The following is a 144,179-nucleotide window of genomic DNA, read 5'->3' on the forward strand; positions in this document are numbered from 1 at the left end:
GTGATGTTGACTATTTATAAAGCTTTAATTAGGTCTGTGTTTGATTATGGCTGTGTGGTATATGGGTCTGCTGCAAAGTCTTTATTGGGAAAACTTGACATTGTTCAAGCTAAAGCGTTGAGATTGTGTGTTGGAGCTTTTAAAACTACTTCACTTCCTGCACTATTGGTCTAGTCGGGGGAAACCCCTTTAAATCTGAGACATATAAAACTGGGATTAAACTATATAGTGAAATTAAAGGGGGCTGGAACGGCGCTTTCGTCCTCTTCTGTGCTGGATGACAGTTGGGAGTTTGGAGGTGTCACAGATACACGCAACGGCAGCTGTTTTCTGTTTTCACTAAAAGGTCGATTATAGGGGCTTAATTTTGGTAATAGTAGTGTTGCTCCTCCAGTGGTCTGGACAGTAACTCCACCTTGGCTGTGGCCTGTGCCAGATGTTGATTTGTCATTGACAGAGTTGCATAAAGATTTTAAAGGAAGTCTGGCGACTTATGCAAATGTCCATCTCAGGACTGTGTGGAGAGGCATTTCCCAGATTTACACAGATGGTTCGAGAAATCCAGCAACTAGACGAGTGGGTTTTGGTGTTTATGTTCCTCAATTTGGGTTCAGTAAGTGTCACCGTTTAGCTGACGGCATTTCTGTGTTTCCCGCTGAGTTGTTTGCGATCCTCTGGGCACTGTGGTGGGTAGAGGACGCTGGACTTAAAAGTGTTGTAATTTGTTCTGACTCTCTGTCTTCACTGGTGTCTTTAGTGGGTGGAGGGTGCATGGCCAGAGCAGATGTGGTTAGTGAAATTTTGATATTGCTGTTTAAACTTGGGGAGGCTGGGTGTTGTGTAGGGTTTCTGTGGGTCCCAGCCCACGTGGGAATTCATGGGAATGAAATGGCTGATGCTGCTGCTAAGGCCGGCTTAAGGACTGACACCATCCTGTTTCACATTCCTTTTAGTAGAATGGAGTGCCGTGGTTTTGTTAATGGTAGTATACACCAGCAGTGGCAGCACATTTGGGATACTGAGACCAAGGGTAGACACCTTCACACTATTGTTTCAAAAGTAGAGCAGTGTCACTGGGTGCCTCACGTCACGATGATGTGAAGTTGGCAAGGCTTAGACTGGGTCATTGTGGATTAAACAGTGGGCTGTATGTGCTTGGGAAACATCTGGACGGTTGCTGTCATTTTTTGCGGTGTCACTGAATGTGTTCTTCATGTGCTAATACACTGCCCTTTGTATGCAGAGGATAGAAGGGTCATGTTTCGCGGTTTGGTAGATCTGAGTTGCAGTACCTTTTCTTTGAGGACATTACTGGGGCATGGAGCCTCCCCAAAGGAAAGAGCGAATTTGGTGGTTTGTTTTTTTAAAAACTGTGGCTTGTATTGGAAAATATAGGGGTGTTGTGTCTATCTCATTGACATTAAATAGATGTTCTGTGTCTTATGACCTGAGGGGGGCAGCAATGCACTGACCGTGTCTAGCCTGCCGACAACCAAGAAGAATAAGAAGAACCACGAGCCAGTGGTTCGAAGCATTGCTTCAATGGCTCACGCATCAAAGTGGAGTCGCTCTGCAGATGATTACAGACCCGCTGCAGACCAAACCCTGAATATTCGTAAGACTTTATTTGTATGTCCATATGACTCTGAAACTCGGAAAATCTGTATAGGTTGACATGTATGGGCCTGACTTCATTGTAGTCACTAGTAATCAGTGGTGTCTCTGGGTGAAAACACGACTTTTTTCGTGTGTGTTCATTTTTTTTTGTAACGAGTAACGATAGGGTGAATATAAAATGTATCAGAGTAGAAGTATGCAATTAAGGTCGGAAATGTAGTGAAGTAAAAGTGAAAGTAAGCTGAATTTAAAAAACTCAAATAAAGTACAAAGTCTCCCAAAACGTACTTAAGTACAGTAGTGAAGTATTTTTACATCGTTACTATACAACACTGTTCCTGTTTCACTTTCAACTTGCCAGTGAATACCCACAAGATCCCATGAGATCTTGTCTTGTGGGATCTAGGAACTGTTCAATATTTTATGTTTCCTGTTTCACTGTGGACACAAAATTTGGCACTTCCTTTTTCAGTCTCAACTTACCACCAAATTCCCGCTAGATACCATGAGAGCTCGTGTCATGGGATCCAAGAAGTGTTCAACATTGGGCATTTCCTGTTTCACTGTGGACTCAAAATTTGGCACTTCCTGTGTGGGACTCCCTGTACCATGAGCAAGCTTTGCGCTGCTGCACAACGCATAGCTCATATTACTTGGCCAATTCCATTAAAGGAGAAGTTGTGTATTTTTCAACCTCTGCTCTATTTTTCAATGTTTTAGATAATTCAGTGGATAGTACCACCGGGTGAGGATCACAGGGTCATTATTGTAGCAAAAGTATTTGCAAATATCTATTTCGATCTGTGCGTGTGTAACCACATCCACAAATGTGTAAAAAAAAAAATCTGTATTTAAATTTCTGTGTATGTAACCAGATTTACAAATGAGTTAAAATAAAAACCTGTGTGTAACCAGATCTACAAATATGTTAAAAAAAAAAAAAAAATCTGTGTGTGTAACCAGATCAAATGTGTATTTCGATCTGTGCATGTGTAACCAGATCCACAAATATGTAAAAAAAAACAAAAAAACAAATCTGTGTGTGTGTGTATATGTATTTTGGCTGTGTTCTTACACGTGACTTTTGCTGCAGTCCTGCCACGTTAGATCTGTAAATGCATGCAGCTATTTGAATGTGTGTGTGTGTGTGTGGAAACTTGTCTGTGTCGTCGTGGCTATTCAGCTTCACACCACCAGGGGGCGCAAGCACTAATGATAATGGTCACCCCTCCCGTTTTAAGTCTGGCCATAGCCCGACAACAGGTGTCCCGTCGAGATGAGGTGAACATCGAGATGAGGTGCGTCGCGCTACTGCGCATGTGTGCGCATGCGCACATCGCTCTACCCAGATTTGAAGACGTCACCCGTCGAGATGAGGTGCGTCGCGCAGTTGCACATGTGGAGGTGATGCAACTTGCTCGATGTGCAACTGCGCATGCGCATTTTGTTTTTCTCTGCCCACCATGGAGAAGTGTGCTTCATGTGCGGAGGTGAACAGCCAGTGGAGCAAACGACATTTTAAAAAAATATATATAGAAACACACTGCTTCACTTTAAATGCACAAGTCCGTTTCAGATGATCAGCACAGACCCTTTCTCTTAAAAGGCTTTATTTTACTCAGCATGTGGCTTTGTAAACTTGTAGCATCGCCTGCTACATTGATTAGCGCTTACATTAGTTATGGACATGCTCTACGGTCTTCTTCTGGGATTTTTATACATTTACTTGCCCATCAAAATAAGCGAACTTCATCAAGTAATTTTTTCAGTGCATGCATGTGCAGTTACGTGAGGCACCTCTGCTTGACAGAACACCGGCTCTGAATTGGGCCAGATACTGGCCTCTCTTTCTTAGCCTGTGATTGGCTGATGTCAGCCTCACTTCTGCTGTGGTGCGAGCACTGCTCTCCTATTGGTTGTTTAGGAGTGGCAATTCCCTCTCCAACATGGAGCCCAGTTTACGGTCCAATTCATAGCCGGGCCAATTGTCGGACTAGCCTGACCACCACTTCAAGTTGGATGCAATGCATTCTGGGTAAAATGAACTGAGAAATAAATACATACTTATTCTGCAGATTGCAGTGCTTTATGCTACTGCTGTGGTGAACAAGTTGACGTTTATTCAAGCTTGTTAAAATTATGTCCATAGGTGGTTTTGATGACACCATAAATGAGTGCTTGGGTTGTTAAACTTACTTCAAATGCCGAGTTTTGTGCTGTTCAAATGTAGTGATATTGGAATAATCCCAGAAATTACTTTTGTTTGTTCATAAAAGCAGACCATTTAACAATTAAATTTTTTTTCTGGAGTCTGAGTTCTGTTGTACAAGCATAATCAGTCAATTTCAATTTATTCCGTTTGTAGAGCGCCAACACAACAGCGTTGCCCCAAGGTGCTTCAAACAAACAACCCAAAAACAAATTAAAATAAATTAAAAGATTAAAAGCACAATTAAAAGACATAATTAATCCTCTCCCTCCCAACTCTTCTGTACTTTGCTGCACGGTGAAACTGTCTGATTAAGTTGTGCACATATCCTTCATCACAGAACCTACTGTGGACAAACTGTATCTGCGTGAATTACCGACCAATTCCTATTTAAGTCAAAATGGGAGCCTTGCTACTGTCAAGACATGAAGTTTGTAAAATGTGTAAAAAAAAGATTCTAATTTTGCCTGGGCTGGAAAGGATTAAAAGAGTAAAAGACAACAACAGTAAAAAGCATTGTAACAAATATGTTAACTAAACGAAAGGGAACAGCCATTCACGCTGTATGGGTCTGACAATATCACACTGTCATCATCTCCAAGCTTTAATTTCTCAGAATATCGCTTTCGATCTTTGGGATCAAGAATTGACAAATCGTCTGAAGTCATCTTCCAGTGTGTTTTCTCACTGCACCTGCTTGGAGTCTGGGGTTTTCTACATACCAGTCTGTGCACATGCACAGGAAAGACGGACGTAAACAGAAACAGTGTTCTCTTGTATTTGTTGACTTGTGTTTGTACTGTTGTTTGCAGGACTTTCTGTTTCCTCGGAGTGTTCAGTGCACTCACAGGTCATCGTGCACACTCCCACAGTCCTGTCCTCCTGTGCACAGTGACCGTTCAGCCTTTCTTCCCCCTGTCAAACACATAACATTCCAAAGTCCAGTTGCAGCTGTTCCAAACAGCTGTGTGGATGTGGACAAACACATGCCTTCCATCAACCTCTCCACAGGACATGCTCTGCCCCCTGCTGGCGTTCTGCAGACACTGCAGGCGGCTGAACCTCTTCCTGCTGTAACTGTGAGGAATCCACCAAGGTAGTGAGTGATCAGTGTGTGTGTGTGGGTCTCCGGGAGCTTAGCGCTGTGCTGATGTTGACTGATTGTATACTTGCAGGAAAGTCTCTTTGCTCAGACGCCCTCACATTGATTATCAGAGGAATGTCCATCGATCATCACAGCAACTCAGGTGAGGGACTGACTTCTGACCTTTTCATGTGGCCTCTGACCCCTTACATCATTGAACAATGAGTCTATGGCGGCAGTACAGAATGTTTTACTCGGGAAACGTGCATCACAAGGCTGCATTCATACTGTTGTTGTTTAAAGGGCCATTTCAAGGCATTTAGGGGCCCCAAGCAAAATGGACTTGGAGGCCCCCCTACGCATCAGCACCCTGCCTCGTCTGTCCAAAGCCTACACAAACCACAGCATAGACACACCGTTTAAGCTCACACTTTATATCAATAAAACATTTCTTCGACATTTGAGTGCATTTGAACATTTGCAAAAACCCCACCACCACCCCATAATAGCCAACATATAAAGAGAGTGCAGATTGTGTAGTAACTACAAAATCCAAAATACTTCAAAAAAATATGCACAGTAAACTAAATCAAACATACTTTAAAATGTTATTTAAAAAGTTATTAACAAAAGTAATATTTAAATGTGAACAGGTATAAGTTGTTAACTTAAGGGGGAGGAGATGTGGTATCATCATGGAGCTGTATATGAGTACTAGAGAGCGCAGTCCCAATGCTGCACACTAAATGAAAACGTCCCTTCATGAACAGTGACATGACGTCTCCTAACCGGGCAAAATATTGACGAAGTACCCGGATGTTAATGCATTTTCAATGGAGATTCTCGACTGAACACACTCAGAAAAATGCTCGCAAAATATGTTAAAATACCATTTTGACCTGGATATCGAGCCAGTAAAATTAATTTATATTAAATTATGTCAGGAAAGTATTAAACTTACTCTGACACTCACACACTCCCAAATATTAGTGTTGAAAGTTACACGGATCTGCGCTGTTAAGCTACGCTGCTATAGGCTGAGCTGCTGCTGTTCAACGCAGCGCGGCTCCTACAACCATAACAATATATTTATATATAATATTTTTACACAATTATCCTTTATTGACCGAGTTTCATTCATGAAGTCAGTGGTGTGTACATATCTCTATGTGTGGGTGTGACTGTGAGCGGTACAGCGCGGGTCATTATAATCGCATTATTTTAAGGTGCAAATTTAAAAAAAAAATCCCCAGTCTTGTTGAACAATTTTAATCACTAACGACACATATTTTAACTAGACATTGGTCTAGCAGTGGAAAATATCAACTAGACATAAGTGAAGAGTTAATGGTCCGTGTCATCAGGCGACACAGGCACAGCAGGAGACATACAGCTATTTATCATCGAAATATCACGGACAAAGTGACAAGAATAACCAAAACCACTTACTTATGGAAGGAAATATTGTCTCCCTTGTTCCTCCGTTTGTGGCTTTGCCAACATGCGCAGCTTTTCGGCATATTCCACTTGTTTCTTGATGAGACTAAGTGAACTTCTATGCACGCAAATCACTAACTTGAATTAAATTAAAATGGCGATCATGCCTCCTTCTCGGCACACGGCTCAACACTACTGCGCTCTCTAGTTCTTATATACAGCTCCATGGGTATCATAGATATTATGTTTGCATGTCTACATGAGTCCTTGGGTGTTATGCTCATAAGAGTCCAGCAGAGGGCGATGTAAGACAGTTGAGCTGCCAAGTGTACACGTCAAGGTTACCAATGAAGTTGTCTGAGCATGGCTCAGTAGTTTACTTTTCAGTTCATGAGTAGACATTAATTTACACAGACATTTATTAAGATGCAACACTATTAATATAACACAGCCAGGCAAGTAGCTAACATAAACATTGTATTAAAAAAAAACACTATTTAAAATCAAAGGTATGTAATCATGAATTTGTACTTGTATCATTTCCAGCAGGCAAAACCAAGGCACACAGGCTCGAGCCCAGACTGGGATTCCAGCAGCACAACGCCGTTGTCCACCAACACAATACCAGAGGTCTGCATCGAATACCACCCTGGATTCTAGGTCTATACTCAATTATATGTACAGAGTTATTGCTTTGATACCTCACACACTTCCATCTTGTGCCCTCAACAGGCATTCATTTTTTTCTTCAAATGTTTTTTTTCACCAGTGGGTGCAACAGCTGCTTCCAGGTGGTGAAACCCTACCAGGCCGGACACTACATCATCCACCCGGAGTTTGTGTCTGAATGCCTTCGTTAGACTATTAGGGCAATGACTTTCACCGTGGGAGGGACAGAAGTCCTTCCAGGGGTCCCCAGGTGGCAAAACTGGGGATCATTAACTTCACTATTGTTTAATTCTCTCCTAATTAACCCAGTGAGACATGGCGTAAGAATGATTAATGCAACTGTTTGCTGCACTGTGTCACCACCATTATCGCTCCTCTTACAGCATGGACACCTTTACACTTCAGGACTGAATCAGCAGCAAAACTCTTTCCTTAAGGGTCCTGTGGTGGCTAAACGATATATAGCTCATTAGTCTTCATCCAAGAGGCATAATCTGCCACATGTGGAATGGTTAATGACAATGGGAATACAGTTCATTTCAGCTTTTCCCCTGTGCTAATAACAGCGTATACTCCCTATAGGGCTTGGACAGCAAAAATGTAGATGAGTAATTTAGTCCATCCCAGCCAGCTTGTGCAGGTGATAACTCGAAAACAAAAAATCCTAACATCTTGAAGCTCAACAAATTTAGAAGCACACATACTGAGGATGAACTGATTGGGTTTGTGTTGAGCTTTGATGCACCAGATCAATCCTAAAAGCAATTTAGTGTTAGTTAATGGATGGAATTAAGCTTGAAACAATGGCAAGAAACATGATGCCCAGTATTTGGGGAATTTCAAGATAAATGGCTGTGGGGTTTTGATGCTAATGCAAATTACTGATAGATAACATGAAACACTGCTTTGAAAAGGTTTAACACGTTTGAAACAATGTTTGAACTACAGGTGTTACGTGTCGACGCGGGTTGAGGAGCGGACCTGCGTCTGACGGAACACAGCGCTAAAATAACCAGAAAGCGGTTCCAATAACAAAACAATTTATTTTTTCCACCCTCTGGTGCATAACAAAGTGTATGAACAAAAGATGCATCAGTCTGGTGGAGTGAAGGCTGGCACGCTCTCCAGCGCCTAAAAGGATCGAAGCCCGGCGCTTCTGGACTCACTTTACCGCCAAACACCCCCCAGGTGGACACGACAAACAGACTCTCTGCGAAGGATAGAAAAGGTGAGGTAAGTCAGCAGCTACAACCAATATCCTTCAAAAGACACACACCATCAGCAACACATTCAGGTCTGTATTTAAGCTTTATGTAAATGAGCAGCTTCTCACAACAGGTGGAGGATTACCACTCCGCACGCCACGGCAGTGAGAAGCGAGCTGCACAATTCTCATCACAATTCAAATCTACAGCGTAACAAAATACCAAGTTACTATCAACAATTAGTCAAACAAGTAATCACCTCAGATGTGTGCTGACAGCATGTGTCCCTCACCCTTCTTCCTTCACAGGCACGATGTGTCAATACCAGGCGCGGTCCTCAGCGTCTCACAAACGAACATCACAAGGTCGAGTTCCCGGCAATTCTGCTTGAATCACACATGGCTTAAATGCAGAACACCATCTCATTATCTGCTTCAGCTGAAAGTCTTTAAGGTTGCGCTTGAGCACCATCCACAGGTGCTGCACATAACGCTGATGAGGGTGAAGGACTCTTCAGCCAGCACCTTCTCCACAGACAAATCAGTTTTCATACCACCTGGAGAGCAAAGAAAAGAAAAGAACACCAAAATGTCCAGCCACACCCCCCCAACACACAACAACAGGCATGAAAAGGAAAACAACACAATCTGAGCTGAACTACACAACAGAATGTAACTGAAAAGTAAAACCAAATCAAAGGGTTGATACATGTGTCTGATAATGGTACAACTTTTTATTGGGAGTGTAAAATAACATGGGTGAACTTGAAACACTGCTTCAAAACTACTCGTGTCACTGTTTTTATCTGGCAGATTGCAATTGAGAGGTGCATGCTGCCCCCTACTGTGCAGCAGTGTGCAGAGTATAATTCTTATCGACCAACAGAAATATACAACGAATTAATTTTTCCAGTTAAATCAGTCTTTAGGAAAGTTAAATAGAGCTATAATATTATTTTTCCATTCCTTGTTCTCTCACATCTGGTCTATCAAAAGTCACTCTCATTTCTTCTTAACATAGAACCTTTGATAAATCTGTCTTCAGATATTTCTTGGTCCAATCGTGATGTTTCAGTTTGTGAGTGTTGTTCAGTGGTGGTCCTATTTCAGCTGTCCTTACCTTGGCCATGTCTCTGAGAACTGAACAACTTGTACTTCTGGTTGCAGTTCTGGAATATGGTGGCACTGTAGGATAATGGATTCTTGGTTGTCCATCCATCCATTTTCCATACCCACTTCCTCCACTTAAGGGTCACGGGGGTTGGAACCTACCCCAGCAGTCATAGGACGTGAGGCAGGGTACACAGTGGACAGGACGTCAGTCTGTTGCAGGGCCACATATAGACCAACAAACACATTCACACCTATGGACAAGTTAAAGATTCCAATTCACCTAACCTGCATGTTGTTAAATGTGGGAGGAAGCCGTGGCACCCAGAACTCACGCAAACACGGGGAGAACATGCAAACTCCACACAGAAAGGGCACAGGTGGTAATCAATCACATGACCTTCTTGTTATGAGGCAACAGTGCTACCCACTAAGCTGCCGTGGTTGCTCGGACTCTCGGTAGTGTCTCATTTAATTATTCTGAAGTATTTTCCAGCTAATTTGCATCTTTTCTTCTCCTCATAGTTCTTGTGGCCCTGCTGACTATTCATTCATTCATTCATTTTCTATACCCCCTTATTCCAATTAAAGATCAAGGGGGAGTTGGAGCCCATTCCAGTGGTCACTGGGCAAAAGGCGGGGTACACCTTGGACAGGACTCCAGTCTAGCGCAGTGTCACAGGCAAACACATTCACACTCTCACACAATAGTGCCAGTGTTCACTGATGTCTGGGTGAGGAATGGTCTAGTGGTTAAATGGTAGGCTTAAAACCAGCGGCTCCTTTGTTCAAAGCCCAGCCAGACTGGAAAATCACTAAAGGCCCTTGGGTGAGGTCCTTAATGTTACTTTATTTACTGGGCTCACTTGGTATCTTAACTTTCTAACTAACTTTCTAAATAAGATTTCAAACACAATAAAAACACTATTAGATCTGCTGAACAGCAGAGATCTTGTTGCCATGGTGGGCCAAAAAAAAAAAAAAAAAGCGGTGGTGGCCTCATGTGGCCTGCTTGCCCCAAATTTGGTATCCCTGTTTCAGACAGATTGTTTATGCAAGAACAGTTTAATTTACGAGTCATTATTGTACATTATTGTTTTGTGGATAAAATGTCAGACAAAGGAGCTTGGATAACATATGACACTATAATATTGCATTATAATAGGCTTTCAGTTCTTATGATGGACGCCCTTGGGTCAGGGCGTTATTCTGCTGGCCTTTGACTTCATTCTCAGCCAACAACTACAGGACAAAGGGCAGTCGTTATCAGTGAACTGCTTGTAAACAAAAATGCCCCCCCCTCCCCCCCCCAAAAAAGGTGTTAGTTTGCATAAATTACTGGAAGTGTCTTTCAAGGTTCCTACCAAGTATTTAAAAGTTTACAACAGCTGGACTTCTTGTTGCTCTTCATATTTTCCACATGCTCATACAATTCTTCAGTTTCCATTAAAGCTGCTGAATGTTTGCAAACAGGGGCTATACTTTTTTATCTTGTCAAGAAAGGGCAAAAGGCTATGATGGCATTTAAGGGCCACGCTGATTTCTTTTTAGACTTCGAGAATATAGTCATAATATTACTAGAATAAGTCGTAATTTTATGAGGAATACTCGCCATATTATTATTATTATTATTATTATTATTATTGTTATTATATATTACATATGAATAAAGTGGTAATTTTATGAGAAAATACTCGTCATAATTTCTCCACTGTGAGATCAATAAAGTATATCTCATATTATATCTTATTATTATATATTATATATAACATATGACTTTATTCTCGTAATATTACGAGTTTTTTCCTCACAAAATTACGTTTTTTTTTCATGAAATTACAACTTTATTTTCGAAGTCTTAAAAAAACCCTCAATGTTGCCCTTAAACTTTCAACTTTACGTTATTTCTGCACGGAACAAATGTGTATGTGTGCTCTGTTCACACTAGACTACATTTCCCATGATTCAGTGGGCGCTTTCAAGGATCATTTTGCAACATGTACTTTTTCTGTGACAAACAGCTACTTGAGAGGGATCGCTGCAGATCGGTAAGCAAACGTGCGATTTATCGAAGCTTAAAAGGAGAAGATAATGCCTTGGTTGTTTCTGTTTGTTGTTCTTTTAGGCTGTTAACTTTCCTGTAGCCTACCGCAAGTGAAACCACAGCGTTCTAAAGCTCTAAGTAACAAAATCAGCAATGTTCTCCAATGTTTACCACACAGTCACTGATAAATGTGCGGTTATTATTGCTCGTCTCTGTGCAGTAAGTCAAATATTCCAAGTAGATAGCGCCGTTAAATGAATACGCCTTCATTTTGAACCACTAAATTCAATTTGCAGAAATAATATTCAAATTCACATAAAAAAAAAAACACTGACGTGAACTTTTTGACGAGGTTAAAAACAGGCGGCAAATATCCAGCGTGTTTTAAAGATACGGTTTGGCGCGGACTTTACCCCAACGCCCTCTGGTGGCCATTTTGGCCGATGGAAATATCGGCCAAACAACACCATGTAATTTGGTCACTTTTCAAAGGGGTCAGACTCGTCAATAAAGATAATTTAATGTGCGATGGTTCATTTCAGGTCAGCTTGGTGTATAAATCTCATTATTCCAGACAGTGAGAGCTGTCAGCTGGCTGTTAGAAGCCCCTTTCACACCGGGCTTGCAAGCAGTTACATTGTGATGCGTATGGAGTACGCTGGAAAATTGCGCAGTTTTGGTATAGTCCCTATGTAGGCTGGTGTATAATGACATATGGTTGCGTTCCTAGTCTTGCTTACAGTTGTATGTACATATGTAGCACTCCTGCATACTTTTAGTTTTTTTTTGGCATTGCAAAAATGTACTTTGTTCTCAAAAGGATACATGAAAAACAAACGGCACTCACGTTTCCAGATGTACAGCAGGACACAAGCTGCTGCCTCATCAGGGCTTGGAGAGGGAGAGAGAATATTGCTCTTTTTTTCAGGACTGGCTGTTTCTGCCTTGTGTTGCGTTTTGGAAATGAGGAAATGCCTCTGTCCTGAAAACATGTATTCAGAGTGGGTGTGCCATCTAGTGTTCAAGAGAAGAAACTTCAGTCACTGACCCAACAACAAGTGTACCAAAACATAAAATCTAGGCTTGCATCTTTGATGTACCTTCTGGCAAATTGTAGCTCCAGTTTTTAGATCCACACAATAACTGTTCGCAAAATTTAAAATAGTTTCTTCCAAGTCTTGAACTTGTGCAGGCTCAGATGTACTTGATACAAGCAAAATAACTCAGAAGCTGTTTGTTACAAAAGCCCAGCAGTATTGTTGGTCATCTTCAAGCAAAATAAAAACTGTTAAGTAATAATGGTTGTGTTTTTTTTTTTTTTAATGCTTTCAAAATAGGTATCAGATCGTATTGGATTGGATCAGAAGCCAAAATATCTGGATCGAGACATCCTTAGTAAACAATAATATAAAATAAATAATTAGTAAAAAATACATGAAGAAATGTGTGGACAGCCACTTGCTGACCTGCTGAATGATGTCCAGGACCTGTGTCTCATCAATATTATTGTCCCCGCTGGTTCTGCTGTCCTCTTGGGAATGACCATGCAATCCTTTGCTGGTCAGGCTCGGGGATCCGCTTGAAGCCCAGCTCGATGTATGTACGGGCTTCTTGATCCCCTGGAAGCCTCCTTGATGTGTGCGAGGATTCTCAGTTCAAATCCCAGCCTGACCGGAAAATCACTAAGGGCCCTTGGGCAAGGTCCTTAATCCCCTAGTTGCTCCCAGTGTGTAGTGAGTACCTTGTATGGCAGCACCTTCACATTAGAGTGAATGTGACATTATTTTAAAGCGCTTTGAGCATCTGATGCAGATGGAAAAGCGCTGTATAAATGCAGTCCATTTACCATAATATACTTTGTCGCCTTATGAGCTGTCTGTATCCAATCCTCATGACCAAAGGCTGAGGAAATGTGAACTCCAGTGCACAATCCAAAATAAATAAATAAAAAACAGCCTTTAGTCTAACAAAATCAAGAGTTCCTTCGGCTGCTCCCTTGTTTGCACTCGGGGTCGCCACAGCAGATCCAAGGCGGATCTGCATGTTTAATTGGCACAGGTTTTATGCCGGGTGCCCTTCCTGATGCAACTCCACATTACATGGAGAAATGTGACAGAGGTGGGATTTGAACCGGGAAACTTCTGCACTGAAACAAAGCACATTAACCACTTTCTAACAAAAACAAGTGCTTTATGTATTTTGTGTCACATTTCATAAAATTTTGTGCAGTCGACTAAACCAAGGAAAGCTACAGTGGGAAAAATAAGTATTTGACCCCCTGTCAGTTTTGCAGGTTTTCCCACCTACAAAGAATGGAGAGGTCTGTAATTCTTTTATCATAGGTATACTTCAACTGTGAGAGACAGAATCTAAAAAAATCCAGAAAATCACATTGTATGACTTTTAAATAATTAATTTGCATTTTGTTGCATAAAATAAGTATTTGATCACCTACCAACCAGCAAGAATTCTGGCTCACACAGACCTGTTAATTTTGCTTTAAGAAGCCCTCTTATTCTGCACTCTTTACCTGTATTAATTGCACCTGTTTGAACTTGTTACCTGTATAAAAGACACCTGTTCACACACTCAATCAATCACACTCCAACCTGTCCACCATAGCCAAGACCAAAGAGCTGTCTAAGAACACCAGGGACAAAACTGTAGACCTGCACAAGGCTGGGATGGACTACAGGACAACAGGCAAGCAGCTTGGTAGAAGACAACAACTGTTATGATTATTTATTAGAAAGTGGAAGAAACACAATATGACTGTCAATCTCCAAGAACTACAGGAAACGTCTGACCTCTGTAATGGCAGACAAATGCTTCTGTACCAATTGCTAAGCTCTGTTTTTCTAGGGGATCAAATACTTAATTCCCCACTGTAGCTAGCTCACCGAAATGATCAAATCTCACGTTTTAGTCAAACACGAACATTGTCTAGCATGTAATGCAACACTCTGTTGCTCTCATCTCATTGAGTGTGGACTTTGAACGCTGTGTTTGACACATTTCAGCTAGAATCAAACTCTTGCCTTTGACATTCCACAGCTCCAGTTGCGTCACAGATTTGTGCACAGTTAAAAAACATTTATTGTGCAGCACACGAACGAGTCATTGTTTAAGTTAAAAAAAAGAAAAGAAAAAAGCCTTCATCTGCCATTATGAAAAACAGGTTGACACTGTTGACAGCCAGAGACCGTATTTGGCGAGCATTCGGGTTTCATTATCCTAATCAGCAAGATTTTCATTTGTAGTCCTAAACACAGCACACACATCAGAGTGGGACATTCTGACTGTCTGCACTGGTCAAGAATTTGCGCTCCATGTTGAGGGAGCTGCTCCTGGTAACTGTCGCTTCTTTGCATTACCCGGTGTGTTTGGTCGACTTATTGAGAACATCATAAATCCCCATTTATTTTAAAATATGTTTCAGGCCTACATTTTACTGAATGTAAGAAGATCAAGGTTCAGTTTGTGTGCATAACAGTGGATGAACATGGTTTCAGGTTTTCATGGTTTTCATCTGGATCCACACCTCATTAAGATCTGTTACCATCACAGAGGCTCAGTCATACTTCTGAACTACCACCTTCCAACTCAACTTGTATTTATTTACGCAGCAGTCCCAAAACATAAATTGTAATAGCTCGTGCTCACCTGTCATTACTCACCTCATCAAATCCTAAGATAGCCTCCCTCACCACATAGGTCACCTCTGTTTGAGCCACATAACACAAAATTACAGACTTTGACTTTGTAACATCCTTTGTTTCATTTGTTTCAACAAGTAGGGTTGCATTAGTCTTATTAATTTAGATTGTTGATCCAATAAGCAATAAAGGTCTGAAATGGCTTTTTGAGATTTTATTTCCATCTTCAGTAAAGGTGCGTTTACACATAACCAAGACGCGTTACGAATGTCATTTTTCTGTCATACGTGACACATTCCTGACATTCTTAATGTGACTTAACGCATCTGAATAGGTTTCTTAATAATGCGTGTTGGTGCGTGATATTCTTGATATTCGTGGAGCATGTTTTTGCCTGTCAAAAAATCTTCCACAAATGTCACACACCACCCTCATTTCATCTCACGTGGAGGTCGAAACTGACTGTATTGATCCGTCTTGATGAGTAGTGATCCTTAATAGAACGTGACAACGTTCGTAGTGGTTCCTGTGATGGTTCTTGGAGCCCAAACTGTCACGTGTTATTACGAAGTGACACAGAAACTGTCAAGTTTTGACACGACTTGTAATGTGGCGTCACATTTCACTGCGCGCCACGACGAATCAGTTTTCTGTCACGTGCACACAATTAAACTTGGCTCCAAGTGTCGTTCCACAGTTCCTGCTGAAGCTCCTCAGGACGTTCCTGTTCCTGTTCCACCTGCTGTTGTAACCGATGAGCGGGAGAACGAGTCTGAGCAACCAGAGGAGCGAGAGGAGACTCATGTGCAGCCAGACATCTCTGCACCTCCTCCAGTCCAGCGGAGGAAGAAGCGCGCACACAAACCCTGCTGCACCGCATTCAGTGTGATTGCTGACACCAAGTTGGCTAAAAGACTAATTTCAGTGCTCTTCAGTGCGCTCCTGCAGGTGTTCCACCTGCTGCATGTGCCTGATGTTTGGGAAAATGCGCGAGACGAGAGCCGCATGAAGCCACACATCTGGCTCTGTCCGTCTCCTCCTCCTCCTCTCTGCACCACTCCATGGAACAGAGCCCAACTACACATGCAGTCACAAAGTTCTTCTGAAAAACTGGGCAGTTTTGTCCATTCCTCTTTGCAGCACCTCAGGTTGGATGGGGAGTGCCAGTGCAGAGCCATTTTCAGATCTCTCCAGAGATGTTCAATCGGATTCAGGTCTGGGGTCTGCCTGGATCACTCAAGGACATTCACAGAGTTGTCCTGAAGCCACTCCTTTGATATTTTGGCTGTGTGCTTAGGGTCATTGTCCTGCTGAAAGATGAACCATTGCCCCAGTCTGAGGTCAAGAGCGCTCTGGAGCAGGTTTTCATCCAGACGCCTCCTACCAAAAGGCAGACTGCTATTGGCTAGTGACTAAGCAATTGCTTTAATTAGCACCTATTGTGCTCTAGTTAGCACCCTCCTAATGACAGGGTAGCTGTCCCTCCTAACAATGGGACTGATGCCTGTCCTGATGGTGTGAATGACTCATTACCATGAACAAAAGACTGAAACTGCTTTGATCTGAGTACCCCATTGTAAACAGGGGACAAAGCGTGTCTCAGACCCCTTCCCCGGTTAAGGCTGGGTTTCAACTGTCACATAGAATACCTCTTTCACCCCTCTCTCAAACCATTTCTTCTCTCTGGCTAAGATTTTAACTTCCTTGTCCTCAAACGTGTGATTAGTATCTTTAAGGTGGAGATGAACTGCAGACTGAGGTCCACTGGCGCCCTCTCTGCGGTGCTCGTATAGCCTTTTGTGTAAAGGTTGCTTCATCTCACCTATGTAGTGTTCATTACAGTTTTCTTGACATCGGATAGAATACACTACATTGATCCCTAGTTACAAACAGAGCAATGTAGTTGCTCCTACACTTATATAACAATATGAGTGTAGGAATGACAATCCAGCCCTTCTGTACATGTGGCAACAGGTAGGTAATTCAAATGATTATATAAAGAGCTGTTCTGGAAGGCAGAATTCACATTGTGGATCAGCTACAGCTGGTGGAAATAACCGCACGTGAGTCAGTGTGTGTTCACACAGACTGATCAATTTACTGCTCTAATATATTCAGTCATCTTTACACTTATATTTATTCACCCTTTTGACAGTTTTCTGTTATAAATCAGTATATATATGGTAACGTAATACAGTGATACAGCAGTGACCACGGCACACCAGAGTTTTTTTTTTTTTAATTGGAGCAAGACGGCGCACACAGCATGTCATCAGACAGCGTGGATTCTGATGATGAAGAAGTTCCCTCTTTTGTTCTGGACGAGGAACCAGAGCAGGTGGGCCCACCGATGTGCACACAGATCTCCACAGCTTCTGTTTGCAGTTTCTCCAGGACTCAGGCGCTATGAGCTTTGTCCCAGCGCAGAGTCCTGGAACTCAGACATGCAGACACGCACTGCTCCAGCTGTGGCTCCAGGCGCGTTTCATTTAAAGCGTGAAGATCATTAGCTTTGGTTTTGTTATGTTCCTCTTTTGTCCCTATTGCGCTCTTGCTTCGCAGGGTATTCGGTGATAAAGCTCTTTCGTCCACCTTTTCTCAATGAATTGTGAATTTTTTTTTTTAACTTTTTTCCCTTCGTTCAGGAATCGTTGTGTGACTGGGCCATTAGGGCATTGTCAGAGTTGTTCAAAGTTGGACCTGAACTCAGTTTACACACACAGAAATGATCACGCAAGAGACACTGAATTTCTTTGTCCTGTACAGGAGAGGACCAATGAGAAGCTCCTTCAGAAAGAACTGTCGTCCATCCTAAAGGTCCCGCCCATTTGCCTCTCCTTTTTATTGAATATTGTTACATACAGCATATAGGAGTGACAATATCACAAAACAATGGAAAGACACAAAGTCTGGTCTCGCATTGATATGAAAACTGTTATGGCTTTTAAGTCCTCAGTCTCCTAAGTTTCCATAACAATGTCCAGCCCTTGAACCGTGTTCCAGTTACAATGCTCTTCTTCAAGGCTGAACCATTAATCAAAAGTACACATCTGCGATTAGCCAAACATGACCCTAGCCAACCAGTCTGGACATTCTGGCAAAACAATCTGCACATTGAATGGTCAAAGATCATCTGCTCACTTTTCTTGTTTGACAGTCTTAATGATCACTTGAGCCATTCAGCGTATATGATTGCTTTTGACACTAAGTAATTATTTAAAGGAATAATGGTACATGAACTTTCACACATGCATATACGTATATATGAAAAATAGAGAACAGAATCAAAGACATGATTACTGAGAGTACATCAAAGTGAAGACATTAATATTTGATAATACATATATTGACAATATAGAGGAAAAACCCTGTCATTCTTCCCCCCTGTTTATCGAATTTAATATCTACACGCCTAACATTATCGTAGAAATATCAAAAACTTACAAACAGTGTACTTAACCACCAGTTTTCCCTGTCGGGACGGGGTGACATAATTCAGTCTCCAATAGCAATAACGCAACATAGTAATGGTCCAGCAATAAGCCATCAACTGTGGTGGAAATCATCCGTTGAGCCATTGATCAAGCAAGAGGAATCATACAACAAATCATAACACGTAGTAAGTCAATTCAGTGGTTTCCATCAGATACATACCCGTAGAACACCATTTCTGTGTCAGTTGAACAGTCTTAAATTAAATCATGTCATTGAGTTTCAAAATCTTTGATTAATAAACAGTGGATTGGTATGATCCCAATAACCTGCATTATGAATTATTCTTAATCCTCTTTCGTTTTTTTTTCTGTCTCTAAGGTTGAATAATGGTTGTACTGCAGTGTTGTAGTTATTGCCCTATACTTCAGCACCATAAGTCAAGTAAGGCGCAATCAGTGTGCAACACAGAGTATGTAGTGCTTTCTCTTGACTACAACCCCTGGCAATAATTATGGAATCACCGGTCTCGGAGGATGTTCATTCAGTTGTTTAATTTTGTAGAAAAAAAGTGGATCACAGACATGACACAAAACTAAAGTCATTTCAAATGGCAACTTTCTGGCTTTAAGAAACACTATAAGAAATCAGGAAAAAAATTGTGGCAGTCAGTAATGGTTACTTTTTTAGACCAAGCAGATAGTCTTTATTGTCATTGTTACTTTTTACAAAGTCACAACGAAATTGAAAGTGCTTCGGCTCGTGAGTTAAGAGTAATAAATAGTTTAAAAACATAAAAACATATTGCACTGACTATGAACAGGAATAAAACATCTAAAAAGAAAAAATATAAAACGAATTGCACTGTTTATGGACAGGAATGGTACGGTCACAGGTTGCACTGGGTGAAAAAGACTGCCACCAGATGTACTGCATACTGAACATACTATTTCACCTTGAAGAGTTAAGTGCCATGATTGCCTTTGGATAAAGACTATTTTTTAGACGGTTTGTTCTGGTTTGTAATATTCTGTATCTCCTGCCTGATGGCATGAGCTGAAACTGACAATGTCCAGGGTGTGAGACGTCCTTTGAAATATCTGTTGCCTTCCTGCAGCATCTGGATGTGTAAATGTCTTCCAGTGTGGGGAGGGGGCAGCCTATGATCTTCTCTGCTGCCCTAACGACCCTATGTAGCACCTTCTTCTCTGAGGATGTGCAGCTGCCATACCAAACACACAGTCTATATGTGAGCACACTCTCTATGGAGCAGTGATAGAAGGCGAGAAGCAGATTCTGAGGAAGACTGTTCCTCCTGAGAATTCTCAAAAAGTACAGTCTCTGCTGCGCCTTCTTCAGCAGCTCCTTGGTGTTGGCGTGCCATGTCTGGCTGTTCTCCAGCTCAATGCCGAGAAACCTGAACACCGGCACCCGCTCCACACAGATCCCCCCGATAAAAAGTGGTTGGATGTCAGACTTGTTCCTTCTAAAGTCAACAACAAGCTCCTTTGTTTTTGTTGTGTTAAGGAGCAGGTTGTTGACTGAACACCACTCTGCCAGCCGCTCCACCTCGTCCCTGTAGGCTAGCTCTCCTATGTCGTCTGAGATGAGTCCGACTACTGTCGTGTCATCTGCGAACTTTATTATCTTATTACTAGGGTGGGTAGGGACACAGTCATAGGTGTAAAGAGTGTAGAGGAGCGGGCTAAGCACACAGCCCTGTGGTGAGCTGGTGCTAAGACAAAGAGCAGTGGTGATGTTGGAACCCAGCCTGACCCTCTGGGAGCGGTCTGTCAAAAAGTCCAATATCCAGCTGCAGGTGAGTGGAGGGAGTCCAAGGTCTGCCAGCTTGGACACCAGACGTTGTGGAAGGATGGTGTTAAACGCTGAGCTGAAATCCACAAAGAGCATTCTTGCGTAGCTCCCTCGTTGTTCCAAGTGGGTCAGCGGGGCATGAAGTGCTGTAGAAACAGCATCCTCCGTAGATCTCTTTGCTTTATAAGCAAATTGAAAAGGGTCCAAATCAGCTGGCAGGCAGGATATGATATGACTCCACACCAGTTTCTCAAAGCACTTCATAATAACTGGTGTTAGTGCCACTGGGCGGTAGTGGGGAGAACTACTTTAAGATCTGCATGATTAAAGTCCCCAGAAATGATATGAACAGCCTCAGGGTATCTGTTCTGTTTGTCGCTAATGCTGTCGTGCAAATGCCCCAGGGCAGAGTTAGCATTAGCGTCGGGTGCTACATACACGGCAGTAAGCAGCACAGCATTTAACTCCCGCGGGAGGTAGAAGGGTCTGCATTTAATCGTCATGAACTCCACGTCTGGAGAGCAATGTCTAGTGACTACTGTAGAATTCGTGCACCAGCTGTTATTAACATAAATGCACAGCCCCCCTCCTCTTTTCTTTCCGGAGCTTTCTGACCTGCCTTGCCGGTGTACTGTATAACCTGCTAGCTCGATAGCCGTATCCGGTATAAGTGGATTTAACCACGTCTCCGTGAGCAGCAGAGTGAAGCAGTCCCGGATAGCCTTATCGGTTGCAATCCGCAGCTTCCACTCGTCCAATTTGTTTGTAAGAGACCGTACATTTGAGAGAAAAATGCTTGGGAGCGATGGTCTATGTGGCCGCTTCCGTAGCCTCAGTAGCACACCACCCCGGCATCCCCTCTTCTGTTTGTGTTCACTACGCCGTCGTCGGCTCCTCGATACTGGGATCGTAATCCACGGAGAGCCCGGTGTCTGTGCAGTGTCATCCGGAATGTTGTGGACACGGAGAAACTCGTACGACACGCTTCCCTTAATCCGTTGTCCAATAGATAAAACGTCCAGCCGGTTATAAATGTTTTTAACCAGGCAGGATGGAAAAACAAAACTCTGAGCCAAAGAACACAAAGCCGCTGCGACTACGCGCGCCGCCATATTGGACATATACAGCCTTAGTATGTTGGATATGTGCTGTCTAGTTGATCCTGACATCGATGACCACCCCTAATGACTTGTTCTCTCTAACAGGTTCTACATTTACTCCCTGTATGTTTAACTGTATTTGTTCATCCTTTTTATAGTTTCCAAATAACATTATTTTAGTTTTTTAGACCAACTTATTGACAGTTTGTTCATATCGAATTGAACCAACTCTTCAACTGTATCATCTTCAATCCCAGATCATGTAATAATCGTTACGAATTATCTTCTGAACAAAATAAGTTCGTATCATCTGCAAATTCGCTCTAAACAGATCTGAGACTTTACATAAATCATTGATATACAATATGCATAACTTATAACTTTGGTGCCTACACAGAACCCTGAGGAACTCCACAAACGACACAAACTTTATGTGTTTATTAATCGCTTCTATTGCACCTTAACCTATATTGACTATCATTCAGCAGGTTGCGTTGTCCAATAATCTGTTATTGCAAAGTTTTTCTGCTGTTTTTGAGAAGACACATGCATATAGTTAGTAAAGATGCTTGTGACCAAATTTGAATAAATGTATCACTTCCTTCTGGTCTGAATTGTAACGTGGTTCATATATTTTTTCATACCACCACACAGTAAACGCCACAATCACAGCAATAATTGTCAAAATCATTATCAGGGTGCGTAATTTGCAGCCTGCTCTGGCAGCAAAGCTCTCCATAGCTAAAACAGTATTTTGAACAACCTGTTCACAATCCCCCTGTCATGAGGTTTTCTCTTCTTTTTTTTTTCCTAGGGACATAGAGAGAGACAACAGTTCTGGTCTTGAAGATGTCTTCTTTCTTTGGTGACAGTTCAAAAGGTTCAGTTTGTGTGGGCTTAGGGGCTGAAGGTGACAGTTCAGTCTCATTTCTGTTCAGCAAGGGACTGAGGGAATCTGGAACTCTTTTTATGTTAGCTCCCTTCAGCTGTAGTGCATAAATCTGTTCTATCATCAGTATGTGTAAAGCATGTTGCAAGTGGAATTAAAATAATGTGTCATGTACTCTGTCCTGTGCCCTGTTCTTGACATTTTCTTTAAACACAGGTGCACAGGAATAGAACAGGATTGTCTCCCATTCTCAAAGATGCAGTTTCGTCTGCTTCTTTTCTCCTGGTCTGGTCACGTCAGTGCTCTTATTTCAGGCTTGTAGTACATCTGCTTGTTATCCTGGTTCAAGTTGACAGGCCTTTCCTCGGTCACAACTGGTTACTCGTCTGCTTTGGGACCCTGGCACCTGCTTCAACCTCTGGTCTTTGTCTTTGTTCACTCCTGGTCACTCTCTGTCTCTGTTGTGACGCACTTCCAGCCGTTACTGGGCCTATAGGCCATCAGCCGTCACTGTTACATGTCGCTCCCCTTGTTTTCTCGGGATCTTTCAGGTATCTTTGTCTTTTACAGTGGGATAGATGCACCCAAGATGACATTTCTGCAATTATCACGGCAGTGGGGGTGGTCAGCAGCACTTGGAATGGACCTTCCCACCTTGGAGATGACCACTTCTTCCTCTTAATAGTCTTTATCAGCACCCAGTCGCCGATCTGGATCTGACCCTCAGGGTCCTGCACAGAAACAGGAGCGTCTGGTATCGTGTTAGAATGTATAACATTCTTATGGACAATACTCGTCTCATGTAATCAACTAATTCCTCATCCTCACTATCAGGCCCAGCTATCTTCTGTAAATCTGGTATTCTGTAGAGCCTGCCATACAAAATTTCGAATGGCGTAAGGCCAGTCTCTGAGCTGGGTGTTATATGCATGTACAGTTTCACTAAATCTAAACAATAAACCCAGTTTTTTCCTGTTTCCTCCATACATTTTCTGAGCTTACTTTTAATTGTCCCATTTGTTCTTTCCACTAAACCTGCACTTTGAGGATGGTAAGCACAATGTGTTTTTGCATTTATTTTCAAATGTTCTGTCAAATGTTGGGTGATCTTATTTACAAAATGAGTGCCATTATCACTGTACATTGTTTCAGGTAGTCCATGTCTTGGAATTATGTCTCTACAAAGTATCTTCGCCACTGTTAGAGCATCTGCATGTCTAACAGGGAACACCTCTACCCATTTGCTATATGCTTCAATCAATACTAGGCAATATTTTTTCCCTTCACATTGGTTCATTCAATAAAATCCATTTGAAACGGGTATTGAGGTGTTGGAAATTTCCCTCGTTTTGGTCTCTCATTACCCTGTGAATTGTGCTTCGCACAGATTAAACATGCTCCGCAGTAATGCTTTGCATATGCCTGAAATCCAAATGTCACAAAATGATTATTAACCAGTACAACCATTTCAGAATTGATTGATTAGATGAATGATAAGCATTGATTAACATCGATTAGTACGTGCAGGCCGATCTTAATATGACAATTCAGTTCCCGACAATGATCCGATACTCCAGTTAGATCAATACACCACCTTACCATGTAGGCATACGGGCAAATTTGACCCCACCATAGTACCCCAGTGCCATCCCCCCATGTCCTAGTGAGTCAGAGCGTCACAGAGACAAGGTCGAGTAATCGTGACTGGGCCTGCCTTAGGTTGTCCCAGGGTTTAAGATGGGATCTTACCCGTCATGGGCTCGCAGCCTTCCATACTAGGCAGGGGTTCCAAGGGGTGGGGGAACACCCATTAAGAGGTGTCATATCAAAACAGTTTTAATTGCACAGAACATTAAACATACAGGATCTTTGAAAGGGAATTGAAGTATCTTTTAGAAATTTATCCCAGAATAGATTATTCTATTCTATTAATCCCAGAGTGGATCTGTTGGATTAATCAATGCTTAAACACCAACAATAAATAGAATAAAAATAATGACAGAATCGGATACACAAGCAATACTTGGTTTGCAGGAATAACTATGGGTCAGAATGGACAATAATAAAGTGAAAAGTTGTCCAACAATCTCTATCCTTTAAAGCCTAACTTAATCTGCATGTATCAAAAAATAATTAATAAGCACTTCATTGGTCTTCAGGGCTTTATGAAAGCCTGCAGTTTCTTGTTTGATTTGTTGCAGGGGTTAGTTGCATCACTTAAGAGTTCACATTAGTTCAATCAAAACACAGGATGATCAAAATATTGAGTTCTCATTATTTGTTGCTTCTACATTGCTGTCAATTCACCCTCACCAACATTAATGTGTCTAACAGGAGCTCTATAAACATGTTACAATAATCAGCCCAGTTTTACTGTTCACACACTGTACAACCTTCTGCACTGCTCTTTGACCAGAGTGATAAATTACACTTTGTTCCCAAAACAAATCACGCTTCAAGAAATAGAACACTGAATGTATTTGGTAACGTCAATGCAACATAATACAAAACAACATTAAAGCTGGAATTGATTACACCAAATAAACAACATCTCTCTAAGTGTAACAGTAACAAACACTTTTAAAACACTAGTATCAATTACATGTAAAACCCCTGTATTTCATGTGTTAAAGCACAACAAAACATTGCTGCAGTGTTTCTCAAATCCTCCCTCAAGTTGTGGGGGTGTGGAGCGGCGGGGAGAGGAGGAGGAGGAGGGGGGAAGTGAACATTTAGAGCTTCCCTCAGCAGCTGTGTGTGTACACGCTCCTCCTCCAACACCCCAGACCAAGAACAGAATACCACAACTGCTACTACAAACAAGCAAAATAACCCAACTCTTCTCAAATAAAAACCAAAAAACTTCCACAGGTCCAAAGAAGACCTGTGTTACATTACACGCAACATATTATACACACATGTAGACCCGTAGACCTCAACGGAACTATTAAGTACAGTGAACTGATAGGAGACATTTTTTTTTCTCTCTTTCACCAACCTTCTGTCAGGTTGTTTGGGACCCAGAGGTCAAGAACCGGGTATGCAGTCACAGTCTCACAATCAGTTTTTAATAGTCCTCAGAGAATCTACCACAACCACTGCTCCCTTCTGTCTGTTATGTGCCATCAAAAAATTAGTGGATCAGTCAATCAAAATTTTTCAATCTTTTAGCAGTATTTAATATGTATACTGGGGAACTGATTCATAGAAATATTTTATAACCCAAAGTCGTTATTGCCGAGATGAGCCTGTTTCCAGACGAGTTCATGAATACCCGCTGGAACTCATTGATCTCAAGTGGTCAGTTCCACAGTAGCTCATTCATGATTACTGAGGCAAGATTAGCCAAATACTGCAATGTTCAATTGAAGCAGTCAATCTGAATTTTCTTCTTTTTTTTTTTCCCCAGACAGAAAATAATCACCTCACACAAATTTCAAACCAACAACACACAAAAAATATATCACACAACAATAAACCAATCATTAATGGAATATAATCTTGATCAGCTTTGCTTAAAATCCGTTAAGTAGGCAAAACTAATCAACTTTTACACCTTATCCAGTGTACAAAAATCAACCATATTTTAACCACTTCATCCCAGTTACATGATCATTCAATATGGAAAGTAGGAAGACAATAGTATTTATTGTCTTTGAGTTATCATCAAACCAAGCTGAAAAGTTCTATTTCATCAACAGATCTATTTCAGAATTCTCCCTCAAAATACTCTGTCTTTTACCCTGGACACCGACTCACACTTATATACATGTACAACATTGATTAATCAATCAATCAATCAATCAATCAATTTTTTTTTATATAGCGCCAAATCACAACAAACAGTTGCCCCAAGGCGCTTTATATTGTAAGGCAAGGCCATACAATAATTATGTAAAACCCCAACGGTCAAAACGACTCCCTGTGAGCAAGCACTTGGCTACAGTGGGAAGGAAAAACTCCCTTTTAACAGGAAGAAACCTCCAGCAGAACCAGGCTCAGGGAGGGGCAGTCTTCTGCTGGGACTGGTTGGGGCTGAGGGAGAGAACCAGGAAAAAACCATGCTGTGGAGGGGAGCAGAGATCGATCACTAATGATTAAATGCAGAGTGGTGCATACAGAGCAAAAAGAGAAAGACACAGTGCATCATGGGAACCCCCCAGCAGTCTACGTCTATAGCAGCATAACTAAGGGATGGTTCAGGGTCACCTGATCCAGCCCTAACTATAAGCTTTAGCAAAAAGGAATGTTTTAAGCCTAATCTTAAAAGTAGAGAGGGTGTCTGTCTCCCTGATCTGAATTGGGAGCTGGTTCCACAGGAGAGGAGCCTGAAAGCTGAAGGCTCTGCCTCCCATTCTACTCTTACAAACCCTAGGAACTACAAGTAAGCCTGCAGTCTGAGAGCGAAGCGCTCTATTGGGGTGATATGGTACTACGAGGTCCCTAAGATAAGATGGGACTTGATTATTCAAAACCTTATAAGTAAGAAGAAGAATTTTAAATTCTATTCTAGAATTAACAGGAAGCCAATGAAGAGAGGCCAATATGGGTGAGATATGCTCTCTCCTTCTAGTCCCCGTTAGTCCTCTAGCTGCAGCATTTTGAATTAACTGAAGGCTTTTTAGGGAACTTTTAGGACAACCTGATAATAATGAATTACAATAGTCCAGCCTAGAGGAAATAAATGCATGAATTAGTTTTTCAGCATCACTCTGAGACAAGACCTTTCTAATTTTAGAGATATTGCGTAAATGCAAAAAAGCAGTCCTACATATTTGTTTAATATGCGCTTTGAATGACATATCCTGATCAAAAATGACTCCAAGATTTCTCACAGTATTACTAGAGGTCAGGGTAATGCCATCCAGAGTAAGGATCTGGTTAGACACCATGTTTCTAAGATTTGTGGGGCCAAGTACAATAATTTCAGTTTTATCTGAGTTTAAAAGCAGGAAATTAGAGGTCATCCATGTCTTTATGTCTGTAAGACAATCCTGCAGTTTAGCTAATTGGTGTGTGTCCTCTGGCTTCATGGATAGATAAAGCTGGGTATCATCTGCGTAACAATGAAAATTTAAGCAATACCGTCTAATAATACTGCCTAAGGGAAGCATGTATAAAGTGAATAAAATTGGTCCTAGCACAGAACCTTGTGGAACTCCATAATTAACTTTAGTCTGTGAAGAAGATTCCCCATTTACATGAACAAATTGTAATCTATTAGACAAATATGATTCAAACCACCGCAGCTCAGTGCCTTTAATACCTATGGCATGCTCTAATCTCTGTAATAAAATTTTATGGTCAACAGTATCAAAAGCAGCACTGAGGTCTAACAGAACAAGCACAGAGATGAGTCCACTGTCCGAGGCCATAAGAAGATCATTTGTAACCTTCACTAATGCTGTTTCTATACTATGATGAATTCTAAAACCTGACTGAAACTCTTCAAATAGACCGTTCCTCTGCAGATGATCAGTTAGCTGTTTTACAACTACCCTTTCAAGAATTTTTGAGAGAAAAGGAAGGTTGGAGATTGGCCTATAATTAGCTAAGATAGCTGGGTCAAGTGATGGCTTTTTAAGTAATGGTTTAATTACTGCCACCTTAAAAGACTGTGGTACATAGCCAACTAACAAAGATAGATTGATCATATTTAAGATCGAAGCATTAAATAATGGTAGGGCTTCCTTGAGCAGCCTGGTAGGAATGGGGTCTAATAAACATGTTGATGGTTTGGATGAAGTAACTAATGAAAATAACTCAGACAGAACAATCGGAGAGAAAGAGTCTAACCAAATACCGGCATCACTGAAAGCAGCCAAAGATAACGATTTGTCTTTGGGATGGTTATGAGTAATTTTTTCTCTAATAGTTAAAATTTTGTTAGCAAAGAAAGTCATGAAGTCATTACTAGTTAAAGTTAATGGAATACTCAGCTCAATAGAGCTCTGACTCTTTGTCAGCCTGGCTACAGTGCTGAAAAGAAACCTGGGGTTCTTATTTTCTTCAATTAGTGATGAATAGAAAGATGTCCTAGCTTTACGGAGGGCTTTTTTATAGAGCAACAGACTCTTTTTCCAGGCTAAGTGAAGATCTTCTAAATTAGTGAGACGCCATTTCCTCTCCAACGTACGGGTTATCTGCTTTAAGCTACGAGTTTGTGAGTTATACCACGGAGTCAGGCACTTCTGATTTAAAGCTCTCTTTTTCAGAGGAGCTACAGCATCCAAAGTTGTCTTCAATGAGGATGTAAAACTATTGACGAGATACTCTATCTCACTTACAGAGTTTAGGTAGCTACTCTGCACTGTGTTGGTATATGGCATTAGAGAACATAAAGAAGGAATCATATCCTTAAACCTAGTTACAGCGCTTTCTGAAAGACTTCTAGTGTAATGAAACTTATTCCCCACTGCTGGGTAGTCCATCAGAGTAAATGTAAATGTTATTAAGAAATGATCAGACAGAAGGGAGTTTTCAGGGAATACTGTTAAGTCTTCTATTTCCATACCATAAGTCAGAACAAGATCTAAGATATGATTAAAGTGGTGGGTGGACTCATTTACATTTTGAGCAAAGCCAATAGAGTCTAATAACAGATTAAATGCAGTGTTGAGGCTGTCATTCTCAGCATCAGTGTGGATGTTAAAATCGCCCACTATAATTATCTTATCTGAGCTAAGCACTAAGTCAGACAAAAGGTCTGAAAATTCACAGAGGAACTCACAGTAACGACCAGGTGGATGATAGATAATAACAAATAAAACTGGTTTTTGGGACTTCCAATTTGGATGGACAAGTCTAAGAGTCAAGCTTTCAAATGAATTAAAGCTCTGTCTGGGTTTTTGATTAATTAATAAGCTGGAATGGAAGATTGCTGCTAATCCTCCGCCCCGGCCCGTGCTACGAGCATTCTGACAGTTAGTGTGACTCGGGGGTGTTGACTCATTTAAACTAACATATTCATCCTGCTGTAACCAGGTTTCTGTAAGGCAGAATAAATCAATATGTTGATCAATTATTATATCATTTACCAACAGGGACTTAGAAGAGAGAGACCTAATGTTTAATAGACCACATTTAACTGTTTTAGTCTGTGGTGCAGTTGAAGGTGCTATATTATTTTTTCTTTTTGAATTTTTATGCTTAAATAGATTTTTGCTGGTTATTGGTGGTCTGGGAGCAGACACCGTTTAATGTGCACTTATTTCTCAGTTTCTTAACTCCACACTTTAAAATGTTGGCGCGCCAGCAACTATGACCTTGACAGTTTTATCTAAAACAATTCACAATAATTACACACAGTGGGCCTCATGTATCAACGTTGCGTACGGCGATATTTGAGCGTATATGGGGTGTACGCCAAAACGGCTGCGCTACTTGGCATTTATCAATGTGGTCGTTGGCGTACGCTGCGCTGAAAATATACACCAGGTCGAGAGGTGGTGTAAATTATACACCAAAATGAGCCAGCGCTGGAATCCACATAGAAATGAAGATGATCAACATGATAAAACAGTGCCATTATACAAATCAATGCATATGTTACATAAATAACACTTTCCTGATTATACTACATAATAATACAAATCCCGCTGTTGCGGGATTGTTATGGAGCACGATCCGTGGCCACAGCGCTGACAGGAAGGAAAGCGCTGCTCGCCTTTTTCTCCAGACGTCGAGCCTGGAGCCAGAGCAGCGCTGACCTTAACTTTATGTGGTGTGACGTTTTAGACTATGAAATTGATAATAACAACTGTACTGATGTCATTCCCTTAATTCGCCCGTGCTGCAATCAGGTTTTGTCGTCTCCATTCGTTTGTCACAATACAATAAAGAAAGAGGTACATTTTAAAAATAAAGAAATCTGACAAATTAGGCGTGTCTTATTAATTGAGTGAGCAAATATCCACATGTCAAGAATTACTGACATGTGAAAAGAGAATACAGTGGTCCCTCGCTATAACGTGGCCTCGCAGTCTCGCGGAGTATTTAGTCCAATTTTGCATGCTATTAATTTTTTTTACAGTGTTCTGCGTGTCTGTTTATAAGAATCCTCTCGCCCAGACGAAGAAATAGCGCCAACAACTAGGCCTACTCATAACTGTGTTTCTCACACGGAAACAGCACCTGCTGCTGCGAGGTGCAAGTGGAAAATGCGCGGCGCCAGGACGCAGGCCCGATCTGTGGAATACTGGTCAGTCACTATTAATAATTTCTTATGTGTCCAACCTCGTTCGTTGATCGTTATAATTAAATTCGTTAGTTCTAAATGCTATCATAATTATTTATAGGAAAACGTTCTATTTTTATTTCTCAAACAAATATTTAGGCCTGAAAACAGTTTGGTTTTATTTTCCTACTAGGTTTGAACTTTGAGAGTGTTTACACATGAAAGAAAAGTGAGAAAATGTTCATGCCTGATTGTGAAAGTGTATAATGTGGGTTTACAGGGGTTTTGCAGCTTTGAAACGTCTATAATAATTGTAAAAAATAACGCTCACTACGTCGCAGTTTCGGGTATTACGGGCTATTTTTTAGAATGTAACTCCCACGATAAACGAGGGACCACTGTAACACTTTATTGATTATATACTACAAAACAATTGATACCACGGCCACTTTCGGCACTCTGTTGGCACGCGTCGTGATTGGTGAAGTTCTTTTTCTTTGCCGTCTTCCTGGCTTCCATGTCGTAAAACGAGGGTGTGTCTGAAGCGGAGTCTGAATATTTATGGGCGTGTTTATTATAATTACGGTCGTTTCCACCCGCCGCATTTATCAAGATCACGTCAGGCATACGCCAGAAATGGGCAGGTGCGCACTGCTTGATACATGTCACGCAGTGGCGGCTGGCCCATAGGGGGCGCTCGGGCGCTGCCCTCCTAGATGTGGAGGGGAAAAGTCATAATATATATATTTAAAAAGTATTATCAATGTCAGTTTTACTTAATAGTATGTGCCTACATGTAACATGAATGATTAAAACAACACTTCCTCCAACTGACTCTCATTCAACAGTGCATTTCCACCGACAGAAGCAGAGAACGTATCATTCCTCGTCTTGGGCGGTTATTCAAAGCGCCCTTGAAGTGCAGCGAAATAACCAATTGCATGTCGTTGCTAGGGAAAATTAATAAATATTAATGGGGCGCATTTCATTTAAAGCGTGAAGATCTGTTGGGAAAGTGTCAGTACACGAACCCACAACAGGGGGCGCAAATGAACGGACAATGGAGAAAGTCAAATAACAAGGCTTTACTGTTGTGAACGTGCACAACGAATACAACCAATCATGGAAATGGACAACAGTCAATTCACAAAAGTGTCATGTGGGCAGGCTCGAAGATAGGAGACGCCTCTCCAAGGTAAGACCGGAACCACATGGCTTCCTCCGCCACAGGACCCCGGGAATACTGGAGCCGCCAAGTCCCGAACTCCCAGGTGGCCACTGCCTCCGCGTGTCGGACCTGGTACTGCTGGCGAGGAACAAAGAACAGTTAGATGGGGGCGCGTTTGCACCCAAGACTCCGAATAGCAGGGAAGTTACCTCCACCTCTCGTTGGAACAGTAATCCACAATCTAAGCACTAATCCAAAAGGATACACTCCGTCAGCTTTGATACGTTACCTTTCAGGTAGAAACGATATCTCGGCAATGAGGTGGAGATGCTGTCCTGCTGATATACCCCACTGATGATTGCTGTCAGCTGTCTCAGGTGATGGGTGACAGCTGTCACCTTGGCTGCTCCTGTGAGGCGGCGGCGCCCTCTGGTGCCTGGAGCCCGCACTCCAGGCAGGGCGCCCACTGGTGGTGGTGGGCCAGCAGTACCTCCTCTTCAGCGGCCCACACAACAGGACCCCCCCCTCAACGGGCGCCTCCTGGCGCCCGACCGGGTTTGTCCGGGTGGCGAAGGTAAAAGTCGGCCAGGAGGGCCGGATCCAGGATGAAGCTCCTCTTCACCCAGGAGCGTTCTTCGGGACCGTACCCCTCCCAGTCCACCAGATATTGAAAGCCCCGGCCCATCCGTCGGACGTCCAACAGCCGGCGCACTGTCCAAGCCGGCTCGGCATCGATGATCCGGGCAGGAGGTGGTGCCGGACCGGGTGCACAGAGGGGCGAGGTGTGATGGGGCTTGATCTTTGACACATGAAATACCGGAGGGATCCGCAGTGAGGCTTCGGCTTCCAGCCTCACTGCGGATCCATCCGGGATTGATGACCTTGAGAATCTTAAACGGACCTATGTATCTATCTTGCAGTTTTGGGGAGGCCACTTGCAGTGGAATGTCCTTGGTGGACAACCACACTTCCTGCCCGGGGCGATACGTAGGGGCCGGGGTTCGCCGCCGGTCTGCATGGGTCTTCGCCCTCATCCGGGCCTTCAACAAAGCAGAACGGGCGGCACGCCACACCCGACGGCACTTCCGCAGGTGGGTCTGGACCGAGGGCACACCGACCTCTCCCTCAACCACCGGGAATAGTGGGGGCTGATACCCCAAACACACCTCAAAGGGGGAGAGGCCGGTGGCTGATGACACTTGACTGTTGTGGGCGTACTCGATCCAGGCCAGATGAGTACTCCAGGCCGCCGGGTGCGCGGCTGTCACACAACGTAGTGTTTGCTCCGTTTCTTGATTAGCCCGCTCTGCTTGCCCGTTGGTCTGGGGGTGATACCCGGATGAGAGACTGACCGTGGCCCCCAGTTCCCGGCAGAAGCTCCTCCAGACGTGTGAGGAGAACTGGGGACCGCGATCGGAGACGATGTCTGATGGTATCCCATGCAGGCGGACGACGTGGTGGACCAGGAGGTCCGCTGTCTCCTGGGCCGTTGGGAGCTTCGGGACGGCCACGAAGTGGGCCGCCTTGGAGAATCGGTCCACTATCGTGAGGATGACGGTGTTTCCCTGGGATGGCGGGAGGCCCGTGACAAAATCCAGGCCGATGTGGGACCAGGGGCGATGAGGCACGGGCAGCGGCTGTAGCAGTCCCGGAGCCTTGCGATGGTCGGCCTTGCCCCTGGCGCAGGTGGTACAGGCCTGGATATAGTCTCGGACGTCGGCCTCCAGGGACGCCCACCAGAAGTGCTGCCGGACAACTGCCACGGTTCTTCGCACCCCTGGATGACAGGAGAGCTTAGAGCCGTGACAGAAGTCCAGGACTGCAGCCCGTGCCTCTGGTGGGACGTAAAGTCTGTTCTTTGGTCCGGTCCCGGGGTCCGGGCTTCGTGCCAGGGCCTCCCGGACGGTTCTCTCTACGTCCCAGGTGAGGGTGGCCACGATAGTGGACTCCGGGATGATGGGTTCCGGTGGATCCGACAACTCCGTTTTGACCTCGTCTTCGTGTACCCGGGACAAGGCATCCGATTTCTGGTTCTTGGTCCCGGGCCGGTAGGTGATGCGGAAGTCAAAACGGCCAAAGAACAGTGACCAGCGGGCTTGCCTGGGATTCAGCCGCTTGGCGGTCCTGATATATTCCAGGTTCCGGTGGTCAGTGAAAACCGTGAATGGCACGGACGTTCCCTCCAACAGGTGTCTCCACTCTTCAAGAGCCTCTTTCACCGCAAGGAGCTCTCGATTGCCGACGTCATAGTTCCGTTCGGCTGGGGTCAACCTGCGGGAAAAATAGGCACACGGGTGAAGGACCTTATCGGTCTTCCCGCTCTGGGACAGCACGGCTCCTATCCCTGAGTCCGAGGCGTCCACTTCAACCACTAACTGGCGACTAGGATCGGGCTGCACCAGAACAGGTGCAGACGAGAAGCGCCGTTTCAACTCCTTGAATGCGGCATCGCACCGATCCGACCAGGTGAAGGGGACTTTTGGTGAGGTCAGGGGGCTAACTACCTGACTGTAGCCCTTAATGAACCTCCTGTAGAAATTAGCAAAGCCTAGGAACTGTTGCAACTTCCTACGGCTTGTGGGTTGGGGCCAGTCTCTCACCGCCGCAACCTTGGCCGGATCAGGAGCGACGGAGTTGGAGGAGATGATGAACCCCAGGAAGGACAAAGAGGTGCGGTGGAACTCACACTTCTCGCCCTTCACAAACAGCCGGTTCTCCAACAACCGCTGCAGGACCTGACGTACATGCCGGACATGAGTCTCAGGATCCGGAGAAAAGATGAGTATATCGTCTAGATAGACGAAGACGAACCGGTGCAGGAAATCCCGCAAGACATCATTAACTAATGCTTGGAACGTCGCGGGGGCGTTTGTGAGGCCGAACGGCATGACCAGGTACTCAAAGTGACCTAAGGGGGTGTTAAATGCCGTTTTCCACTCGTCTCCCTTCCGGATCCGAACCAGATGATACGCATTTCTAAGATTGAGCTTGGTGAAGATTTGGGCTCCATGCAGGGGTGTGAACACCGAATCCAACAGGGGCAACGGGTATCGGTTGCGAACCGTGATCTCGTTCAGCCCCCTATAATCAATGCATGGACGAAGTCCGCCGTCTTTTTTGCCCACAAAAAAGAAACCTGCGCCCATCGGGGAGGTGGAATTCCGGATCAACCCGGCGGCTAATGAGTCCCGGATGTAGGTCTCCATTGATTCGCGCTCAGGCCGGGAGAGGTTGTACAGCCTGCTGGACGGAAACTCACTGCCCGGAACCAAATCAATGGCACAATCATACGGACGGTGGGGGGGAAGTGTGAGCGCCAGATCCTTGCTGAACACGTCGACAAGGTCGTGGTACTCCACCGGCACCGTCCCCAGATTGGGCGGGACTCTGACCTCCTCCTTAGCTTGGGAGCCGGGAGGAACCAAGGAACCTAGACACACCCGATGGCAGGTCTCGCTCCACTGAACCACTACCCCGGACGGCCAATCAATCCGGGGATTGTGCTTCAACATCCAGGGAAATCTTAAAACCACACGGGAGGTGGCCTGAGTCACAAAAACTCGATCACCTCCCGGTGATTTCCTGACACCACCAGAGTTACAGGTGGTGTCTTATGTGTGATTGGAGGGAGTAGGGAGCCATCTAGTGCTCGTACCTGCACAGGCGAGGTAAGCGCCACCAGAGGGAGCCCTATCTCCCTGGCCCATCTGCTGTCCAGCAGATTCCCCTCAGAGCCCGTGTCCACCAGTGTTGGGGCCTTCAGGGTTGAGTCCTCATACAGGATCGTAACTGGGAGTCATGTGGCAATGTGGGTGTGTCCCACGTGAATGTCTCGGCCCACCCCTAGCCCAGTTTCTAGGGGCGGGCGTTGGAGTTTAACTGCTCGGGGCAGTCTCTCATATGGTGCTCTATTGCACCACAAACAAAACAAGCTCCATGGGCCCGTCTCCTCTGTGCATCTGGTGCCCTAAATGTTGCCCTACTCGTGTCCATAGCTTCGTCAGCAGGGGGAGCTGTGGCCCCACGGAGCGCAGGGGCCGTGGAGCGCGGGGAAGGCGGAGCGCGGTCGGAACCGGAAGGGAGAGGGACGGCGCGTGCCCGGCCACGCCCTTCGTCTCGTTCCCACCGACGTTCTTCTAACCGGTTGTCTAACCGTATGACAAGATCGATGAGCCCATCTAAATCCCGCGGTTCGTCCTTAGCCACCAGGTGCTCCTTAAGAACCAAAGACAGTCCGTTTACAAAGGCGGCGCGGAGGGCAGTGCTATTCCAGCCGGACCTCGCAGCCGCAATGCGGAAGTCGACTGCATAGGCAGCTGCACTCCGACGCCCCTGTCTCATTGACAGCAGCACGGTTGAAGCGGTTTCGCCTCTATTAGGGTGATCGAACACGGTTCTGAGCTCCCTTACAAACCCATCGTATGTCAGAAGGAGCCGTGAATTCTGCTCCCAGAGCGCTGTAGCCCAAGCGCGTGCCTCACCGCGAAGCAGGTTTATTACATAAGCTACTTTACTAGCATCGGTCGCGTACATGACGGGACGCTGTGCAAAGACGAGTGAGCACTGCATGAGAAAATCCGCGCACGTCTCCACACAGCCTCCGTACGGCTCTGGGGGGCTTATGTATGCTTCCGGGGAAGGTGGGAGAGGTCGTTGAACAACCAGTGGAATGTCTATGTTACGCACAGGATCTACGGGAGGGAGAGCCGCAGCGGCGCCCGGAGGGCGCGCTTCCACCTGCGCGGCGAGAGCCTCCACCCTGCGGTTCAGGAGGACATTCTGCTCGGTCATCAAATCTAACCGAGTCGTGAAAGCGGTGAGGATCCACTGCAACTCACCGATTACCCCTCCTGCGGACGCCTGCGCGTCCTGTTCTTCCATTGGCCGTTCAACAGCCGGTTGACGCCCCTCGGGATCCATGACGTTGGCCGAGATATCCTGTTGGGAAAGTGTCAGTACACGGACCCACAACAGGGGGCGCAAATGAACGGACAATGGAGAAAGTCAAATAACAAGGCTTTACTGTTGTGAACGTGCACAACGAATACAACCAATCATGGAAATGGACAACAGTCAATTCACAAAAGTGTCGTGTGGGCAGGCTCGAAGATAGGAGACGCCTCTCCAAGGTAAGACCGGAACCACACGGCTTCCTCCGCCACAGGACCCCGGGAATACTGGAGCCGCCAAGTCCCGAACTCCCAGGTGGCCACTGCCTCCGCGTGTCGGACCTGGTACTGCTGGCGAGGAACAAAGAACAGTTAGATGGGGGCGCGTTTGCACCCAAGACTCCGAATAGCAGGGAAGTTACCTCCACCTCTTGTTGGAACAGTAATCCACAATCTAAGCACTAATCCAAAAGGATACACTCCGTCAGCTTTGATACGTTACCTTTCAGGTAGAAACGATATCTCGGCAATGAGGTGGAGATGCTGTCCTGCTGATATACCCCACTGATGATTGCTGTCAGCTGTCTCAGGTGATGGGTGACAGCTGTCACCTTGGCTGCTCCTGTGAGGCGGCGGCGCCCTCTGGTGCCTGGAGCCCGCACTCCAGGCAGGGCGCCCACTGGTGGTGGTGGGCCAGCAGTACCTCCTCTTCAGCGGCCCACACAACAAGATCATTAGCTTTGGTTTTGTTATGTTCCTCTTTCGTCCCTTTTGCGCTCTTGCTTCGCAGGGTATTCGGTGATAAAGCTCTTTCGTCCACCTTTTCTCAATGAATTGTGACTTTTTTTAAAAACTTTTTTCCCTTCGTTCAGGAATCGTTGTGTGACTGGGCCATTAGGGCACTGTCAGAGTTGTTCAGAGTTGGACCTGAACTCAGTTTACACACACAGAAATGATCACGCAAGAGACACTGAATTTCTTTGTCCTGTACAGGAGAGGACCAATGAGAAGCTCCTTCAGAAAGAACTGTCGTCCATCCTAAAGGTCCCGCCCATTTGCTTCTCCTTTTTATTGAATATCGTTACATACAACATATAGGAGTGACAATATCACAAAACAATGGAAAGACACAAAGTCTGGTCTCACATTGATATGAAAACTGTTATGGCTTTTGAGTCCTCAGTCTCCTAAGCTTTCCATAACAATGTCCAGCCCTTGAACCGTGTTCCAGTTACAATGCTCTTCTTCAAGGCTGAACCATTAATCAAAAGAGCACATCTGCGATTAGCCAAACATGACCCTAGCCAACCAGTCTGACATTCTGGCAAAACAATCTGCACATTGAATGGTCAAAGATCATCTGCTCACTTTTATCGTTTGACAGTCTTAATGATCACTTGAACCATTCAGTGTATATGATTGCTTTTGACACTAAGTAATTATTTAAAGGAATAATGGTACATGAACTTTCACACATGCATATATGTATATATGAAAAATAGAGAACAGAATCTTTCTTTCTTTCTTCAATATTTATTTCATTCATTTAAAAGAAAAAAAAAAACAGAAAAGCAGAAATAAAGCATCTCAATTACCAGAATGAAAAGGAGCAGAGAGAAGAACAAGTCTTATATTTTCTGCCCCTTTTTACAATACAATCTTTCAATATCCAGCGTCATTATTCGACATTATTTAACAGATTGTATTTCTTTAACTTGTCACATACCACTGACTTATTTCATAATTATGACCATTATTTAATAGATTACATCTCTGACAGGTTACATTTTTAAACTTAAAACATTTTAAACATTATTAACAAATTACCTTTTTGACTTCCTTACAGCCCACTGACTTATTTCAGTTTCATACTTACTTAATACATCTAGTTTAATACGTTTTTAAAATAATTTAAGCGACCTTAATTCTTTAATTTCTTTGTTGAGATTGTTCCATAATTTACACCATTTACTGCAATACTCCGTTCCTTTACTTTGGTTCTAAATCTTGGTTTTCTAAAGACATCTATTCCTTTCAATTTATAACTACAGTACTTACTCTTTTCTCATACATATTTTGAATGTTTGTTGGTAAAGCATTTTTATTAGCTTGGTACATTGTTTGTAATATTTTCAAATCGACCAAATCACAAAATTTAAGTACCCTATACTTAATGAACATTGGATTAGATGGATCTCTAAAACCACTGTTGCTAATCACCCTTAAAGCCCTTTTCTGCAGAATAAACAAATGTTGTATATAAGTTGTATATGTTGATCCCCAGATTTCTACACAAGTTAAATATGGGAAAATCAATGAATTGTACAATGTTAATAAACCATAACTATTTAATGAATATTTTACTTTATGCAAAACAGCAATGGCTTTCGCTATTTTTCCTTTTATGTAATTTATGTGTGACTTCCATGTAAGATCTTCATCAATCATGACTCCTAAAAATTTTGTTTCTTTTACCCTTTGTATATCCATTCCATCTATTTGTAATATGTTATTTATTTATTTATTTTTTTGCTCTGTCATTAAACAATATGAAATTTGTCTTATTAATATTTAGTGACAGTCTGTTTATATCAAACCAATGTTTAACCTTTTCCAATTCTGTATTTATCACTTGTGCTACTTCCTGTATATCTGATCCAGAGTAAAACAGCGTTGTATCATGAGCAAATAAAATGCTACCAAGCACATTAGATACATTCCCAAAATCATTGATATACAAAATAAACAGTTTGGGTCCAAGTACCGATCCTTGTGGTACTCCATAAGTAATATTACACAATTCTGATTTGGTATTATTTATCTGAACAAACTGTTTTCTGTTTTCTAAGTAGCTTTTTACCCACTGATGTGCAATACCTCTTATTCCATATTGTTGTAACTTGTGAAGCAATCTTGAGTGGTCAAGAACATCAAAAGCCTTTTTCAAGTCAATAAAAATACTTACAAATTAATCCTTATTTTCTATTGTTGTTGATATTTTCTCTATTAATTCCATAATTGCCATAGCTGTCGAATGTTTTGTTCTGAATCCACACTGAGCATTATTTAAAATATGATGTTTCTCAATGAATTTATCCAACCTTGTCACAAAAACTTTTTCCATAATTTTAGAAAACTGTGGAAGCAATGATACTGGCCTGTAATTAGAGAAATTATGTTTGTCTCCATTTCTATATAATGGGACTACCTTGGCAATTTTCATTTCATCTGGAAAAATCCCTGTTGACAGAGACAGATTGCAGATATAAGTGAATGGTTCAATAACAGTTTCTATTATACTTTTTACAGTCATCATGTCTAAATCTTCATGGTCAAGCCGATCTTTTGCTTACACAGTTTTTTACAATATTTCTTATTTCATCGTTTTCCACATTGTCCAGGAAAATACTATTGACCGTATTTACAAGTGTATGTAATGTATCTTCTACTATTGGTTTATTTCCCACCAGACTTGATCCTACATTTGAAAAAAATCATTAAACCCATTTGCCACTTCTTTTATGTCATATATCTCTTTATTTTCTTTGACAAAGTAATTTGGAAAAGTTGCTTTCGCTCCATCACTTTCAATCACACTTTTTATAATTCCCCATGTTGCCCTCATATTATCTTTACTCTTATTTAATTGTTCACTATAATAATCTTTTTTTTTGTTTCCTAATTATTGTCAATAGTTTATTTTTATATTTTTTGTATCTGTGTTCTATTTCCTTTGCATTTTTAAAAAGCACCTGTATAAATAGTTTTTCTTTGCACAAGCATTTTTTATTCCCTTTGTCAGCCATGGTTTATTTACTCTTTTCTTACTAATTTCTATTAATTTACAGTTTTTATTATATGATTTCATCAATATTTTCATCAATGAGTTATATGCTACATTAACATCACTGACATAAACTTCTTCCCAATTTTGATTTTTAAGATCATATTTTAATGCCTCTAAGGCTTTTACTGACTTATCTCTTTTAAAGTTTATAACAGTTTTTTTCTTGTACCTATTTTTATATTTAAATATTGAAAAAACTGGTAAATGATCGCTAACATCTGTCATCAAGATCCCAATCCTGATAATTTCATCTGTTCTATTTGTAAATATATTGTCGATTACCATTGCACTTTGCGATGTAATTCTGGTTGGTTTTGTTATCAAGTGGAATAACCCCAAACTATACATTGAATTCACAAAATCACTTATTCTTTGGCAACTGGAGCTTTCTATGTTAATGTTAAAGTCTCCACATATAAAAAGCGTTTTGTTTTTAATTTGGTGGAATAACTCTATTATTCTATCTGTAAATTTCACAACACAAGTGTCTGGTGCTCTGTATACACAACTGATTAGAATATTCTTAGATGTTTCATGTACAAGTTCCACTGTTACAATTTCTATGACGTCATCCACAGTTGTCATTTCTTCTACAATTGTACATATCAGATCTGCCTTAATGTACAGAGCAACACCACCGCCCCTTTTATCTCTACTATTCACAAAATACAGCTCATATCCCTCTATTTGGACATCAGCCATGAGATCATCATTAAGCCAAGATTCAGTGATTGCAACAATACTAAATCTATTTTTAAACTGATTTAAATAATCTTTTATTTGTGACATTTTACAATACAAGCTTCGACTGTTTATATGTATGAGGGACAGGGTATCTTCTGCAATTTTTTCACTATTTAGCTGTTCTACCGTATAATACTCACAACCAATCGTTTTTAAGTCAGATATACTTTCATCAATATAGTGTCTATGTCATATATTTTATCATCTGTTTCCACGTTTGATCAGAATTTTTTGTTGGTCCAATTACCAACAGACGTCATATTTGATTGTCTATTCAGGTCTGTATTTTGTAAGGTCCTCCATGTTTTTGATTTGTATACCGTTTGTTCCTTCTTTTACGCTAATCCACACCCTACAATTCCAGACCCATGTAGCAACAGTGTGCTTCTGTTTTTTTAATAGTCTTGCTTCCATAGCAATATCTGCATTTTTTTTTTGTTAGATGCTCATTTATGTCGACACTCGTTCCTTTCAAATTCTTTGCCTGTCTTAATAATTCATTTTTATATTTTCTGCTTGTAAATCGTATAACAATGTTAGACAGTTTATTTTTTCTATCTTTAGTTGGAACAGTATAGCAGTCTGATATCGTGTCTTGATGGATGTCAACACCTTTTTGATATAAAAAGTTTGTAACTTGCTGTTCCAATGATTGTTGTTCTTCAGGTGGTGCATTCTCCCCACTGGTTCCACCAGAATCCACCACCCTTGCATATGTCCGATGCCTTGTTTCTAGTCCAGATATTATAACATCATCTTTTCTAGTGAATTGTTCAAGTTCATCTACACGTTGTTCAAGTTTCTTAATGATCTTGTCCTTCTCTTTAACCAGTTTTTGGAGTTCTTTAATCTCCACTGTCTGTCTAAATTAGACATGTCTTTTAATATCTGGTTTATTGAGGTCTTTATCTCCTCTATATTTTCCTCAAGTTTCTCCGTTTTCTTGGGTGGTGCCATGTTAACTATCGTGGCTTAGTATGGCCACTGTTAATTGCAAAAAACAATTCTCACCCGTAACCTCCACCACCACAGGTCTGGTCGCCGCGCACCAACCCTCCCCGTTGCTGACCTCGTTCACAGCCGCCCCCAGCCTCGGTCGTAGCCGCTGCTAGCCACGGATGTAGCCGCCATCAGCCAGGAATGTAGCCGTAGGTGGCCTCAGATGTTACCGCCGCCAGCCTCGGTTGCCGCCACCGCCAGCCCCGAATGTAGCCGCTGCTAGCCGCGGACGTAGTCGCTGTTAGCCTCGGATGTAGCCGACGCCTCGGGCCTGGATGTATCGCCACCACCGATGCCTCGGGCCTGGATGAACCGCCTCCACCGATGCCTCCGCCGGCAGCCTTGGATGTAGCTGCTGCTAGCCGCCGACGTAGCCACTGTTAGCCTCGGATGTAGCCGACGCCTCGGGCCTGGATGTATCAAAGACATGATTACAGAGAGTACATCAAAGCGAAGACATTAATATTTGATAATACAATCCCTGGCAAAAATTATGGAATCACCGGCCTCGGAGGATGTTCATTCAGTTGTTTAATTTTGTAGAAAAAAAGCAGATCACAGACATGACACAAAACTAAAGTCATTTCAAATGGCAACTTTCTGGCTTTAAGAAACACTATAAGAAATCAATAAAAAAAGATTGTGGCATTCAGTAACGGTTACTTTTTTAGACCAAGCAGAGGAAAAAAATATGGACTCACTCAATTCTGAGGAAAAAATTATGGAATCACCCTGTAAATTTTCATCCCCAAAACTAACACCTGTATCATATCAGATCTGCTCGTTAGTCTGCATCTAAAAAGGAGTGAACACACCTTGGAGAGCTGTTGCACCAAGTGGACTGACATGAATCATGGCTCCAACACGAGAGATGTCAATTGAAACAAAGGAGAGGATTATCAAACTCTTAAAAGAGAGTAAATCATCACGCAATGTTGCAAAAGATGTTGGTTGTTCACAGTCAGCTGTGTCTAAACTCTGGACCAAATACAAACAACATGGGAAGGTTGTTAAAGGCAAACATACTGGTAGACCAAGGAAGACATCAAAACGTCAAGACAGAAAACTTAAAGCAATATGTCTCAAAAATCGAAAAATGTACAACAAAACAAATGAAGGAAATGGGAGGAAACTGGAGTCAACGTCTGTGACCGAACTGTAAGAAACCGCCTAAAGGAAATGGGATTTACATACAGAAAAGCTAAACGAAAGGCATCATTAACACCTAAACAGAAAAAACAAGGTTACAATGGGCTAAGGAAAAGCAATCGTGGACTGTGGATGACTGGATGAAAGTCATATTCAGTGATGAATCTCGAATCTGCATTGGGCAAGGTGATGATGCTGGAACTTTTGTTTGGTGCCTTTCCAATGAGATTTATAAAGATGACTGCCTGAAGAGAACATGTACATTTCCACAGTCATTGATGATATGGGGCTGCATGTCAGGTAAAGGCACTGGGGAGATGGCTGTCATTACATCATCAATCAATCAATCAATCAATTTTTTTATATAGCGCCAAATCACAACAAACAGTTGCCCCAAGGCGCTTTATATTGTAAGGCAAGGCCATACAATAATTATGTAAAACCCCAACAGTCAAAACGACCCCCTGTGAGCAAGCACTTGGCTACAGTGGGAAGGAAAAACTCCCTTTTAACAGGAAGAAACCTCCAGCAGAACCAGGCTCAGGGAGGGGCAGTCTTCTGCTGGGACTGGTTGGGGCTGAGGGAGAGAACCAGGAAAAAGACATGCTGTGGAGGGGAGCAGAGATCGATCACTAATGATTAAATGCAGAGTGGTGCATACAGAGCAAAAAGAGAAAGAAACAGTGCATCATGGGAACCCCCCAGCAGTCTATGTCTATAGCAGCATAACTAAGGGATGGTTCAGGGTCACCTGATCCAGCCCCAACTATAAGCTTTAGCAAAAAGGAAAGTTTTAAGCCTAATCTTAAAAGTAGAGAGGATATCTGTCTCCCTGATCTGAATTGGGAGCTGGTTCCACAGGAGAGGAGCCTGAAAGCTGAAGGCTCTGCCTCCCATTCTACTCTTACAAACCCTAGGAACTACAAGTAAGCCTGCAGTCTGAGAGCGAAGCGCTCTATTGGGGTGATATGGTACTACGAGGTCCCTAAGATAAGATGCGACCTGATTATTCAAAACTCTGAGACAAGACCTTTCTGATTTTAGAGATATTGCGTAAATGCAAAAAAGCAGTCCTACATATTTGTTTAATATGCGCTTTGAATGACATATCCTGATCAAAAATGACTCCAAGATTTCTCACAGTATTACTAGAGGTCAGGGTAATGCCATCCACAGTAAGGATATGGTTAGACACCATGTTTCTAAGATTTGTGGGGCCAAGTACAATAACTTCAGTTTTATCTGAGTTTAAAAGCAGGAAATTAGAGGTCATCCATGTCTTTATGTCTGTAAGACAATCCTGCAGTTTAGCTAATTGGTGTGTGTCCTCTGGCTTCATGGATAGATAAAGCTGGGTATCATCTGCGTAACAATGAAAATTTAAGCAATACCGTCTAATACTGCCTAAGGGAAGCATGTATAAAGTGAATAAAATTGGTCCTAGCACAGAACCTTGTGGAACTCCATAATTAACTTTAGTCTGTGAAGAAGATTCCCCATTTACATGAACAAATTGTAATCTATTAGACAAATATGATTCAAACCACCACAGCGCAGTGCCTTTAATACCTATGGCATGCTCTAATCTCTGTAATAAAATTTTATGGTCAACAGTATCAAAAGCAGCACTGAGGTCTAACAGAACAAACACAGAGATGAGTCCACTGTCCGAGGCCATAAGAAGATCATTTGTAACCTTCACTAATGCTGTTTCTGTACTATGATGAATTCTAAAACCTGACTGAAACTCTTCAAATAGACCATTCCTCTGCAGATGATCAGTTAGCTGTTTTACAACTACCCTTTCAAGAATTTTTGAGAGAAAAGGAAGGTTGGAGATTGGCCTATAATTAGCTAAGATAGCTGGGTCAAGTGATGGCTTTTTAAGTAATGGTTTAATTACTGCCACCTTAAAAGCCTGTGGTACATAGCCAACTAACAAAGATAGATTGATCATATTTAAGATCGAAGCATTAAATAATGGTAGGGCTTCCTTGAGCAGCCTGGTAGGAATGGGGTCTAATAAACATGTTGATGGTTTGGATGAAGTAACTAATGAAAATAACTCAGACAGAACAATCGGAGAGAAAGAGTCTAACCAAATACCGGCATCACTGAAAGCAGCCAAAGATAACGATACGTCTTTGGGATGGTTATGAGTAATTGTTTCTCTAATAGTTAAAATTTTGTTAGCAAAGAAAGTCATGAAGTCATTACTAGTTAAAGTTAATGGAATACTCAGCTCAATAGAGCTCTGACTCTTTGTCAGCCTGGCTACAGTGCTGAAAAGAAACCTGGGGTTGTTCTTATTTTCTTCAATTAGTGATGAATAGAAAGATGTCCTAGCTTTACGGAGGGCTTTTTTATAGAGCAACAGACTCTTTTTACAGGCTAAGTGAAGATCTTCTAAATTAGTGAGACGCCATTTCCTCTCCAACTTACAGGTTATCTGCTTTAAGCTACGAGTTTGTGAGTTATACCACGGAGTCAGGCACTTCTGATTTAAAGCTCTCTTTTTTAGAGGAGCTACAGCATCCAAAGTTGTCTTCAGTGAGGATGTAAAACTATTGTCGAGATACTCTATCTCACTTACAGAGTTTAGGTAGCTACTCTGCACTGTGTTGGTATATGGCATTAGAGAACATAAAGAAGGAATCATATCCTTAAACCTAGTTACAGCGCTTTCTGAAAGACTTCTAGTGTAATGAAACTTATTCCCCACTGCTGGGTAGTCCATCAGAGTAAATGTAAATGTTATTAAGAAATGATCAGACAGAAGGGAGTTTTCAGGGAATACTGTTAAGTCTTCTATTTCCATACCATAAGTCAGAACAAGATCTAAGATATGATTAAAGTGGTGGGTGGACTCATTTACTTTTTGAGCAAAGCCAATAGAGTCTAATAATAGATTAAATGCAGTGTTGAGGCTGTCATTCTCAGCATCTGTGTGGATGTTAAAATCGCCCACTATAATTATCTTATCTGAGCTAAGCACTAAGTCAGACAAAAGGTCTGAAAATTCACAGAGAAACTCACAGTAACGACCAGGTGGACGATAGATAATAACACATAAAACTGGTTTTTGGGACTTCCAATTTGGATGGACAAGACTAAGAGTCAAGCTTTCAAATGAATTAAAGCTCTGTCTGGGTTTTTGATTAATTAATAAGCTGGAATGGAAGATTGCTGCTAATCCTCCGCCCCGGCCCGTGCTACGAGCATTCTGACAGTTAGTGTGACTCGGGGGTGTTGACTCATTTAAACTAACATATTCATCCTGCTGTAACCAGGTTTCTGTAAGGCAGAATAAATCAATATGTTGATCAATTATTATATCATTTACCAACAGGGACTTAGAAGAGAGATACCTAATGTTTAATAGACCACATTTAACTGTTTTAGTCTGTGGTGCAGTTGAAGGTGCTATATTATTTTTTCTTTTTGAATTTTTATGCTTAAATAGATTTTTGCTGGTTATTGGTAGTCTGGGAGCAGGCACCGTCTCTACGGGGATGGGGTAATGAGGGGATGGCAGGGGGAGAGAAGCTGCAGAGAGGTGTGTAAGACTACAACTCTGCTTCCTGGTCCCAGGAAGTTTATGTTGATATTTTGGACAATTGAAAGGATGTTTGGGGATGATGAAATCATTTTTCAAGATGATAATGCATCTTGCCATAGAGCAAAAACTGCAAAAACATTCCTTGCAAAAAGACACATAGGGTCAATGTCATGGTATAGGGTCAATGTCAATGAGCAGATCTGATTTGATGCAGGTGTTAATTTGGGGGATGAAAATTTACAGGGTGATTCCATAATTTTTTCCTCAGAATTGAGTGATTCCATATTTTTTTCCTCTGCTTGGTCTAAAAAAGTAACCGTTACTGACTGCCACAATCTTTTTTTCTTGATTTCTTATAGTGTTTCTTAAAGCCAGAAAGTTGCCATTTGAAATGACTTTAGTTTTGTGTCATGTCTGTGATCTGCTTTTTTTCTACAAAATTAAACAACTGAATGAACATCCTCTGAGGCCGGTGATTCCATAATTTTTGCCAGGGGTTGTACATATATTGACAATATAGAGAAAAACCCTGTCAGGCACACTGCAGCAAAGGTCCATGACACAAATTCACATCCTCCCACAAAAAGGTTCAGGATTCCATTATGTTCTGTTGCAGGGGTTGAAGCCATTCACCCTATTGACGTATCCCATAATCCCTTGCGTGCCAGAGAGTCGCTGCAGTCAACAACATATAGAGAGTCAACACGATGACAGTTGTAAATTAATATACTACAAAAATGTATTTTTTTTTTATGATTTTCGTCACGTTGATAAGACACTGCTGCATGATACCCTAAAAACTTGCTAAAACAATTATAACAAATAATCCGTGTCTGTTACATTTAATCTGCGTGGAATTTAATAAACGCAAACCGAATTTCAGACATATTATAAATTAGTCTCAAACAAAGAGGACAAACAGTGTTGTAAAGAACAATAATCAAGACGTTAAAGCGCAAACTTCAGTTTCCCCCAGAATGACATGAACAGGAAGCGATTGTAGCTCACAGCAGCTCCCTTTGAAAATAACGGAAAGACAGCCTGTGATTCTTGCATGTTTACATAAAATAAACGCAATAACAATGTCTATAAACCCAGAGAATATATTCACAAGAGTTTTAGGCACAATATAAAAATAGTTTTATGTTGCGATGTTAATTGTGTTGTCTGTGTGCAGCGATTAAAGTGCAGTGTGATCAGAGCGTCTCAATGCAGTTCTCAGTGTTACTGAGATTTTGCAGCGCGGCGACCTCTCCGAGGTTTTGCGGGATTTGAAATGTCAATAGGGCGAATAGACTAGGTGACGAGAGTGGAAATTTGATGAGTCAACTACGTGACCTGGGCGGCCATGTTTTAGCTGCTTTCAAAAAGAGCTCTGAGAAATTGTTCATGTTCACCCAGCAGAGCTTCCTGGCTGTCAAGAGTTCTTTGGGCTGAGTTTGTGAGGTCCATTGTTGTGGCCAGTCCATTCTGTTACGCACAGGCTCCAAACAGATAAAAGTAAAAAAAAAAAAAAAAAGGGTTCATTGCAAAAGTAAAAGGGTTCCACATAGTGAGCAGGGAATGACAAATACTAGCCTGAGCAGGGCTGGTGAGCGTGGCTGGGCTAGAGGGAAAAAAACAGATAAATACAGGGTTTAAAGAGTAGCAACAAAAACACAGAATACAACCAAGCTATAAGTTCTGGCTGGCCAAGTAGTTACCACCGTGGTTACAACAATGAACTGCCGATGAGTGGAGAGAGAGGCTGGGTATAAATACTGCAAAACAGAATAAACAAAGGTTGTATATAAGTTGTATATGTTGATCCCCAGATTTCTACACAAGTTAAATATGGGAAAATCAATGAATTGTATAATGTTAATAAACCATAACTATTTAAACAGCTGTTAATGATTGTGGAGTGTATAGAGTGGAAAATAAGGCACTGGCAGCCGATCTGCTCTGTGTAAGCCTGATCCCGTCAGATCTCAGAAGCTAAGCAGTGTGGGACCTGGTTAGTACTTGGATGGGAGACCTCTTTGGAACACAAGTGGCTGTGTGTGTTTCTCCAGGTAACACTGGAGTTGCATCAGGAGGGGCATCGGGTGTAAAACCTGTGCCAAATGTCAATGCGGATCTGGTTGTATCCGCTGTGGCGACCCCGAACACAAAACGGGAGCAGCTGAATGGACAACCAAGTATATTTAACCTAGGCAGCCTGATCTTTTATATTTTATATTTAGTTTTATATTTTCTGTTGTGTTTTTAATCAGGTTCTTTTTGTCTCTTTCTCTAAAATTGTATTGTAGCATTATTAGTTATTATTACTATTATTGTTGTTGTTGCTATTATTATTATTAATATGTTTTCCTGTATCTGTTAGCTGTTTAAGATGCGCAGTTAGATTGCTCTAGTTACCTAGATAACGATTTGCTTCACAGTGTAATCTTCACGTGCCTTAACTAAAGCACTCCCTCTACTGAATCACCTCTAAATTATTTACACATTATTCACTTTGTGTTTTTAGGAATCCGCTAGCTTAGCGCAGCTACTAGCTCTTAGCCGGTTTAGCATGGCGGCTTCTCCTGTCTCTCCTGCACTTTTATGCTCTGGGTGTGAAATGTTTAGTTATTCCTCGGCCTCCTTTAGCAGTAATGGTACTTGTACTAAGTGTAGCTTATTCGTAGCTTTGGAGGCCAGGCTGGGCGAATTGGAGACTCGGCTCCGCACCTTGGAAAATTCTACAGCTAGCCAGGCCCCTGTAGTCGGTGCGGACCAAGGTAGCTTAGCCGCCGTTAGTTTCCCTCTGGCAGATCCCGAGCAGCCGGGAAAGCAGGCCGACTGGGTGACTGTGAGGAGGAAGCATAGTCCTAAACAGAAGCCCCGTGTACACCGCCAACCTGTTCACATTTCTAACCGTTTTTCCCCACTCGGCGACACACCCGCCGAGGATCAAACTCTGGTTATTGGCGACTCTGTTTTGAGAAATGTGAAGTTAGCGACACCAGCAACCATAGTCAATTGTCTTCCGGGGGCCAGAGCAGGCGACATTGAAGGAAATTTGAAACTGCTGGCTAAGGCTAAGCGTAAATTTGGTAAGATTGTAATTCACGTCGGCAGTAATGACACCCGGTTACGCCAATCGGAGGTCACTAAAATTAACATTGAATCAGTGTGTAACTTTGCAAAAACAATGTCGGACTCTGTAGTTTTCTCTGGGCCCCTCCCCAATCGGACCGGGAGTGACATGTTTAGCCGCATGTTCTCCTTGAATTGCTGGCTGTCTGAGTGGTGTCCAAAAAATGAGGTGGGCTTCATAGATAATTGGCAAAGCTTCTGGGGAAAACCTGGTCTTGTTAGGAGAGACGGCATCCATCCCACTTTGGATGGAGCAGCTCTCATTTCTAGAAATCTGGCCAATTTTCTTAAATCCTCCAAACCGTGACTATCCAGGGTTGGGACCAGGAAGCAGAGTTGTAGTCTTACACACCTCTCTGCAGCTTCTCTCCCCCTGCCATCCCCTCATTACCCCATCCCCGTAGAGACGGTGCCTGCTCCCAGACCACCAATAACCAGCAAAAATCTATTTAAGCATAAAAATTCAAAAAGAAAAAATAATATAGCACCTTCAACTGCACCACAGACTAAAACAGTTAAATGTGGTCTATTAAACATTAGGTCTCTCTCTTCTAAGTCCCTGTTAGTAAATGATATAATAATTGATCAACATATTGATTTATTCTGCCTTACAGAAACCTGGTTACAGCAGGATGAATATGTTAGTTTAAATGAGTCAACACCCCCCAGTCACACTAACTGCCAGAACGCTCGTAGCACGGGCCGAGGCGGAGGATTAGCAGCAATCTTCCATTCCATCTTATTAATTAATCAAAAACCCAGACAGAGCTTTAATTCATTTGAAAGCTTGACTCTTAGTCTTGTCCATCCAAATTGGAAGTCCCAAAAACCAGTTTTATTTGTTGTTATCTATCGTCCTCCTGGTCGTTACTGTGAGTTTCTCTGTGAATTTTCAGACCTTTTGTCTGACTTAGTGCTTAGCTCAGATAAGATAATTATAGTGGGCGATTTTAACATCCACACAGATGCTGAGAATGACAGCCTCAACACTGCATTTAATCTATTATTAGACATTAGTTGCTTCATCCAAACCATCAACATGTCTATTAGACCCCATTCCTACCAGGCTGCTCAAGGAAGCCCTACCATTATTTAATGCTTTGATCTTAAATATGATCAATCTATCTTTATTAGTTGGCTATGTACCACAGGCTTTTAAGGTGGCAGTAATTAAACCATTACTTAAAAAGCCATCACTTGACCCAGCTATCTTAGCTAATTATAGGCCAATCTCCAACCTTCCTTTTCTCTCAAAAATTCTTGAAAGGGTAGTTGTAAAACAGCTAACTGATCATCTGCAGAGGAATGGTCTATTTGAAGAGTTTCAGTCAGGTTTTAGAATTCATCATAGTACAGAAACAGCATTAGTGAAGGTTACAAATGATCTTCTTATGGCCTCAGACAGTGGACTCATCTCTGTGCTTGTTCTGTTAGACCTCAGTGCTGCTTTTGATACTGTTGACCATAACATTTTATTACAGAGATTAGAGCATGCCATAGGTATTAAAGGCACTGCGCTGCGGTGGTTTGAATCATATTTATGTAATAGATTACAATTTGTTCATGTAAATGGGGAATCGTCTTCACAGACTAAGGTTAATTATGGAGTTCCACAAGGTTCTGTGCTAGGACCAATTTTATTCACTTTATACATGTTTCCCTTAGGCAGTATTATTAGACGGCATTGCTTAAATTTTCATTGTTACGCAGATGATAGCCAGCTTTATCTATCCATGAAGCCAGAGGACACACACCAATTAGCTAAACTGCAGGATTGTCTTACAGACATAAAGACATGGATGACCTCTAATTTCCTGCTTTTAAACTCAGATAAAACTGAAGTTATTGTACTTGGCCCCACAAATCTTAGAAACATGGTGTCTAACCAGATTCTTACTCTGGATGGCATTACCCTGACCTCTAGTAATACTGTGAGAAATCTTGGAGTCATTTTTGATCAGGATATGTCATTCAAAGCGCATATTAAACAAATATGTAGGACTGCTTTTTTGCATTTACGCAATATCTCTAAAATTAGAAAGGTCTTGTCTCAGAGTGATGCTGAAAAACTAATTCATGCATTTATTTCCTCTAGGCTGGACTATTGTAATTCATTATTATCAGGTTGTCCTAAAAGTTCCCTGAAAAGCCTTCAGTTAATTCAAAATGCTGCAGCTAGAGTACTAACGGGGACTAGAAGGAGAGAGCATATCTCACCCATATTGGCCTCTCTTCATTGGCTTCCTGTTAATTCTAGAATAGAATTTAAAATTCTTCTTCTTACTTATAAGGTTTTGAATAATCAGGTCCCATCTTATCTTAGGGACCTCATAGTACCATATCACCCCAATAGAGCACTTCGCTCTTTGACTGCAGGCTTACTTGTAGTTCCTAGGGTTTGTAAGAGTAGAATGGGAGGCAGAGCCTTCAGCTTTCAGGCTCCTCTCCTGTGGAACCAGCTCCCAATTCAGATCAGGGAGACAGGCACCCTCTCTACTTTTAAGATTAGGCTTAAAACTTTCCTTTTTGCTAAAGCTTATAGTTAGTGCTGGATCAGGTGACCCTGAACCATCCCTTAGTTATGCTGCTATAGACTTAGACTGCTGGGGGGTTCCCATGATGCACTGAGTGTTTCTTTCTCTTTTTGCTCTGTATGCACCACTCTGCATTTAATCATTAGTGATTGATCTCTGCTCCCCTCCACAGCATGTCTTTTTCTTGGTTCTTTCCCTCAGCCCCAACCAGTCCCAGCAGAAGACTGCCCCTCCCTGAGCCTGGTTCTGCTGGAGGTTTCTTCCTGTTAAAAGGGAGTTTTTCCTTCCCACTGTCGCCAAGTGCTTGCTCACAGGGGGTCGTTTTGACCGTTGGGGTTTTTACGTAATTATTGTATGGCCTTGCCTTACAATATAAAGTGCCTTGGGGCAACTGTTTGTTGTGATTTGGCGCTATATAAATAAAATTGATTGATTGATTGATATAAACAAAAATAAATTTAAAAATATTACAATTTGTAATACACATGACTCTTTTATGACAAGAAACACTAAGCCATTATTATATAGAAAACAAATGCACACAAACGTGCTGACTACTGCAACAGCTTAATGCTAACTTTAACATTGAAAATGCCATAGACATGCTAACACATTAGCATCTGTCCCGTTTTTAAGTTATAAAATACATCTATCAACTGTTTCAGAAGACCATAACAGGTCAGTTTAACATAAAAAAAGGTAAATATTACTCACAGACATATTCTCTTTAGGGTTTTAGGGGGAAAATTAAGATAAAGCAAAATAAAACAATGAATCAACAAAGCATTAGATTGAAGCACTGCTTTGATCTGTGAGTCACTGCTTCGATTGGTTCAAGGTTCAAAGCAAAGCCGCGTTGCAGATAAGTTGATTACAGACCCGCTGCAGGGTCTGTAATCAATGTAGAGAAATGATAATTTTCCTGACCAACAATCCCAAAAACAAGGGCCACCCTGACTACCGATAAGGGAATCGTTAAGCAAAAAGGTTACTGATGTTGGTGGATTGAATCATTTCTTTACGATACCCTTTGGAAAGGAGTAGAATGCCACTTCCTTGTTAGTTTTAGTGTACTTGGTGCCATTGATAGCCGAACACTCAGTTCCTTTAGATCTTGATGTTTTTCTGATGTTGCTGGTATGATAGTTATGATCCGTGGCCATGAAAAATGCACATAAACAGAAACTTTTGTCTCTAATATGACTCTAGAGTGACACAAAGACTGCCATTGTGCGTCTATAGCAACACCCAGTTACACACATTCAAAATGGCGGCCAGCACTCAGCCAATTACAATGCAGCATATAGAAAGTCGGCCCTCTCTATGTTCTCTCTGGTGGAAAGTAGGTCAGCCACGCCCAGCACAGCACACAGACACTGAACAAGAAAGACTGGGAACACAGAGGGGGAGACAGGGCACAACCTAACATTTGTAGCCCATGATATTCTGGGGTGCATACACATGTGAGAAAGGGGCTTCATGGTAAAGTGCCACACAGACAGACATTGGTATAAGGAAGATATATAAAATGTTGGTTTTAATGCCAGAAGACATCTGAGAGACATGGATGCAGTTATACACAAATTAGTACTCACAGTTTACAGTATGAAATCATCAGTGCGCCACCCGAGGCATCCACCCTTGTGTTTGCCTTAGCTTCTGTGTAGTTGTAACTGTTTTTCTATGTATTTTAGCAAGCTGTGATCAAACATGTCATGTACATTGGTTTAGGTTTGTTAAAAAATAAAGTGTAGAGTAAAAGGTGATGCACATTATTAGGTGAGATAACAGAGTTTTAATAAGGAATAGTTTGCACCATGTGTCATGCATAGTTAGCATGTTACGGGGTAACATATGTCACATGACATAGAATCCAATGGACGTTGACATTTGCAGACCAGGCTTTCGACACAGTCCAAATTATTCCATTTATTAATGCTATTAGCTCAGCTCAGCTTGAACTACTTTTTATCAACTTTTGACCCATGCACAAACTGAAATTGACCTTTGTCACCACTCTTGCTGTTTTTACTCCATAACTCCAAAACTTTCAGTCATAGATAGTATGGATGGGACCGATCCGATCCTGGATTGGTATCAGGTTCCGATGCTGACGTAATTCACGTATCGGAAAATACCGATCCAACCTGCGACATTTTTCGATACCGGAGAAGTGCAACTGTGAATCCTCTCAACTGCTGTTGTTTGCTCTCTGGTTGTTTACTGCCGAGCGGGAGGAGGGGAGGGGGAGGTTTGTGTCGCCGGTTTGTTTGAGAGAGCTCTCTTCCACATTGTTCTAGCTGCGGGTAGTGGCAAATTTCTGCCCGGCTCTCGGCTTCACATTGTCTATTTGTCGAGCACGAATTATCTGAAAAATTAACTGAATTGTTGCTGAAAATGTGTGCTACAAAGTTAGCCAGCTTCACTGTCCCAAGGCTGTAACATGCCAGCTCAACGTGCAGCCGAAGAGGAGAAGCCCAACAGGAAAAAGTCTCCATTAAAATCCTGCATGTGAGCATCGATGATGACATATTTATTTTACAGTTGAAAGGCTTTGTGTTTCCCAAAAGTTCGAAGTTTGCACAGCACTTAAACAGGGAGAGAGTAAGAAAAAGAGAGAGAGACAGAGGAAGAGAGAAAGCGAGCGAGACAGAGAAAGAAAGAGCGAGCGAGAGGAAGAGAGAAAGCGAGCGAGAGACAGACAGAGAGGGAGACAGACAGACAGAAGGGGAGAGAGAGACAGACAGAGAGAGAGACAGAGGGGGAGAGAGAGACAGACAGAGAGAGAGAGGGAGAGAGACAGATAGACAGAGGGAGAGAGACAGAGGGACAGGCAGAGGGAGAGACAGGCAGGGAGAGAGAGTGCTGTCTTTTCTCTTTAAGTCTGTCAAAATAAGGCTATAAAAGTCTATAAAAAATAAACGTAATGAATTCTTTCATCAAAACATCAAATCTAGGCTTTCATCTTAGATACACCTTCTGGCAAATTGTTGCTCAACTTTCAGGTCTCCTTTTTAAGAAAATCCTCATAAAATCATCAACAACAACAATAATAATAATAATAATAATAATAACAAAGCAAACAGAGCTCTGGTATTGGAAAAGTATCGGTATCGGCAGATTAGGGCTGCTCGATTATGGAAAAAATCAGTATCACGATTATTTAGGTAAATACTGAAATCACGATTATTTAAACGATAATTTTTTTTTAGTTACACAATGCATTTATTTAGCATTTCTCACTCTAAAAAAAAGTTATAGACAATGGGCCTCATGTATCAACGTGCGTACGGCGATATTTGAGCGTATATGGGGTGTACGCCAAAACTTGACATTTATCACTGTGGTCGTTGGCGTACGGTGCGCTGAAAATATACACCAGGTCGAGAGGTGGCGTAAATTATACACCAAAATGAACCAGCGCTGGAATCCACATAAAAATGAAACTGATCAACATGATAAACAGTGCCATTATACAAATCAATGCATATGTTACATAAATAAAACTTTCCTGATTATACTACATAATCAATACAAATCCCGCTGTTTGTCATTCCCTTCGCCTGTGCTGCAATCAGGTTGTGTCGTCTCCATTCATTTGTCACAATAAAATAAATGAAATACATTTTAAAAATAAAGAAATCTGAAAAATTAGGCGCGTCTTATTAATTGAGAGAGCAAATATCCACGTCAAGAATTATTGACGTGAAAAGAGAATACAGTGGTCCCTCGCTATAACGCAGTTCACCTTTCGCGGATTTCTTTAGTCCAATTTTGCATGCTTTTTTTTACAGTGCATTGTGGTCTGCGTGTCTTTATAAGAATCTTCTCACCCAGAAGAAAAAAGAGCGCCAACAACTACTCATAACTGTGTTTGTCACTCGGAAACAGACACCTGCAGCCAGGTGTGAGTGGAAAAAGGCGCGGCGTCAGGACGCAGAGGCGCGATCTGTGAAATACTGGTCAGTCACTATTAATAATTTCTTATGCGTCCAACCTTGTACGTTGATCGTTAAAATTAAATTCGTTAGTTCTAAAAGCCATCATAATTATTTATAGGAAAACGTTCTATTTTTATTTCTCAAACAAATGTTTGGGCCTGAAAACAGTTTGGTCTTATTTTTCTACTAAGGTTTGAACTTTGAGAGTGTTTACACATGAGAGAAAAGTGAGAAAATGTTCATGCCTGATTGAGAAAGTGTATAAAGTGGTTTTACAGCTTTTGAAACTGTCGACGCGGGTTGAGGAGCGGACCTGCGTCTGACGGAACCCAGCGCTAAAATAACCAGAAAGCGGTTCCAATAACAAAACAATTTATTTCTTCCACCCTTTGGTGCATAACAACGTGTACAAACTAAAACAGCGTCAGTCTGGTGGAGTGAAGGCTGGCACGCTCTCCAGCGCCCAAAAGGATCAAGGCCTGGCACTTCTGGACTCACTTTTACCGCCAAACACCCCCCAGGTGGACACGACAAACCGACTCTCTGCGAAGGATAGAAGAGGTGAGGTAAGTCAGCAGTTACAAGCAATATCCTTCAAAAGGCACACACTATCAGCAACACATTCAGGTCTGTATTTAAGCTTTATGTAAATGAGCAGCTTCTCACAACAGGTGGAGGATCAGTTGTCCGCACGCCACGGCAGTGAGAAGCGAGCTGCACAATTCTCATCACAATTCAAATATACTGCGTAACAAAATACCAAGTTACTATCAACAATTAGTCAAACAGTTATTCACCTCTGATGTGTGCTGACAGCATGTGTCCTTCACCCTTCTTCCTTCACAGGCACGATGTCAAACCCAGGCGCGGTCCTCAGCGTCTCACAAACGAACACCACAAGGTCGAGTTCCCGGCAATTCTGCTTGAATCACACATGGCTTAAATGCAGAATGCCATCTAATTATCTGCTTCAGCTGAAAGTCTTTAAGGTTGCATGTGAGCACCATCCACAGGTGCTACACATAACGTTGATGAGGGTGAAGGACTCTTCAGCCAGCACCTTCTCCACAGACAAATCAGTTTTCATACCACCTGGAGAGCAAAGAAAAGAAAAGAACACCAAAATGTCCAGCCACACCCCCCCAACACACAACAGTACCCCCCCTTTAACGGGAAGCCTCCCGGCGACCGAACAGACCAGGTCCGAGAATAGCACCTCCCTCCGGGGTCCTCGTCAGGAAGCAGACAGCATAACGCTCCCAAGGTCCACCACAGACAGCAGGACAGGGCACCGCAGCTGGAAGGCCGGCTGGCATCAACAAAAACCCCAAAACAGTCCCTAATACAATCCAACATACAAGAAAAAACATAAAACCCACCCAAAACCTCCCCAGGGGACCGTCCCATCCAACCCCGGGAAGAAAAGAAAAACTCCCAAATGCAAAAACCCAACACAGCCCCACAAACACAATACAAACATAAATGCATAAAAGAAAAATAACAAACAACCCTCCCAGAACGACTTGCAGAGCCCAACACCCCCAGAAGGCCTTTACCGCTGGTTCCAGGAGGAATAGCCAGAACCGGAATCCCACAAAGGTCCCCAGGCACACATGGAGCAAACGGCGCCCCCCAGAGGACCGTACCATCAAACCCCAGGAGGCACCTTCCCCACAACCCCGAAACCCCAGACCTGGCCACAACTGGCTAGTCGGCCCCACAAACCAATTCCCCCCCCAGAGGACTGTCCCATCAACCCTGGAGGTGGAACCCGGAAGGAAACAAAACAAAATCAAAATCCAACCCCCGGAGGACTACCCTAAACAACCCGGGGGGCAAATAAAACAACCATTAAACCCTGTTGCCTTCCCCGGCACCCCGAAAGACCCCAGGTCCCTCCCAGAGCCCCTCGGCAGCTCAATTTTGGCGAACGGCACAAAACATCAAGCCGGGGAAGGGAACAGAAAAAACTAACCCAGCCCCAACCGCTAGGCGCAGCGGAAAACCGGAAATACGTCCGGTGCCCCAACTCGACCATACCCCAGCCTCTCGGGAGGGGTGGAACTACCGAAATGGCGAACGGCAACAGATCGGCCCACCCCTCCGACTGAGGTATCTCCCCGCTGCACCACACCCCGGCAACACCAATGACGAACGGTACAAAGGCCCACCGAGGCTGGATTGGAACCGGGCCCTAACCAAACCAAGAAAAACGCCCCTAACAACCCCCCCCCTAGGTGCAGAGGTCTTCTGAGAATGCTCAGCCTGACCAACCTGCACCACCCCACAACCCACAAGACGAACGGTCTTGGGGCAAGTGAGGTTGGGGTTAGGGAAGTAGGGAAATAAAAAACAACAAAACAAAACGACCCCAGACCCAAACAGAAAATACCTAAATACACATAAAAAAAAAACGATCAAGTGAGTCCAGACGGGCTTCTAACCGCCTATCGTTCACTCCACCAGACACGCCTCTGACTCCCCAAACAAATTATAACCCCTATTCAAAGAAACAAAACATTAACCCATACAAGTTTTTTTTTTTTTGTGTATTATTTCGCCTGTCCCAGAACACCTGGAGATACGTCACCAGAGAACATTGCATCAAAAACGAAGCACAGGCTTCAACGTCTCCCGCATAAGGCTCCGGATGACAAATAATCAGTTCGGACGCCGAATCTCTGGGAGACGGAGTTATCTGCACCGGTATCGATGGTGCCGCAGCTGGAACAGCAGGAAGCGGAACGGCTTGCGCTGCAAGCTCCGTAACACAGGCGTCTGTTGGTTTAATTTGGTTTGCGAGATGCAGTAATTGCTCCCATATTTTCTCCAAGTGTTCTTGAACTCTTTCGGCGAAAGGAACCGCCTCTCCCGCTGGGTCCATTATGGAATGGCCGGGAACTACTGTTATGTGTCGACGCGGGTTGAGGAGCGGACCTGCGTCTGACGGAACCCAGCGCTAAAATAACCAGAAAGCGGTTCCAATAACAAAACAATTTATTTCTTCCACCCTTTGGTGCATAACAACGTGTACAAACTAAAACAGCGTCAGTCTGGTGGAGTGAAGGCTGGCACGCTCTCCAGCGCCCAAAAGGATCGAGGCCCGGCGCTTCTGGACTCACTTTTACCGCCAAACACCCCCCAGGTGGACACGACAAACTGACTCTCTGCGAAGGATAGAAGAGGTGAGGTAAGTCAGCAGTTACAAGCAATATCCTTCAAAAGGCACACACTATCAGCAACACATTCAGGTCTGTATTTAAGCTTTATGTAAATGAGCAGCTTCTCACAACAGGTGGAGGATCAGTTGTCCACACGCCACGGCAGTGAGAAGCGAGCTGCACAATTCTCATCACAATTCAAATATACTGCGTAACAAAATACCAAGTTACGATCAACAATTAGTCAAACAATTATTCACCTCTGATGTGTGCTGACAGCATGTGTCCCTCACCCTTCTTCCTTCACAGGCACGATGTCAAACCCAGGCGCGGTCCTCAGCGTCTCACAAACGAACACCACAAGGTCGAGTTCCCGGCAATTCTGCTTGAATCACACATGGCTTAAATGCAGAACGCCATCTAATTATCTGCTTTAGCTGAAAGTCTTTAAGGTTGCATGTGAGCACCATCCACAGGTGCTACACATAACGTTGATGAGGGTGAAGGACTCTTCAGCCAGCACCTTCTCCACAGACAAATCAGTTTTCATACCACCTGGAGAGCAAAGAAAAGAAAAGAACACCAAAATGTCCAGCCACACCCCCCCAACACACAACAGAAACGTCTATAATAATTGTAAAAAATAACACTGACTACGTCGCACTTTCGCGTATTACGGGCTATTTTTAGAACGTAACTCCCGCGATAAACGAGGGACCACAGTAACACTTTTTTGATTGTACTACAAAACGATGTGACGGCCGCTTTTGACGCTCTATTGGCACGCGTCGTGACTGGTGGAGTTGTTTTTCTTTGCCGTCTTCCTGGCTTCCATGTCGTAAAATGAGGGTATGTCTGAAGCGGAGTCTGAATATTTATGGGCGTGTTCAATCAATCAATCAATCAATTTTTTTTTTATATAGCGCCAAATCACAACAAACAGTTGCCCCAAGGCGCTTTATATTGTAAGGCAAGGCCATACAATAATGATGTAAAACCCCAACGGTCAAAACGACCCCCTGTGAGCAAGCACTTGGCTACAGTGGGAAGGAAAAACTCCCTTTTAACAGGAAGAAACCTCCAGCAGAACCAGGCTCAGGGAGGGGCAGTCTTCTGCTGGGACTGGTTGGGGCTGAGGGAGAGAACCAGGAAAAAGACATGCTGTGGAGGGGAGCAGAGATCGATCACTAATGATTAAATGCAGAGTGGTGCATACAGAGCAAAAAGAGAAAGAAACAGTGCATCATGGGAACCCCCCAGCAGTCTACGTCTATAGCAGCATAACTAAGGGATGGTTCAGGGTCACCTGATCCAGCCCTAACTATAAGCTTTAGCAAAAAGGAAAGTTTTAAGCCTAATCTTAAAAGTAGAGAGGGTGTCTGTCTCCCTGATCTGAATTGGGAGCTGGTTCCACAGGAGAGGAGCCTGAAAGCTGAAGGCTCTGCCTCCCATTCTACTCTTACAAACCCTAGGAACTACAAGTAAGCCTGCAGTCTGAGAGCGAAGCGCTCTATTGGGGTGATATGGTACTACGAGGTCCCTAAGATAAGATGGGACCTGATTATTCAAAACCTTATAAGTAAGAAGAAGAATTTTAAATTCTATTCTAGAATTAACAGGAAGCCAGTGAAGAGAGGCCAATATGGGTGAGATATGCTCTCTCCTTCTAGTCCCCGTCAGCACTCTAGCTGCAGCATTTTGAATTAACTGAAGGCTTATTAGGGAACTTTTAGGACAACCTGATAATAATGAATTACAATAGTCCAGCCTAGAGGAAATAAATGCATGAATTAGTTTTTCAGCATCACTCTGAGACAAGACCTTTCTGATTTTAGAGATATTGCGTAAATGCAAAAAAGCAGTCCTACATATTTGTTTAATATGCGCTTTGAATGACATATCCTGATCAAAAATGACTCCAAGATTTCTCACAGTATTACTAGAGGTCAGGGTAATGCCATCCAGAGTAAGGATCTGGTTAGACACCATGTTTCTAAGATTTGTGGGGCCAAGTACAATAACTTCAGTTTTATCTGAGTTTAAAAGCAGGAAATTAGAGGTCATCCATGTCTTTATGTCTGTAAGACAATCCTGCAGTTTAGCTAATTGGTGTGTGTCCTCTGGCTTCATGGATAGATAAAGCTGGGTATCATCTGCGTAACAATGAAAATTTAAGCAATACCGTCTAATAATACTGCCTAAGGGAAGCATATATAAAGTGAATAAAATTGGTCCTAGCACAGAACCTTGTGGAACTCCATAATTAACTTTAGTCTGTGAAGAAGATTCCCCATTTACATGAACAAATTGTAATCTATTAGACAAATATGATTCAAACCACCGCAGCGCAGTGCCTTTAATACCTATGGCATGCTCTAATCTCTGTAATAAAATTTTATGGTCAACAGTATCAAAAGCAGCACTGAGGTCTAACAGAACAAGCACAGAGATGAGTCCACTGTCCGAGGCCATAAGAAGATCATTTGTAACCTTCACTAATGCTGTTTCTGTACTATGATGAATTCTAAAACCTGACTGAAACTCTTCAAATAGACCATTCCTCTGCAGATGATCAGTTAGCTGTTTTACAACTACCCTTTCAAGAATTTTTGAGAGAAAAGGAAGGTTGGAGATTGGCCTATAATTAGCTAAGATAGCTGGGTCAAGTGATGGCTTTTTAAGTAATGGTTTAATTACTGCCACCTTAAAAGCCTGTGGTACATAGCCAACTAACAAAGATAGATTGATCATATTTAAGATCGAAGCATTAAATAATGGTAGGGCTTCCTTGAGCAGCCTGGTAGGAATGGGGTCTAATAAACATGTTGATGGTTTGGATGAAGTAACTAATGAAAATAACTCAGACAGAACAATCGGAGAGAAAGAGTCTAACCAAATACCGGCATCACTGAAAGCAGCCAAAGATAACGATACGTCTTTGGGATGGTTATGAGTAATTTTTTCTCTAATAGTTAAAATTTTGTTAGCAAAGAAAGTCATGAACTCATTACTAGTTAAAGTTAATGGAATACTCAGCTCAATAGAGCTCTGACTCTTTGTCAGCCTGGCTACAGTGCTGAAAAGAAACCTGGGGTTGTTCTTATTTTCTTCAATTAGTGATGAGTAGAAAGATGTCCTAGCTTTACGGAGGGCTTTTTTATAGAGCAACAGACTCTTTTTCCAGGCTAAGTGAAGATCTTCTAAATTAGTGAGACGCCATTTCCTCTCCAACTTACGGGTTATCTGCTTTAAGCTACGAGTTTGAGAGTTATACCATGGAATCAGACACTTCTGATTTAAAGCTCTCTTTTTCAGAGGAGCTACAGCATCCAAAGCTGTCTTCAATGAGGATGTAAAACTATTGACGAGATACTCTATCTCCCTTACAGAGTTTAGGTAGCTACTCTGCACTGTGTTGTTATATGGCATTAGAGAACATAAAGAAGGAATCATATCCTTAAACCTAGTTACAGCGCTTTCTGAAAGACTTCTAGTGTAATGAAACTTATTCCCTACTGCTGGGTAGTCCATCAGAGTAAATGTAAATGTTATTAAAAAATGATCAGACAGAAGGGAGTTTTCAGGGAATACTGTTAAGTCTTCTATTTCCATACCATAAGTCAGAACAAGATCTAAGATATGATTAAAGTGGTGGGTGGACTCATTTACTTTTTGAGCAAAGCCAATAGAGTCTAATAATAGATTAAATGCAGTGTTGAGGCTGTCATTCTCAGCATCTGTGTGGATGTTAAAATCGCCCACTATAATTATCTGAGCTAAGCACTAAGTCAGACAAAAGGTCTGAAAATTCACAGAGAAACTCACAGTAACGACCAGGTGGACGATAGATAATAACAAATAAAACTGGTTTTTGGGACTTCCAATTTGGATGGACAAGACTAAGAGACAAGCTTTCAAATGAATTAAAGCTCTGTCTGGGTTTTTGATTAATTAATAAGCTGGAATGGAAGATTGCTGCTAATCCACCGCCCCGGCCCGTGCTACGAGCATTCTGACAGTTAGTGTGACTCGGGGGTGTTGACTCATTTAAACTAACATATTCATCCTGCTGTAACCAGGTTTCTGTTAGGCAGAATAAATCAATATGTTGATCAATTATTATATCATTTACCAACAGGGACTTAGAAGAGAGAGACCTAATGTTTAATAGACCACATTTAACTGTTTTAGTCTGTGGTGCAGTTGAAGGTGCTATATTATTTTTTCTTTTTGAATTTTTATGCTTAAATAGATTTTTGCTGGTTATTGGTAGTCTGGGAGCAGGCACCGTCTCTACGGGGATGGGGTAATGAGGGGATGGCAGGGGGAGAGAAGCTGCAGAGAGGTGTGTAAGACTACAACTCTGCTTCCTGGTCCCAACCCTGGATAGTCACGGTTTGGAGGATTTAAGAAAATTAGCCAGATTTCTAGAAATGAGAGCTGCTCCATCCAAAGTGGGATGGATGCCGTCTCTCCTAACAAGACCAGGTTTTCCCCAGAAGCTTTGCCAATTATCTATGAAGCCCACCTCATTTTTTGGACACCACTCAGACAGCCAGCAATTCAAGGAGAACATGCGGCTAAACATGTCACTCCCGGTCTGATTGGGGAGGGGCCCAGAGAAAACTACAGAGTCCAACATTGTTTTTGCAAAGTTACACACCGATTTAATGTTAATTTTAGTGACCTCCGATTGGCGTAACCGGGTGTCATTACTGCCGACGTGAATTACAATCTTACCAAATTTACGCTTAGCCTTAACCAGCAGTTTCAAATTTCCTTCAATGTCGCCTGCTCTGGCCCCCGGAAGACAATTGACTATGGTTGCTGGTGTCGCTAACTTCACATTTCTCAAAACAGAGTCGCCAATAACCAGAGTTTGATCCTCGGCGGGTGTGTCGTCGAGTGGGGAAAAACGGTTAGAAATGTGAACGGGTTGGCGGTGTACACGGGGCTTCTGTTTAGGGCTACGCTTCCTCCTCACAGTCACCCAGTCAGCCTGCTTTCCCGGCTGCTCGGGATCTGCCAGGGGGGAACTAACGGCGGCTAAGCTACCTTGGTCCGCACCGACTACAGGGGCCTGGCTAGCTGTAGAATTTTCCACGGTGCGGAGCCGAGTCTCCAATTCGCCCAGCCTGGCCTCCAAAGCTACGAATAAGCTACACTTATTACAAGTACCATTACTGCTAAAGGAGGCCGAGGAATAACTAAACATTTCACACCCAGAGCAGGAAAGTGCGGGAGAGACAGGAGAAGCCGCCATGCTAAATCGGCTAAGAGCTAGTAGCTACGCTAAGCTAGCGGATTCCTAAAAACACGCAAAGTGAATAATGTGTAAATAATTTAGAGGTGATTCAGCAGAAGGAGTGCTTTAGTTAAGGCACGTAAAGATTACACTGGGAAACAAATCGTAATCTAGATAACTAGATCAATCTAACTGCGCAGATTAAACAGCTAACAGATACAGAAAAACACCGCTGTGCTCCGGAACAGGAAGTGATACAATACCGCAGTGAGAGCCAACCACCAGTAGAGGCAAGCAAGCCTCAAGTGTTCATTATAATTACGATTGTTTTCACCCGCCGCATTTATCAAGGTCACGTCAGGCGTACGCCGGAAATGGGCAGGTGCGCACTGCTTGATACATGTCACGGCAACTTTGGTGTACTTCAAATTTACACCGTAAATTTACGCCACATGTGCGCAACTTTGCTACGAGGCCCAATGTGTGCAAAACCTCCAAATTGAAAATGTACTGTACCTTACCTGTATAAAACATAAAATGAATAGAATAAAATATTAAAAATATCATATTATATATTATTTTTCTGTTTTCCTCTCCCTTCCCTGTTGTCACTGACCAGTTGGTCAGTGTCTTTGGGCATCTCCCTGACTTGTGCTACTAGGACATAGTGCGGCTGCATTGTTTTTATTTCAATTTATGTTCATTAGTTTGTGTTTTTGTCATCATTCCCTTGACCACGTCTCCTTATCTCCTTTTGGAGAAATTTATCCGTTCATTTATTGTTAAAATATAAAATGAAACAGGTTTTTTAAAAATAATAAAATAGTTGCTGTTGAAAGAGCCTTTTATTTAGAAGCAGGTGACTTTATGCTGAAATCTCGGGACCAGATGAAGGTCTCTTCTGCAGCTTTGAACTGTCGTGGTGTTGCTGAAAAGCAGAGATGTTTTCTTTCAACTGGACGTGGTGTTCAGCTCATCAATGGAAGTTTGGTTGTCTGCACAGCAAATGTTCCTGATTAGGACAAATAAAAATATTTCTTTAAATATAAAGAAACACTAATCAGTTTATATATAAAAAAGGGAAAAAAAACGGGGAAAAAACGCTGGAAAAAAAAAAACGCCAGAAAAAATAAGTTATTTAAAGTTAAGCTTTTGTGGTGTCTGAAAAAAGCTGTAGCTTTATTTGGTAAAAATAAAAAAGACTGAACCATTTCAGACTTCGCATATATCCAAAAAGTGGGAGATTTCGGACTGAGTGGGTTTGCTCCATCACCCCGGCTGCCTGCCTCGGTCTGCCCAGGAATGATGCCTGAAGGCCGGCTTCTCCATGCGGATTGGCTCGCTGTCGCGGTTCGATCGATATCCCACCAAGTTGTCAGTCCTCTCTTGGTCGGCATCACTCCGAAAAGTAGCTGAAAAAAGCTTCTCCCAGCAGGGTGATGGGAGAATCGTTCTACTGCTGTTTTTTAAAGCTTTTTTTGTGGTTCAGGCGACGCAAATTCAAGAAGGCGATCGCTGAACTTTTTTCAGGTTGTGGAAACAGCCAGAGTGCGACGTAGCAATCCCGCCCCCTTGCCGCTTCCGAAGCGACGCGTCTGACGTCATGCGTCTTGGGCCACATTGACGGATTGGCCTGATGAAAGGCCCTTAAATCGTTTCACTTGATTATACGAGTTTGGAGATCGTTTGATACAAATATCGATATCGCGATCGAAATTCGGTTAATCGCGCAGCCCTACGGCAGATATCCAAATTCAGGTAGCAGGATCGGATCAGAAGTGAAAATTTGTGGATCAGTGCATCCCTAATAGATCGTCCAAACTATACCTTTTTGAAATATTTATGATCAGACAAATAATAATACAATAACATGCTTTTGGAGAGCGGTATGCATTTTCAAGAGGCCCGACGTCCATGCCCAGTCGCCCAAAATGACAGCTATTCCTTTTCGCCAGAGTTAGACGAGGGTGAATAGCTGTCATTGCGGGTGACGGGATGGACGGAGGGACTCAGAAAAATGCATACCGTACGACAGCAGCATGTTATTTGCATTATCACTTTTTACTGAGATACACGTAATGCGTAGATAAAAGGTTGGCTCACTTAACTTCTGCCTCGTCGACTGGCGCGCGCGCTGCTGTTCAAATTCAGCAGTGCATCCTCATCAAGCTGGCTGCGTTAGCTGCTGTTCATTGTCGTACTATCCATGAGAAAATCATCCGGAATATCCATATTGGGACCAAAACACAATTCTCGCCTTTTCATCTTTTCCTCTGTGAACAGTTTGTTTTTTTCCCCCTCTGTGGACAGTTCTTGGGCTGCGTGCACTATGACGTCATTTATTTACGCACAGCGGGCAGGTATAGCCAGATACCGTCAACATAAATCTATGATACTGGCCTAGCAACGCCCCGGTAAAGTGATAATAATGTGGTACAATTTTTAATATGATTGGACCGTCCTTTAATTTTGACCCCCAGTTCTTCAATTGACCCCTACCTGGCCGCCCATTGCAAATTCAAGTAGCCAATCATTTTTTTCAAAAGAGTAATGTCTAAGCAGTATTTGTGCCAAATTTGGTGCTTCTTTCACCGTTTGAAAGAGTCTTCTGTAAATATTCTGTTATCTGCTGCACTAAACAGCCCTTTCTTTCTCAGACTCCTGCTCTGACAAGTCAGCATTTTTGTGCTTATGTTTCACCATGGGAAAAGTGATAGTGAATCAGCTGAAATGGCAGATGTCAAATAACTTGACGACACTGCAAATGAAGAAGTGAAGTAGTTTTACAATGGCCTGCCTGTTTGTTGTTCATATACTTACACCTTTGGCAGATGCATTTATCCAGTGTGACTTTCAATCAAAAAATGTTGTTCAAGGTAGAAACAGACTGGGACGAAACACCGTGTGTTTTTGATAGGGATGGGTATTGAGAACTGGTTCTTTTTGAGAATCGTTACGAAATTATTTGATCCACCGACATCAGTAGTGTTTTTGCTTAATGATTCCCTTATTGGTCCTTCAGAGCAGCCGTTGTTTTTGAGAGTGATAAGGGAATAGATAAGAAACAGATTGATAAGCAGAATCGATAATAGCATTGATATCGATAAAATACCCATCCCTAGTTTTTGATAAACTGGACTTAAAGTGCAAGTGACATGAAATTTATTTATCAAACATTCCCAATTTTTTTCTCACATTCAAAATGGAATCCAGATATACATATATTGTTACAGGTCATTGAGCTTTATGGGTAAATGTTAAATAGAATTTATTATAGGGCATTCTCAAGTATAAAAAAATAAAATGACTCCCATAAAATTTAGAGGGCATTTTTTAGCAAACCTCAGAGTTGGCTAACTCACAGTCAGAAATGTAAACTACAGATGTAGGTCCATATCAGAACTAAAAATACGAGGTCTGTCAATAAAGTATAGGTCCTTTTTATTTTTTTCAAAAACTATATGGATTTCATTCATATGTTTTTACGTCAGACATGCTTGAACCCTCGTGCGCATGCGTGAGTTTTTCCATGCCTGTCGGTGACGTCATTCGCCTGTGAGCACTCCTTGTGGGAAGAGTCGTCCAGCCCCTTGTCGGAATTCCTTTGTCTGAGAAGCTGCTGAGAGACTGGCGCTTTGTTTGATCAAAATTTTTTCTAAACCTGTGAGGCACATCGAAGTGGACATGGTTCGAAAAATTAAGCTGGTTTTCGGTGAAAATTTTAACAGCTGATGAGAGATTTTGAGGTGATACTGTCGCTTTAAGGACTTCCCACGGAGCGGGATGTCGCGCAGCGCTCCCAGGCGCCGTCGTCAGCCTGTTTCAAGCTGAAAACCTCCACATTTCAGGCTCTATTGATCCAGGACGTTGTGAGAGAACAGAGAAGTTTCAGAAGAAGTCGGTTTCAGCATTTTATCCGGATATTCCACTGTTAAAGGAGATTTTTTTTAATGAAAGACGTGCGGACGGATTGGCGCGTTGGCTCGCAGCGACGGCGCCTGGGAGCGCTGCGCGACGTCCCGCTCCATGGGAAGTCCTTAAAGCGACAGTATCACCTCAAAATCTCTCATCAGCCGTTAAAATTTTCACCGAAAACCAGCTTAATTTTTCGAACCGTGTCCACTTAGATGTGCCTCACAGGTTTAGAAAAAATTTTGATCAAACAAAGCGCCAGTCTCTCAGCAACTTCTCAGACAAAGGAATTCCGACGAGGGGCTGGACTACTCCTCCCACAAGGAGTGCTCACAGGCGAATGTCGTCACTGACAGGTGTGGAAAAACTCACACATGCGCACGAGGGTTCAAGCACGTCTGACGTAAAAACATATGAATGAAATCCATATAGTTTTTGAAAAAATAAAAAGGACCTATACTTTATTGACAGCCCTCGTATGCCTTGTCTCTCTTGGTCATGACCAAGCCACGGCCATTTCTATGGCCAGGTCGGGACAAAACCTCTCTTCCTCTTGTTTCTTTCATTAGGCTGTCTCTCTCATTTAACTCATCATCAGCTTCCTCTTCTGGCCAATTCCTTTAGCAAAACTCTTTCCTGGTTGTTGTCTGGGTTTGGGTGGTTGTAATTTAAACATATTTGAATTCGAATTTCAAAGCGTTCTGTTAGATTTGCGTCTTGTTCGGCTTTATTTCCTGCAGCTTCCCATGCATTTAAAGATGGTTAACAAACATTGCTGAAGATCGGTGATGGAAACGGCCAAACGCATGCTCCACGCATCGACAACATACATTTCATTGTGCACAAGATTCTGTGGGAGCAGGGAGCATGGTGTGAATCCATAACAAAAATGGCGGACTCGGTGAAGTTTGATGACGTGGAGATGTGAGGAAATTTGACTTTGCCGCCGCAAAATATGGTAAAATAAATAGAATTTTGAGTATTTTTGTTGTGGCCTGAGCGGGCCATCATTTGATAAATTGTATTTGCCCATAAGTGGGCCAAATCGGCGCCGGCCCAGCAAGCAAATGGCTATGTTGAGCCCTGATATATATATATATATATATATATATATATATATATATATATATATATATATATATATATATATATAAAAGGGCTGCACCAGTCCCAATACCAGTATTGGGTATCGTCCAGATGCCGTATTCACTTATTTGTACTTGTAATCATAAAAGTTCTCTGATACTAAGACATCCGATACCACTTTAAACTAGGGATGTCCCGATCAGATTTTTTTGGCCCCGATCCGATTCCGAGTAATCTGATTTTAAGTATCTGCTGATACTGAGTCCCGATCCAATACTTTAAAAAACTGAATGAACAATGAACAAATGCTAAATATATAATAATTTCATTTTAATCACCTTATTATTATTATTATTTTTATCACTTAAGCCCCGGTCACAACCCACCGTGCGTTTTTTTTTCGCCGTACGTTTTCTGCGGATGCCACGGCCACTACTTTTTTGTGAAAACATACCTAGGCAGTAGCAAGAGGAGGGAGGGAGTACGTTCAGCGCACGTCTCTAGGAGTGTAACGATAAAGAGAGTTGACAATAAAACTGTGTGTGTGTGTGTGGGGGGGGGGTCGCTTTTCTTTTTTATGAGCGGGACCGGAGCGGCAGGTGTTTTTCGGCATCGGCGATGCATGAGCATGTCCAGCCTGCAGCAGTCAATTGTACGAGTGTTTACTTGCTTCGAAAAGTTAAAGCTAGTTATCAGACTGAAGCTGTGGAGCGTGTGTTGCTGACGTTTGGAAATAAAGTCCAAGTTCAAGTGAGAAGCTGCGTTGTGCATGCAAGTCTGTCGGCCTCCACAATATGGGGTGAGTGCCATAATCCGTACTGCCTACGTACGGATTTGGTTAATTCAATAGTAATTGAATGAAAATGTGCTGCTTTGAATCCGTACTGAGGCAGTACTCACAACGTGCGTCATCTGTACTGCTGGTGAATCCACAGCCTGACCGCAGCGAAAGTTCTGCATGCACTTAAACCTCTACGGCGTGTCTGCGTGCTCCTAAATTTGTACTGAGGCAGTACTTGCGACGTACGGATCTCCAAATTTAGCCCATGTTTTTGCAAGTAGACTGCACGCACATGCAAGTACGGCGGGTTGTGACCATGGCTTTAAACAGTGCACTTCTCCTTGAGGTAGCTTGAACAATCAAGTAACAATCTACCAGACTTAAAAAATGTACAAATTCCATGTTATTTTATTTGTCTAAAAATAAATGTCAAAGGTTCCTTATGTTAAACAAGAAATTATCTAATCTGAAATAACAGGTGGTTTTAATTTATAGATTAAAGGTTTCTAAAGAACCATTTATTGATTTAGCTATTTTAATTGGAAGTGTTCTAAACTTTTTTAAACAGTAATCAGAAATTTTGAGGTAACAAACAACAACAACAAAAAACATTTCCAAGGATTTTTCTTCAGACGCATGGTTTCTACACTGATCTGTGGTTCAAACCCCAGCCTGACTGAAAAATCACTAAGGGCCCTTGGGCAAGGTCTGTAATCCCCTATTGCTCCCGGTGTGTAGTGAGTGCCTTGTATGGCAGCACCCTGACATCGGGGTGAATGTGAGGCATTATTGTAACGCGCTTTGAGCGTCTGATGCAGACGGAAAAGCGCTTTACCATTTACCATTTGTACAGATCAGTGGTTTCTGCCACTAGTCTTCCGTGTTTTGGCCCGACGCGTAGTGCCTATTGGACAGCGCGAAGCTACGTCACAGCTCAGAGCGTCAAAAGTTCAAGTCAACTTGAAAAGTAAACGAAAAAAAAAAACTTACATTTGTGTCCTGACAGTCCCTCTGATGCTTTATCAGTGTTCAACAAGTTCAGAGCAGCACAGTGAACGTGAATGAAGATGGAAGCTCTTTAAGACGCGCTCCTAAATGTGATGAGTGTGCACGTCGCTCGTGCACACACCATCTCTCACTCCGTTTTGAAAACAAACGATCACAGGACAATTTGTTTTTTTCTTTTTGTTAATCAGATGACAGATCGTCGTCCTGAGGACTTGGTCAGCAACGGGTCCTGCTGCGCATGGAAGGATGACTGAGCAAGAGTTTCGGTGGGAAAGTGTCCATCATCCTCTTGTCATTCCATCGAGGTGTCAGGCTGAGCGTGTAAACACACCAACAGCAGTTCTGCGAAAGAAATCCGTGTTAAGTTATGCTGTATATATATTGCACAATGGGAGCTGAGGTTCCCATAAGTGGTCAAATCCTGCATTATCACACAGGGTTGAAACGAGACTGACATGCCCTATTAGTTGCTGTTGTCATTATGATTTAAACAGAGTAAACACTGTTGTTTGACAATATATGGCTTCACACAAGCACCAACCATGACTGAAAAACGTTTTTGTGTTATCAGTCATATTCTCTGAAAAATGGTGAAAAAAATATAAAATCAACTGCCTACTCTTAATAATTGATGTAAATGAAGTTCAAGACAAATTCAGTGACGAAATTCAATTCAGTTCAGTTTCTTTATATTGTGCCAAATCACAACAAAGCTGCCTTAAGGCATTTCACACGAGTATGGTGTAACCTTATTACACCCCATGTGCAAGCACACAGGGCCAGTGGTAAGGAAAAACTCCCTCTGGTAGGAAGAAATCTCAGGCAGACCAGACTCAGAGAGGTCACCCACTGCTTGGGTCATTCGAACAGTTCTAAGTTCAAGTTTGAGTTCTTGAATTCTTCTGATTGTTTATAGATGTCATCAGCTGAAGCCAGGTAAGTCTGTGACCATTTCTTCAGCACGCAGCATCAGCCTCTTTGATCCCCGGTTAGGCATCTGGCAACGGCACCTCAGACAGAGAGAAAGAGAACAGAATCAGTCAGCCGGAAATAACAACACCTAAGGCATTAGTTCACCAGCAGTAAATCAGCAGAGAAGCACAGAGATTACTGAAGTGGTTGCCGACAGCTAGCCCTGTGCTGCACTATCAGAGCCAGAATTTTGATATAGTGAGGGTGAGACCTGTTCCATTGTTAATAAACAGATTTAAAAGCAGAGGAAGCATAGGGGTGGTGGCCAAGTGGTTAATGCGCTTGGTTTCAGTTCAGAAGGTTCCGGGTTCAAATCCCACCCCTGCCACATTTCTCCTTGTAATGTGGAGTTGCGTCAGGAAGGGCATCCGGCGTAAAACTTGTGCCAATTCAACATGCAGATCCACCTTGGATTTGCTGTGGCGACCCCGAGTGCAAACAAGGGAGCAGCCGAAGGGACTTTACTTTTTTAAAAGCAGAGGAAGCATAATGCCATACTATACAGGTATGATAGCCATATAACAAGGAGAGCAGATGAGTCTTTACTCTGGACTTAAATGACTTAGGGCTGCAGCAATTGATTATTTTAGTAATCAAGTATTCTATCGATTATTCTGGCAATTAATCGAGTAATCGGATAAAAAGTACTTTTGCGTTTTTAAACATCAATAGTCCAGGGCTCTTCCTAAGCAATGTCACTGTCCCAAAGTCTTGACATTTTGCTGAAATGGCGATGGGATGTGGCTTTCTGTTGTTTTTTTTTTCCCCAACTTGTAAAATTTAACCATTTTGAGTTTTTTTTATTATTACTTTTAAAGGTTGGTGGACTGGGTTACGTTACGTGATTTTTTTTTTTTTTTTTTATCCCTTTTTCTCTTCGATTCAGCAGATGCATTTCAGCTGGAGGTTGAACATGCGAGCCTCGCAGTCACTGTTTTTTTTTTTAAGTTACCGTGTTTGTGACGCATTGTGTGTTGCCCAAAAAAAGCGAAAATTAAAAAGCAACAGTCAGCGCGAGTCTGAAGAAAACAGACAGCCATCAATCACCACGTCGAGCAGACCGTGTGTTTTTTAAAAATAGACAAACGCACTGCTTCACTTTAAATGCGCAGTAAGTCTATTTCAGATGATCAGTGTGGAGCCTCTTTCTCTTAAAAGGCTTTATTTTACTCTGTGTCGCATTGGAAAGCGATAGCTTTAAGGGCTAAATTATTAGCTGTTACACGGCCTGAGCGCATGCTCTAGTCTTCTGTTGTTTTTCTGCGGATGTTACAGCACCACACACAGGCCTGGCATATGTACTACAACGTTAAACGAAGTTTCGAGGCACAGAATTTGCTTCGATCATTTTTTGTAATCAAATTATGCAAGTTACTCGAGTAATCGTTTCAGCCCTAAAATGACTCCACAGAATCAAACTGTTTTAGCTTCGCAGGCAGATTGTTCCACAGGACAGAAAGAAGCCAAGAATTTTCTGTTATGCCCCTCGGAAAAAGAAAACTTTTTGCCACACACACACACACACACACACACACACACACACACACACACACACACACACACACACACACACACACACACACTCTCCGCTGCGACTATAAATAGTATAATTTATCCATAAAATTGTTATAAGTACATCTCTGCATAACATTGTATCCTTGTTAACATTAAAGAAAACAAAAAAGAAAGAAATATGGATCAACTTACAACAAAGAATAACTTTAACATTGTTTTTTTAGTCTGTAACACATTGTGTCCACTCAGTAGTAGGTGAGGCCTTTTGATGAGTGCCTGAAGTTCTCATCCCTACCATGGACTGTGCACCATCACTGCAAACACCAATGCAGTTCTCCCACTTTATCCCATTTTCAGTCAGGAAGCAGTCCAGCATTTTGAACAGCTCTTCAGCTGTGTCTCGGTCTCTGATATACAACCCCTGGCAAAAATTATGGAATCACCGGCCTCGGAGGATGTTCATTCAGTTGTTTAATTTTGTAGAAAAAAAGCAGATCACAGACAGGACACAAAACTAAAGTCATTTCAAATGGCAACTTTCTGGCTTTAAGAAACACTATAAGAAATCAGGAAAAAAAATTGTGGCAGTCAGTAACGGTTACTTTTTTAGACCAAGCAGAGGGAAAAAATATGGAATCACTCAATTCTGAGGAAAAAATTATGGAATCATGAAAAACAAAAGAACGCTCCAACACATCACTAGTATTTTGTTGCACCACCTCTGGCTTTTATAACAGCTTGCACTCTCTGAGGCATGGACTTAATGAGTGACAAACAGTACTCTTCATCAATCTGGCTCCAGCTTTCTCTGATTGCTGTTGCCAGATCAGCTTTGCAGGTTGGAGCCTTGTCATGGACCATTTTCTTCAACTTCCACCAAAGATTTTCAATTGGATTAAGATCCGGACTATTTGAAGGCCATGACATTGACCCTATGTGTCTTTTTGCAAGGAATGTTTTCACAGTTTTCGCTCTATGGCAAGATGCATTATCATCTTGACAAATGATTTCATCATCCCCAAACATCCTTTCAATTGATGGGATAAGAAAAGTGTCCAAAATATCAACGTAAACTTGTGCATTTATTGATGATGTAATGACAGCCATCTCCCCAGTGCCTTTACCTGACATGCAGCCCCATATCATCAATGACTGTGGAAATTTACATGTTGAATCAATCAATCAATCAATTTTTTTATATAGCGCCAAATCACAACAAACAGTTGCCCCAAGGCGCTTTATATTGTAAGGCAAGGCCATACAATAATTATGTAAAACCCCAACGGTCAAAACGACCCCCTGTGAGCAAGCACTTGGCTACAGTGGGAAGGAAAAACTCCCTTTTAACAGGAAGAAACCTCTAGCAGAACCAGGCTCAGGGAGGGGCAGTCTTCTGCTGGGACTGGTTGGGGCTGAGGGAGAGAACCAGGAAAAAGACATGCTGTGGAGGGGAGCAGAGATCGATCACTAATGATTAAATGCAGAGTGGTGCATACAGAGCAAAAAGAGAAAGAAACAGTGCATCATGGGAACCCCACAGCAGTCTACGTCTATAGCAGCATAACTAAGGGATGGTTCAGGGTCACCTGATCCAGCCCTAACTATAAGCTTTAGCAAAAAGGAAAGTTTTAAGCCTAATCTTAAAAGTAGAGAGGGTGTCTGTCTCCCTGATCTGAATTGGGAGCTGGTTCCACAGGAGAGGAGCCTGAAAGCTGAAGGCTCTGCCTCCCATTCTACTCTTACAAACCCTAGGAACTACAAGTAAGCCTGCAGTCTGAGAGCGAAGCGCTCTATTGGGGTGATATGGTACTACGAGGTCCCTAAGATAAGATGGGACCTGATTATTCAAAACCTTATAAGTAAGAAGAAGAATTTTAAATTCTATTCTAGAATTAACAGGAAGCCAATGAAGAGAGGCCAATATGGGTGAGATATGCTCTCTCCTTCTAGTCCCCGTCAGTACTCTAGCTGCAGCATTTTGAATTAACTGAAGGCTTTTTAGGGAACTTTTAGGACAACCTGATAATAATGAATTACAATAGTCCAGCCTAGAGGAAAGAAATGCATGAATTAGTTTTTCAGCATCACTCTGAGACAAGACCTTTCTGATTTTAGAGATATTGCGTAAATGCAAAAAAGCAGTCCTACATATTTGTTTAATATGCGCTTTGAATGACATATCCTGATCAAAAATGACTCCAAGATTTCTCACAGTATTACTAGAGGTCAGGGTAATGCCATCCAGAGTAAGGATCTGGTTAGACACCATGTTTCTAAGATTTGTGGGGCCAAGTACAATAACTTCAGTTTTATCTGAGTTTAAAAGCAGGAAATTAGAGGTCATCCATGTCTTTATGTCTGTAAGACAATCCTGCAGTTTAGCTAATTGGTGTGTGTCCTCTGGCTTCATGGATAGATAAAGCTGGGTATCATCTGCGTAACAATGAAAATTTAAGCAATACCGTCTAATAATACTGCCTAAGGGAAGCATGTATAAAGTGAATAAAATTGGTCCTAGCACAGAACCTTGTGGAACTCCATAATTAACTTTAGTCTGTGAAGAAGATTCCCCATTTACATGAACAAATTGTAATCTATTAGACAAATATGATTCAAACCACCGCAGCGCAGTGCCTTTAATACCTATGGCATGCTCTAATCTCTGTAATAAAATTTTATGGTCAACAGTATCAAAAGCAGCACTGAGGTCTAACAGAACAAGCACAGAGATGAGTCCACTGTCCGAAGCCATAAGAAGATCATTTGTAACCTTCACTAATGCTGTTTCTGTACTATGATGAATTCTAAAACCTGACTGAAACACTTCAAATAGACCACTCCTCTGCAGATGATCAGTTAGCTGTTTTACAACTACCCTTTCAAGAATTTTTGAGAGAAAAGGAAGGTTGGAGATTGGCCTATAATTAGCTAAGATAGCTGGGTCAAGTGATGGCTTTTTAAGTAATGGTTTAATTACTGCCACCTTAAAAGCCTGTGGTACATAGCCAACTAACAAAGATAGATTGATCATATTTAAGATCGAAGCATTAAATAATGGTAGGGCTTCCTTGAGCAGCCTGGTAGGAATGGGGTATAATAAACATGTTGATGATTTGGATGAAGTAACTAATGAAAATAACTCAGACCGAACAATCGGAGAGAAAGAGTCTAACCAAATACCGGCATCACTGAAAGCAGCCAAAGATAACGATATGTCTTTGGGATGGTTATGAGTAATTTTTTCTCTAATAGTTAAAATTTTGTTAGCAAAGAAAGTCATGAAGTCATTACTAGTTAAAGTTAATGGAATACTCAGCTCAATAGAGCTCTGACTCTTTGTCAGCCTGGCTACAGTGCTGAAAAGAAACCTGGGGTTCTTATTTTCTTCAATTAGTGATGAATAGAAAGATGTCCTAGCTTTACGGAGGGCTTTTTTATAGAGCAACAGACTCTTTTTCCAGGCTAAGTGAAGATCTTCTAAATTAGTGAGATGCCATTTCCTCTCCAACTTACGGGTTATCTGCTTTAAGCTACGAGTTTGTGAGTTATACCACGGAGTCAGACACTTCTGATTTAAAGCTCTCTTTTTCAGAGGAGCTACAGCATCCAAAGTTGTCTTCAATGAGGATGTAAAACTATTGACGAGATACTCTATCTCCCTTACAGAGTTTAGGTAGCTACTCTGCACTGTGTTGGTATATGGCATTAGAGAACATAAAGAAGGAATCATATCCTTAAACCTAGTTACAGCGCTTTCTGAAAGACTTCTAGTGTAATGAAACTTATTCCCCACTGCTGGGTAGTCCATCAGAGTAAATGTAAATGTTATTAAGAAATGATCAGACAGAAGGGAGTTTTCAGGGAATACTGTTAAGTCTTCTATTTCCATACCATAAGTCAGAACAAGATCTAAGATATGATTAAAGTGGTGGGTGGACTCATTTACTTTTTGAGCAAAGCCAGTAGAGTCTAATAATAGATTAAATGCAGTGTTGAGGCTGTCATTCTCAGCATCTGTGTGGATGTTAAAATCGCCCACTATAATTATCTTATCTGAGCTAAGCACTAAGTCAGACAAAAGGTCTGAAAATTCACAGAGAAACTCACAGTAACGACCAGGTGGACGATAGATAATAACAAATAAAACTGGTTTTTGGGACTTCCAATTTGGATGGACAAGACTAAGAGACAAGCTTTCAAATGAATTAAAGCTCTGTCTGGGTTTTTGATTAATTAATAAGCTGGAATGGAAGATTGTTCAGGCAGTCATCTTTATAAATCTCATTGGAACGGCACCAAACAAAAGTTCCAGCATCATCACCTTGCCCAATGCAGATTCGAGATTCATCACTGAATATGACTTTCATCCAGTCATCCACAGTCCACGATTGCTTTTCCTTAGCCCATTGTAACCTTGTTTTTTCTGTTTAGGTGTTAATGATGGCTTTCGTTTAGCTTTTCTGTATGTAAATCCCATTTCCTTTAGGCGGTTTCTTACAGTTCGGTCACAGACGTTGACTCCAGTTTCCTCCCATTTGTTCCTTATTTGTTTTGTTGTGCATTTTCGATTTTTGAGACATATTGCTTTAAGTTTTCTGTCTTGACGCTTTGATGTCTTCCTTGGTCTACCAGTATGTTTGCCTTTAACAACCTTCCCATCCCTTGTTTGTATTTGGTCCAGAGTTTAGACACAGCTGACTGTGAACAACCAACATCTTTTGCAACATTGCGTGATGATTTACCCTCTTTTAAGAGTTTGATAATCCTCTCCTTTGTTTCAATTAACATCTCTCGTGTTGGAGCCATGATTCATGTCAGTCTACTTGGTGCAACAGCTCTCCAAGGTGTGATCACTCCTTTTTAGATGCAGATTAACGAGCAGATCTGATATGATGCAGGTGTTTGTTTTGGGGATGAAAATTTACAGGGTGATTCCATAATTTATTCCTCAGAATTGACTGAGTGCATATTTTTTTCCCTCTGCTTGGTCTACAAAAGTAACCGTTACTGACTGCCACAATTTTTTTTTCTTGATTTCTTATAGTATTTCTTAAAGCCAGAAAGTTGCCATTTGAAATGACTTTAGTTTTGTGTCATGTCTGTGATCTGCTTTTTTTCTACAAAATTAAACAACTGAATGAATATCCTCCGAGGCCGGTGATTCCATAATTTTTGCCAAGGGTTGTATTTACAAAAAGTAGATCCCCACACAGGGAGTTTGTCATGTCAAAACGTACATAACAAATAAACAAACTTTGGTGCTGTCAGTGGCTTCATCGAATTGTAAGGCCAAAGATTTGTCATTTGAGTTTATGTACAGCTGTTCTTGAAGATCATGAGCAATGTCATTTGTAAGTCTGGAGACAGTGTCATTGGACAGAGGGATAGTTTTTATTTTTGCAGCACTTGCGTCATCCAGCATGTCAGAGACCATGTCTCCTGCAGCAGGCAGTGTCAGCTCCTCTGCTGTGGTGTGGGGTTTTTTGCATGGAGCAATTTGGTACACCACCTTATATGATGCTAACAGTGCTCGCTGGTTTACTGAAGCAGCCTTCACAAAGCAGCATGATTGCTGGCAATATTTGGCACATTTTTGCTGAAAACACTCAAGTGGCTTATCAGCGTGATTGGAGTGTAATGTCTTTAAGTGACGCCTTAATGTATTTGGCTTCATGCTGTCCGCTGCCAACATTTTAAGACACAGTAAAAGACACTGAATGAGCGCTGAATTTAAGCTGTCCACAGGGCTATCTACTAAGTGATCATATCCAGAAAGTGACGCTAAGATATCAGGCAGTCTGGCTCCATGTTCATTTGTGGTCAAGGAGTTGATGTGACGCCATGATGATGAATACGTATCTCATCCCAGTGGATAGGGTAGTGAAACTGTAAACTTAAGTGAGTTATCTGATACCACTGACATAAGGGAAACAATGTTGATGCTTGATACAGTAATACGAGGTCTGTTAGAAAAGTATCCCACCTTTTTATTTTTTGCAAAAACCTGATGGATTTGAATCACGTGTGCTTGCATGAGCCAACCTTGAACCTTCGTGCGCATGCGTGAATTTTTTCACGCTGTCGATTGCATCATTTTCTGGTAAGCAGCCTTTGTGTGAGGATGGGTGGAGTCTCTCATCGGATTTTCATTGGAAGGAAAATGGCGGAACGACTGGAGCAGCGCTACTGCATCAGATTTTGCCAGAAACTGGGCGACAGCCAGGTGGAAACCATTCGGAAGATTCAGACAGCTTTCGGTGACGATCCTATGGGCATCACACAGATTAAGGAGCGGTACAACCGGTTTAAAGACGTCCGCACAATGGTGGAGAGTGAGCCACGCTCCGGTTGGCCATCAACATGCCAAAATGACCAGATAATTTCCAAAGTGAACACTGTGGTGATGCGGGACCGTCGTGTGACTGTCTGAGAAATTGCGGAAGAGGTGGACATCGGCACTTTTTCGGCACATTCCACTGTGACAGAAGATTTGGCCATGAAAACAGTTGCAGCGAAATTCATGCCGATGGCTTCAGCACGAAGCTGCTGACGGAGCAAAAGCACCTCCGTGTTGAAGTCTCACAGGACATGCTGGACTCCGAAAAATGATGCCCACCTCTTCCACCATTCAGAAGATTCAGATGGCTTTCGGTGGCTTTTCAGTCATGTGACTATCCGAGAAATGTGGAAGAGGTGGGCATGTCACAACATGTGGCAAATGGATGCCTGCAACACATTTCAAAAAAACTGGGACAGTGATATGTTTACCACTATGTTACATCACCTTTCCTTCTAACAACACTCAATAAGCGTTTGGGAACTGAGGACACTAATTGTTGAAGCTTTGTAGGTGGAATTCTTTCCCATTCTTGCTTGATGTACGACTTCAGTTGTTCAACAGTCCGGGGTCTCTGTTGTCGTATTTTGCGCTTCATAATGCGGCACAGATTTTCAATGGGCGACAGGTCTGGACTGCAGGCAGGACTGTCTAGTACCCGCACTCTTTTACTACAAAGCCACGCTGTTGCAACACATGCAGAATGTGGCTTGTCTTTCTGAAATAAGCAAGGATGTCCCTGAAAAAGACGTTGCTTGGATGGCAGTATGTGTTGCTCCAAAGCCTGGATGTACCATTCAGCATTGATGGTGCCATCACAGATGTGTAAGTTGCCCATGCCATGGGCACTAACACACCCCATACCATCACAGATGCTGGCTTTTGAACTTTGCGCTGGTAACAATCTGGATGCTCTTCTTTCTCTTTTGTCCGGAGGACATGATGTGCATGATTTCCAAAAACAATTTGAAACATGGACTCATCAGACCACAGCACACTTTTCCACTTTGCATCTGACAATTTAAAATGAGCTTGGGCCCAGAGAAGGCGGCGGTGTTTCTGGATGTTGCTGATGTGTAGCTTTCGCTTTGCATGGTAGAGTTTTAACTTGCACTTGTAGATGTAGCATCAAACTGTGTTAACTGACAATGGTTTACTGATCCCACATGCTAAGATCCTTTACACAATGATGTCAGTTTTTAATGCAGTGCCGCCTGAGGGATCGAAGGTCACGGGCATTCAATGTTGGTTTTCAGCCTTGCCGCTTACGTGTAGAAAGTTCTCCAGATTCTGTGAATCTTCTGATGATATTATGGACTGTAGATGATGGAATCCCTAAATTCCTTGCAACTGAATGTTGAGAAACATTTTTCTTAAACTGTTGGACAAAGCTGCGACAGTGGTAAACATACCATTGTCACAGCTTTTTTGAAACGTGTTGCAGGCATCCATTTCAAAATGAGCAAATATTTTCACAAAAACAATAAAGTCCATCAGTTTGAACATTAAATATCTTGTCTTTGTGGTGTATTCAATTGAATATAGTTTGAAGAGGATTTGCAAATCATTGTATTCTGTTTTTATTTACATTTCACATAACGTCCCAACTTCATTGGAATTGGGGTTGTATACTCTTGAATATTGTTCACAAATCTGTCTAAATCTGTGTTAGTGAGCAGTTCTCCTTTGACGACATAATTCATGCCACCTCACAGGTGTGGCATATCAAGATAAATTTGATACATTTAACCAGGTTAGGCTCATTGAGATCAAGATCTCTTTTACAAGTGAGACCTGGACAATTTTAAAGTTTCCAATCTACATAACCTGCATGTCTTTGGATGTGGGAGGAAGCTGGATCACCTGGAGGGAACCTGCACAAACACAGGGAGAACATGCGAACTGCACACAGAAAGGCCACAGGCTTGATCTTCTTGCTGTGAGGCAATAGTGCTAACAACCAAATCACTGTGCTGCCCAAGATGCTGATTAGAGTTCAGAAAAGCAGTCAGTATCTGTTGTGAGCACCATTTGCCTCACACAGTGCATCACATCTCCTTTGCATAGACTTGATCAGCAGCCAGACGCCATTGAATGTCCACTCAAGTCATTTACAATGATGAGCTCCAGTCAGGTCGAGACCCCAATGGGGGCAATGAACATGCAAATGAGCGTTTCTGAGAGTTTCTGACAATTTGTGCAAAAATTCTTTGGTTCTGCAAACCGATTGTTGCAGCAGCTGTTCGGGGGCCTGGTCTCAGACGATCTTGGGGGTGAACATGCTGCATGTGGAGGCCCTGGGCTGGTGTGGTTACATGCAGTCTGCAGTTGTGAGGTCGGTTGGATGTACTGCCAAATCTTCTGAAATGCCTTTGGAGACTGCTTGTAGTAGAGAAGTGAACTTTCAGTTCACGGGCAGCAGCTGTTGTGGACATTCCTGCAGTCAGCCTGCTAACTGCATGCTTCCTCAAAACGTGCAACATCTGTGGCATTGTGATAAATTTGGGCCTGGGGGCCTATAAACGGTGACAAAGTAACATCATAACTTTTATTCCTCTGACCATGACTGTACAGTAGTGTTCAGAATAATAGTAGTGCTATGTGACTAAAAAGATTAATCCAGGTTTTAAGTATATTTCTTATTGTTACATGGGAAACAAGGTACCAGTAGATTCAGTAGATTCTCACAAATCCAACAAGACCAAGCATTCATGATATGCACACTCTTAAGGCTATGAAATTGGGCTATTAGTAAAAAAAAAAGTAGAAAAGGGGGTGTTCACAGTAATAGTAGCATCTGCTGTTGACGCTACAAACTCAAAACTGTTATGTTCAAACTGCTTTTTTAGCAATCCTGTGAATCACTAAACTAGTATTTAGTTGTATAACCACAGTTTTTCATGATTTCTTCACATCTGCGAGGCATTAATTTTGTTGGTTTGGAACCAAGATTTTTGCTCGTTTGCTAGTGTGCTTGAGGTCCCTGTCTTGTTGAAACACCCATTTCAAGGGCATGTCCTCTTCAGCATAAGGCAACATGACCTCTTCAAGTATTTTGACATATCCAAACTGATCCATGATACCTGGTATGTGGTATGTGATATATAGGCCCAACACCATAGTAGGAGAAATATGCCCATATCATGAAGCTTGCACCACCATGCTTCACTGTCTTCACTGTGAACTGTGGCTTGAATTCAGAGTTTGGGGGTCGTCTCACAAACTCTGCGGCCCTTGGACCCAGAAAGAACAATTTTACTCTCATCAGTCCACAAAATATTCCTCCATTTCTCTTTAGGTCAGTTGATGTGTTCTTTGGCAAATTGTAACCTCTTCTGCACGTCTTTTATTTAACAGAGGGACTTTGTGGGGGATTCTTGCAAATAAATTAGCTTCACACAGGCGTCTTCTAACTGTCACAGCACTTACAGGTAACTCCAGACTGTCTTTGATCATCCTGGAGCTGATCAGTGGGTGAGCCTTTGCCATTCTGGTTATTCTTTTATCCATTTTGATGGTTGTTTTCCGTTTTCTTCCACGCATCTCTGGTTTTTTTTTTTTTTGTCCATTTTAAAGCACTGGAGATCATTGTAGATGAACAGCCTATACTTTTTGGCACCTGCATATAGGTTTTCCCCTCTCCAATCAACTTCTTAATCAAACTACGCTGTTCTTCTGAACAATGTCTTGAACGTCCCATTTTCCTCAGGCTTTCAAAGAGGAAAGCATGTTCAACAGGTGCTGGCTTCATCCTTAAATAGGGGACACCTGATTCACACCTGTTTGTTCCACAAAATTGACAAACTCACTGACTGAATGCCACACTACTATTATTGTGAACACCCCCTTTTCTACTTTTTTTTTACTAATAGCCCAATTTCATAGCCTTAAGAGTGTGCATATCATGAATGCTTGGTCTTGTTGGATTTGTGAGAATCTCCTGAATCTACTGGTACCTTGTTTCCCATGTAACAGTAAGAAATATACTCAAAACCTGGATTAATCTTTTTAGTCACATAGCACTACTATTATTCTGAACACTACTGTATATGGCAACCTGAATAGAGCAGAGAGCCAAATGTTCAACTGAGTTGTATTTTGGACCCCCAAGAACTGTTAAGCTAAATCCAGATTTATGAATTAAAATAGCATCTCTGCCTTGCTTTATATCTTGGGGAACATGACCAAATGTGTAGACAGGTTAGCACGCTTCATTTAAAAGATTTTTTTCTTGACTTGAAAATGTTCATGTATCCATCCCCTCACTTGTCTCAAGAAAACTGGCTGTGAAAGTGATGATTTAGTTGTGTTATACTTATGAGTGTGTATACTTATGCATGCCATTGTTTTGACGTTCGTATTTTTATTTGTATTTCCATTGAACTTACTAAATAAAATCATGTGATTTACCGCCTCCTGCTGGAATGGCATGTGAGTCCAGAATGTAGTTAGCAACATTAGCTAATATCCGTAGCTTCTCCAAAATATCTCTATCAACGTTCCGTTTTGGCGGAACATTGACCCTTGTTCATCCTTGACCCAAAATACATCAGCATACCAAACAGAAAATGTCAGCTGTCCCCAGTTTCTTCGTGATTGAAGCTACGCACGCACGCATGCATGGAGAGCTTTTTGTCTTTTTCAGATTCTGCCGGAAGCAGGTGGTTCTAATTTTAGACACAGACTGTGGCGGAAGACATCAAACGCAATACTCATCTCACTTATGGTACCAGCAACTTGATGCCACTTAACTGGAACCAGAAAAACACAATAAATCAATAACACTAACAACAATGTTAAACTAACATGAACCACAATAACTTTTAAAACTCCAAAACTCCGAACTCCCATGGTGCATTGCAGCACAAGGTCTATTGTTTATTGGTTAGCTGCTCATTTCTCCAAAAATATTTGTCCTATCAACATTCTGTTTTCACAGCGTTCATCCTTGACCCAAAATACATAAGCATACGTAACGGCAAAGGTCAGCTCTCCCCAGTTTCTGCGTGATCGAAGCCAAACACACATGCATGCACATAGAGGCCACTTGGCTAATTGTGATATAGATTATTATTGTTTTTGTATATTTTTTAATTTGTCATTACAAAATTCAGAGGTGTAAAAGTTCAAGGGTTGAGAAACTTTCAAGCATTGTAGAGAGATGCTATTGAAGAATGCCTATTTTGCATGATAATTATGGAAAACGCTGTTAGATGTCATGTACTTTAAAACTACAAAGTGTAAGCTTTTGGGGTGTTTATTAGCATAAATGGAATATTACATTCATAACCATCTGTTCGCAAAACAAAGAATTGATGCATTTTCATGAGCTCAGAATGAGCTGTTCACATCTCCATAGGAGTGGGCCCCCTCGTGCACCACCATATTGATACGGTAGTTCAAAAGGGGCATACATACTCCATCTTTTGCATTTTGTCTACTGTATTGGTTGCTAGTTCAGTTTGAGAACCCTCATTTTTGTGAATTGGAGGACCATGCACGTTGCTTACCACAACAGATGGCAAGGGAACATGGAACCCCATCCCCAAAGAAAAAAAATGTGAAGGCAAACAATATTGTGACCACTGACAGCATAATGCATTCTGAACTACCACCACCAGATGACACTAAATCATAAGGTGCGTTTACACATAGGCAAGACGCATTACGAATGTCATATTTGTGTCATTCTTGGCACGTTCCTGACATTCTTCACGTGACTTAAGGCATTTGAATAGGCTTCTTAATAATGCATGTTGGTGCGTGATATTTGTGATTTTTGTGGAGCATGTTTTTGGCTGTCAGAAAATCTTCCATGAATGTCACACACCACCCTCATTTCGCCTCATGTCGTGGAGGTCGCAACTGAGCGTGTTCATCCGTCTTGATGAGTGTTGATCCTTAATAGAGCGTGACAGTGTTCTTCGCTGCACCGCATTCAGTTTCATTGCTGCAGTATGCTGAAGGAGGACAGTGACGCCATGTCGGGTAAGTCTCGTTCCAATGCTCCTCAGTGCGCTCCTGCAGGTGTTCCACCTGCTGCTGTGCCTGATGTTTGGGAAAACGAGCGAGACGATTGCTGCGTGTAGTCACACATCTGACTCTCTCCGTCTCCTCCTCCTCCTCTCTGCACCACTCCATGGCACAGAGCCAAACTAAGCTTGCAGTCACAAAGTTCTTCTGCTGTAGATTGAGGAGCAAACTGGAGCGATCTGAATTGTTCAGCAACTGACAGTAGGATGAATATGGGTGTGTGTGTGGAGACAGTTCACCTCATTCACAATGTGACCGAACTTAATGCTGCTTGATAACGTGCAACAGCGCACAACATTATTCTTGACCGTGCGTAATGGTTCCCGATAATTCTCCAGCAACGCGTGCCATTAATCGTAACGCATGGTAACAGGTTGCAACAGTTCCTGAGGACACTTGACGCCTCTGTCCCAAATCATCACATTCATGATCAGCGGCCAAGAATGTGTACTTCGTGGCATTCGTGATGTGCCGTTGTTATGTGTAAACGCAGCTTCAAGCCCCAGCAGTGATTTAGTGTAAAAACATGTATTTGATATCAACAAGTTATTTGGTATCAACTTCTTACACTGTGACCAAAATCATTTCTTTCTTTTTTTTTTTTTAGAGTAGAATCTAAAAAATTACAGCTGAATCTAAATGATCAGAGTCTCTGTGTGATTTCCTACTGGACTCAAGCAGTTGGTGAAGCTCCAAGGAACCAGTACTTATTTCTCTGTTAATTAATGATGGGCTTATGTTATCACTGCTGTTGTTGTTGGGGAAAATCTATACCAAGGGTGGTTGAACACGGAATTAGTCAATTAGATTGCTAATTAATAGCGAGCATTTTTTATTATCGACCCTCTCTGCCATGGCGGACCTGGGAGGGTCAATTCCAGTTAGCACTAGTCAGCAAAGAGAGAAGGAGGAGAAGACAGAACTCCCTTTGGACTGCTGTTCTGCATTCTAATCTAATCTGTTCTGATTAGCCACAGCCACAATAACTGACATCAACCATTTAATTACCTCAATCAATCAATCAATTTTTTTTATATAGCGCCAAATCACAACAAACAGTTGCCCCAAGGCGCTTTATATTGTAAGGCAAGGCCATACAATAATTATGTAAAACCCCAACGGTCAAAACGACCCCCTGTGAGCAAGCACTTGGCTACAGTGGGAAGAAAAAACTCCCTTTTAACAGGAAGAAACCTCCAGCAGAACCAGGCTCAGGGAGGGGCAGTCTTCTGCTGGGACTGGTTGGGGCTGAGGGAGAGAACCAAGAAAAAGACATGCTGTGGAGGGGAGCAGAGATCGATCACTAATGATTAAATGCAGAGTGGTGCATACAGAGCAAAAAGAGAAAGAAACAGTGCATCATGGGAACCCCCCAGCAGTCTACGTCTATAGCAGCATAACTAAGGGATGGTTCAGGGTCACCTGATCCAGCCCTAACTATAAGCTTTAGCAAAAAGGAAAGTTTTAAGCCTAATCTTAAAAGTAGAGAGGGTGTCTGTCTCCCTGATCTGAATTGGGAGCTGGTTCCACAGGAGAGGAGCCTGAAAGCTGAAGGCTCTGCCTCCCATTCTACTCTTACAAACCCTAGGAACTACAAGTAAGCCTGCAGTCTGAGAGCGAAGCGCTCTATTGGGGTGATATGGTACTACGAGGTCCCTAAGATAAGATGGGACCTGATTATTCAAAACCTTATAAGTAAGAAGAAGAATTTTAAATTCTATTCTAGAATTAACAGGAAGCCAATGAAGAGAGGCCAATATGGGTGAGATATGCTCTCTCCTTCTAGTCCCCGTCAGTACTCTAGCTGCAGCATTTTGAATTAACTGAAGGCTTTTTAGGGAACTTTTAGGACAACCTGATAATAATGAATTACAATAGTCCAGCCTAGAGGAAATAAATGCATGAATTAGTTTTTCAGCATCACTCTGAGACAAGACCTTTCTGATTTTAGAGATATTGCGTAAATGCAAAAAAGCAGTCCTACATATTTGTTTAATATGCGCTTTGAATGACATATCCTGATCAAAAATGACTCCAAGATTTCTCACAGTATTACTAGAGGTCAGGGTAATGCCATCCAGAGTAAGGATCTGGTTAGACACCATATTTCTAAGATTTGTGGGGCCAAGTACAATAACTTCAGTTTTATCTGAGTTTAAAAGCAGGAAATTAGAGGTCATCCATGTCTTTATGTCTGTAAGACAATCCTGCAGTTTAGCTAATTGGTGTGTGTCCTCTGGCTTCATGGATAGATAAAGCTGGGTATCATCTGCGTAACAATGAAAATTTAAGCAATACCGTCTAATAATACTGCCTAAGGGAAGCATGTATAAAGTAAATAAAATTGGTCCTAGCACAGAACCTTGTGGAACTCCATAATTAACTTTAGTCTGTGAAGAAGATTCCCCATTTACATGAACAAATTGTAATCTATTAGACAAATATGATTCAAACCACCGCAGCGCAGTGCCTTTAATACCTATGGCATGCTCTAATCTCTGTAATAAAATTTTATGGTCAACAGTATCAAAAGCAGCACTGAGGTCTAACAGAACAAGCACAGAGATGAGTCCACTGTCCGAGGCCATAAGAAGATCATTTGTAACCTTCACTAATGCTGTTTCTGTACTATGATGAATTCTAAAACCTGACTGAAACTCTTCAAATAGACCATTCCTCTGCAGATGATCAGTTAGCTGTTTTACAACTACCCTTTCAAGAATTTTTGAGAGAAAAGGAAGGTTGGAGATTGGCCTATAATTAGCTAAGATAGCTGGGTCAAGTGATGGCTTTTTAAGTAATGGTTTAATTACTGCCACCTTAAAAGCCTGTGGTACATAGCCAACTAACAAAGATAGATTGATCATATTTAAGATCGAAGCATTAAATAATGGTAGGGCTTCCTTGAGCAGCCTGGTAGGAATGGGGTCTAATAAACATGTTGATGGTTTGGATGAAGTAACTAATGAGAATAACTCAGACAGAACAATCGGAGAGAAAGAGTCTAACCAAATACCGGCATCACTGAAAGCAGCCAAAGATAACGATACGTCTTTGGGATGGTTATGAGTAATTTTTTCTCTAATAGTTAAAATTTTGTTAGCAAAGAAAGTCATGAAGTCATTACTAGTTAAAGTTAATGGAATACTCAGCTCAATAGAGCTCTGACTCTTTGTCAGCCTGGCTACAGTGCTGAAAAGAAACCTGGGGTTGTTCTTATTTTCTTCAATTAGTGATGAGTAGAAAGATGTCCTAGCTTTACGGAGGGCTTTTTTATAGAGCAACAGACTCTTTTTCCAGGCTAAGTGAAGATCTTCTAAATTAGTGAGACGCCATTTCCTCTCCAACTTACGGGTTATCTGCTTTAAGCTACGAGTTTGTGAGTTATACCACGGAGTCAGACACTTCTGATTTAAAGCTCTCTTTTTCAGAGGAGCTACAGCATCCAAAGTTGTCTTCAATGAGGATGTAAAACTATTGACGAGATACTCTATCTCCCTTACAGAGTTTTACCTGCAAGATGTTCTGCTGGGACACCTAGTAAGGCTCACATGCAATCAAAACTGACATGTTTGGTGTTCATATAAGGTGTGTGGCGTTTGGCCAGAATGAACTAGGTTAACTTCCAACTTTGGATCATGTGACTTGATGGAGCGCAAAGTTTATTTTGCCTTCCTGTCCTCCTTGGCATTGGCAGAGCTCTGAGACTTAAATCCCTTTTTCTCATTCTCTACTTCCTTACATACAAATGAGTTTTCTTTCAATTGAGTTCATTTAGTTGGCAGTAGATTTGTTTAGTTAAATCTCAGACAGGTCTTTAAAGTTTTGACAATGCATATTACATTTAACTGCTTAGAGCCACTTAGTGCAGCAACAAACGGCTCAGAAACAAAACGGAGGCTTTGAAGTGATAACTGAGCTAGATAGGAAGGGAAAAAAGTCTGATATCTTAATGATAAAAGTCCGATATCTTATGATTTTAAGGTCATTTTTGCTAAGTAATCAGAGACGCTGCATGATATTGGAAGAAAGTGACGTAATATTATCTTTTGTCTGTAATTAGATATAATGATGCTGATTTTTTTTTTCAGCCACTTCTTTTTCCCCAGTTTTGGTCATTTTCAGCATCATGTCACCACAGAGAAGCACTTCTTTCACAGTCTTCTTCTATTACACATTTTTGCAATAAAAGTGCAAAATATAAAAGCTAATGACCAGTGGGAACTTGTCAGCTCAAAGCTTGCTAAGGGCCCCCTCACACTTAGCCAGCCAGAATAGTGGAAAAAAAAGCCAAACTTTGAGGCGAAGTTGGGAGGGACAGACATTCGGACAGCAGTGTACAAATGCCATTTGACTACTTAGAATGTGGGCGGATCCCGCCTTGACTGATTCATGCACATCCCGTACGTATGCTTACGAATGCAGATCAACTGTGGTTGGAACACGGTACGAATACCCAGAATGCTGTCAGAATGAATAACAACAATGCACTCGAATGCTGTGTGGGTGCGGTCCGATCGGCAACAGAAGTCTGGGTGGAAGGCAAGCAAGTGGAGGGGCGTGGCAGAGCGAGCACTGTGGTCCGCTATCTGCTAAAGACCTGCCGTGTCTTTCTGTTGGATGTCGGATGATATGTGAACATGTAAACTAGGTTCCTCTGATGATTGCATAACTGTAGTGCATGTAACCTCGTGTGTTCAGAGTGTTATGGGCATCAGAACACCAACCTGCACACCCACAACTGTTATTAAAGCTGCAGCCACCGGTAATAGCCACCAGTCTGTGGTGTATCACAGTAAACCCATAATCAGGGGACCCTGGATGACATATCCGTACAAATATTGCATGACGTACATGATCCAGAGGAGAGGTAAGGCAGGTCCTGACAGTAAAGCATTACACAGCAGCCACACGCTGCCCCCTTGCATGCACTCCCTCGCTCCCTTTCTTACTCTCTCCAGGAAATCAGGGGTGACCAGATGAAATGAACTTACACACGCACAGCGGGGCGATCAGATGATTCAGCCTCACACCTTTTCTTTCTCCAGGATTAGGTCCATGAGATGACCACGCCGTGGTTCAGCATATGTCCTGCCAATCAGTTAATGCCTCACATGACGTACTCTCTGGACTTTGCGATCTTGTGTCACGAGCCCTGACGCACAGCGGGGTGTCCCACTGTGCGGCTGGATGGCGTGCATTGTGTCATATGAGATACATATTTCGTGGTAGACGAGGCATGTGCCGTCGGCACTTGGCTGATGTGACCATCTCATGGATCTCCCAGGGTGACAGGGATCTTATCACAGGCTGCAGCCTTGCTGTCGTTCACCCTTTGCTGTGAGACGCATCTGGAGCCATTCCAAAGGTGACTTTCTATTTTATTTATATTGCAATGACGTGGCAAAATGTTGGAACACCATTCCTCGTAAAGGGTTAGATGGTGTACATGTGTAATATGTAATATGTGTATTACAGTTGTGACACACTGTTCAGCTGCACTGTGCCGCCGAGCCTCTGAGATGCATTGATTCGCTGTGGGGCAGCATTTCGGCCCATCTGTTCGAGGTATTAACAGCCATGATGATAATATTATTTCACCTACATTATCTAATAACATTGTATCTGTAATATAAGGTTTATAATGGATCTAACACCCCAGTCAGATGTGCGCGCTGCTCTGCGGCTCTGTGACGCATTGACTCGCAGTGACACATGGTGCTTTTGGTTTGATTGCACAATGTTCACAATCTAGTTCACAAGAGGAATGCAAATCACAGACATTGCACATAACAATATTTCCTTTGCGCACCCTGAATGGGATCCAGTGGTGCACGTACGACTTATCCATTGCGCAACTGGGACATGTCGGCAGGATTTGACGTGCCTGACCATCGCGAATGTCTCTTGAGCATGATCAGACTGTTCCAAATGCTGTTTTGACGCTGTGGAATATTTGGAACGCAGTCAGATTGCGGTCAGATGGCACTTCCACTGCCGTATGATATGTTTCCATTTCAACTGGGCCATGATTGTTTTAAAATGGGCATTTGGGGCTGTGCTCAGAATGCTCTCCAACGGTTGCAAATGCACCTTGACACTTCCTGAATGTGGGTCAAAATTTCATTCGGAGGGGATTCAGGCTCCTTTGACCTCTAGTGTGATGGGGGTATAAGCGACGACACAATACATCAGTTAACAATATCCAGTGTTGGGCAAGTCACTTTCAAATTGTAATACACTATAGATTACTAGTTACTGTTTTTGCAAAGTAATTAGTTGCATTACAATATTACTGTCTGAATTGTAAAATGTTACACGACTCCTGCATTACTTTTGCGTTACTTTCAGCAAAATAACTGCAGAAGGACTTATCATTCTAAAATGCTTCTAAAATGCTAAAATATAGTTTCCTGCAGTTCATTATACATCCAGTGGAGGGCACTGTGGTGTAGCATAATAGTTATAGTCCAGGGGTGGCCAAGTTCGGTTCTCGAGAGCCACATTCCTGACACTCTTAGTTGTCTCCCTGCTCCAACACACCTGAATCCAATGAAAGACTCGTTAGCAGAGTTTTAACGAGTCTTTCATTGGATTCAGGTGTGTTGGAGCAGGGAGACAACTAAGAGTGTCAGGAATGTGGCTCTCGAGGACCGAACTTGGCCACCCCTGTTGTAGTCCCTTAAGGCTACTAACACTAATATAATTAATATAATTGGTGCAGTGAAGGCTCAAGGCACAATACAAGTAACAACCACAGACAGAATACCAAAGGATCAAAGTGTGGTAAAATTACAATAGAGAAGGTGTGAATTTTTAAAGTCTGGCCCAGTTTGTATTGAACACAATGGCTCTAAAGATCACCAATAGCTTGGAGATCCCTAAGCATCGGCAGTCAACGAAATCAGCAACAATAATGGCGGGCGCTGCTGACTCAAAAACAACTGCACGAGTGGTGTAAGGGATCACTGATCAACCGTGATCTGTTACAACACTAGTAGACCGCCCTCCACAGATTGGCACACAGGTGAACTGTAGATTATTTGCAAAGTTTATGTAACTGATTTTTGTATCATAGTGACTTGTTTTAATGCATGCATTCGCGGTAAAAATCGCAGTGAGTGGAGAGGCAGCGCGTACACATCATGAAATGCAGCCTTTGAAAAATGGCCTCTTGTGGGGGTGTGGAGTGCTGGTTTTCTGCATTGATTTCCTTAAAAGCTGCATTGCTAAATCTGATGTGTGCCCTGTTGACAAATAGATGAAAACTATGATCGAATCTGATAGGACCCCATTCAGACTGGGGTTGGGAATCTGACTGGAGCTGGATTCATTCTAGATTGCTTTCTACAACCCCTGGCAAAAATTATGGAATCACCGGCCTCGGAGGATGTTCATTCAGTTGTTTAATTTTGTAGAAAAAAAGCAGATCACAGACATGACACAAAACTAAAGTCATTTCAAATGGCAACTTTCTGGCTTTAAGAAACACTATAAGAAATCAGTAAAAAAAATTGTGGCAGTCAGTAACGGTTACTTTTTTAGACCAAGCAGGGGAAAAAATATGGAATCACTCAGTTCTGAGGAAAAACTTATGGAATCATGAAAAACAAAAGAACGCTCCAACACATTACTAGTATTTTGTTGCACCACTGTGGCTTTTATAACAGCTTGCAGTCTCTGAGGCATGGACTTAATGAGTGACAAACAGTACTCTTCATCAATCTGGCTCCAACTTTCTCTGATTGCTGTTGCCAGATCAGCTTTGCAGGTTGGAGCCTTGTCATGGACCATTTTCTTCAACTTCCACCAAAGATTTTCAATTGGATTAAGATCCGGACTATTTGAAGGCCATGACATTGACCCTATGTGTCTTTTTGCAAGGAATGTTTTCACAGATTTTGCTCTATGGCAAGATGCATTATCATCTTGAAAAATGATTTACCATCCCCAAACATCCTTTCAATTGATGGGATAAGAAAAGTGTCCAAAATATCAACGTAAACTTGTGCATTTATTGATGATGTAATGACAGCCATCTCCCCAGTGCCTTTACCTGACATGCAGCCCCATATCATCAATGACTGCGGAAATTTACATATTCTCTTCAGGCAGTCATCTTTATAAATCTCATTGGAACGGCACCAAACAAAAGTTCCAGCATCATCACCTTGCCCAATGCAGATTTGAGATTCATCACTGAATATGACTTTCATCCGGTCATCCACAGTCCACGATTGCTTTTCCTTAGCCCATTGTAACCTTGTTTTTTTCTGTTTAGGTGTTAATGATGGCTTTCGTTTAGCTTTTCTGTATGTAAATCCCATTTCCTTTAGGCGGTTTCTTACAGTTCGGTCACAGACGTTGACTCCAGTTTCCTCCCATTCGTTCCTCATTTGTTTTGTTGTGCATTTTCGATTTTTGAGACATATTGCTTTAAGTTTTCTGTCTTGACGCTTTGATGTCTTCCTTGGTCTACCAGTATGTTTGCCTTTAACAACCTTCCCATGTTGTTTGTATTTGGTCCAGAGTTTAGACACAGCTGACTGAACAACCAACATTTTTTGCAACATTGCGTGACGATTTACCCTCTTTTAAGAGTTTGATAATCCTCTCCTTTGTTTCAATTGACATATCTCGTGTTGGAGCCATGATTCATGTCCACTTGGTGCAACAGCTCTCCAAGGTGTGATCACTCCTTTTTAGATGCAGACTAACGAGCAGATCTGATTTGATGCAGGTGTTAGTTTGGGGATGAAAATTTACAGGGTGATTACATAATTTATTCCTCAGAATTGAGTGAGTCCATATTTTTTTCCCTCTGCTTGGTCTAAAAAGTAACCGTTACTGACTGCCACAATTTTTTTTTCTTGATTTCTTATAGTGTTTCTTAAAGCCAGAAAGTTGCCATTTGAAATGACTTTAGTTTTGTGTCATGTCTGTGATCTGCTTTTTTTCTACAAAATTAAACAACTGAATGAACATCCTCAGCGGCCGGTGATTACGTAATTTTTGCCAGGGGTTGTATCTGGATAGCACTCAGACCTGTTTTTCTAAATCGGTCTCATCCAACATGTGTCCAAACTCAATCCAACTCAAGCCGAATTCAAGCTGTGTACATGTGTGTATATCTGGACTTGTGCTGTGTTCAGATGTGTCAGAAAAACCCATCACAGCATCAGGTGATGATCTGAGGCACTGTAATTTTTCAATGACGATGACATGGACAATACTTTACTTAACTGAAAGATAAAAAGATAAAACGCAGTCAGCTGGCATCTCCAGAACGGTGACCTTGGCAGCCGTGCACCACAATGGTGCTTGCCTTCAAAAGTTAAAAATGTTAAAATTTTGCCATTTACTGGGGTTGCCGAGGGCAAACTGGATGTTGTTTTATCTTTAATGAGGAAGACAAACAGACAATGAGAAATGGATTATTTAAGTACAGAGAGTAGACCGTTGTTAAACAGGTAAACATGAATAATTTGTGATACTACAGTAAAGAATGAATTTATAACTTCACAAAAAGTTAACGTTTTAAGATGCCATCAGAACTATTGCCCCTGCTTTAACACTAGAACTCATTTGCATCTGTCAGTTAAGTCATCACCTGCGGCTTACAGCTGCAGACGACAGAACTTCTGCTACAGAAACTGCTGTGATGGGTTGTCGGACATTGATATCTGAATGTGTGTGTGTCAAGACAGCCCCGCAGAAAAAGAAGGTTGTTTGCTTTGCTGTCCCCACACTGGAGAAGACACTGTGGGCACATAGACATAGTGAGGTAGTGTGACATCATGATCCCAGAGTGAGCCGGATTCAAACAACATTTGCGTTCGGACCTCGGTAAATTCCAGCTCAAATAAGAAAAAAAATATATCCAGCTCTAGATGGATTTGGCCTGAATTGCGCTCAAGCCAGATTATCAACCCCAGTCTAAGAATCAGCCTGATAAAGGTGTTTTTTGATTAGTCAGTTAACACTTATAGACACAGAGAGCAGACTTTATTCTGCAGTGAAAATCCCCCCAAAGTTTATCATATGACTAACCTCCTGCCTTTGTTATATAAAGGAGCTGAGTCCCTGTGTGCTTTGTATAGCCTCCATATGTAACAGCATTTGGAGGCTGACACAGGTGTCAGCAAATAAAAGTAACCTATTGTTTTTTTGGAATGTGCCAATTAACACTTGAAGGCCCAGACAGTTTCACTTCGGCACCAACCTCCTCCCTTTGTTATATAACTGAGCTGAGACAAACAACCATAAATAGGGGATGCCTTTCACACAGACCTAAGATTTTACAATGTCACAACCAATGCAATCAAGAAGGATCAGCACTCAGGAGGCCTTAGCAGTACTACAGAGCATGTTGGACTGTGAATCTGTTGGTGGAAATGTGGGCGACTTTGCATTTCAGAATGAAAACATCGTCATTGATTCTTCAAGTGATGAGGATGCGACTGCTCTTGCACCAGTAAATCCTCCCCTCCAAAGACGCACCAGGATACGGGCGGTCAAGTATGTGATTGAGCCGGACAGTTCAAACACAAGCTAAAAACAAATTCAACCTCAAAAACATTCAACCTCTAAAAAAATTAAACCTTGAAAAATAGAAAAGCAGGGAGAAGCAATCATCCCCCTGCTTTTCTGTTTTTTTGAGGTTGAAATTTTTAGATTTAATTTTTTTTTAGGTTCAGTTTTTTTTAGGTTGAAGTTTCTGAGGCTGAATATTTTGATGCAAAACAAATTCAACCTTAGAAATTCAACCTCAAACTCTGATTTTGTTTCTAAAAAAATTCAACCTGAAAAATTCAAATTCATACTCTGATGGCTCAGATTTACTTCCATAGAGATGGCCCATACTGGCACACACAGTATGTTGGCTGATGAGACTTCATTCAAACAGGCAGTTTGGCTTCTGTCATTACAGGTAGCAACCTCTGCTGGTGTGGCTGCAGGGCCGAGTGTCACCATGGAGACCTCTCAATATGTTAAGATGAATAAACATGTTTTGCAAAGAGGAGGGGGCAAGCAGCACAACTGGAAAAGTCTGGGCCTACAAATGTTAAACTTGATTCACTAAAAAAGGTGCGCACTTCGTTTTGCTTGGTCTGTGAGTTGGATCAAGCGGGTAGTGTTTGATCAGCATACAGCGCTGGATGTTTTTAAAACATACACAAACACACTGCTTCACTTTAAATACACGATAAGATCATCAACAGTGCACATCTGTTTTTTTCACAATAATATTAACTAGATTCTACTACTACTAAAATACATTCAGTAAAACTTGCATATAATAGATTCAGGTGGATCAGCGAATTTTGTCAATTTTAATCGCTATTATAAGTCTATATGAATGTATTATATCCATATAAGCTATATGTATAAAACTGTCAAAATCTGTTATATGTATGTATGTAACGGATTAGTTGCACTCATGAGGCACCAAACGATCTACGGAGAATCCCCAGCACCAATTAGGCTGATGTATTTCCTTGATTGATTCCTTGATGCTTGACCGTGAATAGGGGCTAGCATATTTAATGGCTGGGTCAAAACGTCATCTGAAAAAAATAAATGGGGAAAAGGATTACATTTGGCCAAGTCACTCATTTTCCTAAGTCTGCTGCACAGTGATAAATTAAAATCGTGAAGCCCGATTTGTGCTTCTACAGCTCCATGGCAATACAATGACGTTGACATGCGCGTCACCCTGTTAACGTTCTCCATCGCGTTGGTGGGTGTCTATGCAATTTGCCACAGGAACGGTGCCTTTTTCTGGATTAATTTGTCCCTCAACAAGTTCCACTTCTATATACAATCATCAACCTCCACACAAACAGTATGGTACATGCAATTTCCCTCCATGTATTGTGGGTCATTTGAGCATCTTTTTCTGATACCATGTTGTAAAGTTGGTCATATTTATGGACATTTCTGCCAAACGTATTTGATCCATGATCAAAATGAAATCAGTGTGCGGACTGCAAAAACTATTAAAATATGACAGGAAAGGAAGGAGTGAAAACATAAAAGTGTTGTATTTATAGTTATACAAAATCCGGTGTATACAGTGTTTATTACATGGAAAACTATACAAAAGCATTGGGACTTTTGCTTTTGTCCAGTGAGTGTGAGTATCCGGCTTATACGATGATGGTTTAGGTGAGTTTTAAATGGTAAAATGGACTGCATTTATATAGAGCTTTTCCATCTGCATCAGACGCTCAAAAGGCTTTACAAATAATGCCTCACATTCACCCCGATGTGTGTGTGCTGCCATACAAGGCGCTCACTACACACCGGGAGCAATAGGGCCCTTATTGATTTTCTAGTCAGGCTGGAATTTGAACTGTGGATCTTCTGGTCTCAGGCCCAACGCCTTAACCACTAGACCATCACCTCCCCTGAAGAGGGAGGTGATGGTCTGTATGGTATTGTATTAGTATTGATTTAGTCACTCATCTTCAATCGCTTATCCAGGATTGGGTCACGGGGGCAACAGCTCCAGCAGGGGACCCCAGACTTCCCTTTCCCGGGCCTCATTGACCACCTCCGACTGGGGGATCCCTAGGCGTTCCCAGGTAAGTGTGGAGATATAATCTCTCCACCTAGTCCTGGGTCTTCCCTGGAGTCTTTTCCCAGATGGACATGCCTGGAACACCTCCCTAGGGAGGCGCCCAGGGGGCATCTTTACCAGATGCCTGAACCACCTCAGCTGAACTGAGTAAAAATGAATTGAATTATCTTTCCTGGCACAAAGATAATGTTTTAACAGTAATAATGCATTACTGAAGTACATCTCCAAAGAATAAGCACAAGTAGGCTTAGGACTGGCCTGTAACAACACAACAAGGAACAACTCAAATTACACAATGCCTAATTAAAGTTGGACAAGTTGTTCCCTACCTTAGTGGGACTTCTGGCACTGAGAGGAGACAACAATTAAGAAAGGCTAAATCCAAAAGCTGTGCATATTCAGCATGGTTTGAACATTTCAGAATGTTTTTAATTTTGAGCAACAATTCATTAAACCGTTCCACAAATTTACCAAACGTCTGTGTGCAGCAGTCCTCCAACTGCACATGGAATAACGAAAAAAATAAATAAACCACAAACACTGTCTTCTTTATCAAAAGCAGGAAATCGCAGTATTAATAGTCACAGTTTATCTCTTTATTAGGTTTATAAAGTGTTACAGAAATGGCTCACCTGTGTCACTTTTATAGACATTACACAAAATGAACGCACAAAAAAATAAAATAAGTAAAATCTCAAACACAGTCATCTTTAACAAAAGCAGTAAATCACAGAATTAATAGTCACAGCTTAACTGAGCTAATGGCTCACTATATGCGTTCACAAACACAACTAATGCACAAAAAGTAAATTAATAAAAATACTGACTTTTGAACTGTTTACATACCATTTTTGTCCACAGTGTAAATTACTCGTATTTCAGCTCTTTGAAGAAGAAGAAGAAGGCTCTTCTTCTTCTATCGTGTTTAATGGCAGCCAACATCCTTCTTGGTGCAGTGTTGCCACCTTCATTATAGCAGCACTGTCCGTTACAGTGGAACTCACTGGTCAGTCGCGATCAACTGGTTGGGCACGCCAGTGTTAGCTGGTTGTAACTGCCTGTTTGGAAAACCCTGCTGTATCCTAATGACATGACAAGATACACAATCTTTTTCTTTTGATTTCCATTCTTTTATTCTCTTTCGAAAGAGATTTTATCACCGAACAGTCTGCGAAGCCAGAGCGCAAAAGGGACGAAAGAGGAAATTAACAAAACTGAAGCTCACGATCTCGACGAAACGCACCTGGAGCCACAGCTGGAGCAGTGTGTGTCTGCGTCTCTGCGTTCCAGGACTCGGCGCTGGGACGGAGCTCATAGCACCTGAGTCCTGGAGAAACTGCAAACAGAATCTGTGGAGATCTGTGTGCACGTCGGTGGACCACCTGCTCTGGTTCCTCGTCCAGAACAAAAGAGGGATCATGTCCATCATTATCAGAATCCACACTGTCTGTTGACACGCTGCGCGCTCCATCTTCCTCCAATTAAAAAAAAAAAAAAGTGCGCCGTGGTCACTGCTGTATCACAGTATTATGTTCTAAGCCATATATATTTATTTATAACAGAAAACTGTCAAAAGGGAGAATAAATATAAATATAAGTGTAAAGATGATTAAATACATCAGAGCAGTAAATTAATCAGTGCGTGTGAACGCGCGCATTGACTCAGGTGCGGTTATTTCCACCAGCTGATCACTGATCCACAACGTGAATTCTTTCTTCCAGAACAGCTCTTTATATCATCATTTTGATTCAACTACCTGTTGCCACATGTACAGAAGGACTGGATTATCATTCCTACACTCAGATTGTTATATTTAATAAAAATAATAAGCGCACGCAGGAGCTCCTGCTGCTGCTGATGCTGCATTCAAGTACCGTCGGAAATTACACAACTTTTTTGTTGTTTCAAATTCAACAGTTGCTTGTGGCAAAATAATTAATTATATCCACACAAAAGATTAATTTTGGCCTATGTAAGGTGCCTGAGCCCATTGAAGCTGCCCCCCCCACACAGATCAAAAAAATCCAAGCAAGCAGGCTGAGTTTGCACTGTAATTTCCGATGGACATGAACGCAGCAGCAGCCTCAGCGCTCACAAACCGGCTTCTGCGCTGTGTGAAAACGTTCAGCTGCTCCAACAAAGTCAAATTAAACAATAACATTACAAAAACTACACAAACGATTAAAAAACATCAAGAACGACAGCAAAACGAGACACAGACGACTTGAGGTTTTCGTTGCCCTTCGTTCAAAATTTTCAACAGTTTAAAAATCCTGACGAAGCGCCCGCTGCAGGAACGAAGCTGCGCGAAGGTTAAACGATGCCAACGACAGTCAACGAAGGTCCAGATTTCTTGTTTCGTCAGGTCTTCGTCACCCTTCGTTAAGTGCCGTGTGACTGGGCCTTTAGGGAATACTTTGGACACCACTGACTTAGAGGATTAGTCCTCAGCCTCAAGGGACATAGAGTAGCTCAGTCATTTTAGTCCAACTTAACAAAAAATACAACCCCAATTCCAATGAAGTTGGGATGTTGTGTAAGATATAAATAAAAACGGGATACGATTTGCAAATCCTCTTCAACCTATATTCATGCTCACCTCGTCCACAATTTCTTGGATCATCACACGACTGAAAAGCCACCGAAAGCCGTCTGAATCTTCCGAATGGTGGAAGAGCTGGGCATGTCCCAACATGTCCTGTGAGGCTTCAACACGGTGGCGCTTTTGCTGCGCCATCAGCTTCGTGCTGATGAATTTCGCTGCAACTCTTTTCATGGCAAAATCTTCTGTCACAGTGGAATGTGCCGAAAAAATGCTGATGTCCACCTCTTCCGCAATTTCTCGGACAGTCAAACGACGGTCCCACATCATCACAGCGTTCACTTTGGAAGTGATCCGGTCATTTCAGCATGTTGATAGCCACCCGGAGCGCACAAAATTAAAAGTGATCACAGTGTAAAAATGACGGTGTTTAAAGCCAGGGAAAAAATAAAGCCAGCAAGCCAGGGATGGATTTTAAGCCAGTGAGACTGAGCACAGAGGCGGCTGTCCAGGAATGGACAACAGCGCCGTGCGCGCAAAAGAGCGATTTTGCAGAAATAAACGGACGAACACACAGTTTATAGTGCGATTATGGTGTGTGTGTTTAAGCCGCAGAAGAAATAAAGCCAGCGAGCTGCGGAGCCAGCGAGGAGCACAGAGGTGGCTCTCCAGGAACCCGTGGTTCGGTTCTAGTTGGTCTGGTGCATTACAGGTGGACAGCAGCCTGGCGCACAGTGCACAATCGCCGGACTGTACTAGAGCGTCTATTTTTGGACTGCATTTACAAAAATGTGACATCTTTAAATGCTGCTGTGAATCTGTGAATTGAAAACCCATATTTTAAAGGGACCAGGTGTGGGAGGGCTGGAGGTTTGGACCAAACCCATGTCTAAACGTGTACCAACATGGCGTTATCATGGTGCTATCATGGCACTACGTGGCTTAGTGTGGCTGATGCGAGCCATTCGAGGCTCTAATGACAGGTCGGTCATGGCTCACTAGAGGCTGCTACGTGGCACATGCGGGGTACAGAGAGGCACCTTCATAGCGGATACGTGATAGATGAAAACGTGGGTCATTCGTCGAATAATCGCTGACACTCCCATGCGTGGCTCCTTATTCATCCTTCATTATTCGGTGGGGCCGAGGCTTTACTCAGCCCACATGCCAAAATATTAAACAAACAAAACACAAAATAAAACAAAACACTTTTTACATACATGAAATCTATAGACTGCTAGCAACATGGAAATCATCTGAAAATGCAGATACTGATTTTTCAAGAGTTATTTATTAGCCCAAGAACATGTGATTGCACAGAGTCTTCTGGCCATATCTGGAGTTTCAGGCAGCTCTGCTGCACCTGCTCAGTTCAATGGGCTCAGACAAAATCAGCCAAAACCAGTCTTGGTGTCAAAGTCAACATGATTCAAACTTCATGATTTTGTTCTTAAATATCACTACTACTCCTACTGGCATATTATTTACTACTACATACTACTAGTATTATTTTTTTCCAAAGTAGTAGACTCGGGTTATCATCATCTTCATCATCATGTGCAAAAATTGTCTTTAACATGTCTTCAAAAGTGGACCTTTAAGGAGTTTGAGGGGCTGCCCCACTCCTTACCTCTGTGGGTCAGCCCCTGCATGGTCTGTGTGTGAACTGCAGAACACACATGAAGAGAAAACCCCCTGTCACACCTTGACTATTTAGCCTGCATATGCTGAGCATATTAAAAACGCTGGCATATGCCGGAGTACACCTAATAATTTATGAGTAAGTTTTATTTAAGTTAAGAGCACATTGTAGCGAGTACATCAAAAATAATACGGCAAGTAATACGGTGAGTACATCAAAAAATTTTTGGGCATGCACAGTATTCTCGACATATGCAGTGTATGACTGATATATCCTGTATATGCAGGCCATAAATTGTAGGTAAGTTATGCGATTATTGACACACGTTTCTTGTAAGTTACTCATACGTCGAAATGCGTCCATTGATGCTGTTCATTGATTGGCTTAAAGCTGCAGTCCTCATGTAGTTCAGACTGTTTCAAATATTAAAACCATTCATATACAGAGTAAATATAAAATCTTAATCTTACCCGTTACACCGTTTCAGTCAGATTCATCATCACAACCTGACGAAAATGTATCCACATGAAGCATCCTGATTTTGGAAAACGATGTCTGAAATTACTTTAATTCCTTGTTGTGGCTGAAGAAACAGAGTTTTTAAAGAAGTTCCTAGATCAGGGGTGGGCAACTTGTTCCAGAAAGGGCCAAGAGGGTGCAGGTTTTCTTTGCAGCCACTGACTCCACCAGGTAATTTCACTGATTATGGCCCAGTCACACGGCAGTTAACGAAGGGCAACAAAGCCCTAACGAAACAAGAAATCTGGACTTTCGTTGACTTTTGTTGGCATCATTTAACCTTCGCGCAGCTCCATTCCTGCAGCTGGAGCTTTGTCAGGATTTTTAAACTGTTTGAAAAATTTGAACGAAGGGCAACGTAAACCTCAGTTTGTCTGTGTTTCTTTTTGCTGTCATTTGATTAGTTTTTGTAACATTAGTGTTTAGTTTGACTTCGTTCGACCAGCTGAATGTTTTCACACAGTGCAGAAGCCGGTTTGTGATCACTGAGGCCGAGGCTGCTGCTGCTGCTGCGTTGATGTACCATTGGAAATTACAGATCCTGTTTGCTTGGATTTTTTTTTTAATCTGTGTGGGGGGTCAGCTTCAATGAGCTCAGACACCTTATATAGGTACGAATTAAGCTTTTATGTGGATACAATTAATTATTTTGCCACAAGCAATTGCTGAATTTGACACAACAAAAAAGTTGTATAATTTCCAACGGTACTTGAATGCAGCATTAGCGGCAGCAGCAGCTGCTGCTGCGTGCGCTTAATATTTTTTATTAAATATAACAATATGAGTGTGCGAATGACAATCCAGCCCTTCTGTACATATGGCAACAGGTAGATAATTCAAATGATTATATAAAGAGCTGTTCTGGAAGCCAGAATTCACATTGTGGATCAGCTGCAGCTCGTTGAAATAACTGCCCGTCAGTCAGTGTGCAGCGTTCACACGTACTGATCAGTTTGCTGCTCTAATATATTCAGTCATCTTTACACTTATACTTATTCCCCCTTTTGACAGTTTTCTGTTATAAATCAATATATGGCTTAGAACATAACACAGTGATACAGCAGTGACCACGGCACACCAGAGGGTTTTTTTTTTTAAATTGGAGCAAGACGGAGCGCACAGCGTGTCATCAGACAGTGAGGATTCTGATGATGAAGGAGATGATCCCTCTTTTATTCTGGACGAGGAACCAAGCAGGTGGTCCCACCGACGTGCACACAGATCTCCATAGCTTCTGTTTATAGTTTCTCCAGGACTCAGGCACTACGAGCTCATCCCAGTGCCAAGTCCTGGAACTCAGAGATGCAGACACACACTGCTCCAGCTGTGGCTCTAGGCATGTTTCGTTTAAAGCGTCAAGATCAGCGTTAGCTTCAGTTTTGTTTAGTTCCTCTTTCGTCCCTTTTGCGCTCTTGCTTCACAGGCTGATCAGTGATAAAGCTCTTTCGTCCACCTTTTCTCAATGGTGACTTTTTTTTTACTTTTTCCCTTCGTTCAGGAATCGTCGTGTGCCGTGTGACTGGACCATTAACTGATTCCATCTGCTCAAAGTGATAATAATCAGTGAAATCACCTGGTGGAGTCAGTGGCTGCAAAGAAACCTGCACCCTTTTAACCCTTTTTGGAAGAAGTTGCGCACCCCTGCCCAAGATTGTCTGCTCTCTGTGTGTTTCTCAGCCTGAACCAAAGAACACTGTCACTTTAACAATTAATTTATTTTAGAAGTTGAAAGAGTCACAGCGCCTCATTCATTCACGTCAGCGTTTAGTACAGACATCAGTCGACTCTTCAGCATTTTGCATGCAGTGAAATTAAATCCCATAATCCTCCAAGACAAAAATAAAAAAAAAATATAATGCAATTCTAAAATACCCTTGGCTGAGCATTGTCTTCTTTATAATTTGCAGTCTACTAAATATTGATGTATTTTTTCTGTCAGGGTGCCCAAATTTGTGCACCTGGCTAATTTTGTTCAAAGAATTATTGCAGTTTCTGTAAATACTATAAACTTCATTTCACTTCTCAAATATCACTGTTTGTCTGCTATATGATATATTTAACTGAAATTGCTCATACACACAACCAATGATTTATAAAGGAAAATCATGGAAATCATGAGGGGTGTGCTGATATATATATATATATATATATATATATATATATATATATATATATATATATATATATATATATATATATATTAACCAATTACAAGAAACTTTATTTCAGAGTCAGGGCCATAAATAACACAAAACAAGTCCAATACAAAAATATACAGTATAAAAAACAATAAGTAAGTAAATAAATAAATAAAAGGCTATGTGCAAACATTTCAGTCAGTGCTCCTTCAGGCTAGAGGTATAGTGAGAGCAGCTTAGGGTGGCATTTGCAAAAGCCAAACTAATACTATTCCGAGATTCCTCCAGTCTATTCATAAATTTAAACATTAAATGTCTTGAGTGCATGAAATGTGCTCACTCTTGCAGTGACAAACACCTGGCTGGCACTGCCCCCTCTGGGTATTTTCAAAAGGATGCGCATAGCATCATTGTACACAACATGCCGCCTCTGAATGCTAGATTTCTTATAGCTTGACCATAAATGGGCACAATAAAGTGGTGTACAGTATGCCTTAAACAAGGCTACTTTCACCTACCTCCGTGTGGAGACAGCGTACGTGTCTTTAATGACATGCTCATTAATATTTATATGTTCCAACCCGTGCCATACCGTGCAGTATTGACCCCGACTGCATTTTTCATACATCGGCATACGCTGGCTAAATCATCAAGGTGTGACAGAGCCCAAAGAGGGTGGGTTGCTTGTTTTGAAATCACTGGATCTACTCTGTGAGTTTGTACTTTGAACCAGCAAGACAGACACGCACTGTTGATGATAGAAAAGAGACTTATTGTATATTTAAAGCGTAGCAGTGCATTGTTCTATTATTTAAAAACACACAGCCCTGTGTGTTGATCCCTACAACAAACACTGGCTGCTTGCTCCACCATGTAGACAAAAGTGAGAGGATGCACACTTTGTGACTCAAGTTTAACTGAATAATAAAAAACAAATAAAAAACAAAAACCCCACCTTTGTCAGGCTTATTCTTATGCAGGGGTGGTGTCCAAGTCGCTAAGTGTGCTTGTTTCCAGTGTGGAAGGTTCCCGGTTGAAACCCACCCCTGCCCTTTCTCCATGAATCATAGAGAAGGGGCCGGAGTGGGAAGATGCGGAAGGGCATCCGATGTCAAACGTGCCAAATCAAGATTCAGGTCCACCTCAAATCTGTTGTGGTGACCCCAAGTGAAACCAAGGGAGACGCTGAAGGGGTTTAAATGGAGCTGATTTTTATTGGATTCGATCAAAGTTTTGATAGTCATCAACAGGGCACCTAGCGGATGTATCAGTGGGGCTTTTGAGGAAATCACTGTGGAAAAGTGGCGCTCCACAGTCCCCCACTGTCACAATATTTTGTTAATCCCAGGGGAAATTGCATTTGTTTCATGTGCTCAGTACAAAATACCAAGTAGGAGAGGAAAGCACTTAGAAAAATAGAAATTGAATTTTAAATACACAACATTACAAATATACACTATATCCAGTTTGTGGAATTAGGGTGTCTGACATTCAGAGGGAAGAGTTGTACAGTTTGATGGCTACAGGCAGGAATGATTTCATGAGTATGTCACTGGAGGTCCTCCTGTGTTCCACTAGGATGTCATGTAATGGGTGGGACCTATTGTCTAATATCGTCTGTAACTCAGACAGCATCCTCCTGTCTGACACAGTTGACAAAGTGTCCTGATCTGTTTATTGAGTCTGTTGGCATGCACTACTCAGTCTGCTGCCCCAACACACAGCAGCAAACAGGGATGCACCGATCCACATTTTTCACTTCCGATCCGGATATCTGCTGATACTGATACTATTCCGATACCAGAGCTCTGTTTGCTTTAATATTATTATTATTACCTCCGCCAAGGAGGTTATGTTTTCGGTCGCGTTTGTTTGTTTGTCTGTCTGTCAGCAGGATAACTCAAAACGTTTTGAACGGATTTTGATGAAATTTTGTGGAGTGGTTGGAAATGACAAGAGGAACAAGTGATTAAATTTTAGTGGTGATCCGGATCACGATCCGGATCCCGATGCTAATGCATTAGCATGTCTATGGCATTTTCAATGTTAAAAGTTAGCATTAAGCAGTTGCAGCTGTCATCACGTTCGGGTGCATTTGTTTTCAAATTGTAATATTTCTTAAATTTATTTTTGTTTATATATTAATCTAATGATTATTATATACAATTTTAGAGAAAGAGACAAAAAGAAATAGATCACTGTGCCAAGGAGGGAATCTCTTTAGGGTCAGTGGCCCTATGGCCTTGTTTAGAGAAGTGTTTCATGAATGATGAGACTTTTTTAGGTTCAATGATTCCACGGCGTGTAGATGTTATGGCGTCAGTGACCCCATGGCCTTGGCGGAGGCTTCTAGTTATTATTATTATTATTATTATTATTATTATTATCATCATTGTTGTTGATTTATATGAGGATAGTTTGTATCTCCAGTTATACAGCTTCATGATGAAGTGGTATGGAGGAAGATTTTCTTGAAAAGAAGACCTGAAAGTTCAGCTACAATTTCCTAGAAGGTACATCTGAGATGCAAGCCTAGATTTGATGTTTTAGTGAAAGAAAATCCTCCTCTATACTACTTCAGCTGTGTCACTAATGATACAAAATGTATTATGCACAATTTCTCAATCACAGCCAGAGAAGCCTATAACTTCTTCTGGGTGTCTAGGTGTCTTTCCTTACTCTTCCTCTTACACAGACATTCAGTTTTTGAGAGCTATCTGCTCCATACAGATTTACCATAGAGTGCCATACTGTTTGTATTTGTTCATCATCAAGTCCAAGACATATTCAGTGACTTGGAAATGTTCATGTGTCCATCCCCTAACTTGTCTGAAGAACACTGGCCATAAAACTGATTATTTACAAGTATTATATCAGAGCATTCCATCTTGGCTTTTATATTTTTAATACATTTTTGTCAATGTGTAGAGATTTGCTTTCAGTTTGATTTTAAGTAAGATATTTTTAGAAATTTAATTTTTTAATTTTTTGTATTTGTATTGGCATAAACAAATTAACCCTCTGGGGCCGACGCCGTCATATACGATGGCTAAGACCAAGCTTTACTAAATTATAAATAACTTTTTAATGATATGGGATAGAAACTTACTTTTTTTTTTTTTTGCCGCTAATGCTGCATTTTTTTTTTTTTTTTTGCGGCCATCTTTGTACTCCTCATAGAAGCTGTGTGATGATATGTGCAATGTGAGTATCCAATCAGAATTGGTTCACCGTCGCATAGTTTTCCAAAATCCAATCGTAGGGCAGAGTCATCTCACGTGAAAAGCCAAAGATCGTTTTCAGGAGTGATATGTTACTAGTTGGCCCTTTTGAATAGCCCCCTGGGTGCTCCGATGAGTACATACTATTGGGCTCCAAATGCGCCCTGCGCCATTACGCACAGCGATCACTGAAAGCAGACGGAGAGCCTCTGATAACAATCTCATGTGCTCAAACAAAGAGTGTGTAACTATCAGGATTGCTCCACTAGTTTGCATGTGAATGTTACTGGATAACTCTGTTGCTTTTACCATGGAGACAAAAAAAGGCATAGACCATTTTGTATATATTGTTAAAAATGTGCATTTGTGTTTATTGTTTGAACCTTTTTGTTGTACAGTCTTTCAAACAAGACCTCAAATTACCTTTATAAAGTGTCAAAACAGTTGTTTATTATAGTTTGCTGTGTGTTTTGAATAAATGTGTGTGGAAAATTATTTTCCGCTTTAATTTTCCTTCCTTATTTTTGATTGTAAACCTTTATTACACTTACAAAACACAACAAAAGCATATATATTATGAAAGCACAGGTTGTCCTGAAAAAAAAGAGACATAAAACTTGATTGTGGGATGCAGGAAGAGCTGTTAACAGCGATAATAAAACATTTATGCCAGGTGAGTGAACTGTCCAAAAAATGCCCTCAGACCCCAGAGAGTTAAAATGTGTGAAATACCAAGTGTTCCAATGCCTTTGCAGGACACTCTATATCTTGGCTGCAAGTGTTCAATCAGGCTGCAAAATCCTTCATTTTCTACAACTGATAACGGTTGATCATCGAGTACAATGAAGTTGAGCAACGTCATCTCTTTAGCTTTCACGTTGGTGGAAGTTTACCATGTTTTTGGAATGACTCCAGAAGTGTTTTCTGCCGGCCCTTTTGTCTTACTGGTCCCGACTAAAAAAAAATCTTTGTGCTCTATAATGTGGCACTTTTTCAAATGTTCACTGTATTGTAGGTCGCAATGGAGCTTCCACCTCTCAATACAGCGGCTTTGAAAACATTGCATGTTGATGTCTTACTTTGTGGTGTTTCTAATGTAAAATTTTTCCACACAGCGGACATGTTGTGATGAAAAGTGGATCAGTAACAGTACTGCTTAATATTCGCCTGCTAGCTGGCGAATATTAAGCAGTACTCCTCAAGAAATAGAGACGGCACTGGTGCTTCTTGGGCAGGGCTTAGTGTTTTTAGCCCAGTCCAGCTTATTGTCAGTGTGCACCCCCAGGTATTTATAATCTTCCACCGTGTCCACAATATGCCCCTGGATGGAAACGGGGGTCAGTGGTACCCCGACTTTCCTCATGTCCACAATGAGCTCCTTTTTCTTTGTAACATTTAGCTACAGATGGATCTGCTCGCACCGTGAAAAAGACATCACACAAAGCTAGTTTTGAGTTAAAGGTGTGTTGTAATGCACTTTTCCTGAAATATGTAATGAGTGTAATATTACTAAAAATTTATTAGTAATTCCTTACATTACTGTGTTACAGCAAAAAGCAAAACCTTATTGTAATTGCGCTACTTTTGTAGCGCATTACTTCCAACATTGACAGCATCATACTTTTTAAATAATTTTTGCAGCATGGTTGGGTCATGTTTCCAGGACCCTCCTTTCTGAGATCTTAATGGTGACAGACGTTGATAAGCAGATGAAATTTGTGACAGCTTGCAGTTAACTTGACATGCATTGTCTACATGCCACTTATGAGCAGAAAAATCATCGGTTTTTGCAAGAAGTAAATGATGTGACAGACAAGATTCTCTTGCCAATTAATTGCTGACAGTGAGAACCTGGTATATATTTTAAATCGCACAGCAAAGATGTTGTAGGGTAATTCAAGGATTCAAAGGATTCAAAAGAATTTTATTGTCATATGCACAAAGGAACATGTTCCCTGCACAATGAAATGTGTTTACTGCATTTAACCCATCCTAATTGCCAGTTAGGAGCAGAAGTCGCCTTTAGGCGCCCGGGGACCATCTCCAGATGTATATCCTGCCTTAGATCAACAGCAGGGCTGAGCAAACCATGACCGGCCTCATGACGACAGACGAACACACAACACACATAAGCCGGTCCGGTACATGAACACATATAAAAAGCACACACAAGGAAAAACTTGGGAAAGAAAAACCTTCATTGCTGCTGTATTGAATCATGCAGCAGCAATGCAGGAAAAAACCCATCAGCACAATGAACAATGATCACACACAACAACAGGACGAGAGACGACGACCGAGATTTGTAAGAGTCCAGTTATCAGACAGAACACCCGGAGGCCGCCTTTAGGCGCCATCAACGGCCTTGTTTGTCCATTCTGGAGGGAGGAGGGGCCCAGCCCTGAACAGTCCACTGTCCACAGTCAACGTCAGAGCTGGAGAAGCTGAGGGCGGGGGAGACCAGGGGAGTGAGGCATGAGCGTTGTTCTTCTCCAGGAGGTTTTTATCACAGCAGCCTTGAATTGGAGCTGTGTTTTGGGAAGCCCAATGAAAATCCAGATTAGCATACGCCTGAAAGATTCCACAGTCTGAGACAGAGTGGCTTTCAATGCATCTGAATTAGGAGAGGAGATGTGGTCATTACTGATGATCAATGCAGTTTTCCAGCACAGCCATTCTTCCGGAGATGGTATCCAATGCGCGGTTAACACCCGCCGACTGAGCTGATACTGCCCTTCCAATCAAATCAATCATGTGGGGCAGCCTGGACGGGCCAATTATTGCCGCTTCCACTTTCTTAATTTTCCTGTAAACCAGCGCTATGCCCGCTCCACACAGCAGGAACCCGGTCACCACCATGCCAAATATATACACATCTTCGATGTCCTCCACAGACAGCGTGTAAAGGCACATGACCTGCCATTTCCTCCAACTGTCCATCACGTAACCCATCACATGTGTCCCGTCAGGACAGGTCGGGTCCTCCGCTCCCGAGTGTCTTGTAGAAAAAATAGTGTCAATTGCGTTCAGAGACCACTTTAACTGATCCATTTATGCTGTTTCCAGAATAGTAAAGCTGGCAGCCTCACAGACAACACGCCACAGAAGCAGGAAAGATAAGGAGGGAGGGAGAAGAGCAAAATGTGACCGTCTCGGCCGAGAGCAAGGAGGCAAAAAAAAAAAAAGTGTTTGGTTGGTAATGTGTTTGGTTACGTTTGAATTTACTTTGTTTGACATCACATGTCCTGCTATTGCACATATCATGTTGATATTCAAGCAGTATATTGGACAGCTCTTAGACAGACACACACACATACATATATAATAGCCAAGTGGCCTCTGTGTGCATGCGTGCATGAGTATGGCTTTGATCACGAAGAAACTGGGGAGAGCTGACTTTTGCCGTCTTGTATGCTTTGGGTCAAGGATGAACCTTGCGAAAACGAAGTTGATAGGACTAATATTTTTGGAGAAATTAGTGATATTATCTAACAACAGTGAACAGTGGATGTTGTTCTACAATGAACCGTGAGTTTGGGGTTTTAGTTTTAAATGTTATTGTTATTGTGGTTCTTGTTAATTTAACAGTGTTGTTAGTGGTATTGATTTCTTGTGTTTTTTTTTTTTTAGTTCAATTGGTTTAATCAGTTTAGTTACATATTCTTAAATACGTACATAGAGAGTCTTTCGTTATATTGTCATGTTGCTTTGATTTCATGTTTTCTGTTTCTTCACCCTTGTAAAGCCTTGTAAAAACCTTGTAAATGTTAGAATGGTAAGCAGTGGGTCACCCCTCTGAATCTGGTTTGGTTGAGGTTTCTTCCTCAATGTCATTAGAGGGAATTTTTCCTTACCACTCTCGCCTTTGTGCTTGCTCTAGGGGTTGGTAAGCTTAGACCTTGCTTGTATGAACCGCTTTGAGGCAGCTTTGTTGGGATTTGGAGTGATCTGAAATTAAATAATTTGAAATTGAAATAGCTGCGTGTCATGTTACCATTACCATGAGTGACAAATGTAGTGTGTTTGATGTCTTCCCCCACCGTCTGTGTTTGTGGGTGTGTAAAAATAAAAGCACCTGCTTGGGGCAGAATGCAGAAAAGACAAAAAGCTCTGGCTTGGTTTTCATTCTTCTGTGCAGCTTGTCATAGTAAGTCCCTTCGGCTGCTCTCTTGTTTTGCACTCGGGGTTGCCACAGCAAATCCAAGGTGGATCTGCATGTTGAATTGGCACAGGTTTTACGCCGGATGCCCTTCCTGACGCAACTTCACATTACATGGAGAAATGTGGCAGGGGTGGGATTTGAACCCGGAACCTTATGCACTGAAACCAAGCGCATTAACCACTTGGCCACCACCTCTGCTATATATGAAAAGATAAGTGGCATCTTTGTACATGTATGCATGCATGTGTGTGTACAACTTTGATCATGGACAAATTGGGAAGAGCTGACATTTGCTGTTTGGTCTGCTTATGTACTTTGGGTGAAGGATGAACACCACCAAAGCGGAATGTTGATAGGATGAATATTTTTGGAAAAACTACGGATATTAGCTAACAACACTGAACAATAGATATTGATAATTACATTCTGGACTCGCGCCATTCCAGGAGGGGGAAGTAAATCATCTATATATTAAATGCGTGCATGTGTGATTTTATTTAGTAAGTTCAATGTAAGTACATAATATAATTGTAAATTTGTTAAAAATACATGGATGACACAAGAAAGTAAAAACACTTATTTCCATTGTGGTCCATTTAAAAATAAAATGACAAAATAGAAGTAATAATAAAATAAAATAATAATACCGATAATAATAATAATAATGATAATAATAATAGTATGTGTATGATAACAAGAACCTAAACCGTTTGTTAATACATTAAGACAGTAAATTAACATTAAAAAATTACGTAATTGACAGGAAATAAAAGGATTGAGTTCTTCTTCTTAAAACTGTGAGGTCTAAGGTTCTAAAAACATTCTGGACTCACATGCCATTCCAACTCATTATAGAAACTTTGCATAATTTATTACCACCCTTGAAAAATGTTTGCTACCTATTTTATGAACACTACTCAATCTGGAGCCCATGCATCCCCATGGGCAACACGCTATTGTATATGTATGTATATATGTTTGTGTGTTTTATGTATGTATATGTCTGTGTGTAAAAACTAAAGGTAATGGCTAGAGTTGTGTTTGAAAGACTGTTTTCTCTGTTACAACATGCAGGCAAACAGACAAAACAACTGGGTCTTTGTGCAAAACCATTGGCTTCTGGAAGACATTTCTATCATCTATAGAAGACTGTCTTAAGGATTTGCCCACAGAAAAGCAAAAATCATGTACCAGGTGGTACCAGGTGGAGCAGGGGGCACAATTACAGAGGTTCTCCCCAAGCAGAAACTTAGCAAAGACACTCGTCCATTAGTTGGAGCTGGAGTCATTGGCCTGGTGCTGGTGATTGCCGCGGTCACTGCATGGTGCTATTACATCGCCTCCCTACGAAAAGCTGAGCTCCTGAAGACACAACTTTTGGATCTAAATAAAGATGGCTACATTATCCGCAACCAAGGAGGGTCAATTGTTTTTCGCATGGATTTCAGGTTGGTATCTCACCTTATTATAATTTCTTTAACTTGCCATGTCTCTTATTACCCATCTTACATTTCCATTTACAATGGAAATGTATGTGCTGGAAAAGGGTTATGTATTTGTAATTATCTTTGCAGGTCAGGGACCCTGGATTTGGATTCATGCACCAAAGAGGGGGAGATTCTGAGCTGTGAACGTACCACGGATAGAAAACTTAACTTTTTCATTGAAACAGTGCGACCCAAGGACACGGTGCAGTGCTATCGTGTGCGCTGGGAGGAACTTGTTCCTGACATTGCAGTTGAGCATGCCATGACATACAAATTTGCACATTGGTATGGTGGTGCTATATCAGCAATTCAGCACTGGCCTATATCCATCTCTGGCCAACAGGCTCCTAAACCATTTGTCACTAGTAACATCTACTCAAACCGCAATGAATTTGGTGGAATTTTGGAGAGTTATTGGCTTTCATCCAATGCTACAGCCATCAAAATTAACAATTCTGTGCCTTTTCACCTCGGATGGAATGACACAGAAAAGACTATGTATTTCCAGGCACGATACAATGACAGTCCCTTCAAGCCAAATCCATGGGAGACTCCATGTGCAGAGCTTAGCTACAGAGTGTGCGTCGGACTAGACGTAACTTCCATCCATAAGTACATGGTCCGGAGATACTTCAACAAACCAAACAAAGTCCCTGCCAAGGCCATGTTTCAGCATCCTATTTGGTCCACTTGGGCACTACATAAAACTGATATTGACCAAGAGAAATTCTTAACATATGCTGCCAACATTCGTAAGTATGGCTTCAATTGTAGTCATCTAGAACTAGACGACCGCTACACTAGGCACTATGGCGACTTTGATTTTGATCCAGCAAAGTTTCCCAATGCTTCCGCCATGTTTCAAAAGCTGAAAACAGATGGCTTTCTGACGTCACTCTGGATTCACCCTTTTGTTAATTATGACTCAAAGAACTTCCATACCTGTGTAGAAATGGGGCTATTTGTCTGTGAGCCTACAGGCCAGCTGCCAGCTTTGGTGCGCTGGTGGAATGGTATTGGAGGCATTTTGGACTTCACAAATGCAGAGGCTCGTGATTGGTTTTCCTACCAACTACGTTCACTGCGTGCTAGGTATGGTATCTCTTCTTTTAAATTTGATGCAGGTGAGACAAATTACTTACCTTGGAAATTCAGCACCAGCGTTCCTATTCGTGACCCGAGCACTTTTACAAGACGTTACACAGAGATGGCTATTCCTTACAATGATAGAGCAGAATTGCGTAGTGGCTACCAATCTCAGAACATATCCTGCTTCTTTAGACCTATTGACCGGGACTCTGTGTGGGGCTATGAGCTGGGTCTCAAATCACTTATTCCCACAGTGCTCACCATCAGCATTCTTGGCTACCAGTTTATTCTTCCAGACATGATTGGAGGGAATGCCTATTTGAACCACGAAGATGGGAGTAGTGCTTTGCCTGATCGGGAGCTCTATATCCGCTGGCTGGAACTGTCAGCTTTCATGCCGTCCATGCAGTTTTCTATTCCGCCATGGGAATACGACAATGAGGTGGTTGAAATTGCTCGGAAATACACAGCTCTTCACGAGAGCATTGTTACACCACGAGTACTGGAGCTGGCTAGTGAGGTGTTGAACACTGGAGATCCAATCATACGGCCCCTGTGGTGGATTGCCACAGGTGATGAGACTGCCTATAAAATTGACTCCCAATTCCTCATTGGCGATGACCTAATGGTAGCACCGGTACTGGAGCGCGGAAAGCAGGAACGTGATATATACCTGCCTGCTGGCCGCTGGCGAAGCTACAAGGGGGAGAGATTTGACATAAAGGAGCCTCTACATCTCACAGACTACCCTGTTGACCTGGATGAAATAGCTTATTTTCTATGGGTGTAATTAGGGAGGGAGTCTAAAAATGAACCAGCTTGAGTAACTCTTACATCAATGTCCTTGTGAAAACAAGCTTAACATATTTTCTTTTGTGCTTTACTATTAGAAATCCATAAAAGAGACTGTAATACAATCTAATTGAAAAACGTATGTGAAACAGAATAGGAAGACTTTTTAAAACATTTAAAACTGTTGAAATTGGTAGGTACAGTCCTCCATAAATGTTCAAGTGGGATTTTTTTTTTCTCAACAAATCTTAGTTTTTAACCAAATGGCATTGTTTTTGTTTTCATTATTTTATTTTATTTTATTTTGTTTTATTTTGTGCAGTCCAAGTTATTTCCGGGACACTGTTTTATGCTTGAGCTCGTATGAAGGCCTGTTTAAATCACAGGCCTCAAACTGGTTCAAAAAAGGGCCAAAAGGTTTCACGTTTTCAGTGCAATGGAAGACTCCAAGGTGACTTATTTTATTAAAAACCAACACCACTTTGCACAGACGGGAGGAGTTAATTACTGAAATCTCCTGTTGATGTAGTGTAGTTGGTAAAATAAATGAAAACCTACACCCTCTCTGCTCTTTCTGGAATCACTGCTTATTATTCATGGCTGCAAGATGTCTGTCAAGAGAAAAATTTCCATCAAAAGTGAATTATTTGTTCTGCCATAGTCTGGTTGAGTCTCAGTCTAAAGGGCTCATTATGCTCAAACTTAAATACTGATACAGACAGAGCTTTCTGTTCACACTCTGTTCATGTTGTTTTTGTGCATTTGTATATGATTTCTGATAACTTAAGCATACAGACAAAACTAAAGCATTACTAGAATTTGTGGGGGCAGGGCACCTAAGTTCAGGCAAGACAAGTCCTCTGCAAAAGGATGAATAAATAAAAATGAATGATAAAAATGATGATAATGATAAAATGGTTAACCATGGCAGAATATATTTGCCAAGAGTTTATTATTGTATACAGCAGTGTTCAGAATAATAGTAGTGCTATGTGACTAAAAAGATTAAGAGTATATTTCTTATCATTACATGGGAAACAAGGTACCACAAATCCAACAAGACCGAGCATTCATGATATGCACACGCTTAAGGCTATGAAATTGGGCTATTAGTAAAAAAAAAAAAAAGTAGAAAAGGGGGTGTTCACAGTAATAGTAGCATCTGCTGTTGATGCTACAAACTCAAAACTGTTATGTTCAAACTGATTTTTTAGCAATCCTGTGAATCACTAAACTAATATTTAGTTGTATAACCACAGTTTTTCATGATTTCTTCACATCTGCAAGGCATTAATTTTGTTGGTTTGGAACCAAGATTTTGCTCGTTTACTAGTGTTCTTGGGGTCATTGTCTTGTTGAAACACCCATTTCAAGGGTAAGTCCTCTTCAGCATAAGGCAACATGACCTCTTCAAGTATTTTGACATATCCAAACTGATCCATGATACCTGGTATGCGATATATAGGCCCAACACCATAGTAGGAGAAACATGCCCATATCATGACGCTTGCACCACCATGCTTCACTGTCTTCAGTGTGAACTGTGGCTTGAATTCAGAGTTTGGGGGTCGTCTCACAAACTGTCTGCAAAAATAAATATTCCTCCATTTCTCTTTAGGCCAGTTGATGTGTTCTTTGGCAAGTTGTAACCTCTTCTGCACGTCTTTTATTTAACAGAGGGACTTTGCGGGGGATTCTTGCAAATAAATTAGCTTCACACAGGCGTCTTCTAACTGTCACAGCACTTACAGGTAACTCCAGACTGTCATTCTGGTTATTCTTCTGTCCATTTTGATGGTTGTTTTCCGTTTTCTTCCACCCGTCTCTGTTTTTTTTTTTGTCCATTTTAAAGCATTGGAGATCATTGTAGATGAACAGCCTATAATTTTTTGCACCTGCGTATACGTTTTCCCCTCTCCAATCAACTACGCTGTTCTTCAGAACAATGTCTTGAATGTCCCATTTTTCTCAGGCTTTCAAAGAGAAAAGCATGTTCAACAGGTGCTGGCTTCATCCTTAAATAGGGGACACCTGATTCACACCTGTTTGTTCCACAAACTTGACGAACTGACTGAATGCCACACTGGTCTTGTTGGATTTGTGAGAATCTACTGGTACCTTGTTTCCCATGTAACAATAAGAAATATCCTCAAAACCTGGATTAATCTTTTTAGTCACATAGCACTACTATTATTCTGAACACTACTGTATGTATTTAATGTCCTGCACCGACTGTCTCTGTCTGCACCGCTGTCTACACTTTTTCCTTTTGCAGTAGAAATGTTACGAGTTCTGTTGTCACCATGCTTGATGTCAGAAGCAGTGCCCTCTATTGGATGTTTAGCTTAACATCTGTGCAGGCGTGAAGGACATGGAAGTATGTGGGTCGATTAACAGACTATTGTGCTGTTTGAAATAAACTCAGATTTACTCACATAAATGGAGCATAAATAAGCCTTACCTAGTAGATGTGCTGAAGATAATGACCGTAAAAATGCAGAAGTCGTGTACTGATTCTGCAAATTGCACTTTGTGTCAGAAGTGATACAAATTGTTTGTGACTCATGGGAAGGTTTAACCCTTCCAAAACCTTTACCTTCACCCAAGGTGGAGCTGGAGCTGGTGTCGCCGACCGAACGGTCCACCCTAAAAATCGGTCCCCCCTGCCATCACAGTGCATGTGTCATTGCGGAGTGTCAACATTGCTTCACGGATTATCTCTTAATTTCTGTTTAATACTGCCTCGTTTCTGCTTAATACTGACTTTAGAATAATTTAAGAGGTTTTACTTTGTCATCTGAGGGTTAATAATCACATTATTCCGTTTGATCTCTTTGGGTGTAGAGAGTCAGAATCAGAAGGGCTGCTGTGGCGCTCTGATCGCTTCCCCGCCTTTTATTATGAATTAATGCTGAATTTATGCAGAAATGATTGTTGTACAAAAGCTTCAGATATCTGTCACTGAGGTAGATGATGACTGGAGTGCTGTTTTAAGCAGAAATAAAATGACGCATGCATGGTGAAGGTAGGGCGGACTGATTTTTAGGGGCGACTGTTCAGTCACGGATACCAGAATGAATGAGTGAATGAATGGTTTTATTCAGCATGCACAAACATACATAGCAAAAAAAAAAAAATCTCTTATTTACAATACAGAACAAGAGAAAAACAAAGAAAGTAAAACAAAACTCATAAACAATTACCCAATTTAGTGCGGCTGAAAAGGGTTTGGGCTGAAGCAGAAGCTGATAAACACCCACCCCTTACACCAGTTACTATATACACATGAAAATACACTCATAACAACAAATACCAATCAGTGAAATAAAATGTCTCAACACAGTGAAACAAACAGTAATACAATGGACAAATAAACAGAAAAATAACCACAAAGTCAGTTCGCTTAATTTTTCATACTATAATAAGTTATTATATTGATTTTATAGTCTTTTAAAGCAAGCCAGTGTACCAGATAACTTAATACAATCAGAACAGTTATTCCAGACTTTAACACCTTTCACAGAAACGCAATGACTTTTAACAGTAGTTTGAATCTTTCTTCTATCAAATACCAGTGTTCCTCGCAGATGATAACAGAACTCCCTCACTTTAAACAGCTCCTCAAGACCAGGCACCTAAGTGGCTCTACTCTACTCTTTTCTACTCTCCTATTATACTCTTCCTTTTTAGATATTTAGATATACCTTTGTATACTGGCATAGTTCCACCTTAGAATTGGAATATAATACAAAATATATACCTTACTGAATTTTCATGTTGAGGCAAGAGTCCATTTTTAACTTTATACATGATCTGTATTGTAAAACTAATCAACCAAGACTCTGAATTTCAAAATGTGAAAACAAGCAAACAATGGGTTCGTTGGTTCACAGTAAGGAAATTTGGTTTTGATACAATTTCAATTTCAGCATCATGCAGTAATAAGTCTCTTCTTAAATTCCTGGGCTTATTTCTGAATATAATACACTTTGTTTTACCAAGATGAAGCGATAATTTATTTGAGTCAAACCAATATTTAAAATTCTGAAATTCTTTCTCCATCATGTCCAAGAGCTGTCCCAAATGATCCCACTACCGAACACATTCGTATCAGCGACAAACAAAATACAACTCACAGACTTAGAAACCATATATCATTAATATACAACAAAAACAATAAAGGCCCACGGACTGACCCCTGAGACACCCACATGTAATCATCAAAAATTCTGATGGAAAATGTTTAAAAGAAACTGTGGTTAATAAGCTAAACCTGGATACCAGGGGTGTTCAGGTTAACAATGTAGTATATGCTTGTAAAAGATGTTGAACAGATTCTTACAAACATGTTTGTGTTAAAGGAAGAGGAAGATGACTGACACTTTGTTGTGGAAGTTAAATAACTTAATAATATACTGAAAGCAAACATCATCCACAAAAAAAGCTCTTTTCTGCTTTGACTGCAAAAAACAACAGAAGAAATATTTAAGTATTTCAAAAAAATACATTTTTTTCACCATTTATGCATTGTCTTCCTCCAGTAATCATAATATTCTTTAATGGTTGAGAAACAAAATAGTAGACTGAAATAAATGTCATAGGCTTTTAAAGAGGTTATGCCTGAAATTCATTACAGAAGTCAGTATTTCAAGACCTGACATTTTCCACCGCATGTGGATTGCATGAATTGTATAAAAGTTGTCATGGTTCATCGCAATACCACTCAGAAGTACTGTAAATATGGATATTTTAGCTTTTGATTGAGTTTATAGCTGAAACGTATCCCAGTACATTGCAACATCAGAGAAATATGTGTATTGAATAATGTTCTGTGCATTTCTGAGTATTATAAGGTACATATTTAACACGTATTGTCATCTTATTACTTTTACCTGAGTCCATGATGTCATCTTATTTTGCATTCAGACAGTATGCCATTTATTTCAGCATTACCTTACAGTGACACATTTTAAAAGGTGGGCCTGGAGGCATGCACTGATATTACATGTTGGTGCATCCACCACACTGTGGAACCTCCTTGGGTGTTTTAGGATAACTGCTCAGGCTGACCACCTGCCCACCCTCACTTCTCAAAAGTAGTTTATGAAATGCAAAAGCATAAAAACAAGGACATTTTGGGTGCTAATAATCTGCAGTGTTTCCTCTCTATTCATGCATGCCTGGTGAGCCACCAGGTCAGCAAAACACTGACAGGCCACAAATATTTTTTTTCCCCAATGTGAATGAAAAATAATGTAAAAAATAAATAAAATAAAAATAAATGTGATGATCAAAGCTTAGTTTTTTTTGTTGTTTTTGCTTGCTCTGCTCGGTTCTCACTTAAATTTCATACTATGCCATTTAACATTGTGGGTTTGTTTTCTTTGATTTATTTTTTCTTTTGTGCACCATTTTTATCAGAAAAGGAATGGACAGATATGAGACTGTCTAATTTGTGTTTGGCTTTTATGTCTGTGTTTTCCTTGCAGTTTAAATTAGGAGTTTTACAGCATCCTTTCATGTAACATTGTGGATTTGTTTGATTGCACTGGTTAACATGATTTTTCAGTGGGTTCTGGGTAATTTAGGGGCGCTGGATTTGAATCTGGTGTTAGTTTTTGCCAATCACATCACGTTTTTGAGATACAAAAACATATTTCTCATATCAGCAAAAGCTTAGGTGCCATAAATGATATTACGGCTCTTGTTCAGATTTTGTGAACCTGGTTTAAAAACTTGTTTGAAGCTGCTTTTGTGCAGGAGTAATGGTGTCAAACTCATGAGTGAATGAGTAACTTGCGTATTCCATCAATATGGAACATGCAGATTGCAAGAAAAACATGATGTGATAGAGGAAAGCTGAGCTCAGATTCAGATCCAGCACCCCAAAATGATCCTGATTCAGTTCTCAAAGTCCTTTTTAAAGTCAAACAATCCACATATTTATTTTTTTGTCAGAAAAAGGGAGTGGACAGATTCTAGACTGACTAATTCATGTTTGCTTTTTATGTTACTGTTTTCCTTCCTTTAATTTTGGAGTTTTCCAGTACTTTGAATTTATGTCAAGCAGATTATACGAGTATTGTGGGAAAATGTAAAGCATGTCACTGTTGTTGTTGGGAAAGTGTAGTGACATGGACCCACAACAGGGGGCGTAAATGAATGGACAATGAAAGAGTCGAATATGAACACTTTACTGTTGTGAAAGAGCACAACCAAAACACAGAGGATTAGAGAATTTATGAAAACAGTCAATCCACAAAGGTGACGTGTGGGCAGGCTCGAGGATAGAAGACGTCTGTCCTGAGAAGAACTGGAACCACACGATTTCCTCCGCCACCGAACCTGGAGAATACTGGAGCCGCCAAGTCCCAAGTCCCCAGGTGGCCACCGTCTCCGAATGTCGGATCTGGTACTGCTGGCGAGGAGCAAAAACAGTAAGACGTGGGTGCGAGCACACCCAGTAACAACAATGGTGGGAATTCCACCTCCACCTCTAACACACACTCGTGCAGCTCCTGTCTAACCACTTATCTGGTTGGGGTGTGAAGCGAAGCCGTCGCTGATTACACCAAACGTCAGTCTCACAGATAAGGCACACCACAGGAAAGCGGCTGCAAAAAGAGTTCAGACAGACACAGTTTAGATTACGGCAGAGAATATTACCTTCACAGGTAGATGATATCTCGGCAACGAGGTGGAGATGATGTCTGGTTTTTATGGAGTGGAATGATGTAGTGAAGATGGATGACAGCTGGCATGAGATAATGAGTGACAGCTGTCACCCCCGGCTGTGTCCGTGGCGGCAGCGCCCTCTCGTGCCTGAAGCCCGCACTTCAGGCAGGGCGCCCTCTGGTGGTGGGCCAGCAGTACCTCCTCTTCTGGCGGCCCACACAACAGTTGTATTATTATTATTATTGTATTATTATTACTCTTGTATTATTACCTCCGGCAAGGAGGTTATGTTTTCGGTCGCATTTGTTTGTCTGTCAGCGGGATAACTCAAAAAGTTTTGAATGGATTTTGATGAAATTTTGTGGAGTGGTTGGAAATGACAAGAGGAACAAGTGATTACATTTTAGTGGTGATCCGGATCCCGATGCTAATGCGTTAGCATGTCTATGGCATTTTCAATGTTAAAAGTTAGCATTAAGCAGTTGCAACTGTCATCACGTTCGGGTGCATTTGTTTTCAAATTGTAATATTTCTTAAATTTATTTTTGCTTATATATTAATAAACTAATGATTATTATATACAATTTTAGAGAAAGAGACAAAAAGAAATGGATCACTGTGCCAAGGAGGGAATCTCTTTAGGGTCAGTGACCCTATGGCCTTGTTTAGAGAAGTGTTTCATAAATGTTAAAAAAAATTCATATATTTGCAGTTTAGTTGAATAATAAATTGAATTTTGTCTCTTATTTGTTTTTGTCTATAAGCACATGCAATATCAGTATCAGTGCTCAGATGACAGTAGCTTCTGGGAAAGGTGCAAGTTGCAATAAACTGTGATGCCAAGCGCTAAGGATACATGCTATCCAGTCACAGCAGATGAAACTTTTTTACTACTGAGCAAACATCATTGTTAGACTTTTTTAGGTTCAATGATTCCACGGCATGTAGATGTTATGGCGTCAGTGACCCCATGGCCTTGGCGGAGGTTTGCACTCTCTGAGTGCTTCTAGTTAGATATTAAGTGCCATAAAAGCCCCTGTATTGATGAAATACTGGTTTAATTAGGTTATTCAACTCTGCCGCTCTGAGATCCTTTTCAGTAAACCTGTCAGGTGTTTTATCCTTCACATATCATTCTGATTGCTTGAAGTTTAACATTACAAATTGTGTGTGCTTTCATTTGTGTAACACAGTGTTATGTTACTAGTCAGCCTTGAAAAGATGCCTTTTATTAGGCTCTAAATCTTTAATACTCTTCCTCAGGTAACAAGTTTCTCAGGCGGGAGTGTTTTACAGTGTCTTGCTACCCAGAATATACCTTGCTGAGTGAAATTCAGCTAAGCAGTTCATGTTACTCTAATATTCAAGTTATAGACTACTGTAGTAAAATGTTGGGCACCTCTTAACTGGATTATCAGTGGATAGATTAATATTTGAGATACTGAGGTGGTACTGTAAGGTATCTACTTACTGCAGAGGTCTGTACGTGTGAGGAATTTAACAACTTTTAATCCAAAAAGGTAAATATTTGCATATTGTCATCTTGTGTTACTATAAATTCCAATGATATCTCTAAATTTTATGTGTATCATGTAGTTTTATATTTATGAAAGCATGTTTCTAGGCTTTGGAAATGCCAAGGTAAAAGTAGTGAGTGACTAGAAAGGCGAGCCTATGCCCCCAGTTTAACACAATAATATAAAACCAATAAATGCTATTGCCTTTTAACTTACACAATTAAAAAGACATAAAAAGAACAAACCAGTCAAAATTTGGTGAACTTTGAAGCTGCAGATCAATCCAGAAAGTAACTTTGTCTCTTTATTGTCCCATACATATGGATGCTGGTTGATGATGGTTTACAAGTGTGAGATTTTTCCGCACAGAAAAGTATTAAATCAGACGTAAACGTTTTTTGATAGCTTCATGGATGTGATCTATAACTTAAATAATACGGTCATGCCTTCACACAAAGCCTGCAGAAAGGATTTTGTGTGAATTTAGCCAAGAAAGAAAAAGAAGGTTAGGTAGGTGGTTGAGTGAGGTGAAACTCAGCATGGTCACAAGTCCACATAACCCTATGGCATGGATTTTCTACTTATGTAGCCAAAGCTGACTTCTTCATTCTCTCACATTTTTTTACCCTGACATCTGTGTGTGAATGGGTTAATGTCATCATTGTAAAGCATTTTGAGTATGTACATCAGATGGGAACACATTATACAAATGTAGACAGTGTATCATTTGTAAGATGACTGCGCATAACAGACTTGTTTTTGTTATTAATCTGGTGCATCAAAGTAAACCAAATTTGAGTTACTTTGTCTTTATTATATGGCCTTTTAAATATGGCCTTTTAATTTGAAGATGTACAAGATGATATCATTTGTTTTTGAGTTATTGTGTTAAAGTGGAAGGGAAGGAGTTAAAAGTTCACTTACTGCATTTTATAGGCTACATTTTATAGCCTACTAAACTTTTGCCAAAGCCTAGAAATTGTTTCAAAAAAATAGAAAACAATTTTCCAAACTTTTTGAATTAAAAATATATATATTTTTAATTTATTCCCTTCACACATAGTATGAATGTAGTCGAATTGCACACGAAGCAGGAAACGTATGCAACTCGTGTAAAATCGGAGCTGCCTCTAACGCCTTGTACACCTGTTGCTACAACTGTTTTCGCACACCAGCAGCAAAAAGACATAGTGTGCACTGTGAGAGCCCATTCGATCCCTCTCACAGCAGGTGTCGGCCAAATTCCAGGTGACACACGCAAACGTAAAACCGCTCGCTTGGCACTTAGAAAATGTGTGGCCATTCACGCTGTTAGCACGAAAACAGTCAGCAGACGATCTGAAATTGCAAAACAGCAACGCACATGTGGGTGTGCCAGAGTGTCAGCTCCCCGCAAACAAATGTGGCGTGTGAATCACGTGTGTTGCGCTCCCCCCATCCGCAACACGTGGCAGATGTGTTGCGGATGGGGGTGGGGGATAACTAAATAGCAGTAAAAATAACTAAAAAGAAATGATCACATAACACAGACACAGAGTGACACGTTGGTGTGTGCGCTGAACTGACGGGTCGTGGCCGCCGACAGCAACTGCTGTTGAGATCTCTGGTTCTGGACGTCCCAGCTGGGGGACATGTTCCGTGTTTGGACGGACATGAACTTAAAATTGTCCACTGTGATGCGTGTGTGGCTGCTTGCTGCCCTCATGTGGACATACATAAAAACATATATTGCTGTTGTGACGGGCTGCAGCGAGTGAGCGAACGCACAGTGCGCACATTGGCAGGTTGTCCCAAGTGAAACAGATGTTCAGATCGTAACATGCAATGGGCGATCTGAATGTCATGTCACCCACATGAGCTCTGTTCTACATGACACGGTGTCTGTCCGTCGACAGAACATGTGTGACGGGCTGGACATGCCGGGTTCAGCATGTGGACATGGTGAGAGTGCATCAACTGCTTCGTTCATGTCATTTCATGACTGTATGTCTGTGACCATGGGTCATCTACAGAGGAACAGACAGTTCATACTTGTATTGTTGGCTTGATAAGAGGAATTCAATAAAATGCGGTGTCGTTTTTATGGCGTGTGGTTTTATTATTTTTTAAAAATGTGTTTATCTTGTTGATTTCAAACATTTTTCTGCACCTTTTATAGGACAGTGATGATAGCACAGTGGTAAAGTTTCTGGCTGGTAATCAGAGCTTTTGGAAATTGCAGGTTCGAATCCCGTGGGTGGCATGTATTTTTATTTTTTCTTTCACAGCAGCTGTGCGACGTCGTTCCACATGCTCCAGCTGCTTGCACTGTGTTCGTGCACACCTGCCCGTCGACTTGATGTTTTCGTGTTTGGCTCATACGAGCTGTTCCACCGTAATTTGCCCAGATTTGTACTTATTCGTACTGTGTGTGAAGGGGCCCTAATGATGGATGAGAATTTGACACTAAAGTGTACTTTAACTCGGTGTAAGGCTGTAAAGGGGTCTATTTTCCAAAATGCCAGCATATCCCTTTGAGTGATGCACTGTATTAACTACAGTAGTGTTCAGAATAATAGTAGTGCTATGTGACTAAAAAGATTAATCCAGGTTTTGAGTATATTTCTTATTGTTACATGGGAAACAAGGTACCAGTAGATTCAGTAGATTCTCACAAATCCAACAAGACCAAGCAGTCATGATATGCACACTCTTAAGGCTATGAAATTGGGCTATTAGTAAAAAAAAAAAAAGTCGAAAAGCGGGTGTTCACAATAATAGTAGCATCTGCTGTTGATGCTACAAACTCAAAACTATTATGTTCAAACTGCTTTTTTAGCAATCCTGTGAATCACTAAACTAGTATTTAGTTGTATAACCACAGTTTTTCATGATTTCTTCACATCTGCGAGGCATTCATTTTGTTGGTTTGGAACCAAGATTTTGCTCGTTCACTAGTGTGCTTGGGGTCATTGTCTTGTTGAAACACCCATTTCAAGGGCATGTCCTCTTCAGCATAAGGCAACATGACCTCTTCAAGTATTTTGACATATCCAAACTGATCCATGATACCTGGTATGCGATATATAGACCCAACACCATAGTAGGAGAAACATGCCCATATCATGATGCTTGCACCACCATGCTTCACTGTCTTGACTGTGAACTGTGGCTTGAATTCAGAGTTTGGGGGTTGTCTCACAAACTGTCTGCGGCCCTTGGACCCAAAAAGAACAAATTTACTCTCATCGGTCCACAAAATATTCCTCCATTTCTCTTTAGGCCAGTTGATGTGTTCTTTGCCAAATTGTAACCTCTTCTGCACACGTCTTTTATTTAACAGAGGGACTTTGCGGGAGATTCTTGCAAATAAATTAGCTTCACACAGGCGTCTTCTAACTGTCACAGCACTTACAGGTAACTCCAGACTGTCTTTGATCATCCTGGAGCTGATCAGTGGGTGAGCCTTTGCCATTCTGGTTATTCTTCTATCCATTTTGATGGTTGTTTTCCGTTTTCTTCCACGCGTCTGTTTTTTTTTTTTTGTCCATTTTAAAGCATTGGAGATCATTGTAGATGAACAGCCTATAATTTTTTTGCACCTGCGTATAAGTTTTCCCCTCTCCAATCAACTTTTTTAATCAAACTATGCTGTTCTTCTGAACAATATCTTGAACGTCCCATTTTCCTCAGGCTTTCAAAGAGAAAAGCATGTTCAACAGGTGCTGGCTTCATCCTTAAATAGGGGACACCTGATTCACACCTGTTTGTTCCACAAAATTGACAAACTCACTGACTGAATGCCACACTACTATTATTGTGAACACCCCTTTTTCTACTTTTTTTTACTAATAGCCCAATTTCATAGCCTTAAGAGTGTGCATATCATGAATGCTTGGTCTTGTTGGATTTGTGAGAATCTACTGAATCTACTGGTACCTTGTTTCCCATGTAACAATAAGAAATATACTCAAATCCTGGATTAATCTTTTTAGTCACATAGCACTACTATTATTCTGAACACTACTGTATTAAAAGACCTTATCAGTGTAAAGAAATTTCAACATAAACCCATGACACAATGCAGTTATTGTGGTGCAAATTTAAAGCTACAGTGTGTGGGATCTAGGAATGTTAATAGAAATGGAATGTAGCATTCATAAGCATCTGTTAATTAGTGTATAATTACCTGGAGCAATGAATGAATCAGTGGGTTTTCATAAGTGGGCCCCTTCAAGGTGGCTGCGGTATGCTTACTCTGTTTTGCACATTTTGCAATCAGTGGTTTCTCCCACACACACACCATCTGCTGGATGCTAGTGCATATGAACAAGTGTGAGAACCCTAAATTTTTTGTGAAATGGAGTTTCATACATATTGCTTATCACAAGAGAGTAGAAGGGAGCATGACTTACCATCACTCAGAAGTGAAAACATGAAGGGAAACAATACTGTGACTGGTGATGGCATAATGCAGTTTGCAACTTCACCACTAGATGACACCAAATCATACACACTGTAGCTTTAATCTGTCATTAGGGAGCTTCATGTTTTTTATGTTTTCAACAGTTTTTTTTTGTTTGTTTGTTTTCACATTTGTTTCTCTGCCAAATACACAAATCTATCATTACATCCCCCTTTTTGTGTGTGAAATTGAAGTGTCAGTGTGCAATGTACATGTGACAAATTGAGCACATTTGAATTTGATCATACGAAAGAGTAAATGATTTTGATGATGCCCACTGTGGATGTTTTAAGGATTTGCTTTTTTTGCACCTTTCACTCAGTGTTGCCTCGCTGTGGCTTGACCTGCAGCTTGGCCCTCACTGGATTGTGTTTGTGCCTTTTGACACAGTTATATCACAATATTATTTATAGCTTTTCTCACTCAGCATCTGGGCCAGACCACCCTCTGAGGCTATTTCTGTCTCAGACTGTCGTGCTTTATGACAAGTGAGCGGCTGCACAAGTATATTGGAATGAATGTTGCTGTGCTTTTGGCTCTTTGACCGAGTGTGAGCCTGTTTGTGTGAAGATTTTTGTAACTGAACATTTGCAGATTTTTATACACATTGCATGAAATCCAGTGTTGTTTTTAATGCACACTGGGTGTCCTTGTGTTTGCCTGTATTAAAAGAAGTCAAGTTGGCTGAGTTGGTCTCAATTTTTCATCACATTTGGTGTGTGTATATTGTAAAAATGTTTGATAATCTGCCTTTTAAAGGGGTCATATTGTGCATGTTTTTTTTCTTTTTATGTGTAAGTGTGGTCTGGGTTTCAGGCTAAACAGCCTCAAACCCCTACAGTTATGTTTCTTTGTGGGTTCAGACTCCTGATGTAAGACGTGAGCATGAGACTTGGTTTAGATTTCTGTGCCATATGTCACAAAATCTTGTATCTAGAATCTTGTTTGCTCTGAGATATGTGTATTCCAAAAGTTTGTGCTATGTGCATCATGCCCATATGATGTGTGGAAAAACAAATCCCCCTCTAATATTAAGTTCTGTTTTTCTATTGTATAAAACACTTATTTCATGCAATAAAATGCAAATTATTTTTTTTACAATGTGATTTTTATTTATTTATTTTCTCACAGTTGAAGTGTACCTATGATAAAAATGACAGACCTCTTCATTCTTTGTAGGTGGGAAAGTTGCAAAATTGACAGTGGATCAAATACTTATTTGTCTCACTGCAACTGTTACAGTTTGGAGCCAGTATGGACTAAACACAATGGAAAAGTTGTTGGCATAGTGGTGAGCACTACTACCTCACAGCAAGAAGGTCAAGGGATCACTTCCCACCCTTTTTGTGTGTAGTTTGCATGTTGTCCCCGTGTCAATTTAAATTTTTTTCAATTTATTTTCATTTATATAGCGCCAAATCACAACGGCATTGCCTCAAGGCGCTTCACACAAGTAAGATCTAACCTTACTAACCCCTGAGCAACAGTGGTGTCTGTGTGGGTTTCATCCCATAATCAAGAACATACTTATTTGGGGTCTGCTCCTTTCTCTGCCCTTGACCAAGACATCGCTTCCACAGCTGTAGTTGGTCCCCGGGCACCGGAGTGTGGCTGCCCACTGTAATTAGGATGGGTTTAATGCAGAAGACAAATTTTGTTGTAGGTATGTATATGTACAGACTATAAAGGCTATATTATTATTACTATTTTTATTACTATTGATGGGCAGATGCTTGAGATTTGGGCAGAACTGATTAAATAATTGCTGTACAGGGTGTCCCCAGAAAAGTGCCACAAAATCATTTGACTCTAATTCTGCAACGGCTAACCTGAATTCTGCTTTTTTTTTTTTCCAGACATGGTTTATTGTTTGTTTGCTTGGATCCCCATTATCTGCAGCTTTGCTGCAGCTACTCTTCCTGGGATCCAACAGATTTACAAATATAGTAAATCAAAAATACATTAAAAAAAATATAAAAATAAATGAAAATAAAATTCACATATCAAAACCAAAAACATATCAAATCAAATTAATCATCTATGCATGGTGAAAGGGTTGACTCAGATTACTCCTTATACCGATAAATAGTTTCAGAAGTTTTTTAAAGAAACATTCATTTGCAATGAGTTTGATGTGATCCAGTAATAAATTCTATTCATAGATACCTCTAAATGTGACAGTGTTCCTAATGGCATTGGTTCTAGCTACAGGTAATGTAAAATTTCCCACCACAGCATGTCTCGTTCCATAAGTATGATTTTCTGAACTAAAAGAAAAAAATCCTGAACAAAATATAAGGTAACTTAGTGACAATAATCTTTCTAACAAAAATGATCAGCGCATATAAAAGTCTATCTTTGACTAACAACCAGTTTAATTTTTTATGCATTGTGATATTTGTCTTATAACTGCATCTAAGTGCCACACGAGCAGCCCTAGTCTGAATAATCTGTAATCTATTTATCATTTCTCCAGTAGCATTTGACCAAACTACTGGGCAATAGTCCAAATATACTCAGTGCGCTAATAGCATACTTCCTTGTAGTGTAACTTAGAAACCTTGCATGTCTTCTCATAATTGATATACCCCTGCCCATTTTTACAAAAATATGTTTTTCCATTATAACTTTGAATCTACTGCTACACCCAGCAGCTTGGTCTCATGCACTTGATTTATCATATTATTAATCTTAATGTCTAATATGGGGTTTTTCATAACAACACAGCTAGATCCAATAACCATACAGTCTTCTCTATATTTAAAACTAAGTTATTAGATGTTACCCACTCAACCACATTATACAATTCCATAACAGTTTCAAGATCATTGCGTGAGCGTGCTGATGTGTAAATGGTTGAATCATCTGCATATATTACTATACTAGCTTTATGTAAAATATATGATAAATCATTCATGAAAAGTGTGAATAACAATGGACCGAGGCAACGCCCTTGTGGCACTCCGCACAATACCCTCCTGGTGTTCGAAAAACTGCCATTAAAAAACACTGTCTGTGTTCTGTTAGATAAGTAACTATAGAACCAAGTCAGAGCTGATAGCTCAAAACCATAAGTTTTTCCAGTAACAAATCATGATCGATAATATCAAAAGCAGCAGAGAGATTGAGAAACATGGTACCAACTATGGTTTTCTTTTCAACCTCTCTGAACCAATCATCCGACATACAAGTCAACACCGTGGTGGTGGAGTGACTCCGTACGCATGTTGAAAATCAGTGATTAAGTTATTAGAAGAAAAATAATTATTAATTTGCTCATCATAATTTTTCCTAACACAGGTAAAGTACTTATGGGTCGACTATTTAAAACTGAAAACGGAAGTTTCTTATTTTTCGGTAGTGGGATAATTTTAGCCTGTTTCCACGCCTGTGGAGGTATTACAAGTAAAGCTAATGTTTATTATATGGGTTAAAACAGGAGCAATACATTCACCCACTAGTTTGAGAAGCCAAGTCAAGACTGTCAAGATATATGTGAGGATTTTTTTTTCTGCTGTAGTTTGATACTGATCCAATGAGGATGCCGCTTACAATCGAGCAAAAAGGGAAACTGGTGGAATTCTACTTTTAGACCAAATCGACCATGCAAACACAACAACATCAACGTGCGGAAAAAAAAACCATGTCATTTTGCAGTGAGAAAAGCTCCAGACAGAAAGACAATATGGATGATTGTAAAGAAGTTTCAAACTAACAGAACTGTTCACAATATTAACAAAGCGAGATCTGACCAAACCAGAGGAGCGGTTCCAGGGGTGCCACCAGGGATTTTGGGTCCCATGAAAAAATCTTGCTGGGCCACCGCAATATTATTTTGTCAGTATTATAATTGTATTAGGGATCTCTCTTGGCCCCTGTCAGTCATGGACCCTAGAATCCTTCTCCTTATTCTCCCCTTTTCAGCACCCCTGAGCAGTGCACATCTTGTGAATGCCAAAACTCTTACTGAGGTGAAATTAGAAATGAACACCAGAGATAAAATTCCCTGAGATATGCTTCAAGATGATGTATGACAGATATCAGTATCCAAAAGGCTATAGATTTTCTATGGCTTTATTTTTGTGGCACTTTTTGGGACACCCCGTATTTGGAGAAAGTACGTAGAGATAAAGAAAAGCAGTGATAGGCACAGCTAACTGAAAAGTTAGCTTAGATAATCGCTAATCTGCTAACTGCAAAGTTAACTTTTATAATGCTAAACCACAAAAACTTTAGAGCAAGTTACAGCTAACCGCTAACTTTTAGTAGTGACTCTGTACACTGATGGCAAGTGATAAGCCAGTTGTGAGTTTAAGCACCGCAGGGGCTTCTGAGTAAATTCAAAGGTGATCAAAAACCCAAAACAAACACACAAAAATAAGTAAATAAAAAGAGCTTTAGTCTTTATGCACCCTGTCAGCTGCTACAAAGAACTGTTATTTACTTCTCACATGTACAGCAACACAGACTGTGGCAGAAAACATCAATCACAAGGCACTTTTCACTCATGCTAACAACATGACTTCACCAAACAGACTACACTACATTAACTAGAAAAACACAACTAATCTATAACGCTAACAACAGTGCTAAACCAACATGTACTTCAATAACAATATAAAAAAAACCCAAGCCCAGAACTCCCATAATGCACTGCAGCAGCAGCCGCACAACAATTCAGGAATGGCTCACCCGCGAAGTGTTGACTTATTGAGCCCTACGCTTTACGTTACATGATATATTTACATTACATTAAATCTTTATATCTTAATGGAAAATAATCATTTCCATATTCAGAGCTGATCAAACATCAAGACGACACAGAACCATGTGATATTATCAGTTCGGCCTCAGGGTGTATGGTTTTCTTCAGGGTGTATAAAGCCATATTCATTAGTAAACAACTTGATAAGGATTTTATCATATAGCTATAAATGATAAATGTATGGTTTTCTGAAGGGTGTAAAAAGCCATATTCATTGGTGAACAACTTGATAACGATTTTATCATATACAGTGGTCCCTCGTTTATCGCAGGAGTTATGTTCTAAAAATAACCTGCGATAGGCGAATTCCGCGAAGTAGTCAGCGTTATTTTTTACAATTATTATAGATGTTTTAAGGCTGTAAAACCCCTCACTACACACTTTATACACTTTTCTCAAACAGGCATGAACATTTTCTTACTTTTCTCTCCTGTGTAAACACTCAAAGTTCAAACGTTAGTATATAAAAAAAGAACGTTTTCCTATAAATAATTATGATGGCTTTTAGAACTAACGAATTTAATTTTAATGATCAACCTACGAAGTTGGACACGTAAGAAATTATTAATAGTGACTCACCAGTATTTCACAGTTCCTCTGACTGCACCTTTTTGTCATGGCGCCGCTCCGCTGTCCGGATTGGCTGATTACTCGGGTGGTATGAAAAATATTACCTGTCCACCAAAAGGGTGTATTGCTATTTATTCTTTAGTGTTTTATCCAATCATATTGGTGTATCATTTATAGGTATATGATAACATCTGTTATGAACATAAAGCTTGGGTGTGACCCTTCTTGTTTCTTTTAGCAATTTACATTAGTGCCATTCAGTTCAGTGTAAATATGCCCTATAGAGAGATCATTATATTCCTTATTTGTACACAAATGCAACAAAGTATGTACGTGAAATTCATGTGAGTAAGCTGACTGTGCAATCAGTGACCTATAACCGCTTATGAGTCTGTACTACCTGAAAGCTAACACTCCTATCAGTTCAGTATTGACACAAACACCCTTGGGGGAACTTCTCTAACTTTTTGACACCCAGCTCATCATAGGACAATAATGACAAGGTGATGAAACATTCGAGCAGGTTCTTCTCAGGCTGTGTTCAGATCAATAAATCATCTGGTGCTTCATGATGTGAGGGCAGAGAGCAATTCACATAAAAGTCTGCGGATACTTCGACACCGAGAATAAAAACCATAAGCTTCTTACTGAGCACTGTTCTGCAGTGTTTATGGGGGTTACAGCATTAACCGTGATGGCTGTTCCTGGGTTCAAATGACCCGGCCAAAGCGTTTCTCACAGCTATCTGAGCTTTCATATATTTGGGGAATTTAATCCATTTCACAGCAGCGCCCTGTGCAAAGAACTACTTCACTTTATTTGCCAATGTCTCATCTTTCTTCAGAATTGATCTCGACCTGCAGCCTGTGCGGGGAAGACATACATTCATCGATTAGCTGTCTCTGTGTTGCAGGAATCGATATTATTTGTCGGTTTGCTTTCTGCAGCCATATTGTTTGACTCTGCCCATCGTTTCATAGACTAGGCAAATCATTTATGCTGTAGATCGTAGGAACACCAGGAGCTTTCAGGGAGGAGTTTCAAAACAAAATAGAATTTAGACAAGGACAAACTATTTCGAGTATATATTTCTAAACTATACCTTACAAAATAGCAGGAAATATTCATTGTTTTGTCAGTAAGGAATAAAAGTCTGAATCTATTTTATGTTCTGGAATATCAGAATTAAAATCTGTTTTTTTTTTTGTTTTTTTTCCAGAGATGAATCTGGAGACGGGTTGAGATGAATTTTCATGGATGTTACTGTGTTTAGGTGTTATGTGGTGCTGCAGATGTCCAGCAGAGTGCAGTGTAGCTTCACTGATGAATTTTCTCCAACATGTCAGCAGGCTCGGTTCCAGATGTTATGCACATACACTCAGACACACATAGCACGGAGCACGTCCGCCGTTCGGTTCCCACCTGTGAGCCCACCTGCGTGTCCATCTGCACAGCAGAGGCGGCAGTTGTTGTGGTTTGCAGCCAGTAGCCAGTGTGTCTCAAGCATCTTCCCAAGTCCTCCTCATTCCATGTGCCCGTCTGCTGTCTGTCCTCTGCACAGACACATGCATATTACAAAGATGTGGAATCTGAGAAACAACCACCAGAAAGCTCCTGGTTTACAAATACATGAAAAAAAACCCACACACAGGGCAACGCATGTGCACCTATGCGTGAAACAACCTGGGTAGGATTGTTGGAAATATCATGGAACACTTGACAAACATGCAGGTATTTGTGTCAGAAATGTATTATTTATTCTTGCGACAGTGATGTGATGAGTGTTGCCAAAAAAAAAAAAAAAAAAAAAAAATCTCAACAGAACTCACTTTTGGCTCTTTCAAATGTTGCTAACAATCATTCCATTATGTGATGATGTAATTACGTCTAGTCATACTGTGTTCAGAACCCTCGGAAGTTCGGAGATTGCAACATTTAGCCCGTGGACAAATGCCTTTAATGTTACATTGGATTGGAATTTTCACTCGTAAACTTGAGAAAATTGAGGAACCTGAGCTACTCGAGTTAACGTCACAGCCATGGTGGCCTTCTTTGGGACAGCTACTAATGCTAAAAATGCAGCTTTAAATGAATTTTTAACAAGGCATTATAGCTATATGCAATATATTCACATTCTATGTGTAATTAGTTAAGTTAACAGCACCAGGCATCAGCAAAAACTTCTTTGACTATTTCATTTAGCCCCCCCAAAAATAACGTTAGCCTAGCTCTATTGTGATATTCGGGGTTTTCACGTATCCCATAATCCCTTGCGTGCCAGAGATTCGCTGCATTCAAAACAACATAGAGAATCCACATGATGACAATTGTAAATTAATATTATACTACATTTTTTATGCTTTTCATCACGTTAATAAGAGACTGCTGCATGATACCCTGAAAACTTGCTAAAACAATTATAACAAAAAAATCTGTGTCTGCTACGTTTAATCTGCGTGGAATTTAATAAGCGCAAACCAAATTTCAGACATATTATATATATTAGTCTGGAACAAAGAGGACAAACAGTGTTGTAAAGAACAATAATCAAGACGTTAAAGAGCAAACTTCACTTTCTCCCAGAACGACATGAACAGGAAGCGATTGTAGCTCACAGCAGCTCCCATTGAAAATAACGGAGAGACAGCCTGTGATTCTCGCATGTTTACATAAAATAAACACAATAACAACATCTAAAAACCCAGAGAATATATTCACAAGAGTTTTAGGCACAATATAAAAATAGCTTTATGTTGTGATGTTAATTGTGTTGTCCGTGTGCAGCGGTTAAAGTGAAGCGTGATCAGAGCGTATCAATGCAGTTCTCAATGTTACTCAGATCTTGCAGCACAGTGACCTCTCCGAGGTTTTGCGGGATTTGAAACCTGAAAAGCCTCAATAGGCTAAGTAGTCGATGACTCAAATTACAAAAACATATTTCAAAGGTAATCTCATGAATGCTCTTTTTCTGGAACTAGGTTTTCTTTTCATAATGTGTGGTGTTTCTAAATGTCTGAGGGTTCTGAACACAGCATTAATGGGTGATTCTTAGACTTCGGGCACTTATTATGTACTTTGATCATATTGTATGAAAAACAGAAAAAAGGGGAAATTTCACACTTTTATAGTTATCTTTACAATGAAAGTGTGTTAAGAAACTTGTTGCAAATATTGCCGTTTTGTGCTTGTCCCACACCCAGACTTTTGATCTTCAATGATAAAAATGAATGGTAAAGAAATGTTTTTTCTAATGTTTTAAAATATCTCTGAATAAAACATCAGTAAAATAATCAAAACATAATTGGGGTATTCAATGTCATACAACTGTTGTGATTTTTTAAAACAAAATGTAGTTGTCCCACACTATTGCTGTAATTTCCACCACAACACTGTAATGTCCCTTTAAATAGTTTGTATGAAAGATTGTTTGGGTAGTTTCTATGAAGATAAACAGTGACATCAGAGCACATGTATATAGCGCCAAGTCACAACAAACAGTTGCCCCAAGGCGTTTTATATTGTAAGGCAATGGTGTGGTGGAAATTACATTTACAAGGCCAATAGTGCCCGTAGTTAAAGAATCACCCTAATGTAGCAGGAAGATGAACAGCATCTTGTTCTGGTGAGGGTTATATTATTTAATTTGCTTGGTGTTTTTTTTTCCTTTATTTTTGGTGAGTAGGTTTGAGGAAGACAGGCTGAGACATATAAACTAGTAATTTTTATTTTATATAGTTATATAGTTGTATGTAAAAGTTTGGGCACCCCTTATGATTTCCATGATTTTCCTTTACAAAAAATTGGTTATTTGAATCAGCAATTTCAGTTAAATATATCATATAGCAGACAAACACAGTGATATTTGAGAAGTGAATGAAGTTCATAGGATTTACAGAAAGTGTGCAATAATTCTTTAAACAAAATTAGGCAGGTGCATAAATTTGGGCACCCCAACAGAAAAAAATACATCAATATTTAGTAGATCCTCCTTTTGCAGAAATAACAGCCTCTAAACGCGTCCTATAGCTTAGAGTCTGGACTCTGGTTGAAGGTACTTTGGACCATTCTTCTTTACAAAACATCTCAGGTATGTTGGTTTTTGAGCATGGACAGCCCGCTTAAAATCACACCATAGATTTTCAATAATATTCAGTAATAGTAATAATATTCTTATTGAAAAATCCAGCCCCGGCACAACTTCAACTTTGTCACTGATTCATGAACATTGTTCTCAAGAATCTGCTGATATTGACTGGAATCCATGTGACCCTCAACTTTAACACAATTCCCAGTACCTGGACTGGCCACACAGCATGATGGAACCACCTCCAAATTCTACTGTAGGTAGCAAGTGTTTTTCTTGGAATGCTGTGTCCTTTTTTCAGCCATGCATACCGCCCCTTATGTCCAAATAACTCAATTTTAGTTTCATCAGTCCACAGCACCTTATTCCAAAATGAAGCTGGCTTGTCCAAATGTGCTTTAGCATACCTCAAGCGATTCTGTTTGTGGCGTGTACACAGAAAAGGCTTCCTCTGCATTACAGCATCGTACAGCATCTCATGGTGTAAAGTGTGCTGTATAGTTGAACGATGCACATAGACACTATCTGCAGCAAGTTCATGTTGTACGTCTTTGGAGCAGGTCTGTGGGTTGACTATGACTGTTCTCACCATCCTTCGCTTCAGCTTATCTGAGATTTTTCTTGGCCTGCCATTTCGGGCCTTAACTTGTACTGTGCCTGTGGTCTTCCATTTCCTCACTATGCTCCTCACAGTGGAACCTACAGCTGAAATCTCTGAGATAGCTTTTTGTATCCTTCTCTTAAACCACGATGTTGAACAATCTTGGTTTTCAGGTCATTTGAGAGTTGTTTAGTGGCTCCCATGTTGCCACTCATTATGTTGCCACTCATTACAAGAGACGCAAAGAGGGGAAACATTTGCAAATGTCTACCTTAAATACCCTTTCTCATGATTGGATTCACCTGTGTAAGGAGGTCAAGGTTCAATGAGCTTACCAAACCAATTTTGTGTTCTAATAATTAATGCTAAATGTATTCAAATCAATAAAATGACAAGGGTGCCCAAATTTATGAACCTGCCTAATTTTGGAATTTTTAGAATATAGTTTGAATAAATGAATAAGTTTTATTCAGCACGCAAACACACAAAATATCAACAAAAGAGTCTCTTACTAACAAAACAAATACAAAAATACAGAAAATACAACAATAACAAACGATTTCCCAATTGGGTGTGGCTGAAAGGGCGTGTGCTGAATCAAAATCTTATAAATGCCCACCCCCTACATCAGTTACTATACACATTTAAATACACTCAGAACAAGGTACCAATCAGAAAAATAACGTAACTGAACAGAACAAAACAATCAGTAATATGATGTGCAAATAAATAAAAAGAACCATGAAAACAGTTAGCCTAATATGGCATACTATAGTAAGAAATTACATTGTTTTTATAAAATCTTTTGACACCTACCAATGTACCAGATGATTTAATACTATCAGAACAATTACTCCACCTTTTACAGAAATACAATGACTTTTAACCGTAGTTCAAATCTTCTCTCGAATATCAGTGTTCCTCGCAAATGATAACTGGACTCCCTCATTTTAAACAACTCTTGAATGTGTAGATGCAAAAGTTTATTTTTAACTTTGTACATGATCTGTATCGTAAAATAATCCACCAAATCTTGACAACACAGACAAGCAAACAATTGGTTCCTTGGTCGTAATATGGTTTTTCACTTTTAACTCTTATAGCTTTCTTTTGTAACAAAAAACTGGAATTATTTTTGTTTTATATGCGTTTCCCCAAACCTCAATACAATAGGTCATATATGGGACAAGTAATGAATGATACAGTGTGACCAACGAATGTTGGGGGGAGAAAATGTGCTTTATACAAAATTGAAATAATTCTTGAAATTTTAGATTTAACATAATTTATGTGAGTTTTCCAACTTAATTTATCATTAATAAAAATGCCAAGAAATTTAGATACAATTTCAGTTTCAACATTGTTCAATGATAAGTTTCTATTTAAATTCCTGGGCTTATTTCCAAATATAATACACTTTGTCTTTCCAAAATGAAGTGACAATTTATTAGAATCAAAGCAATGTTTAAAATTTAGTAATTCCCTTTCCATCATTTCCAAAAGTTGTCCCAAAATGGCCCCACTACAGAACACAGTTGTGTCATCGGCAAACAAAATACAACGCACAGACTTTGACACCAAACATATCATTAACATACAACTCGCAACTCCCCAGTTTACTTACCAGTTGACTGAATGGCCAACTAAAAAATTACCAACTGCAAAAACAACCATTCAGTCACCCAACAAATTGACAGACACACCAATGTATCAATCAGGAAACTGACAGTCTTACCAGCTGACTGATCTACTGATCAGGAAACTACCTGACTGAATGATGACTAATGAAAAAAAAAGCCAACCAACCAACCAACTGACCAGCTACCTGATCAACCAAATGGCCAGACAACAGGCCAACTAGCCGTCTGACTAACAGACTGACGAACTGACTAACTGACAAAACTGGCAATGAACAACCAACCAACCAGCTAATCAGTTGACCAACCAATCAATGGAACAACCAACCAGCTGGCCAGCCAACCATTAGCAGTGAAGTAATATCTTCCTCTGCGGAGCTAAGAATTATAGTTAACCATTAAACATTAAATGCATAACTGGGATTGGATCACAGTTAGAAGAGACAATATAATGAAAAAAGTAAAATACATTCTCAGTCCTTGGTGCCAAGGGAAATAAAACCACATGGCTGTCTCATTTGAAGTGAGAATCTTTGTCCTTAACCCAAGATTTCCACTCTGTAAGTAGAATGACTGCACATCTGGTGCTGCCATGGCTTGTCTGACAGGAATATGTCTGTCCTCGCTAGGTAACAAATGAACCCAACACCCCAGAGACCGGTCTCGCATCTGTTTATCTTTTTCACCTGTCTGTTCGCTGCACTGCATCAGGTTGACACTTCTGAAGTCTTTGTGGGTTTTAGAGCATGCCTGTGGCATTAACAGAGATAGTGCTTTTGCAGCAACATTCGTTAACTTCGGGACAGGATATTAAAAGATGTCAGGATAGTGTAGTACAGCATGTCAATGCCCGCTCTATATTTTATTATATTTGACACTTGATATCATACTACCATCATACTATAATTTGAGAAATGTTTGTTTGCGGTTGTTTAGTCTACTACTCCTCCGAGGTGCTTGGGCCACTTTCCACCAAATTTGCTGTATGCATGTAATTTGACTTAAGGATTTTATTTCGGCAAAGGTCAAGGTCATTGAGGCCAAAGTTGAAAATGATGATTTTCATTCCACCGTCCACCAAACGTGGTGCTCATATGGATGTTGGTTCCCAAATTGCCCAAGTGAGGTCAAATATAACAAAGGTCAGTCATTGGGGTCAAGGTCATTGGGGTGAAAGGTCAAAATTTAAATTTTTCACTCTCATTTTCACCAAACTGGGCACATGTGTAGGTGTGTTCTGATGCCAGTCATTAGGGTCAAGGTCATGTCTGCCTATCTGTTTGTCGGTCTACTCCTTCCATGTCCTTTTGCTGATTTCTCACAAACTTGGTATGTCAATGAAGGCTGACCTTGAAATTGCCCTTAAAGAATGAATTTTGCCAATGGTCGAGGAATTACAGTTTCAGTCCAAATAGGACCAAATGTGGAACACTTTGTTAGATTCAAGAACCAGAGGTCTGTCATTTGGGTGAAGGTCAAGGCAACTGGGGTGAAATGTCATTTTACCATAGTTTACTGTCTTCATGCTCACAGGTACTATTGCCTAGTTATTTTGCAGGCACTCATTTCTTCAAATTTCCCCCCTCAGTTCCACACAAAAAAAGAAAATTCCATGTTTGAGTGACCACTGGAAAATGTGGAGAGAACTCCCTCTGTGTTTTGCTGGTGTAAGAGGTTCACTGACGTGTCAAACACAGAGGAACAGATGCATAATTGAAACATTGCGTTGCTGCAGCAGCAGTGCACAAGGTTGTTTGGTGCCATTTTAGAATGCTCCTGTCCCTTCATACTCATGGGACTTACCTGGAGAAAAACCATGGGAGACGGGAAAGGTGCTTAGGTGGCTTATCTGGGTTTTGGAAGAAAATTGGTGCCATCCATCAAACAACACATTTAACAAACTCGAACGCAGACCCAACCAACAAAGGATTCGTATATAAGGCAGTGAACCGGCAAACATGTGAGGTGCAGGGACTTGTGAGGCTCTATCAATCAGCCAGTCAGCTCCTTTATTTAACAAGCAGGGGCCACAGACCCTGAGGGCCACACTCTATATTCTGGCTGGTTGGGCTTGCAGTCTTCCCTGGTAAAAAGAAGAAAAAAGGGAGAGAAGATGGTTATGAAGGCAGAAAGGAAAGGGACATGAAGGGATTGCGGTTGGGGAGGGGGTGATGGAGGTGCATAAGAGTTTGGCCCGTGTCCCCTGGCGTGTTGGCGTGCTTCATCTTCTCAGTGCAAAGGCCTGGAACTGCTGTTTGATGGGATTTTCAGCCCCGTGGCCTCCGCTGCAGCATCCATCTGGAGGGCTGCAGAGTGCACAGCGGAAAGCCACCCAGTCGGTGACAACGCCATAAAGAACAACCCGTGGGCTAGCCAGCGCCACTGATCTGAAGCTCGTGGCTCTGTTCAGCGGAGAGGCCAACGCTCGGCACAGGCGGGACACGGGCTGATCCCTAAGCTATGTGTGCTCCGTGGAACAGACAGCACGCTCCATGAGGCAAGCCCACATCCAACACCGACTACTTCAAAGCTCCGAAAATTGGAATGGAACAAGGACTTTACTATTCAGCAACCTTAATGGTGTGGAGAGGACTATCTCTCTCACTCTCATTTTTTCTCTTTAGCCGCGTGTCACAGCAGCAGGATATATACTTATCCTCATTTTTACCATGTAGACGCAGAGCTCACAGCAACTCCTGACTTCCATACGTCTGTAAGAAGGTTTGCACAGTAATAAACTCCTCCCTCACATATTCAGCATGACAGCACCCGTTTCCTAAAAGTGCATATCAAGACTACAAAATCATCCAGAATAATAGCAATAATATTCACTATATAATTGAAAATCAAACTAAAATATGCAAAGATGAACATTACTGCCTCTCATTATTAGATCCATTTTTTTCTATGCCTCAGAGGATGGTAGTAATAGTAGCAAATAAAAGATTGGCACTAGGTGAGACACCGGGCCGAGCATTTTGGTCGTGAACGTGCATGTGATTCAGTCTTATATTTGGAAACTTTGAATTGAAAATGTCTCCTCGGGGCTGTGCAGAATCATTAGCATAATTTTTTCCCTCTCTTGACGACTGTAAATTCCGCGAGCGTAACCCTGCAGTGGGTAAGGTGGGCAGACGGCAGACTGTATAAATAAACAGAGACTGTCTGAGGGCAGCGCTGTGGCCCCTGCCTGCCCAACATCAATCAATATTACAGCGGCCACTGGCAGCCCAATCGGCCTTTTATAGGGCTGTGAAATGATCAAACA

General features: G+C 41.3%; 1 protein-coding gene and 1 long non-coding RNA gene across 2 annotated transcripts; both read left to right on the plus strand.

Moving 5' to 3' along the window:
- The first annotated feature begins 4,912 nt into the window (after positions 1 to 4,912).
- On the plus strand, positions 4,913 to 7,874 carry LOC117507259. Its single transcript, XR_004559658.1, has 3 exons — positions 4,913 to 5,073; positions 6,897 to 7,007; positions 7,117 to 7,874. It is a non-coding gene; the product is annotated as an uncharacterized LOC117507259 (long non-coding RNA).
- A 3,426-nt stretch (positions 7,875 to 11,300) lies between these two features.
- Positions 11,301 to 117,182, plus strand: myorg (myogenesis regulating glycosidase (putative)). Its single transcript, XM_034167089.1, has 3 exons — positions 11,301 to 11,378; positions 114,325 to 114,698; positions 114,825 to 117,182. The coding sequence occupies exons 2-3, from the start codon at positions 114,436 to 114,438 to the stop codon at positions 116,614 to 116,616; spliced, it is 2,055 nt and encodes a 684-aa protein (XP_034022980.1). The 5' UTR covers positions 11,301 to 11,378; positions 114,325 to 114,435; the 3' UTR covers positions 116,617 to 117,182.
- The last annotated feature ends 26,997 nt before the right edge of the window (positions 117,183 to 144,179 follow it).

The sequence above is a fragment of the Thalassophryne amazonica genome, chromosome 3 (genome assembly GCF_902500255.1).
Source record: "Thalassophryne amazonica chromosome 3, fThaAma1.1, whole genome shotgun sequence".
NCBI classification, from domain to species: Eukaryota; Metazoa; Chordata; class Actinopteri; order Batrachoidiformes; family Batrachoididae; genus Thalassophryne; species Thalassophryne amazonica.

Excerpts from the sequence above, each read along its gene's own strand:
- myorg (XM_034167089.1), top strand. The coding sequence starts at position 114,436 with ATGTACCAGGTGGTACCAGGTGGAGCAGGGGGCACAATTACAGAGGTT. Across the intron at positions 114,699-114,824 it reads GTTTTTCGCATGGATTTCAG|GTCAGGGACCCTGGATTTGG; the intron begins GTTGGTATCTCA and ends TTATCTTTGCAG.